General features: G+C 38.5%; 2 protein-coding genes and 1 long non-coding RNA gene across 5 annotated transcripts; 2 read left to right on the top strand and 1 right to left on the bottom strand.

Annotated features, from left to right (window-relative positions):
* The first annotated feature begins 76,033 nt into the window (after positions 1-76,033).
* LOC118973740 (uncharacterized) lies at positions 76,034-105,454 on the top strand. 2 transcript variants are annotated; one of them, XR_012120538.1, is made up of 5 exons: positions 76,034-77,291; positions 77,551-77,601; positions 92,441-92,654; positions 92,792-103,445; positions 104,228-105,454. It is a non-coding gene; the product is annotated as an uncharacterized lncRNA (long non-coding RNA). The 2 variants fall into 2 exon arrangements; XR_005063270.2 differs by having other exon boundaries at positions 76,034-77,601.
* Positions 77,646-82,191, top strand: CLEC14A (C-type lectin domain containing 14A). The gene has a single exon (XM_017667477.3). The coding sequence runs from the start codon at positions 79,215-79,217 to the stop codon at positions 80,688-80,690; it is 1,476 nt and encodes a 491-aa protein (XP_017522966.3). The 5' UTR covers positions 77,646-79,214; the 3' UTR covers positions 80,691-82,191.
* Positions 105,455-113,126: 7,672 nt separating the features above from the next.
* Positions 113,127-118,077, bottom strand: SSTR1 (somatostatin receptor 1). Of its 2 annotated transcripts, none has more exons than XM_073211313.1 (2): positions 115,399-118,077; positions 113,127-114,978 (listed from the first exon to the last, which is right to left on the bottom strand). In XM_073211313.1, the coding sequence occupies exon 2, from the start codon at positions 114,631-114,633 to the stop codon at positions 113,464-113,466; it is 1,170 nt and encodes a 389-aa protein (XP_073067414.1). In that variant the 5' UTR covers positions 114,634-114,978; positions 115,399-118,077; the 3' UTR covers positions 113,127-113,463. The 2 variants fall into 2 exon arrangements, with proteins under 2 accessions (XP_073067414.1, XP_017522968.1); XM_017667479.3 differs by having other exon boundaries at positions 113,127-114,592; positions 115,399-118,076.
* Between the last annotated feature and the right edge of the window lie 3,819 nt (positions 118,078-121,896).

The following is a 121,896-nucleotide window of genomic DNA, read 5'->3' on the forward strand; positions in this document are numbered from 1 at the left end:
CATCAGATCTAAATTTAAAGTTTCAAAATGTTTCCTGGGCTCCAAATAACCGTTCTAATTGGATATTCAATGCCAACTTCATCTTGTACATGTTTAGAAGTCAAATCCTTCTTCTCTTCTTCCTTCTAAAAACGTCACAATTCACCTGATTACCTGGGATGGTTAATTTTATGTGTCAACCTGACTGGTTTGGGGTGCCCAGATTCTGATGTAATTGATAATACCATGTTACATTTAGACATGGAGGGTTTTAAGTGAAGTACTGATGTGAGCTGACCTTCACTTTGCAACATTACTCCGGCTGCTCTCTCCACTAGGCACTCATTTGCTCTGTACAGTATTCTTACTTTGTTAAATGTTATCTGGGTACATCTGAGTGTTTCTCTGAATGAGATTAACATTTGAAATAGTAGATTGAGGAAAGTGGATTGCCCTTTCAACCCACTAGGCCTCATCGAGTCCATTGAAGGCCTGAATTGAGCAAAAAGGCGAAACATAGAGAATTTTCTCTTTCTGCCTGCCTCTGGACTGAGTCATCCATATTCTTTTGCCTTTCAATCGGTACTAGGACTAGGACTGACACTTTCTGCTCTTCTGGGGCCTTCAGAATAGAATTGGAACCATCTGCTCACACCATTGGCTCTCCGGGTCTCCAACCTGTTCACTGCAAATCTTGGGACTTCTCAGCTTCCATAATCACATGAGCCAATTCCTTATGATAAATATCTTTTTTAATAAATAACTAAATATATGTATTGTTTATACACACACATATATATCTCCTATTGGTTATCTCCTATTGGTTCTGTTTCTATGGAGAACTCTGACTTATATACCACCCTACCTGGAGATTGTCCCCAGCTCCATATTTCCCCAAACCTTCACATATAATTGGTCTCTCAAACATGCTGCTTTTTAGTTCTGAAATGTCATTTTTATTTAGTACCCTGATTTTTTTCTATCATGAATAATATTGGCACTAAAAAGTGTAAAAAATATTGTTAGGAAGGAAAGGAAGTCCCAGGTGAGATAGAACAATGTAAGAAAACACCTGGCAATTCTAAATGTCTTCCAAGTTTCCTGGCCAAGATGAGTCACATCCTAGAGTATGGGGAACATATACAAAGTACACTTCCATGAGAGAATGCTGAGGAATTGTGAGAAAGAAAACATGAGATTAAGTAGAAGACTGGAAGATTAAAGGTGGGGAGTATGGGGTTCACAGATGATTGAAGGTTTCAGCTGATACTTTGATATTACAGAGTTGTAAGCTACTGTGTTCCACTGTTTGCCTTGGGATCAGAATTTCTAAAACACTTCTTGCAGAGGCAGTATACTTGGGTGTGTCAGCATCCCAAATTGTGGGCTCTCTCAAACAGACAATATGATAAGTGACACTGCCCAGGGGTAATGATAAGGAAGGAAAGTAAAATAAATTAATGTATAAGTAATAAATAAGTAAATATATGTATATGTAATATATCAGTGTGGAATACTAGAACATTTACATTTGGACATTTCCTTGATTCTTTTGGGGGTGGTGGGGAAGGGACTGGTGGATGACAACACCCTCTCCTCTAATTTGACAAAGCGTAGCCCACCATCACCATTGTAACACCCTCATCATGTCTGCATATATTGGATCTAGATAAAATTTATGAACATGTCTTTTGTTTATGAACGTTCATCTTTATTTAAATAATAATTGTCCTTATGATGTACAAATACATTAAAACCAGGATTTTTTTTGTATTGAAACCCATATCATTGGAAATACAGAAGTTAATAATGTTGGTGTGCTCAGGACTACTATAATCAGTATGTGGGGGTTGGAAGGTATAAATATATATTTAGGGCTTTCTTACCTTTCTGGGATCTCATTATTCAGTCTACAGTGAAATGTTTGCCTGAACTGGAAATATAAATAAATATTTGCCTGTCAAGTTACATGACTATTGACATAAGCAGTGAGTAATAGTGGGCATAGAATGGGACAAAGGGAAGACTTTTACTCATTCTTGTCCTACTTATAAGTAGGACAAGAATGAGTAAAAGTAAAAGTCTAGAACGAAAGGTTGGAAATATGTTCCTCTAATATACTGATGGGGATGAAATAGAGCATGTTTGCAAAATAATTTCATATCAGTTAATTAGTATGAGGGTCTAAAAATTATATTTTACAGGCAACTCTGTTCAAGATTTAAAAATCAAGCTATAATCTCTGCTTCCATTTTTATTAGCAATAACAATAAATATGAGTCTTTGCAGAAATAACATGTTGAGTAATGGAACTATGAAAAGAGGAATCTTTTTAAAAAACTATATGATTCCATGACATTAAATGTATTTTAAGGACCTAGTGCTCCCCAGCCACTCTTTGGTACATCTGTCTAGTTTCCATTATCTCTCTCTTTCCTTTGTTCATTCATTGATTCATCAAAAACTTTTCATATGTCCATTATATAACAAGCCCTGTTCTAGGCAAAGGGTATAAAGTAGTAAGAAAAATGTACCCCAAATCCTTGCCCTTTGGAGATTACTTTCTAGCAGGGAAAACAGACAAGGCCAGAGATGGCCTCATTGAGAAGGTCTTCATGTATAGATCAGAAGAATGCAAGGCATGAGCCTCATGGATATCTGGAGAGAGAATGTTTCAAGGACATACATAACTGCAAAGGTCCTGGTGTACTGGAGAAATAGCAAGGAGACCAGTGGCTGGAGAGGAGGGAGTGTGGAAGAGAGTAACAGGAGTTGAGATCAGAGGTGTCAGAACATGTGGGGCCTCAGGGGCCATCATAAGGCCCTTGGCTTTTATTGGGAGTGACACAGGAAACAAATGGAGGTTTTAAATTTAAATTTAAATTTAAAAAAATTTTAAATAAAATTTTTTATTTTCAAGTAATTCTAAATATACAGAAAATATGCCAAGATAGCATAAAGATCCTGTATATCCTTCACCTAACTTCCCGTAATGTTACTATCTGAATATGACCAGGGGGCATTTTTCAAAACCAAGAAGGTGACACTGGTATAATAATGAACTATAGACTGAACTATAGACTTCGCTTGGATTTCTTTTTCACTAATGTCCTTTTTCTGTTCCCTAGATTCTGATGTAATTGATAATACCATGTTACATTTAGACATGGAGGGTTTTAAGTGAAAGACTGATGTGAGCTGACCTTCACTTTGCAATATTACTCCGGCTGCTCTTTCCACTAGGCACTCATTTGCTCTGTACAATATTCTTACTTCGTTTATACCAAAGCAATGAATACCCATAATCAAATTACTAGTGGTAGATGCTGTTCCAGAGCCTTATCCAATGGAAGATGTTTTTCACAGCCTGACATTAAGTAGATGCAACCCACTGATTCCCAGCAGGTATTAAGGTAAATCAGCAGTACATTTGAGAACATATGCTCGAAGAAGTCTTATATGTTCAGGAGAAGAAACTGGGGCTCCGAAATAGAATCCTTGTTCAAGAGCTCAAACATGTCCCATAGTAGAGAAAAGTTTATCTTTGGATTTTGCTTCTGTGTTCATCTTATAGGGTATAATTAGGTCAGCCTATTTGGGGTCCAATTAAGTAGCACTGTACAGTGTTGTATACTGACAAGCTACTTTCACAAGTGTTCTTATAATCAATAAAATACAAAATACACCGCATCAGGCATTATCTAGAATAGATTTTGTTTCTCAGACTTAAGTGTGTAGAGACGAAAGGTCAGGATGCCCTAGTTAGCATGACATCTGAGTCATGAAAGTTAAATCACCATATGATGCAACCGCATTTCAAGTAATTACCGTTAAGTCCAGGTACTGATGAATTAAATCTCACCATTTCACAGACATCTTGCTATCGTTTCCATTAGTGTTAATGGGCCATTCCATTTTCCTGGTAAATTTATTTAGAGACCACATAGTTGTCCAAATAATAGCTCCCATTTTTCCTCAACATTTCATGCTGAGATTTATTAGTCTTTTAATGAATCCCATCAACTGTCAAGGAAAATTTAATGATGATGTGAATAAATTGCTACCTAGTAAAATGACACATAATAACCTATAAACAGTGTTTTAGTTACTATTATTTGTTCGTCACACTGTTGGCATTTGTATACTTCTGTTACCAATTTTAGATGATATGGTTTTAATACTATTTAAGGTAAATTCTCTTGAAAATAGTTTCCTTTTTATTAGGGTATCCACTTACATCTTAAATTCTTACATTTACATCTTACATTTTTATCTCTTTAGCATGGAAACCTGAGAACTTTCTTTTTTGAAAGCTAGCCTATTAAGCACATTTTCTCCAGTTTAAATATTATTTTAATGGTGGATTTACCACTCTGAGGTTCATCTAAAACACATCTGCTAAGGAAACAAAGAATAGAATGTGGGACTTGTATAAGTAATATCAAAAATTGCTTACCATTTCTTAATTTTAATAAAATCAAATTAGAAAAGAAGTCCTTTGGAACTTAGTATCATGGATAAACAAACAAATGATGGCAAGGAGGTAAGTGAAACAAACAATAAATCATGTTTTATGCAGATTTTACAGGGAATTGCAATAAAATCTGATGTTGCTCAAGGTCAGCTATGGAAACCATCTTTCTTCTGACAAGGGCCTCATTAAACTCTGGATGGCATTTCTTTTTCTAGGTGATTGTTACAAGCTTATATTTCACAGTGCTGACCCAGAAGGCCTTTTCAACTTTCGATGTGCAGAATTCTATTGACCTGGAAGTTCCCTTTCTTATTGCTCTGCATTCACTCTAGTGAAAGGATGTTGTGAGCTGTAATCTGTTCAGCACTGTTACTGTCTTTACTTCTTTTTCTGAATAGACACACATTTTGATTAATTGTTTAATAGAATTTAAACTAATTGAAGCTTAGTCCTCATAAAATTTTAACATTTGGAATTATAGATACAACTGTAATCACAATAACTTCTGCAGCAGAAATACATATTGAAAACCATGTGATTTACATTGAGAGTACCATCACCCCTTGATATGAGCACATTTAGTAGGAAATCTAAAAATAGCAAACAGTCTATTCTTTCTTCTCTGTTATTGTAAATACTTTTTTAAGAAAACTCTCCATTGAATATGTGACTTCAAGATAGCATTATCCAGTGCGATCATCTCCCATAGATGCCAAAAAAGAGGTCAGGTTTTTTTTTTCTTTCTTTGAGAGGGCATATCTCATATTTATTGATCAAATGGTTGTTCAACAATAAAATTCTGTATAGGAGACTCAATGCACAATCATTAATCAACACCAAGCCTAGTTCTCAACAGTCTCCAATCTTCTGAAGCATAACGAACAAGTTTTTACATGGTGAACAAGTTCTTACATAGTGAATAAGTTCTTACATGGTGAACAGTGCAAGGGCAGTCAATACAGAAACTTTCAGTTTTGATCACGCATTATGAACTATAAACAATCAGGTCAAATATGAATATATGTTTGATTGTTATACTTGATTTATATGTGAATCCCACATTTCTCCCTTATTATTATTGTTATTATTATTATTATTTTTAATAAAATGCTGAAGTGGTAGGTAGATGCAAGATAAAGGTAGAAAAGATAGTTTAGTGCTGTAAGAGGGCAAATGTAGATGATCAGGTGTGTGCCTGTAGACTAAGTATTAATCCAGGTTAGACAAGGGCAACAAAACATTCACGGATGCAGAAGATTTCTCTCAAAACAGGGGGCGGTGAGGTTCTAAGCCTCACCTCTGTTGATCCCCAATTTCTCACCTGATGGCCCCCCTGCCACTGTGCCTGTCTTAGGTTGTTCCTCCCTTGAGGAATCTTACCTGTCTCTGGCTAAACAGTCCTCTTCCGGGGCCATACAGGGAAATGTAAAGTTGGTAAGCGAGAGAAAAGCAATATTGTTTGAAAAGGTTAGCTTTTTACTTCTTTGCAGATCTATGCCCTGTGGCTTCTGTGTCCAGCATTTGTCTTGAGGTATCTTTACCACTTGGAGAAATTTTGATACTTGGTAAATTCGATATGAGGCACGAATTCTATTTAAGGGTTGTAATTAGGAAGGAAGAAGAAAAGCTATAGAAGTAGCAGGCGGAAGAAAACATGGGAGGATTGATTATTTCTTTGACATATCTTCTTGTAGAGTAATATAAGCATGTATAGGTTTTGAACTATTAAATAAATTGTGTACACACATTAACATAATAGGAATTCAGCTACATAACCAAAGCAGACCTACAATTACCAGCCATCTCCAGTGAAACCAAGAAAACTACTTAGGCACCCTAGGCATTTGTGAACATTTACCAATGATATGATAGATATTGTCTAACTGAATTTGAATAGTTTGAGAAAGATCAGACAAATTAAAACAACACATTCCTGGGAACTGTTCACATCCTATATGTTCTTTTAACAGTAGACAGTCTGTAGTCGCAAGATTTTGGAGCACTGCAACTTGCACTTCTCCTAATTCTTGGTTGAGTTCCAACAGTATAGATCCAGTCAAATTTGTTGTTTTACTGTGTGCACAGGCCAGCTTAGATATCTCCTTCTTCATTCCAATGGCAAGTCCAGGAACTGGTGGGATGAATGCAGCTACAACTGCAACAGCACCAGGATCTTTGTTGAAGTTTTTTGATGTTCATCTTCTGGAATGACTCTTCCAGAGGATGTTGATGTTGGAAGTTCTTCTTCATATCGTATCTTAATTCGTTTTCTGGGTAGCCAAATCAGGCTTTGTTCCTCTGTATAAACACAAACAAACCCTTTGCCCACACTTTGATATGCCCTTTATACCATTGTGAAGAACTTATTGGAGATCACCACACAGGAACTGCATTTTTTTTTAAGAGAAAGGAATATTATCAGAAAAATGTACTTCCATAGCTGATCATCTGACACACTTTAAATGATCAAAATTAAGGATATTTAAAGCATGCTTTAATCGTTGATTTACAGTTAGTTTTATCCTATCAGGGAGTAGTCCCCCTTTTCCTTCCTTTTTTTTTTGTTATCATTAATCTACAATTACATGAAGAATATTATGTTTACTAGGCTCTCCCCTATACCAGGTCTCCCCCACAAACCCCTTTACAGGCACTGTCCATCAGCATAGCAAAATGTTGTACAATCACTACTTGACTTCTCTGTGTTGTACAGCCCTCCCCTTCCTTCCACCCCCCCATTATGCATGCTAATCATAATACCCCCTTTCTTCTTCCACCCCCTTATTTCTCCCTACCCACTCATCCTCCCCAGTCCCTTTCCCTTTGGTACCTGTTAGTCCATTCTTGGGTTCTGTGCTTCTGCTGCTGTTTCGTTCCTTCAGTTTTTCGTTAGTTCTTATACTCCACATATGAGTGAAATCATTTGGTATTTCTCTTTCTCCACTTGGCTTATTTCACTGAGCATAATACCCTCTAGCTCCATCCATGTTGTTGTAAATGGTAGGATTTGTTTTCTTCTTATGGATGAATAATATTCCATTGTGTATATGTACCACCTCTACATTATCCATTCATCTACTGATGGACACTTAGGTTGCTTCCAATTCTTGGCTATTGCAAATAGTGCTGTGATAAACACAGGGGTGCATCTGTCTTTTTCAAACTTGAGTGCTGCATTCTTAGGGTAAATTCCTAGGAGTGGTATTCCTGGATCAAATGGTAAGTCTATTTTGAGCATTTTGAGGAACCTCCATACTGCTTTCCACAATGGTTAAACTAATTTACATTACCACCAGCAATGTAGGAGGGTTCCCCTTTCTTCAAAACCTCACCAACATTTGTTGTTTGTCTTTTGGATGGCAGCCATCCTTACTGGTGTGAGGTGATATCTCATTGTGGTTTTAATTTGCATCTCTCTGATAATTAGTGATGTAGAGCATCTTTTCATGTGTCTGTTGGCCATCTGAATATCTTCTTTGAAGACTGTCTGTTCAGCTCCTCTACCCATTTTTAATTGGAATATTTGCTTTTTGTTTGTTGAGGTGCATGAGCTCTTTATATATTTTGGATGTCAAGCATTTAGTGGATCTGTCATTTATGAATATATTCTCCCATACTGTAGGGTACCTTTTTGTTCTATTGATGGTGTCCTTTGCTGTACAGAAGGTTTTTAGCTTGATATAGTCCCACTTGTTCATTTTTGCTTTTGTTTTCCTTGACTGGGGAGATATGTTCATGAAGTTGCTAATATTTATGTCCAAGAGATTTTTGCCTATGTTTTCTTCCTAAGAGTTTTATGGTTTCATGACTTACATTCAGGTCTTTGATCCATTTTCAATTTACTTTTGTGTATGGGGTTAGACAGTGATCCAGTTTCATTCTCTTACATGTAGCTGTCCAGTTTTGCCAGCACCATCTGTTGAAGAGACTGTCATTTCCTCATTGTATGTCCATGGCTCCTTTATTGAATATTAATTGACCATATATGTTTGTGTTAATGTCTGGAGTCTCTAATCTGTTCCACTGGTCTGTGGCTCTGTTCTTGTGCCAGTACCAAATTGTCTTGATTACTATGGCTTTGTAGTAGAGCTTGAAGTTGGGGAGTGAGATCCCCCCTACTTTATTCTTCTTTCTCAGGATTACTTTGGCTATTCGGGGTCTTTGGTGTTTCCATATGAATTTTTGAATTATTTGTTCCAGTTTGCTGAAGAATGTTGCTGGTAATTTGATAGGGATTGCATCAAATCTGTATATTGCTTTAGGGAGATTGGCCATTTTGATGACATTAATTCTTCCTAGTCACGAGCATGGGATGAGTTTCCATTTGTTAGTGTCCCCTTTAATTTCTCTTAAGAGTGACTTGTAGTTTTCAGGGTATAGGTCTTTCACTTCTTTGGTTAGGTTTATTCCTAGGTATTTTATTCTTTTTGATGCAATTGTGAATGGAATTGTTTTCCTGATTTCTCTTTCTATTGGTTCATGTTAGTATATAGGAAAGCCACAGATTTCTGTGTGTTAATTTTGTGTCCTGCAACTTTGCTATATTCCGATATCTAGTAGTTTTGGAGTGGAGTCTTTAGGGTTTTTTATGTACAGTATCATGTCATCAGCAAATAGTGACAGTTTAACTTCTTCTTTACCAATCTGGATTCCTTGTATTTCTATGTTTTGTCTAATTGCTATGGCTAGGACCGCCAGTACTATGTTGAATTAACAGTGGGGAGAATGGGCATCCCTGTCTTGTTCCCGATCTCAGAGGAAAAGCTTTCAGCTTCTCGCTGTTAAGTATGATGCTGGCTGTGGGTTTATCATATATGGCCTTTATTATGTTGAGGTACTTGCCCTCTATGCCCATTTTGCTGAGAGATTTTATCATGAATGGATATTGAATTTTGTCAAATGCTTTCTCAGCATCTATGGAGATGATCATGTGGTTTTGGTCCTTCTTTTTGTTGACGTGGTGGATGATGTTGATGGATATTCAAATGTTGTACCATCCTGGCATCCCTCGGATGAATCCCACTTGGTCATGGTGTATGATCCTTTTGATAAAGTGTTGAATTTGGTTTGCTAATATTTTATTGAGTATTTTTGCATCTACATTCATCAGGGATATTGGTCTGTAATTTTCTTTTTTGGTGGGGTCTTTGCCTGGTTTTGGTATTAGGGTGATGTTGGCTTCATAGAATGAGTTTGGGAGTATTCCCACCTCTTCTATTGTTTGGAAAACTTTAAGGAGAATGGGAATTATGTCTTCTCTGTGTGTCTGATAAAATTCCAAGGTAAATCCGTCTGGCCCGGGGGTTTTGTTCTTGGGTAGTTTTTGATTACCATTTCAATTTCTTTGCTCTTAATTGGTTTGTTTAACTTTTGTGTTTTTTCCTTGGTCAGTCTTGGAAGGTTTTATTTTTCTAGGAAGTTGTCCATTTCTTCTAGGTTTTCCAGCTTGTTGGCATATAGGTTTTCATAGTAGTCTTTAATAATTCTTTGTATTTCTGTGGATTCTGTCGTGATTTTTCCATTCTCATTTCTGATTCTGTTGATTTGTGTTGATTCTCTTTTTCTCTTAATAAATTTGGCTAGAGGCTTATCTATTTTGTTTATTTTTCTCAAAGAACCAGCTCTTGGTTTCGTTGATTTTTGCTATTGTTTTATTCTCAATTTTGTTTATTTCTTCTCTGATCTTTATTATGTCCCTCCTTCTGCTGACCTTAGGCCTCATTTGTTCTTCTTTTTCCAATTTTAATAATTGTGATATTAGACTATTCATTTGGGATTGTTCTTCCTTCTTCAAGTGTGCCTGGATCGCTATATACTTTCCTCTTAAGACTGCTTTCACTGCATCCCACAGAAGTTGGGGCTTTATGTTGTTGTTGTCATTTGTTTCCATATATTCTTTGATCTCTATTTTAATTTGTTCATTGATCCATTGATTATTTAGGAGCATGTTGTTAAGCCTCCATGTGTTTGTGAGCCTTTTTGTTTTCTTTGTAGAATTTATTTCTAGTTTTATACCTTTGTGGTCTGAAAAATTGGTTGGTAGAATTTCAATATTTTGGAGTTTACTGAGGCTCTTTTTGTGGGCTGTATGTGGTCTATTCTGGAGAATGTTCCATGTGCACTTGAGAAGAATGTATATCCTGTTGCTTTTGGATAGAGTTCTATAGATGTCTATTAGGTCCATCTGTTCTAGTGTGTTGTTCAGTGCTTCTGTGTCCTTACTTATTTTCTGCCCAGTGGATCTATCCTTTGGGGTGAGTGGTGTGTTGATGTCTCCTAAAATGAATGCATTGCAGTCTATTTCCCCCTTTAGTTCTGTTAGTATTTGTTTCACATATGCTGGTGCTCCTGTGTTCGTTGCATATATATTTAGAGTGGTTATATCCTCTTGTTGGACTGAGCCATTTATCATTATGTAGTGACCTTCTTTATCTCTTGTTATGTTCTTTGTTTTGAAGTCTATTTTGTCTGATATTAGTACTGCAGCCCCTGCTTTCTTCTCGCTGTTGTTTGCCTGAAATATGTTTTTCCATCCCTTGACTTTTAGTGTGTGCATGTCTTTGGGTTTGAGGTGAGTTTCTTGTAAGCAGCATATAGATGGGTCTTGCTCTTTTATCCATTCTATTACTCTGTGTCTTTTGATTGGTGCATTAAGTCCATTTATATTTAGGGTGACTATTGAAAGATATGTACTTATTGCCATTGCAGGCTTTAGATTCGTGGTTACCAAAGGTTCAAGGTTAGCTTCTTTAGTATCTTACTGCCTAACTTAGCTTGTTTATTGAGCTGTTATATACACTGTCTGGAGATTCTTTTTTTCTCTCCCTTCTTATTCCTCCTCCTCCTTTCTTCATATGTTGGGTGTTTTGTTCTGTGCTCTTTTTAGGAATGCTCCCATCTAGAGCAGTCCCTGTAAGATACCCTGTAGAGGTGGTTTGTGGGAGGCAAATTCCCTCAACTTTTGCTTGTCTGGGAATTGTTTAATCCCACCATAATATTTAAATGATAGTTGTGCTGGATGCAGTATCCTTGGTTCAAAGCCCTTCTGTTTCATTGCATTAAATATATCATGCCATTCTCTTCTGGCCTGTAAGGTTTCTGTCGAGAAGTCTGATGATAGCCTGATGGGTTTTCCTTTATAGGTGTCCTTTTTCTCTCTAGCTGCCTTTAAAACTCTTTCCTTGTCCTTGATCTTTACCATTTTAATTATTATGTGTCTTGTTGTTGTCCTCCTTGGGTCCTTTCTGTTGGGAGTTCTGTGTATTTCCATGGTCTGTTTGATTATTTCCTCCCTCAGTTTGGGGAAGTTTTCAGAAATTATTTCTTCAAAGACACTTTGTATCCCCTTTTCTCTCTCTTCTTCTTCTGGTACCCCTATAATATGGATATTGTTCCTTTTCGATTGGTCACACAGTTCTCTCAATATTGTTTCATTCCTGGAGATCCTTTTATCTCTATGTCAGCTTCTATGTGTTCCTGTTCTCTGGTTTCTATTCCATCAATGGCCTCTTGCATCTTATCCATTCTGCTTATAAATCCTTCCAGAGTTTGTTTCACTTCTGTAATCTCCTTCCTGGCACCTGTGATCTCCCTCTGAACTTCATCCCATTGCTCTTGCATTTTTCTCTGCATCTCCATCAGCATGTTTATGATTTTTATTTCGAATTCTTTTTCAGGAAGACTGGTTAGGTCTGTCTCCTTCTCTGGTGTTGTCTCTGTGATCTTGGTTTGCCTGTAATTTTGCCTTTTCATGGTGATAGAAATATTTTGCTGAGCTGGGATGAGTGATGGCCGGAAGAACTTCCCTTCTTGTTGGTTTGTGGCCTTCGTCTCCTGGGAGAACAGCGACCTGTAGTGGCTTGTGCTGGGCAGATGCGTGCAGAGAGGGCTTCTGATTCCTGCCCGGCTGCTATGGAGTTTATCTCCACTGTTGCTGTGGGCGTGCCTTGCCTTAGGCTGGTGCTCCAAAATGGTGGAGCCGCATTGGAGGGGGAGTGGCCGGGAGGCTATTTATCTCCATGTAGGGCCTCCGTGCTCCCTGCTGCCCAGGGGGTTAGAGTGCCCAGAGATCCCCAGATTCCCTGCCTCTGCACTAAGTGTCCCGCCCTGTCCCTTCAAGACTTCCAAAAAGCACTTGCCAAAACAAAACAATAACAACAACAAATTAAATAAATAATTTAAAAAAAGAAAAAAAAAAGCCACTCGCTTTTCTTTGTCCTCTGGTGCTAGCCTCCAGTACCCGCTCACCATTCTTGCTGGCCTGTTTCCCTAGTATCCAGCACCTCACGTATGCACTGTGTCTGCGCTCCAGTGTGGATGGCTGGAGCTGGGTGTTCAGCAGTCCTGGGCTCCTTCTCCCTCCCCGCTCTGACTCCTCTCCTCCCACTGGGAGCTGGGGTGAGGGGCGCTCGGGTTCTGCCGGGCTGGGGCTTGTATCTTACCCCCTTCACAAGGCACTGATTTCTCACAGGTGTGTATGTGGTCTGGATGTTGTCCTGTGTCCTCTGGTCTGTATTCTAGGAAGAGTTATCTTTGTTATATTTTCATAAATATATGTGGTTTTGGGAGGAGATTTCCACTGCTCTACTCATGCCGCCATCTTGGCTCTGCCCAAGAGGTCAGGTTTTTTAGTGGAAATGAACATGTGCATTTACCCAAAAACATCTGTTATACCTATAAAATGTTAACCATTTATTACAATTGTGTGTGACCCTTCATTTACGAAATTGGTATTAGTTATTATTAGCAGGAACTGATCTTCTGGTTATCTTTAGTCTATTGGGTAGTAGTAGTAATAATAATAGTTAATATTTATGTAACACTATGTATATGTATTAAATAACATGCTGATTACTTGTATTTACATGAATGTAAGTTATTGACCGTTTCTTATGTCATCCTTTGCCATCAGAGAGACATCCTGGAAATAGCCAGCCAGCTAAAGCATGCAGGTGTCAACCATGGTAAAACGTTATATGTAACTCAGTGGGAATTCTGTTTTGTAAGATTCCTACCCATGACACTGAATTCATTAGTATTATCACTTAATTTTAGCCAGTGGTACTAACTGACCCATCAATGATTAAGAATCTCAGATATGATATACAGTGCATATACACACCATAAAATATATGTGTACACTTGGCTATCAATGTCTCAGTGTATTTTATACTCTATGAAAGAAACTTTTGAGATAGTTTTAATATCTGAAACAAACCAAGACATATCTATTATTTATGCCTATCTAGCTGAATAAGCAATGATTTGAAAATCAGTGGCAACTGATCAACTTCATATACAAATCAGAAACCTCTTTAAGTCACAACAAGTGCTGAGCATTTTCCACTTTGCTTGCCTTGCATCCTAGTACTTTATTAAATTTTATGAGCTTATTTGCCCTAGAAGTCTAGGATCAGTACTTATAATCATCATTCAGGACAATGCCCTTTAGTAAGCCTCACATATCCACACTCTGGCCAGAAAGTTGAACCACAAAGCAGTTGCTTCTTGATTGCAATCAGGGAATAATGCTAACTAAAATGAGAAATGTTACACACAAGTAGGTTTGGAACAGAACTCTGGGTATTACCTTAAGTTTACATCTACACACATTTTCAATACAAATAAGTATACTACTTCTTGTTTAAAACAAGTAATATAAAACTGAACAAGAAAATCCAAATGCTGGGAAATTATTTTTAAGCAAAAGTTGTCATTGTGAGAAGCTCCAGTATCAGTCGTCCTTCACCACCTCCACTACCTTCAAGCCTGGACCAAGTCATCTCTTTAGAGGACTGCAGAGAGAGACTCAACTGCTAAGACCAATATTATGCAAAGGGCTAGTATGTGAGATAATTCTTACAATTTATCATCTTTTGTGAAAGCTCAGATTCCTTAAGAATTTTTGCTTCAGTACTAGTTTCAATCTTCCCATCTAATCTTTCATCACTTTTGAGCAATAAGTTACAATTATTTTTGTTAATTTTACCCCTTTCCCTATTTTATTTCTTTTCCTGAGATAGGGGTGCAAATAAGGAAGTAATGAAGTGGCCAAAGATAAATAATAGTCAGAGGAGGATAAAAAAAACTTTCCTAATTTGAAAGCTGTTAATTATATCTGAATTGTCATTGTTATACTGTAATCCTGTTCATCTTAATGGTAAAAAGAAATCATCCATCTAATAATAAAATGTAAAAAATGTTGCTAACCGACAGAAAAGTATTGAATGTACTTAAATTGCATTCTTATGTGTTAGTGATCAGAAAAATCCATGGAAACAAATTAGGCAACAGGATGTCATAAAAGTTTAGTTTAAAAGTTATCCTGGCATTGGGATCAATATGATCTTAGATCTAATACCTGCCTCAAGCTTTTATCTTACTACTTAAAATAGCAATAAAAATAGGAGATGCCTTACTCACTATTAGACATTTAACAGATTTCTTTAGTGGATGTTCTGGATGGATAATCCTTAGTGGATGTTAAAACTTGCATTTAAATTTTACCCATGTTTGGATTTTCTACTCACTTCTACTTGCAAACAATTTAAATAAAGCTTTCAGTCTGAAGGAATACTATGCCATCTTTGAGACTGTAATTAGTGGCTTGCTTATTTATGGTTATATTACTGCAATGTTTTGGGAGGAGATAGAGGAATTGTAATAGCTGAATAGATAAGATAGTTTTTGGGAACATCCCACTGTTCAATGTAGTAAGGATGAAAGGTAAGCACTTAGTCTAACGAAAATACTACTTTTCATTTACTATACATCATACTTTTCCCATCAGTAAGATTCATTCAATTATACAAATATTTAGTGAGCCCTTATGATGTGCCCGATGCAGTCCTAGGTTCTAAAACTATAATACACTTTAAATATCTTACCTATAAAGATTTATCTTCATGAAAATTCCCTATTTAATAATAACTCTTCTTCAGCTATTAGTCTTAAAACATGTTTTTTAATCACCTGTAGATGCTTACCACTTATAAAGTATTACATCATCTATTGGGTGTAAAAATGGTTTTCTACTTTCCAAAGTTGAAAAGAACTCTATCTTAAAGGAAATACCTGTTTTGCTTCTTATATTTCAATATGATTCAGAATGATGTCTGTAATAATTACTTGGAACTCCTCCTAAAACTTCTTCAACTTTAATGTTTTAATAGCAGTGTAGGGCCTCTGTAGAGAATCCCTAAAAGGAAATTACAGGGTGGTACCAAGAAAGCCCATTTACAAATGAGCAAGTGGTGGTTACTTACCCTAGACTCATGTTCATGACAGAAACGTCCAAGTCAGTTTATTGTTAAAGCTATAAAAAGGTAATGATTCCTTTTATAGAATGTTTTTCAGGTTATTGATTGATTCCAAGGTCATGTAACAGTTTTTACAGTTTCCCTTTAGCTTTGTGCCAGCATCAATTGCCATTTGTCACCAACCTTGGGAAGGGAACAAGAGGTTAGAGGGAGGCATGTGAATGTTATCAATGACCTACAAGAATACTAATGATATAATAGCATATGTGGGTGAGTGTGTGCATACATTCACTAATCATTCTAACAAGAAGCTAAAGAAGTTACAATAATTGTATTAAACAGCTGCAAAAATAAATTTAGAGAGCCACTTGGTTTTTTTATCTAAGACCTTTTTGAATTTTTTTAAAGTTATTAACATTTCAGGATTTCTGCCTTTCTCTTCCTGTCACCCAAGGTAAAAGTGATACAAGATTTTAATATTAATATTAAATACTACATGCAGATATAACTTCTTTTTTAATATTGATGGGTAATTTTTACTTATTTATTTTTTATTGAAGTATCATTGATATAACATCTTTATTGGTTTCAAATGTACACACAGTGGTTCAACAGTTACTCATATTACTAAATCCTCACCCCCACTAGTGCAGTTACTATCTGTCAACATAGAAGATGTTACAGAACCATTGGCCATCTTCTCCGTGCTCTGCTACTACTCCCATGACCAACTTATATTATGACTGAGAATTTTGGTGTCCCTTTATCCCCCTCACTCTCCTTACCTACCCACCCCAACCCCTCCCCAGTGGTAACCACCAGTCACTTCTCAGTGAGGGACAACTTCTTAAACTGACAAGCTTTGTATCTACACTTCCCTGGGAATATCTTTCCTTTCTTTTTTTTTTTTTTTTTTTTAAGTGTGTTGTAATTCCTGACTGGAAAGCTACTAAGAAGCAAGTATGGAGCATATTCAGAACTGGGACTTTTCAATAGAAACTTTAAGTCAAAAACTGACTCTCGTGTGTGGGATTGCACTTTTAGGAAAGCAGCTTTTAATATTAGAGCATTTCACTAATTCAATTGTCTTCTTCATGCTGCCAGAATTCAGCTACCCAGTTTTCGGAATATTGTTCAGAAATATGTGGTACTCAACTTAAGAAAGGGCACTGGATGCTTCTGAGGTGCTGGGAAAAAGAACTGCAGAGAGAAGCTTGGGTGGCCACGATCCTCGGGTCCTCGGTTTCTGGAATCAACATTACCTTGTTTTGACCTCCCAAATCCAATAAGCACTGCGTTTTAAAAGAGATCTCTTGAATGATGTCTGTTAGCCTTCGATGATCAAGTTAGGCCTGTCTATAGATCTCCCTGGCCTCTTGACCACACTCATTCCAAACTTGGGTCCTGCAGACTTTCACAGTCTCTCTTCTGTCCAAGATGGTGGATAGAGTGATAACTTGGCACAAATGGAAAGAGAACAGGTGGCTTGGTGCTCTGTGAGTTCATGTGAGCATTTAAGTCTACTCAGGAGTTCCTTCTAGCCATCTTCTCTGATCATTTGGGGCCAACCAAATAGGCTGAAGCTCTGTATTTCAGGCAGATGTTTAGAAAAAGAAGCTCCTGAGAAGGTCCTCAGGGGTCTGACTGTGATGTCACCACTATCACCAGAGTTAGGATCACCATCAGATCCTTAGACTCCAGAGTAGGTCCCTTGCAAATGAGAGGGCCCCAACAAGATACCAATTTCCTGTATTCAAAGTCTTCTGAAACTGCACTCTTAATGATCACTACAACATCCAGCCATTAGTACCATTTATCCTCTACTATCAGTTCTGTTACTGATCTGCAGCTTGGAGGTCTGGCAATGTTATAAACCCACAGAGGAAAACTCAGTTATGCAGAATTACTGACTTTGTATCTCCACCTAGAATAGTTTTTTTTCCTGAAAAATTGACTATACCATACCACTGAAGAAGAATGTAAGAATCTTGCCAAACAAGAATATGACTTCATTTATGTACATAGCACTTTCACTTTCCTCATGTGTAAAATTCATTCTTTTAAACACACATTCATTGAACCTCTAGTATGTGGCAGACACAGTTCTAGGTACTAGATGTTATCAGTGAAGAAAACAGACAAACTACTTACCCTCATTGAGCTTATAGTTACTTCAGAGAGTTGTTGCAATAACTGAAATATGTAGTATATTTGGCATAGTGCCTGGCATATAAAAACTACGTAAGATACAGATTATGTTTAATGGAAAATTAAATGGCAATGTTCCAGGTAGAGCTTAATTTAATCATCATTTATCATTGCTATGATGAATATTATATAAATGAAAGATTTAGATTGATATTTTCTGAGTCAAAACATGAAAAAATATATACTCAGTGTCAGTTACAAAATGACATTAATCTAACAGCTGATATTCTGATTTTCACAGCAATATTCTAGTGTGTTAGCTGAATCTTGGCATAATTTATAAAATTTAAATATTAGTTTTGTCACAACTGCCTTTTTCCATTTTTGAATAATACTGAGATCTCATCCCAAGGGTATATTCTCTTTCCTGAGAGAAGAAATGCCTTTGATGAAAAGGACTCCGTGAAATAATTTTAAGATGCTCAAAAAAAGAGAAATCTAGCAAAATAATTTTCCATGATTAAAAAATACCTCCATCTTTCAAGCAATTGCCTCCCTTTATTACTGCAAATGAGACAGTTGCAAGTCAGGTATTCGATGACCTTTTGATCAGTAGAAATTGAAGATATCTGACAACTTGCAGGATTGTAAAGAGTACTCTTTTTAAAAGTTTGATCCTTTAAATAATAATCATTTTATTTTGCATTAAAACCCTCAGTAATGTAATAAAAATATTATTCTTTATTATGTAAGTAAGTCCTTAATGCAGCTACAAAAACTAGAAAGCATATCATAGCTGAAAGAGTCATGAGATTAGGTAGCATTACAAAATCAAAAGAAAAGAAGCCTAATATAACTTAATTTTTTCTAATATTTAGAATATTACAGCTATAATGCAGTTAGAAGATATATAATATACACATAGCAAGAGATAATCCACATCAAATTTTAAAATCTATTATGATATTAAGCATCAAGGAAAGAAGCTCTTCATCTGATGTATTGTGACCTTATGAAATTAGCACTGGTACTGTTTGGCAGTTGTGGGAAATTTCCTTGAAATATTCTTTTGAATAGATATTTCTTTACATTAGGGTGCAACCTAATACAGAAAACTGATCATTAAGAATCGAGACTTTCTATTCTTATGTACTATTCTTTTTGAGTTCCAAATAATACTTTTCTCAAAGATGTGTTCATCTTTCTCTACATGAGTTCATATTAAAAAATATCTCAACTCATTGCAAACAATCTAGCATGACACTGATTTGTGTTGAGAGTGGTGTCTTGAATTTTGGTGTCCAGGTCTCTAGACTTAGCCACTGATAGATGCTTTGTTTGTCAGAATCAGTGCAAACCTACAAGATTTCCCCAGACAATTGTGAACTCTGATGATTCAAAATGCATAAATGTGACACATACATAAAGCAAAACGGTTACATTCTTTCTATTTATATCCAAACCCAATTTACTGGAAGTCTATTTTGTGGTAAGTTGCAGCGTCTCATTAACCTCATTCTACAGATGGAGAAAAGGAAGAAGGAATAGTCTGTTTGCCTTTTTACTGTCTTCAGGTGGACATAATGGTTTGTGATTTGTCTAACAGAATCACTTTCGCAATTTTAAATGGCATGTAAACTCTCAAACTCCTGTGCACAAGTATAAGCTGTGGTTAATGAAACTTCCTTCAAGGTAATTTGGGCGATCTAACGAACTTCTTCAGAGAAACTGAAAGAAGTGGTATTCTGGAAAGAGAAGGTATTATATCTAAGACTCTGAGATGTTTTCTCCATGAGAGGCAGTGGGGGGTGTGGTCACTATGAGGGCAGGGGGATGATTTACCAGGTCCTTGGAAAGGTTTTCTTAGTTACATGATCACATCATGCTACTTCAATTCTCTGCAGAGCACTTAGGAATGGTGATATTTTCCTTACTCCATTCACTTATTTATTGTCTGTCTCTCTTTACTAGAATGCTAAAGGTGGCTGAGGAGGTAAAATTTAAACAGATTTATGTGACAAGAAACTTCAAGAAATATCAGGGAAAAGCATTGCAGCCAGAGTAAGAAAGAACAGCTTACTCCAAAGCCCTAGATTGAGAATGAGTTTGGTGTATTTGAGGAAAAGAAAAGACAGGGTGTCTAGAGCATAGCGGGTGACATAGTGTGGAAAGGTTTAGGGAAACAGACAAAGGCCTGGTCACACAGAGCTTGGTAGATCAAATTAGGGGGGTCATATAATACTGAGCAGCCTTGAGAGACTTTCAGTTACCTTGACATGATCTGTTCTAAAGGATCTGACTTTGGTCCCTGTACCAAGAACAAATGGTGGGAGTGGGAGCAGAGAAGTAGTTCGGAGGGTGCTAGAATATTCCAGTTGAGAGTTATCATTGGCTTGAGGTAGGAGGGAAGTTGTGGAGATGGAGAGAAGTGGTTGAATTCAGGGTATGTTTTGGAGATAGAATCACTTAGACTTACAGAGAGATTCAATATGAGGATGAGGAAAGAGAATACTCAATCTCTATTCCCTTACTCTCCATAAGCAGTCTGTTTTCTTGTATGAGGTTTTTTTTTTTTTGTGTGTGTGTGGGGTACTGAAGTAAAACACACATTCAGTAAAATAGCAAATATTAAACGTCCAGTTTGTTGACATTTTGTATATGTATATGCTTGTTTAATCACCAAATGAAGGCATAGATGCTCTTCTATACCCAAAGGCTCCCCCAAGCTCAGTCCCAGTCAGCAACCTCAACTCTTAAACACTCTTGATATTCTTACCCAATCCCTTTACCACAATCCATTTTGCTTATCATGGACAGATCAATCTTCTTAAACTGCTAATTTGTTCATTCCAGTCTTCTATTTTGTAACTTGAATGGTGTTCTACTGTACAAGATATCTAAATTTATTAACTTTTAATTCAAACCCGTGCACTGACTCATCTCAGTCCCTTTCTCCCACTTCTTCCCTTGTCTTAATAGACCACATTACTTATTACTCTCCCCCTGATAAGTCTTGCCCATTTCCAATTCTAAAACTACATATGTCAGTCTCCTAGTCTAAAATAATCTCTCTTCTTGGTTCTCCCCATGTTTTAGGGCTTCAATTGTTCTTCCATTAAAATACCAGGGTAATTCTCCATTTTTTTTGAAGTGTGTTGTTTTAACAATTCCACTGAAGTCTCCCTACATTTTGCTTTCTTACAAAGCATCACATCTATTTGCTTTAATGTCTATGTGAAAGTCTCATATTTTGTTGTTTGAGAATGCATGGCATCCATGTTGCTTTAATATCTATACTGCTGTGTCCTTAGTTTTGTTCCTTTATGTAACCATCACCTCTAGCATAGTACCCGGCACAAATTTGGTGTTCAATACATATTTATAGAATATATGATGAAAGAATCAAATACTTAATATGCATTGTTAGTTTTCTTTCATGTATTTGTCCTATACCTCCATTTGGATTGCATGTTCTCTAAAGCAAAGACCAGGTCATATTTCCCACAGTAGCCTTCATAACATCTAGCAAGATGACCTAGAGTAAGTGATAGACTGAAAAGTTAGCAACTCCTGTCTTTCCTAAAATGTACCTCTTTGTATATCCTAATTGACTTCTCACTGATTCAGGTATATAGAGATATGGGTGTGTGTGTGGTAAAAGTTGTATTATCTGTGTTCAGATTTGCTCTCTCAGCTGTGGGGAATGTGGTTCTGATATGTGGTAGAACCTTCTGGCAAACTCAAACCTAAAAATGCACGTAAGAAACATTTTTCTGTAACTCTGAAAATGTACCAGTCTGCTCTGGTAAGTAGATCCTATGCCTAGGGGCAAGACTGGACTATATTTAAATACTTACAATAAATGAGTATCCAATAGACATATAGATCAGATGTGTAATATTTATGCAGTATGTATTATATAATTATAGATATGTAATAGAACATGAGATTAGGAATAATCAATTCAGTGCTCTCAGAAATTTTAATGAGGGAACTGAATTAACTGCAAAGCAATTTGAGTTTTCTTAAATCAGTAGAAGGCAGCCATGGTGTAGTGTAAGTGCATCAGAATATGCAATGGAGGACCTCGATTCAAGTTCCAGCTCTTCCATTATCCAGATGGATAACTTTGAAAAGTTGCTCAAGTTCTCTGAAATGTAATTTCCTTATCTTTAAAATAGATATGACCAGAAAGTCTGTAAGGAAATAATAAGATGTGCATGGGAAGATCTTTGAAGGTATGCATGCCATATATTAATAATAAGGTGTTAAAAACAGGATTTAAGAGAAAAGGTAAATGTACATATCTAAGTTCAGTAAATCACAGCCCCCATTGCATTGCTGTTTTCTGTTACTTACTAGGCCTTTCACCTCTGTAAGAAATGATCCATCTCCTGCTGACTCCTTTCCCATTGGCAATTGTTGTCATGGCTCTTGTCTCAGACCCCAGAGAGCTGTTTTCATTTGTCACTTGGATTCATCCAGGCACCCCGCCATTAGTGTTAGATTCCAGTAGTCATGGAAATTACAAGTTGTCCTGGTATGTGTGGCAGCTGGTACACAAATATCACTTTCCATTTTATGTCATCACTGTTGGGACTTAGGAATTATCAGACTAAAAATTCAACAGCATCATTCTCTGCATTATCTTAACAGCAAGAACCAGAGAAAGGTCCAGAAGGCCACTTACATCCTATCACTTGCCTCTGAGTCATTTGATATAAAAGTAGTTACAGTCTTGATATCTCAGCTGCTGCGTATTGCGAAAGAGCAATAGAATTTCTTCCTTAGAAAACAAGAAATTTCAGTAGGTAAACATTTCTTTTAAAGTATTTATAGAAAATCGATTAATAAAAATGATGACAGAAGAGTAAAATGTGTTATTCCATGTATTAATTATACATATTAACTAGTACATAAGATAACTGTTTAAGTTTAGAATTCTGTTAAGGTTAATTTTATTACCAAGTGTCCTTGGCCCTATTCATTTAATAGTAGAAGATACATAATCTATCAAAGTGAAAAAAAAAACTTCAAAGCATTTAACAAGACTTTAACAAGGTCAGAAATTAAGTTTTCAGGTATTCTTTCCAGAACATATACAATGTCATGATTCTAATAAGAACTAAAACTAAATTAAGGCTTTTGAGCAATTTTTTTTTTCCAAGGGAACTTAGAATCTTGAAAATACCTTGAGGAGAATCACTAACCTCTCTGGAAATTAATGAATCCTTATAATCTCCCTGAAGGATTATGAGGATGTTTTCTAATTCTGCATTGCAGATGGGAAACCAAAGAGCTTGGCCAATAGTTTCTATTTTTAGCAATGGACTAACCAGGACTCTTGTAATGCTCTTTCCTTTTCAGTTTGCCCATCATTTGGACTTATCTTTTGTTTTCTAATATAGGGTGGGCAGATAATAAATATTTGTTCCTTGTTTTGGAGTCTTATTTCAATCCCTGAAATTCCTGGGCATACTTTCTGGATGATTTAGAGCTAAATGAGAAGCTTAGCTTCTCGTATGTAATATTGTACTTTTCTATCCAGTTATTTGATGTCCCACCTATAGGATTACACATCTGTACATTTTCTCATATGACATACTGCCACCAGTCTGAGCCATGTGATTACTTGTCCAGTGGAATATAAGCAGAAGTGGCATACACTATGTCCAAGCAGAAGTTGTGAGAGCTGTAGTATGCTTTAGCCATTTCTCCCTCCCTCTGCAGTGGCAATGGTGTACCCAGATAGGGACTGATCCTTTTAGCCTGGGTCCCATATGGGAAGACAGTGTGGAGCTTCCACAGATGACTCATGACATGTATAAGAAATAAATACTGTTGTAAGTCACTGAGATTTTGCAGCTGTTTGTTAATGCAATAACCTAGCAAAATTTGATAATCTGCAGTCCTCCCCACACTGGAATAGATTTAAAATTAATAACTGTCTTACTTCCAATGCATAGAAGCAGTCATTCAGCTGGAAATTTACATAAAAGCTTGATATTTGCATTTGGTTCATTGTCATTGGATTTTCATCATCTTAATTACAGTGTTGTCCAGGTACCTGAATAAAGAAACATGTGACCCCTATAAAAGGGACAAAGGCTAATTTTCAATGTGGCACTCAACTCTGAAAAGGCAGATAAAGGTCAGTAGAATGTTGGTATTTATGGATTTTAAATTGACTGAGTATAAGTAACTCTAAAATCTGTGACTTGTGGTGATTTGTGATTTTCCTGAAGCATCAGTTTGAAAGGTGGTCTTGGTGAAGCTCTTTGCAGAGAGTGAAGGTCTGCCAGTGTGCATGTTACTAAATTTGTGCGAAGGCCTAGTTCAGTGCCCCTCAAAGCAGAGTCCCTGGGCCAGCAGGCATCAAAATCACTTGGGACCGTGTTAGATATGCAAATTCTCAGACTTCATCCAAAACCAACTGAATAAGAAACTCTTGGGTTGAAGTCTAGCAATACTTTAACCAGCCCTCTAGATAGTTCTGGTACTTGCTGAACTTTGAAAGCCACTGGGTTTGTCATTTTCCATGAAAGCTTTTGCTGCTCTCTCTACTATCATAGCAGAACAGGACATAGAAATTGGCATTTTAAAATCTTCCTTGTTGTCTGATACAGGTGGCTCATTTTTGTTGGCTTCCATTTTAGGAGATATTATAACAATGTTATTCAGAGTAAAACTTTCACAGTATAAAAGTGGGCATTCAAAAGGAGCTTGGTAGAGAGCAAATGTCAAGGATCTCATGTACATGCTATTTAAGGTAATAAATTGATGTTTAAATATTCATTATTATAATGAATATTGGCTTTTATAAAATGGTGAAATCATAGATATAGTCCCATAGTGTCCCCTGACATCCACAGCTGGGAGCTAAGCCACTGTAAGGAACATGAAGCGTGGAGTCCAGTCCCTGCTCTTCTCCACCTCACATTTTATCAACCTGCTCCCTCTAAGGTACTGGCAGCCCTGAGAAGGAGGGACTAGCAAACAGGACACTAGGAACCAAAAGCTTAGAAAATAACTTCCCAGGAGCACATGCCTTAAATTAAAACATTAAGGCAGAAATCAAGGTCATATTGGAAAAAGTAGCTCTGATCGGGCTGTCAGTTAAGATGAAGAGAGATCTGAATTGGAACCCTACCCACAAAAGTAGCAAGAAAGAAAAAGGAAAGGAGAAAGGAAACGGGGAAGGAAAAAAGGAAATGATTTGTTAATCACAGTCTGTTTAAGGGCTAATTTCTCATCTTTTCTGCCAACATTATGCTTGTATTAAGTCAACACCAGAAGACCATACCCTGCTTCTGGTCTTAATACAGTAGAACTATTTTCTGTGGTTAGAATGTAGGTGCTGTGGAGTGGAAAACTTGTCAGTCTTGTTGCCCCTCTACTCCAAGCCCCTGATCAATCAGTGATGCCCAAAGGCAGCTTCACTATGAAGTTAAGCCTCAGGCTTCCTCCTTTCATGGGTCACTTTCAATATATATAGTTTCATTTTTTGTAATTTTGTATTATTTTTCTTAAAGAGGACACCACAGATTGTATAAACTTTAGAATCTCCTCAAACATGGATCCATTAGTGTTAGGAGACAATAAATCTAGTTGAAATATGCCTGGAGGAAGGTGCTAATGGGAGCATTAAAAGAGAAAAGATTAATATGTCAGAAGAAAATCAGCTATACCTGGAGACTGATGGATTATGAAAAAAGAAAAAGTAAACAATCCTACTTCTTACATTGATGGTATTATTAATTTCAAAGATAAATCATATGTAACAGATAGGACATCTGGATGTCAATACATAAAAGGCATTTCCAGGAAACATTTCTTATAAAAGTGGAGAAATAGCTAAATTCTACTATTATTAGGTAATTACAAACTGGTTACATAGCTATAAAAAAAGACATTAACTGAAGGTTTAGTATAAATCTAAAAGTTACTAATTTCAATTTTATTTGTCAATGATCTAGGCCCAATTATAGGCATATTTGGGCATTGACATGTGATATGCCTTTGAGAAAACCAGAAGAGTAAATGAAAAACTGAAAAGAAGGCCGAATTAGATTGTAAATCATTGTAATTCAGATACATGATTTGGCAGCAACATTGTTAAAACTGAATGAGTTCACTTTGTGGCAAGTATGTAATTCCACCCAGAAAGGGTAATGTCATTACCTTTGGCCACATTAATAGAAATAGTTTCTGGACCCTAGAAGGAAGGAGGAGTGGTAGCCTCATTTGGCTCCATAATGTTTGCTGTTGTTATCAAAGAGTGGGCTGTTGATATATTCTATCAATAAGACTGGTTCTCTTGAAGTTCTCAGCAGGTTTAATTTTTATTACAGTAACTTCATAACAGAGATATACAAGATAGACCCATGTTAGTGAATTGCCTGTTCAAGGTGTTTAGTTACAAGCTGGAAGACAACCATTAGGAGTCATTTTTAGGGTAGAGAAGCATTAGGTACCTTTTTAAATTCAGAATTTTCAAGATTCTATTACTATATGACTCCTTGATAATTTTTATTTAAATTCCAGGCTGTTGGTCAACTTGTTTTGACTCATTCTTTTAACTACTAATTAAACTGGCAGCAATCCAGAGCATGTTCCTTTCTGTGTTCTTAGAGTTTCGTTCATGGATCCAGAAGGAAAATTCTTTCTGAAAACTCAATACTGTTTATTCTTCTGTTCAAGCAGAATTCAGTTTATTTCTCCATAGTAAAGCTTAATAAAGTCTATTTTCTGGCATAATAAAAAGGGTTAAATAAGTTATCTTCAGAAAATAGAGGCTATATATATATATATACACCCACAGTGAAAGTCCCATTCAGCTTATAAACTCTAACTTGATCATTCTAAATTTTTCAGCCCAAGTTTTCTTGAAAAAGACTGTATAGCCATGCTCTATTAAAGTTAACCAAATAACTAGTCAATTACTATTAATAAATCATACGGCTCTCATTATCTTTTGCCCAACTATTCTTTAAAGGATTATTTTCTATTTGATACATAAGCCAAATTTTCACAGTAAAAATAGTTGGGATCTTGTATTACTTAGACTATAGTACTTAGTTAAGTCTCTTAAAGTTCATTAAACAAAAAGGATGTTTAATAGCAAAGGAGACAGTGGAATTAATGAGCAGCTATTATTACCCATGCATTCTTTCATAAGCTAACAAAAGCTGGGTGACCAAATTTAGATTTATTTTTGATGTTTCTTTGAAAGAGACCAATTAATTCTTCAATATCATGACATAATTAAGAGGGGAAATTGTTATTAATTAAAGTTATTTAAATATCATGAACAGTCCTGGAAAAAGGTAAAAAGTAAAGTCAAGATAAGAAATCAATAATCATGTTCAGAAAGTAAGTCGAATGGTAAATCTAACAACACAACCATTATGAAGTTGGATGAGAGGTAAAAGATGAATGTGTTATGTCTTTATGGTATATTTTGTCTTCCAACATCTTTGTAGATTAGGATTTGCCCCATTCCATTTATTACTTGACCAAAATCTTCATAGGAAACTTGGAAATTTACCTCAGAGTATAGTTGGCCTTTACAGTATACCTGGCAGTTTATTCTTTTGTACTGAAACTGTCATTATAGCACTTGTAATCTAAATGCTACTTTCAAGGGAACCAATAGAAAAAAACATATTCAGTAAAAAGCAGTATGTTTGGGATTAAAGACGGCGGCATGAGAGGAGAGACAGAGGCTTCCTCCTAAAACTGGATACAATTAAAAAATTTAATTGGTGCAACTAATGCAGAGAGAGCAACAGGAAAGAAGACTGCATCACACTGCATACACCTGGAGACAAGAGCAGACCTCAATGAACCAGGTAAAGTTCAAGAGCTGTGGCAATACAGTGGAGGAGACAATAAATGAAATAGAAACTAGAGGAGTACAAAGAAGCTGAGGCACAGAGAGAAAAAAGGATCTCTAAAAATGAAAGAATATTGAGAGAACTGTGTGACCAATCCAAGCAGAACAATATTCCCACTATAGGGATAACAGAAGAAGAAAAGAGAGAGAAAGGGATAGAAAGCGTCCTTGAGGAGGTAGTTGCTGAAAACTTCCCCAATCTGAGGAAGAAGATAGACTCTCAGGCCATGGAGATCCACAGATCTCCCAACACAAGGGACCCAAGGAAGACAACACCAAGACACATAGTAAATAAAATATCAAGGATGAGGACAGGCTGTTAAAAGCAGCCAGAGGCAAAAATAAGATCACATACAAAGGAAAGCCCATCAGAATAACAACAGACTTCTCAGCAGAGACCTTACAGGCCAGAAAGGAGTGGCATGATGTATTTAATGCCATGAAGCAGAAGGGCTTGGAACCAAGATTACTTTATCCAGCAAGATTATCATTTAAATTTGAAGGAGGGATTAAACAATTTCCAGATAAGCAAAAGCTGAGAGAGTTTACCTCCCACAAACCATCTCTGCAGTCTATTTTGGATGGACTGCTATAGATGGAAGTGTTCCTAGGGTTTGATAGCTGTCATCAGAGGTAGTAAAATCACGGTAGGGAGGGTGGAGCACCTGATTGCGAGGTAAATACAAAATTAAATTGACTATCCCTAAAGTCAATCAAGGGATAGACAAAAAGTACAGAATTTGATACCTAATATATAAAGAATGAAGGAGGAAGAAAAAGGAGAAGAAATAGAAAAGACCCTTTGGACTGTGTTTGTAACAAGATACTAAGTGAGTTAAGTTAGACTCTTAGATAGTAAGGAAGTTAACCTGGAACCTTTGGTAACCACGAATCTAAAGCCTGAAGTGGCAATAAGTACATACCTATCTATAATCACCCTAAATGTAAATGAACTGAATGCACCAATCAAAAGACATAGAGTCACTGAATGGATAAAAAAACAAGACCCATCTATATGCTGCTTACAAGAGACTCGCCTCAAACCCAAACACATGCACACACTAAAAGTCAAGGGATGGAAAAATATATTTCATGCAAACAATAGGGAGAAAAAAGCAGGAGTTGCAGTACTAGTATCAGACAAAATAGACTTCAAAACAAAGAAAGTAACAAGAGATAAAGAAGGACATTACATAATGATAAAGGGCTCAGTCCAACAAGAGGATATAACCATTATAAATATATATGCACCCAACACAGGAGCACCAGCATATGTGAAACAAATACTAACAGAACTAAAGGAGGAAATAGAATGCAATTCATTCATTTTAGGAGACTTCAACACACCATTCACTCCAAAGGACAGATCCACCAGACAGAAAATAAGTAAGGACACAGAGGCACTGAACAACACGCTAGAACAGATGGACCTAATAGACATCTACAGAACTCTACATCCAAAAGCAACAGGATACACATTCTTCTCAAGTGCACATCGAACATTCTTCAGAATAGACCACATACTAGGCCACAAAAAGAGCCTCAGCAAATTCCAAAACACTGAAATTGAACCAACCAACTTTTCAGACCACAAAGGTATAAAACTAGAAATAAATTGTACCAAGAAAGCAAAAAGGCTCACAAATACATGGAGGCTTAACAACACACTTCTAAATAGTCAATGGATCAATGACCAAATTAAAATGGAGATTCAGCAATATATGGAAATAAATGACAACAAAAACACAAAGCCCCAACTTCTGTGGAATGCAGGGAAAGCAGTCTTAAGAGGAAAGTATATAGCAAACCAGGCATATTTAAAGAAGGAACAACAATCCCAAATGAATAGTCTAATGTCACAATTATCAAAATTGGAAAAAGAAGAACAAATGAGGCCTAAGGTTAGCAGAAGGAGGGACATAATAAAGATCAGAGAAATAAAATTGAGAAGAATAAAACAATAGAAAAAAATCAAAGAAATTAAGAGCTGGTTCTTTGAGAAAATAAACTAAATAGATAAGCCTCTAGTGAGACTTATTAAGAGAAAAAGAGAATCAACACACATCAACAGAATCAGAAAAGAGAAAGGAAAAATCACGACGGACCCAACAGAAATACAAAGAATTATCAGGGACTACTATGAAAACCTATATGCTAAGAAGCTGGAAAACCTAGAGGAAATGGACAACTTCCTAGAAAAATACACCCTTCCAAGACTGACCAAGGAAGAAACACAAAAGTTAAACAAACCAATTACGAGCAAAGAAATTGAAATGATAATCAAAAAACTACCCAAGAACAAAACCCCCGGGCCAGATGGATTTACCTTGGAATTTTATCAGACATACAGAGAAGATATAATACCCATTCTCCTTAAAGTTTTCCACAAAATAGAAGAGGAGGGAATACTCCCAAACTCCTTTATGGAGCCAACATCACCCTAATAACAAAACCAGGCAAAGACCCCACCAAAGAAGAAAATTACAGACCAATATCCCTGATGAATGTAGATGCAAAAATACTCAATAAAATATTAGCAAACCAAATTCAAAAATATATCAAAAGGATTACACACCATGACCAAGTGGGATTCATCCCAGGGATGCAAGGATGGTACAACATTCGAAAATCCATCAACATCATCCACCACGTCAACAAAAAGAAGGACCAAAACCACATGATCATCTCCATAGATGCTGAGAAAGCATTTGACAAAATTCAGCATCCATTCATGATAAAATCTCTCAGCAAAATGGGCATAGAGGGCAAGTACCTCAACATAATAAAGGCCATATACGATAAATTCACAGCCAACATCATACTTAACAGCGAGAAGCTGAAAGCTTTTCCTCTGAGATCGGGAACAAGACAGGGATGCCCACTCTCCCCACTGTTATTTAACATAGTAATGGCGGTTCTAGCCACAGCAATTAGACAAAACAAAGAAATACAAGGAATCCAGATTGGTAAAGAAGAAATTAAACTGTCACTATTTGCTGATGACATGATATTGTACATAAAAAACCCTAAAGACTCCACTCCAAAACTACTAGAACTGATACCAGAATACAGCAAAGTTGCAGGATACAAAATTAACACACAGAAATCTGTGGCTTTCCTATACACTAACAACGAACCAATAGAAAGAGAAATCAGGATAACAATTCCATTCACAATTGCATCAAAAAGAATAAAATACCTAGGAATAAACCTAACCAAAGAAGTGAAAGACCTATACCCTGAAAACTACAAGATACTCTTAAGAGAAATTAAAGAGGACACTAACAAATGGAAACTCATCCCAAGCTCTTGGCTAGGAAGAATTAATATAGTCAAAATGGCCATCCTGCCCAAAGCAATATACAGATTTGATGCAATTCCTATCAAATTACCAACAACATTCTTCAACTAACTAGAAAAAATAGTTCAAAAATTCATATGGAAACACCAAAGACCCCGAATAACCAAAGCAATCCTGAGAAAGAAGAATAAAGTGGGGGAGATCTCACTCCCCAACTTCAAGCTCTACTACAAAGCCATAGTAATCAAGACAATTTGGTACTGGCACAAGAACAGAGCCACAGATCAGTGGAACAGATTAGAGACTCCAGACATTAACACAAACATATATGGTCAATTAATATTCAATAAAGGAGCCATGGACATACAATGAGGAAATGACAGTCTCTTCAACAGATGGTGCTGGCAAAACTGGACAGCTACATGTAAGAGAATGAAACTGGATCACTGTCTAACCCCATACACAAAAGTAAATTGAAAATGGATCAAAGACCTGAATGTAAGTCATGAAACCATAAAACACTTAGGAAGAAAACATAGGCAAAAATCTCTTGGACATAAATATTAGCAACTTCATGAACATATCTCCCCAGTCAAGGAAAACAAAAGCAAAAATGAACAAGTGGGACTATATCAAGCTAAAAACCTTCTGTACAGCAAAGGACACCATCAATAGAACAAAAAGGTACCCTACAGTATGGGAGAATATATTCATAAATGACAGATCCACTAAATGCTTGACATCCAAAATATATAAAGAGCTCATGCACTTCAACAAACAAAAAGCAAATATTCCAATTAAAAATGGGTAGAGGAGCTGAACAGACAGTCTTCAAAGAAGATATTCAGATGGCCAACAGACACATGAAAAGATGCTCTACATCACTAGTTATCAGAGAGATGCAAATTAAAACCACAATGAGATATCACCTCACACCAGTAAGGATGGCTGCCATCCAAAAGACAAACAACAAATGTTGGTGAGGTTTTGAAGAAAGGGGAACCCTCCTACATTGCTGGTGATAATGTAAATTAGTTCAACCATTGTGGAAAGCAGTATGGAGGTTCCTCAAAATGCTCAAAATAGACTTACCATTTGATCCAGGAATACCACTCCTAGGAATTTACCCTAAGAATGCAGCACTCAAGTTTGAAAAAGACAGATGCACCCCTGTGTTTATCACAGCACTATTTGCAATAGCCAAGAATTGGAAGCAACCTAAATGTTGGATTTAGCAACCTAAATGAATGGATAAAGAAGATGTGGTACATATACACAATGGAATATTATTCATCCATAAGAAGAAAACAAATCCTACAATTTGCAACAACATGGATGGAGCTAGAGGGCATTATGCTAAGTGAAATAAGCAAAGCAGAGAAAGACAAATACCAAATGATTTCACTCATCCATGGAGTATAAGTACAAAGGAAAAACTGAAGGAACAAAACAGCAGCAGAATCACAGAACCCAAGAATGGACTAACAGTTACCAAAGGGAAAGAGACTGGGGAGAATGGGAGGGTAGAGAGGGATAAGCACGGGGAAGATGAAAGAGGGTACTGTGATTAGCATGTATAATGTGGGGGGGTCGGGGAAAGGGGAGAGCTGTGCAACACAGAGAAGACAAGTAGTTATTCTACAACATCTTACTATGCTGATGGACAGTGACTGTAATGGGGTTTGTGGGGGGGACTTGCGGTAGGGGAGAGCCTAGTAAACATAATGTTCTTCATGTAATTGTAGGTTAATGATAACAAACAAACAAAAAAAATGTGCATAGAAGAAGAACAAAAGCAGTATGTTTGTGCTAAAATGATTCAACCTTAATAAAATAAACATTGCTTGTGCCATAGGCTGTTACTGAGCCCTGGTCTACATGTAACAATAGTCTACAATGTTCCACATGTGACAGACTGAAGAAATCATCAATATTCACTCACATAGAAACAATAGTGGGAAAATATATGGAATATTTGGGCCTAGTGACGTATCTAAAACAAGAACAAATTGAGTACTTATCAAAGGTTTTAAAAATGTAACTTAAGAGTGTCTTTTACTATATAGCATCATCATCATCATCACCCACTGTTAAATTTAATTGCTGTCATGGAACCAAATGCTGATTTTGCAATTCACCTGTTGTTCTGCAGGTCTCAGTAATAAAGTCTTAATAGGTAGTCTGCTAGACCCCTATTAGGATAAAGGGCGTATGCTCACTGTTATACCATTAGCAGGGCTCAGGAACATCAGCTAGACGAAAAAGCAGTAGGTTTTAGTGAGTCGTTCGAGAAGGAAGCACAAGTCAACTGAAGCACAAAGTGGTGTCGGCTCACATGCAGTCTTCTAGAAGCCTTTCCTGATCACCCATCCAAAGTAATCCTTTCATAGTCACTAGTTGCTTATCATGTTTTTCTTCATAGCTTTCATCAGTATGTGAGCGCAGCATGGTGATAAGTTTATTATTTTTCTCCTCTTCTAGAATTCAAACTCTATGGGGACTGAGGTAATGTTTAGTTTGTTCATAATCCTGCAAGCTGAAACAATGCCTAATAAGTTGGTGATTTTAAAAAAATTATTTTTTAAGTGAATTAAACCCAGGGGGAGGTAGAATATCTGCTAATGGATGAAACTAAAATCCTTCAGTGAGATCTTTCTGTCTTGTAGGCATTTGAGATGCCAAACATCATTTACTAAGACCTTGCAAAAAGTGTGCACATTCTTATGAAACCTTTTGTAAGCTGAAATGGTGTAGAGAAGCAATTACCATTAATTTATATGGAAAATTTTTCTTGCATTCCCTGGCTCCCAAAATAACCTCTTAGGCTTTTTTGATACCTTAGAACCCATCTTGCTAACAGATGCTCGGAGTAAACTGAGATAAAGCACAGATGCTCAGAGACAGAGTTCAAAGCTATGGTGGCTTGATGCTGAGATACCCAGTGTAGTTCCCGGTGAAGGAGCTTGGCAGAGCTACTCTTGCTGCTTGCAGGGCATGCTGCCTCTAAGATGGCTGGCTGTGAAACACTGAACCCTGTTTTTGCTTTTTTGCCTACTTTCAGAAAAATGGAAATCCTCTTCAATTTTTTTTCAGTGAGCAAAAACAGGTGCTAATGGAGGTCTTCTGTAAAAGTAAAGTGGCTTAACACAGACTTTCAAAAAGCAGGGAATACTGAATAATCCAAATTCCATACATAAATAAAGTTCAGACTTTTTGGAGTCATCGTCTATTGGACTGATTCTAGGAAGTGCACCATCACCAGTGTTGCAAGAATTGGGTGCACACAATCGGAGATGTCTAAGTAGAATATTCTAAGCCATTAGAATGCAGTTATAGTCCACTGCTCTTAAGAGTGAATTAAAAACAAACTCAGAAATATTCTGGGGATAATTAGCACCACAGAAGTTGAGCTGAATGTGAAAGAGAGCATTTATAATACATGAGATACTTTTAATATGTTTGTGAAATTTTCAGCATTTATGATAGTGCTGGGGTTATTTTGGCAACGGAAAGGATTTGAGTACTATCATGGAAAGATCAGTAAGCCACAGGAAGCTGTTTACTCCATTACTTAGGGTTTTCAGCAGTGCTGGGGGACTAGCAACCTTCAGAGATTGATCTCATGGGGTCTAGAGCTGTTGGGAGAAACCCCTGATGAGAACTGTTGGTCCTCACATCCTGTGTAGGACAGAAAAAAAAAGACATTTATTCCAGGTAGACATTGCACCAAACTCTGAAAGATTATCTGGTAACAACTGATGAAAAACCAGAGATATCCTTGCATTGAAGCACTATGCTTTGGTAGCAGCCAATTTGAATTAAGAAATGGAAGTATATGTACTTTTCACTCTGGAGGTAATGGCGTGATTTTTGTCTTCCTTTCCTATTAGGCAGTCATAAAGCACTAGTTGTTGGAGAAAGCTTGGTAATAATCTTATCCTCTTAATATTTATTTGTTAAAACAAATCACAAGTAATTTATAAAAAAAAAAACACACACAAAAAAAACCCCAGGATGGACTCTTTTTGAAGCAGAGATAAGGGCATTTCCCTGAGAAAAGGAATGCTTTCTCATAAGCAGTCAAATGCCTTTAATGGCAGAATGGCAGGACTCTGACACTAGGACCCATTTTGAAATTTGAGGAAAATGGCAAGTTAGCCCAGGGAACATGAATCCCCATCCAATTAGCATCACTCTGTTTGGTTCTTAAGTTTGTTTACTCTGGTGGTTTGTTTAATGATGCCTTTTAGCTTTTTTGCTTTTAAAGCACTGGAGTCTTCATCTTTTCTCAGTTCCATTTAGTTGTTCAGCCCTTTTGTTTATGTGCAAGAACTGCTCATTCTCCTTGTATCCTATTTGATTCGCTGCCTTATTCACTGTCAAAAAACAGCAGCCTTGATGATAAAAGAAGTAACCAAAAGCAGCATTTGACATGCATTAGGCAGTTTCTGGGTTCAGATATCCAACACTTGCTTCTAACATTCTTTTTTAAAATAACATTCCCTGTTTTATAAAGAAGGAGGCTTCATATTTAATGTCACATGGGTAAAAGAACACCACGCTATGACAATATTATGACAAGGCTTTATTACAAAAATATATCATTCTTAGAATTTTAACTGGAAATCACTAATGCCTGTTCATTTTCATACCCAAAGCCTGAGAAATATTTTGCATACTTAAGGAACGTAGGAACAAAATTCTTGCTTTGGTTTTTCTCTTTGCCTAATTTTTCAGCACATTCTAACTGAATTGAGCATATTTGTTTCCATTTTAGGAGAGTTATTTTAGTCCAGTCTTTTATCTGACTTTATTCTTCATTCTTTTCCTCCCTTTTTGTTTTCCTGATTGAAACTTGATATATTCAAAGCGGGAAATGAATAAGAATAGCCTTCGAGGTTATTTCCTGAAGATAAAATTCAGCTTCAAGACCAAGGAAAATAGAACTGAATTTCAATGCCCAATTAAGGATTTTGAACAACAGAGCAATTTGAAGTTTTTTTTTAACCAAATCATTTTATAATGCCTATTATTCTTCAAGATTTCATATCTGCCTGCTCCCTAACACTCCATGCTTTTCAGATCACTGAGTGACTTTTGTATTTTATCAACAAAAGGTCAAGAAAGGTTTTGAGCATTGCAATTTTTCTACAATGCTAATACTTTGGATTATAGAGATAGCATTATTTGCTTTGCCAAGGGTTTCAAAACTTATCTTTCTTGCATTTTAGTGAGGCCACACTCATCTTCATGATATCATGCTACTAAGCCTAGATCAGCAGGTCACTGCTAACTTTCTCCCTTCCTCCCTCGCCTTGACTCCTCTGGATTGATTCCCCACTTTCCCTCAGTTCCCCAGCAACCCCTTCCACAAACTCATAAAGTACGGATTGATTCTGTAGTTTTTGATACTGGTCAGAGACAATAACTTCTTGCTGTTGACTGTCACAGTGTTTAACATGCTCACACAACAACATCGGGTTCCTAACATCCTGCAGGCTGCATGGTATGAGAAAGAGGAGGCAAAGGCAGGGAATATTAAGAACTCTTCTCCACAGCCACTCTATGAAAGGGTAAATTCTTAAGGAAAAGATATCTCCTCTCCAAGTGGAGTAGGAAGTATTTTCGTAGGTAAAGCAGGAGAAAGGATATGGCACAACAGATTAAACACAAAATTAAAGGCTCAGAAGGATGGGGGAATGGCAGGATGTGGAAAGGAACCAATGCTGGGGAGCTAGTCCATTTAACATGGTTCGGGAACATACTGTTATCTCCAGTCCTTTTCTGAATTCTGGACTTCCTGGTCGAAGAGGGTGTATATCAATTTAAGATCAGTACTTTAAAATTAAAGTTTTCTTTCCTGGGCTTAGGAATTATTGTCAACTTTATTTCAGGGTCAAAATAATAAAATTATTGAAAAATGTAAACATCTATTTTTTTTATTCTAAAAGAATATTGGGCTGAAACAAGGTAGGAATGTCTGAACATTACTAAAATATGAGAATATGCTTCAGTGTGTCTCTGACATTTTGAAACTGGAGATTCTGAAATTATCTAGAGATTGGGTTGCCATTAGGTAAAATAAAAAGTCCAGAGCTACTTTATCCTGCAAGTACAGAATGATTGCACAATAGAAAAATGAATAGGGTGTTTTTGTATACTTCACAGAGAAGGCACATGTCAAATTATGTTATGAGATCTTAGAAAGTAGGAACTGTGTTTTATTTTTCTCCCTCCCTAAGGCCTGGAGAAAATGGATTCTGATTCATTCTACCTATTCGTTAATTCATTTGACAAATCTTGCCCAAATTACTACTGCCCAGTAATGCTTGTTGAGTAGATCACAGAATATAAAATTATCTTGTCATCTGAAAAATTCTTGGCACATTTGATACAGGGCTTCGTAAAGCACATTGCTGGGTCCTTCTCCTCAGTTGAGGTGGGGCCAAGAATTTTGCAGTTTTAACAAATTCCCTGCTGGTCTGGGGTTCATGCTTGGTGAACACTAAGTCAATGATAGTTGTTATACAGATATTTAAAAACTGGTTTAGGCATTTACTTGCTCTGACTATGAATAAATATATCAGTTACTTTGACCAAACCAAAATTTAAAAAACAAAAAATGTGGGTGTTTCTCCCAAATGAGAAATGCGCGGCCTTCTCCAAATAAAACTGGGGAGTAATCAGTCCACTGGCACAATTCTCATCAGTCTGTTAGGTTACCTGCTGCAGTAGCACTGCACTGCATGGCCTTCCCCAAATTCAGCAGAGGCACCTGGATATAGCTCAGGTGATAGATACAGGTGGAAAGGTCAGTGCCTTCAGGACAGAATTGTCTCAGGGAAGTGAGAGTTGTGGGGATTTAAATAAGCCCTATTAGATAAGAGCTGAGGACTACTGCTGTTTCCTTGAGATTATTGGGGAGAAGTTGCTGAGATGCCCTCTCTCCTCTTCCACAGCTTCATTAGCTATTCCTGCCTGATGGAAGCTCCTGTTTGATGGATAACATAACCTATTCTTATGTCTTTTCCCTGACCTCCTAAACAAGTCGCTATAAGCACATTATCCTTTGTTCTTTCCTTTTTAAGTAGACTTTATTTTTTAGAGCAATTTTAGACTCACAGCAAAATTGAGTGGCAAGTCCACATAACCCCTGCCCCAAACAAGTGCAGCCTCATCCACTATCAATTCCCCCACCAGAGTCCAGAGTGGTACACCTGTTAAAACCAATGAACCTACACTGACATATTATTACCACCCAAAGTCCATATGTTACGTTAAGGTTCACTCTTGGTTTTGTGCATTCTATGGGTTTTGACAAATGTATAATAACATTTATACAACATTATAATATCATACAGAATAGTTTCCCTCTCCTAAAAATCATCTGTGTTCTGCTGATTCATCCCTGCCTCCCTATTAATCACTGATAGTCACTGATCTTTTTCTTGTCTCCCTAGTTCTGCCTTTTCCAGAATGTTATATAGTTAGAATCATACAGTATGTAGTCTTTTTTCTTAGTATGTGCATTTAAGGTTCTTCCATGTCTTTTCATGGCCTGATAGCTAATATCTTTTTACTGTTGGATGATATTCACATTGTCTAGATACACCACAGTTATTCATCCATGCACCAACTGAACAACATCTTGGTTGCTTCCAAGTTTTGGCAATTAGGAATACAGCTGCTGTAAACATTTGTATGCAAGATTCTGTGTGGATATAAGCTTTCACCTCCTTTGGGTGAATAGAAAGAGTGTTCTTACTGGGTTATATAGGAAGAACATGTTCAGTTTTGTAAGAAACTGCCAAACTGTCTTCCAAAGTACCATTTTGCATCCCCTTTAGCAATGAATGAACATTCCTAATGCTCCACATCTGGTCAGTGTTTGCTATTGCCAGTGCTATGGATTTTGACCATTCTAATAGGCTTGCAGTAGTGTCTGATTGTTATTTTAGTTTGCAATTCCGTTTTGACATATGACTTTGAGCATCTTTTCATTTGCTTCTTTGTTATCCATATATCTTTTCTTGCCTATGTTACACCATTCATAGTTGTCCCCAGTTCTTGGAAATTGACTTTTCTTTTCTTCAGTCCTTTTTCTCTTTGCTTTCAGTTTTTGAAGTTTCTACTGACATCCTCATGCTCAGAGATTTCTTCCTCAACCATATCTGTTCCACTGATGAGACCATCAAAGTCATTCTTCATTTCTGTTATAATGGTTTTGGTCCCTATTAATTTTTTATCCTTTCTTAGAATTTCCATCTGTCTGCTTACATTACTCATCTGTTCTTGCACGTTGCCTACTTTCGAATTAGAGTTCTTAGCATATTAGCCATCATTGACCTAAACTTCTGCTCTGATAATTCCAAAATCTCTGCCATAACTGGGTCTGGTTCTTATGCTTGCTCTGTCTCTTCAAACTGTATTTTGCCATTTGGTATGCCTTGTAATTTTTTGTTGAAAAGAAGACACTAACAGAAGATTGGATTAAAGATGGCAGCATGAGAGGTGAGACAGAGGCTATTTCCTAAAACCACATATAATATGAAAATATAATTAATACAACTAATCCTGAAAGAGAAACAGGAAAGAGGACTGTGCCAAACTGCATACATCTGGAGAAAAGAATAAAGCTCATGGAACAGGGTAATGCACCAAAGCCATGGCCGAGTGGGCCCCAAGCCCTTTCCCCTCCCCAGCACACTGGTGGGAGGAAGAGAAATGGAGCATGGAGGGAGTGGAGGCCTGGGACTGCTGAGTACCTAGCTCCAGAGATCTGTTCTGGGAGCACAAACCTACATTTCATGGTGCTTGCATGGTACTCTGAAAAATTCTTGGCATGGTACTCTGAAAAATTAGGGGGTTGGAAAGCTAAGACAGGCAGAATTCCTGGAGAGACTGAGATTCCAGCCACTTGTGGGAAGCAGGGACCCATATCCAGCTGCTCTGGGACAAAAGAAAAGCGGGCAGTCTGAGAGACTTCCTAACAGCAAGAAGGCTGCTAAAGGGGCAAGGATTGCACAGAGCTTACTGCTCAGGAGAAACAACAGGTAGACAAAATTGTCTGGGTATACTCTGCCCAGCAGGTTGGGAGCTTTCAAGATCTTCAGGTGCTCCAGCTCCCTGGATGGCTACACAGCTCCAAGGACCCCCTTCATGATACACAGCCTACTGTGCCTTTTCCCGGCCAGCCCCACCTGGCTCACCAACCAGCAAACCCTATCCTGGCATTAGGCCAGCCAGAGGGAAGATCTGTCTACTACAAGTACAAACACAAAGCATAGAGGCTTATACCTGTGTGCTGAGCCCACTGGTTCAGGCAGTGGAGACAGGCATAGCAGCTGGGAAGCAGGAAACAGCTCTTTCCTTCCCCCAGACACCAATAACACTCCCCTGCAACCCCCAACATTGCTTCAGGGCCTGAGAAAATCCAGAGAGTACAGCTTCTGAACATTAGAGGTCGCCATATACAAATATGAAACGCCAAAGGAACCTGGTTCAAAGTAAAATTATGAATACAACTCCTGAGAAAGATTCAAATGAAATCAATCTCATGAATCTTCCTGAAAGGGATTTCAAAAAAAAAAATCATTACCATGCTCATGGAGGTATAGAAAAATATTCAAGAACTCAGGAATGAATTCCTGTTGGAGATCCACTCATTACAGAACACAGTATCAGAAATGAAACATACAATGGAAAGTTTTAAAAGCAGATTAGATACAGTGGAGGAGACGAGTGAAATAGAAATTAGAGAAGAGGAATACAAAGAAGCTGAGGCACAGAGAGAAAAAAGAACCTCTAAGAATTAAAGAATATTGAGAAAACTGTGTGACCAATCCAAGAAGAACAATATTCACATTATAGGCATACCAGAAAAAGAAGAAAGAGAAAGAGAAAGGGATAGAAAGTGTCTTTGAGGAGGTAATTGCTGAAAACTTCCCCAATATGGGGAAGGAGATAGTCTCTCAGGCCATGGAGGTGCACAGATCTCCCAACACAAGGGATCCAAGGAAGACAACACCAAGACACATAGTAATTAAAATGGGAAAGATCAAGGATAAGGACAGACTGTTAAAAGCAGCCAGAGGCAGAAATATGATCACATACAAAAGAAAGCCCATCAGGCTATCATCAGACTTCTCAGCAGAAACCTAACAGGCCAGAAGGGAGTGGCATGATGTATTTAGTGCCATGAAGCAGAAGGGCCTGGAACCAAGATTACTTTATCCAGCAAGATTATCATTTAAATTTGAAGGAGGGATTAAACAATTTCCAGATAAGCAAAAGCTGAGACAGTTTACCTCCCACAAACAATCTCTACTGTATATTTTGAAGGGACTGATATAGACAGAAGTGTTCCTAAGGTTTAAGAGCTCTCACCAGAGGTAATAAAATCACAGTAAATAAAGTAGAACAGTTAATTACTAAGCAAATGCAAAATTAAATCAACTATCCCAAAAGTCAATCAAGGGAAAGACAAAGAGTACAGAATATGATACCTAATATATAAAGAATGGAGGAGGAAGAAAAAGGAGGAGAACAAAAGGACCTTTAGGTTGTGTTTGTAATAGCATATTAAGTGAGTTAAGTTAGACTTTTAGATAGTAAGAAAGTTAAACTTGAACCTTTGGTAACCACGAATCCAAAGCCTGCAATGACAATAAGTACATAACTATCGATAATCACCCTAAATGTAAATGGACTGAATGCACCAATCAAAAGATATAGAGTCACTGAATGGATGAAAAACAAGATCCATCGATATGTTGCCTACAGGAGACTCACTTTAAACCCAAAGACACACACAGACTAAAAGTGAAGGAATGGAAAAGATATTTCATGCAAATAAATAAGGAAAAAAAGCAGGAGTTGCAGTACTTGCATCAGACAAAATAGCCTTCAAAACAAAGAAAGTTATAAGAGAGAAAGAAGGACATTACATAATGATACAGGGGTCCATCCAACAAGAAGATATAACCATTGTAAATATCTATGCACCCAACACAAGAGTACCTACATATATGAAACAAATACTAACAGAATTAAAAGGGGAAGTAGAATGCAATACATTCATTCTAGGACACTTTAACACTCCACTCACTCCAAAAGACAGATCAATCTGACAGAAAATAAGTAAGGAGACAGAGGCACTGAACAACACATTAGAACAGATGGACCTAACAGACATCTACAGAACTCAACACCTAAAAGCAGCAAAATACACATTCTTCTCAAGTGCACACGGAACATTTTCAAGAATAGATCATATACTAGGCCACAAAAAGAGCCTTGGTAAATTCAAAAAGATTGAAATTGTACCAACCAGTTTCTCAGACCACAAAGGTATGAAACTAGAAATAAACTATGCAAAGAAAATGAAAAATCCCACAAACACATGGAGGCTTCACAACATGCTCCTAAATAACCAATGGATCAATGACCAAATAAAAACAGAGACAGGCAATATATACAGACAAATGAGAACAGTAATTCAACACTGCAAAATCTGTGGGACGCAGCAAAGGCCATGCTAAGAGGAAAGTATATTGCAATACAGGCCAATGTCAGGAAAGAAAAACAATCCCATATGCGCAGTCTAAACTCACAATTAATGAAACTGGAAAAAGAAGAACAAATGAGGCCCAAAGTCAGTAGAAGGAGGGACATAATAAAGATTAGAGCATAAATAAATAAAATTGAGAAGAATAAAACAACAGAAAGAATCAGTGAAAGCAACAGCTGGTTCTCTGAGAAAATAAACAAAATAGATAAACCCCTAGCCAGACTTATCAACAAAAAAAAAGAGTCTACTCACATAAACAGAGTCAAAAATGAGAAAGGAAAAATCACTATGGACACCACAGAAGTACAAAGAATTATGAGAGAATACTATGAAAAATTATGTGCTAATGAACTGGATAACCTAGAAAAAATGGACAACTTTCTAGAAAAATACAACCTTCCAAAGCTGAACCAGAAAGAAACAGAAAATCTGAACTGACCAATTACTACCAATGAAACTGAACTGGTAATCAAAAACCTACCTATGAACATAACTCCATTCAGATGGCTTCACTGCTGAATTTTATCAAACATTTAGTAAAGACCTAATATCCATGCTCCTTAAAGTTTTCCAAAGAGTAGAAGAATAGGGAATACTTCCAAACTCATTCTATGAGGCCAACATCACTCTAATACCAAAACCAGGCAAAGACACCAGAAAAAAAGAAAATTACAGACCAATATCCCTGATGAACATAGATGCAAAAATACTAAACAAAATATTAGCAAACTGAATTCAAAAATATATCAAAAAGATCATCCATCATGATCAAGTAGGATTTATTCCAGGGATGCAAGGATGGTACAACATTCTAAAATCCATCAACGTCATCCACCACATCAACAAAAAGGACAAAAACCACATGATCATCTCTGTAGATGCTGGAAAAGCATTCGACAAAATTCAACATCCATTCATGATAAAAACTCTCAAGAAAATGGGTATTGAGGGCGAGTACCTCAACATAATAAAGGCCATATAAGACAAACCCACAGACAACATTATATTTAACAGCGAGAAGCTGAAAGTTTTTCCTTTATATCGGGAAAAAGACAAGGATGTCCACTCTCCCCACTTCTATTCAACATAGTATTAGAGGTTGTAGCCACCGCAATCAGACAACACAAAGAAATAAAAGGCATCCAGATTGGCAAGGAAGTAGTTAAACTGTCCCTGTTTGCAGATGACATGATATTGTATATAAAAAACCCTAAAGAACCCACTCCAAAATTACTAGATCTAATATCTTAATTCAGCAAAGTTGCCAGATACAAAATTAATAATCAGAAATCTGTGGCATTCCTAAATACTAACAATGAACTAGCAGAGAGAGAAATTGGGAAAACAATTTCATTCACAGTTGCATCAAAAAGAATTAAATACCTAGGAATAAACCTAACTAAGGAAGTGAAAGAACTATACTCTGAAAAACTGCAAGACACTCATGAGAGAAATGAACCAAGATACCAATAAATGGAAACACATACCGTGCTCATGGATAGGAAGAACTAATATTGTCAAAATGGCCATCCTGCCTAAAGCAATCTACAGATTCAATGCAATTCCTATCAAAATACCAACAGCATTCTTCAATGAACTAGAGAAAATCATTCTAAAATTCATCTGGAACTACAAAAGACCTCAAATAGCCAAAGCAATCCTGAGAAGGAAGAATAAAGCTTGAGGGATTATGCTCCCCAACTTCAAGCTTTACTACAAAGCCACAGTAATCAAGACAATTTGGTACTGGCACAAGAACAGACCCACAGACCAGTGAGACAGAATAGAGAGCCCTGATATAAACCCAACCATATATGGTCAATTAATATATGATAAAGGAGCCATGGACATATACTGGGGAAATGACAGCCTCTTCAACAGCTGGTGTTGGCAAAACTGGACAGCTACATGCAAGAGAATGAAACTGGATTATTGTTAAACCCCATACACAAAAGTAAACTCGAAATGGATCAAAGACCTCAGTGTAAGTCATGAAACCATAAAATTCTTAGAGGTCAACATAGGCAAAAATCTCCTGAATATAAGCATGAACAACTTCTTCCTGAACACATCTCCCCGAGCAAGGGAAACAAAAGCAAAAATGAACACATGGACTACATCAAACTAAAAAGTTTCTATAAGGCAATGGATACCATCAAAAGAACAAAAAGGCATCCTACAGTATGGGAGAATATATTTGTAAATGACATATCTGACAATGGGTTAACATCCAAAATATATAAAGAACTCACATGCCTCAACACTCAAAAAGCAAATAATGCGAGTAAAAATGGGCAGAGGATATGAAGAGATAGTTCTCCAAAGAAGAAATTCAGATGGCCAACAGACACATGAAAAGATGCTCCACATCACTAACCATCAGGGAAATGCAAATTAAAACCACAATGAGATATCACCTCACACCAGTAAGGATGGCCAGCATAGAAAAGTCTAAGAACAACAAATGCTGGTGAGAATGTGGAGAAAGGGGAACCCTCCTACACTGCTGGTGGGAATGTAAGCTATTCCAGCATTGTGGAAAGCACTATGGAGTTTCCTCAAGATACTAAAAATAGAAATACTATTTGACGCGGGAATTCCACTCCTTGGAATTTACCCAAAGAAATCAACTTCTTAGATTCAAAAAGACATATTCACCCCTATTTTATCACAGCACTATTTACAATAGCCAAGATATGGAAGCAACCTAAGTGTCTATCAGTAAATGAATGGATAAAGATGTGGTACATATACACAATGGAATACTATTCAGCCATAAGAAAGAAACAAATCCTACCATTTGCAACAACATGGATGGAGCTGGAGGACATTATGCTCAATGAAATAAGCCAGGCAGAGAAAGACAAGTGCCAAATGATTTCCCTCATTTGTGGAGTATAACAATGAAGCAGAACTGAAGGAACAAAATAGCAGCAGACTCACAGACTCCAAGAAGGGACTAGTGGTTACTATAGGGAGGGGTGTGGGAGGGTGGTTGGGGAGGGAGGGAGAAGGGGACTGAGGGGTATTATGTTTATTGCACATGGTGTGGGGGGTCATGGGGAAAACAGTGTAGCACAGAGAAGGCAAATAGTGACTCTGTGTCATCTTACTACACTGATGGACAGTGACTGCAATGGGGTATGGGTGAGGACTTGATAATACGGGTAAATGTAGTAACCACATTGTTTTTTCATGTGAAACTTTCATAAGAGTGTATATCAATATACCTTAATAAAAAATAAAAAATAAAAAAAAGAAGAAGACGCTACCAGGCCTTTGGTAATGGAGCAAGGTGTTGGAAGAAAAGAAGCATTCTGTAGTCCTGTGATTAGGTGTTAGTCTTACAGTGAAGCTGTGCCCCTGGGCTGTGACCTTCCCAAGTACTTCTTGGTCTTTGTTTTTCACTTATTTACGTGGGACAGGATGACTAAGGGGGACTGTTGTTTGGTATTTCCCTTTTCCCACGTTGAAAGAGGAGGCTGGAGCGGGATATTTCCTTTCCCCCATGTCAGTTAACTCTGATAAAACCTCCAGCTGGTTAAGCTTTGATTCAATAGTTTCTTTTAAGGGCAGACCTTGTTAAGAAGAACAAAATGTTCTGGCATATTCAAAATGCTTTTCCTCTCCTCCTATAGAAACACAAAGGGATTTTTCTCCCTATTCATTGTAAGAATCTGGTAGAGTTCCTGGAGGTAAAACTCACAAAACTGAGGGCCTCCCAGTGACTTGGTCCCCCTGGAGTTTTTTGTCCCAGGCTTGTCCACACTGAGCCTCCAGCAATTTGCCAGTTGCAGTACAGAGTTTCCTACCCAACCACTAATTCCCACTAAAGTTTCTGTTATTCTCTGTATCTGCCTGTCTGTGTCTGCCATTCTGGAGACAGTGGCTTAAACTGTGACCTCGCTTCTCTGACAGACACAAGAAGCATCTTTGACTTTTTAGTTTGTTCAACTTTTTACTTGTTGAGATGAAGTGGTGACTCTTAAGCTCCTTGTATGTAAGACTGGAAATGAGTCTCCTCACTTTTTCTTGTTGAAATCCTCCTCTCTTGGTTTCTAGGATCCTGTACTATTCCTACTCCCCTCAGATTTCTCTGACCTTGGCTTCCAGACATTCCCCAAAGTCCTGCTCTTACCTTTTTGCCCTTCTCTCATCTACTCCACTCCCAGAAATTTCTTTTAATCACTTTGTATTAAATGGCACTGTCATGTGAATGCTACCCAAATCTTTCTCTCTAGCCTAAACCTCAAACCAGAATTCCTCCAATGTTGTGTTCTAATTACCTGTAAGGGGATAGCCAATGAATAAATACATCGATACAAAATAAGAAGGCTTTTTAAAACCTTGCCTTATGTCCTATCACTATCCATTTGATACGCCCCCCAAAAATCCTTATTTATCCTTCAAAATTCTGTCTTGCATAACATTCTACTGTGTCATTTACATTGCTGTCCCATTCTCTCCGTTCAAAATCTCAGCCAACTTTTGATGCCATCCTTGTCCTGGGAACCCCAGGTGCCATCAGTCAGTAGGTTCTCTGTCTTTTCAGGATCTCTCTCACAGTCTGTTTTCCTTTCTTGTTTGTACCACCATACTTGCTTAAATCTTAAACACTCCAACTTAAAATCTTTGTCCAGATTACTGACTTCCTGATAATAAATATTCCTAAAAAGGAAAATCTGCAAATTGCTTTGCCCTTCTCATCCCTTTATGTCAGTATTATGCAAGTTCAACTCCTAACCTGCTTTCCTTTTCACTTTAGATGCTCTTCCTGGGAGATCTCCTTCCCTCCTAAAGCAGCCTATCTGACCCAGCAATCCCAGTCCTCTTTCTTTAGCTCGGATTCACTGCAATTCCAAGTGACTTTTAAACAATTCCATTTTAGCATCTCATATACATTTCCACTGGTCAGAGGAAACCAAGTGGTTGACTGCCAAAAGGTGTCGCAGGGTAGAATTTGGTAACTGTATCATAGTTCAGGCCCTGACCTCAGCCTTTCGGGTTCATGAACCTGATCTCATTCAGTACTCAAAAGTCAACTCTACATAGGGGAACCAAATGATACTAATATGTTTACAAGGGATCAACTAATTCCCAATTTTCTATAAACACATAAAAATTTTCATATGGATCAGTGCATTTGCTGCAATGAGATATCACCTAAGAGAAGGAACACTATTTAATATAATAATTATACATGTTCAAATTATGAACATCTGGAAACAGAAAAGAATAAAATTAAAAACACTCATCATTCCAATAATGAATGATAATTTCTGTTAACATTGTCATTCTTTCCAATTAAGAAAATGGAAAGAATTTATTTGTAATGAAAAACAAGCACTTTTCCTCCTTTTACTCCCTTTTTCGTTTGCTATTTACATATGTAAGATATTTTTGTATACTGTATTTTTTTTACTTTTTTATTTTATTGTATTTCAGGGGCACAGAGTTAATTGTACCCTCTAAGTTATGGCCAAGTGACTTACCTATTCAGGGTCCTTCTTTTGCTTAATTCTGCTATGTTATTTGTTTATTCTGAGCACCTTATTTTAATTTTCATAGCAAATTCTGCTTTCTTATTTGTGCTCAATTTAAAATTTTCCTTAGTATTTATCAAGTCTATTCTCATAAATATCTTTTAATTGTTTTCAGGCTTGCCCAATAATCCTTATGACATTTTAAACAAAACACCATGGAAATTGTAGATTGATCTTTAAAATGTTGTTTCATTCATAAGCATAATTTACATCTCCATTTATCCACATCTTGTTTTTCATGTTAACAAAGTTTTGAAATGTTCTCTATAAAAGCCTTTCATTCTCTGTTACTTTCTAAAATCTTTATTGTTTCTGTTGTTAGTATGCACAGTATTTCATTTTCTATTTTAATTTGCAGTTGGTTATTGTTTATAGAGTTATAGTAGATTTTCATAAGTTAGTATTTTATTTGGTAAACTTGCTAAATTCTTATTAAAAATTATTGACTGTTCATTTTCTCTGTGGATGAGCATACATTTGCAAATAATAATGTCATTTTTTCATCATTGTCCTTCAACTGTCCTTTCCTTTTTTAAACCGAATAAACCAAGATGTCCAGGCTATACCATATGGAAGCTTTGTGGAAACAGTAGGCACACTTGTGTTGTTCCAAACACAAAGGAAATGTGTCTAATTTCTTTGGTGGTTATTAGTTGTAACATTTGTTATAGGCTTTAGTTTAGAGTTTTTGTTGAAGGAAGTTTCCTTCAATTCTTTGTTTTTGAAATATTTTTTCCTTTAGTCTCATTCGATATTAAACTCCTTCAAATGTCTTTTCTGCATGGTTTTCTACATAGATTGAGATATATTTGGTAAGTGCCATTAATAAATTTCCCTGATGTTGAAACATCATTGCATTCCTGAGATAACCCCTATTAACTGTGTTATTTTTAATATCTGTCAAAATCAGTAAATAATTCATTAGAATTTTCCACATATGTTAATAAGTAAAATAGACAGATTGAAAAATTTTTGTGCTATCCTTAACTAGTTTGGAAGTCAAGGTTATATAAACTTCATAAAATTCTTTAGCAGACTTCCTTTAAAAAAATTACCTGAAACTTTTAAAACATACAGATAATCTAACCCTTAAACATTTGATGATAATCACCTGTAAGTTTCTTAGTAAAACTTAAAACTTTCTTTTCTTCCTTCCTTCCTTCCTTCCTTCCTTCTTCCTTCTTCCTTCCCTCCCTCCCTCCCTCCCTCCCTCCCTCCCTCCCTCTCTCTCTCTCTCTCTCTCTCTCTCTCTCTCTCTCTCTCTCTTTCTTTCTTAGGGGTTGGCAAAATCTTTGAATATTATTTCAATATGCCTTTAATAAGTACTAATCCATTCAACTTTTATATTTATTCTCATGTTTGTTCTGGCATTTTATACTTTTGCAGAAATGGGCTCACTTTATTTGTTCATATTTGCTGAGAAATAGCACAGCATCATATCCTCTTATTCTATTTAATTCTACTGTATTGGTTCCATCACACATATATGCATGCGATATACTTAGAATTACAGCATCAACAACTTTTATTATTAAATGATTTTCAAGCATTTTTTCCAGTTTCTCATATTCCAACATTTGGATGTGCCATATTTATTTAACCAGTTTGGTGGCAGGTTGTATTTTCCAGAGATAACCACAGTCTATTTTTCTCATCCCACATACTCTCGATAGTCCTTCCTTTAAGAAATGAAGTCCATATTCCTTCCCTTTCAAAGTGTGCATGGTTTTGACTCACAGGTGTCCAGGAGAATGCGGCAGAAGCGCTGCTATTATGACTTCCTAGGCTAGATTAAAAAATGCAATGCAGCTTCAGCTCTCTTTGTTGAAACACAGTGATAGGGCTACTGGAGGAAAAATAATAAGGGAGTTATTCCAGTTATTTCTCCTGTGTAACAAATGATCTCAAACTTGGTGGCTTAAAACAATGCTTTTATGTTCACAGAAATGTTTATGTCTCCTCTACAATGTCTAGGGCCTCAGTTGGGAAAACTCAATGACAAGAGTGATTCAGTGTAGAGGGCTGGGATCTTCTGAATGTTTCCTCAAAGGATTTATTTCAGTAGAAATTACCCCAAATTTGGAGGCTGTATGCTTTATATTTAAGATCCCTACTTCCATACCCATTTTCTTTGTCAGTTTAAGATTTTTCTTCACTTAAAAATAGACAATAAACATGTGACTTATCAACATATTTTAGTGGCCATTTGCAGCAGAAGTTCCAGAGTAGAACCGAAAACAATGGACTCAAAGTTTTCTAGGATCATCTTCCAGGCTGTAGTGGTTCCTGATTTCTGCCCCCATACCAGTTCTCTTTCTAAGAAGGAACTCTGCAACTAATGTTTGTCATGAACATTGATCACACAAAATGCCTGAGCAGTTTTTCTCTTTTTTTTTTTTAAATAGTGTCTCACTCCTTTCTAATTTTTATTTTTCCTCCTAGAAGAATGCCAAAGAGTAGGTGTGCACTTCAGAAATTATAAAGGGAGGCATAGCCTCATTGGGAGTTGTACAGTATTAGATGCTATAACAATGAGCATAATGTCTCATGTAGGATGCGATTAGAAGGTTCTCATCTAAGGCAAGGAAAAATTCTTGAAATAAAAAAAGAAAATATGTACACTTTGGAAACTCTTGTGTAGCTGTCCTTCTAAAATGCTGCTTTTATTACAATATCTGCAGGTCTAATTTCTCAGGGACAGGTATTTAGAGAAGAGCGTAATTATTTTAAGATGGACCACGTTGCCATTTTTTAAAGGTGAATAAAGGCATAAAAAATCCTGCACAGAAAAATTCAAAAGCTAAGAGCTAATCTTGTTCATTCCAATGTTACATGTTGCTTTGATTTAAAGAAACTAAAGAAACAATGCAGATATTGCTTTAAAGAATCTAAAGAAACAATGCAGATACTGCTTAACTTAATACTAGCATAAATTTGGGCCTTATATCATAAATAAATATATGCTCTAATGATTTTGAATACAACACATTTTAAAAGTGATATGATAATCCAAGATAACATCTCTGAATGATCATTCGAAAATTAATTGTCTGTTAAGAGTTGTAAGTACTCAATTCACCCAAGCACTTGCTTAGATTGATGCATCAGTGTACCCCTAACCATGAAGTGAAAATGTTACTTCCTAAGGATATCCTTAATTCTTTCCAAAGTTACTTTGTTCCCAGATTTGTACTTTCCTTGGTATCATATCAGAATCTTCGTCATTATCACTAACTCATGTGTTTATTCAGTCATTGTGTGAAAAGTTTTGATCTGAGAATACCAAGATAAGTTTCCTGAAGTCCTAACCTTCTCTCTGTAAGGAAAAAAATATTTTCCAGTAAACATTGAGAGTTGTTTTAGAGCATTATGTAACTGCTTTCCTCTCCTATGAACTCTACCGTAATGATTCATCACACTCAAGTAAACTGAAATTTAAATAATTAAATTATGAACTTAGAATAGTCCAGGCTGAGGTCTTAGGCAAATCTAAAATCATTAAAAATCATTAAACATTCCACCTGTATTCTGATTTCTGCCCTAGTTTCTCAAGAAGCTATGATAGAAAATGGCTATGGATATGTGCTTTTTTTTTTTTTGATACATTCACTCTAATTGAGTTCATGACAGGGTTACCTATTAAATTGGTGAGTTAACCTATGAATTAGCTTCTATCCCTTGCTCAAATCCCAGTAACACAACAACAATAAAGGGTTTTTTTTAAATAGTATAACAAGGACAAAGGTAATGGGAAAGAACACAATGGTGACAGATTTTTCAGAAACTGCAAAGCAGATGACTAGAAAACTAAATCCTAAATTGGCAGGGGGCATCTGAGGAACAACTTAATTTTATACTGAAAAATTCTCAAAGTATTCAAATTAATGACACCGCTCACCTCTGGGACAAGACTGGGACTAAAAACTAAATTATATCTAAGAGCCTTTCTAAAAGGGATTTAGATTCTCAGGTCTTCTCCCTTTCCCTGTGCAGCTGATAGCAACTCCTTCCTCATCTTGAGAGTTTTAATTGCTGCAAAATAAAAAAAAATACACTGTTTTTAGACTGAAAACTGGATATTAAAACAAGGGTTAGCAGTCAAATTTTTGCCCTCCAGATAAGAAGCACCTTCTCTGAGGACTCCTAACTGGTCTAACTGGTCAAGAGGAAAGAGTATTAAATACTAACTGACACTGGATATTTTATTGCAAAAAGGCCTTTAGACAACAAACCACATACTTGCACACAGAGCTTTCAATACACTGTTCAGTGTTCTTTGCTCTTAAATCCAAAACGCAAATAAGATTCCTATAACAGTCAGAGAATAGAGTAGAAGTTTTGAAAGACAAACTTGGAGGCCAAGAAGATTTTAAAAGCATCAAGAAAGAGAAAAAGAGGTTTCATAAGAAGGGTTATGAAGAATGGCTTGGGGCACAAACCAGAATGGTTCAGATTTTTCAAAAACAGCACTGGAATATAGATAACAAGTAAAACCTCACAATACTAAGGAAAAATTATTTTCTGCCTAAAATTCCGGACCCAATAAATATCCACTAAATAGAATAATAAAATAAAATCGCTGTCACACATGCAGCCTCCGTGGAGAATATACTACATGAAAATGAGGGAGTAAACAAACAAAAATGAGAGAGACAGACAGAAAACATAGGGCCCAGGAAGCAAGGAAACAGAGGCAAAGACAACGTCAACCACAGCTCCCAAGACCGCAGAGCTTGGGCAGACTCAGAGATGACTCCATCTGTACTGGAGCACATGGCGGCCCTAAGAGGCCTCTGCAAGGACAGGACAGGACACCAGTGTACTTCATGCACAGAGAGGAGATTTAACAATGAGGGAAACTGGGTGCAGGCTATGCTTCAACTCTCTGTACTATCTTCGCAACTTTTCTGTCAATGTAAAACTATCCCAAAATAAAAAAATGTATCTTGAAAATAGAACTATATTATCTAGATTTTCCAGGGAAATTTTAATATCTAATGATCTTTCCCATTGCCCCCATATTACTTTGTTAAGCCATAAATATGGTGCTTCAAGAAATAATTGCATTTGGAAAATTCAAGAGGGAAAACAACAGAAACAGACCTATGTACTCTGCATATTTATCATTTGAATATAAATGACATGACTGAAATTATGTCCAAAAATATTATTCTTCATCTTTAGGTTGAAGAAAATCATTTATTGCTTATACTAAGTACTTAACTTCTATTTTCCACAAGCGCATATTATGCCACCTCCTATTTTATAAAAGCCAAGTACGAGTTAAAGAGTTTTAATATACTTTATTTAATCAGATATTCCAGGATGCATGATGTAATTTGTGTTTATACTTTTCCAAATACTTTCAAATAGAAATATTCTGAAAACACTTGAAAATGCATAGAGGAAGTATTTATTGTAAGAATATTTATTCTGTAGCTGTTGAATCATCCTTTGACTATCATTAAATCATTTGCATATTGGTGAAAGTGGGGATCTAATTTTCTCCATCTCAAACAGCAGGGCATATAGTTAGAAAGGTCTTATTCATATTTGAATTTAAGTATCCATGATGTTTCTAGAAAGAATGATGTTCTCATTTATAAATTGTACTTGAAGATTTTTCTCTGGTTGTAGAACTCTTTGTGACTGGCATTTTTATCCCAGAAAACAAGATGTTCTTATTGAAGTGCCATTCTTCCATGTCAGTAGGTTCCTTGACCTATACAATGTGTCTGGTGATGAAATGCAAGTTTCTTACGCTGATTCAAATGTATTTCAGTAACTGTAGCCTCGGAGTGTTTTTGCATTATCTCAAACACACCTGTCCCCATTAGTTCACACCACACTGCATCTGCCTTGAGATCCTGCTGTCATCCATCTGCCTCATGTGAGTAAACCAGCAAGAATGAGTGGTACTGTGGGGACAGAAACCTGGTGGGAGGGGAAGGAAATGAATTTTAAGTCCAGATTAAATTTTATTGTAGGCTTCCAAAAGAATCAATAGGCCTATGACTTTAAGATTTTTTTTTAAGCTTCCACAAATGAACTACTCTGATTGAACTATGAATGATTTTAACTTTGTGCTTGTGGATAACTTTTAAAAAAAGATTTTTATTTAAAAAATTAACCAGAGGATTTTGTGAATTAATTTATTTCTCTACATGTTTTCCTTAATAAGAAATTTCATAATACCCAAAAAGGACTGCATCTAGACTCTTTTCTAGGGGATTGTGGATCCCCTCTTACTATTCCCTTCATTATTACAGATGAGATTCATCATGAATCTGGACCACATACAGCCGTCCCCAGAACTGTTCCAAAAGATCAGCTATTGGTGAAAGGAATAAAGGTACTTAGTTTAGACATCTTGTTCTAAGTTTATAGATGAATGAATCAGGACAGGGGTGGGAGAAAGCTAAGGAAGCCAACCCAAAGATCCAGCTTTGGATACAGCCTTTCAACTCTGCCTTTTTCTATAATCAGCCCAGCTCTTTCCTGCCATACTCTTGACTTATACTCAAGGCTGTGGCCTGTGGAGAAGCCCTCCTTTTGTTCTGAGAAATTCTTCTATATTCTTAATGTTTTTCACTAATATTCATTAAAAAATGGTAATCAAAACTAGCAGCTATAATTTATTAGGTCCTTACTTAGATGCATTATCTAAATTTATTATAGCCCTATTGACTTTTTCTTCCTTTGACTTCCATCATACTTCTGAAAGAAATCTTGAATTTCCTACGTTTCAGACCTTTTTGCCCGATTTACCTTCCTTCTCCTTTTTGCTACCTGGGGGCACTCTCCCAGGTGTTATCCTTAGCTCCCTTTTCTCCAGTCTACATTTTGTTGCTTTGAACTTTACACAAGCACTGAAGACAGATCATGTCACATCACATCTTCTGATATGAGTGTGTTATATTATTTGAACCTATTAAATTCTGCTATAAAAATGACAAAACAAACAAGATGGATAAAATGTGTACAAAGTGTAAAGTATAGATAGTAAGTTGGTAGTTTATGACATGCACGTCAATCTCATAGCATATGCTAAAGTATGGGTAATGAGGAAACGAGTAGTTTGTGAGACAGGCAGAATGCATGAGAATAAATTAGAAACTTGTGACACATATTGACAAGAGAGTTAGAGGAATACATACTTAGCATGTAAGAATGTTACTTATAGGCAAAAAGGGATGGAAAGCCAAGTCATGATCATTCCCCACCCCAACCCCAGCAGAAGTACTGATACTCCTTTAAAGGCTTTTAACATTTTTTAACATTTTATTTGAACTTCTTGTTGGCTACCTTTTCCTGCCACATACACATCTGACCTCCACATTGAGACTGAAAGCTCCCAGAAAGCAGGCATCCAGACACAGACATCCTTCCTTCCTTGGAGCACTGGGCATCCAGAGCTGCTGCTGGGTATGGATGGATGGGTGATGGCCTGAGCTGGGCATCTTGGCTAGAAACTAACTGCTTCTCTTTAACTGTCATTTTCATAAAACTTTCCATGCGAAATAACTGATATTTAAAAGTTAGGGAATTATGAAGACTTAATGTTCTATAGTTCTCTCAGTAGTCAAATGTATCACCTAGGCAGTTAGGAAGTTTCTTTCCTTTTTACTGAAAACAAACAAATAAATAAAATAATTTATACACATATATATGCTGATGTTTTAGACTTACACTTGTTTTTTAATGTAGTAGTAATAAATGATATAGAGACAGTTCAGTATAATAGGTGAGCCCATTGACTTTGAGGTCCTGTGCCAAGTTGTGAGACCTGGATTTGTCACTTACTATCTCTGCATCCTTGATTTTTTTTACCTACCTCCTCCAGTGTCCTCATCTATAAATTTTGGGAAAATAGAAATAGTATCTAGTACATAGGTCTATTGTATCAAATAAATAAGTCAAAGCTGGTAAAAAGTGCTTAGAATAGTGCCTGGCAAGTGGCACACTGTCAATACATGTTAGCTCTTATTATAAAACCTACAAAGCCATTTTAAACAGATTTGTTTCTCTGTGCTCTGTCTGTATAACCTTCCAGGCAGAACTGTTTGCCTTTCAAAACCAGAATCCAGTCTCACATCCTCCCTAGATAAGATAAGCAAATACACACACACTCATTATCAAGGCCAAGACAAGTTGAAAATAATGCTGATGGTCATTAACACTCCCTTTATGTTTGTTTTGTCCTGTTGAGTTTATGAACCATTTTCACATTCGTTGCCTCATTGGACTTTCACAGCACCTCTGCAACAAAAGTGGAGATCTGTTACTTCTCATTTTTTAACTATAAGGAAATTAAAACACAAAGAGGTTAAAACAGCTTGCCTTTGTCACCTGTAGGATGACCATAAACTCAGGGCATTATACTTCCACAGACCTTCTTTCTGCCCAACACTGGTAGACAGGGTTTTGCTGACATATTCTAAGAACTGGAATAGCTTCAAGTCAATAGTCCCTGACTTGCTCTCCCCATGCTCTTTTTCTAGGATCCTCCTTACATTCAAGATGTCTTCCAGCTTCGGAGGATATGGAAGGTAGGTCCTCCTCACCAAATTACTGTATTTCCCTCATGTATACCTTGTTACTTTTGTCAAGCTGTGTGACAGCACAACACGAATTAGAGCAGCGCCGACTCAGGGAGGCATCGTCTTGCTTTACTTCCTGTCTGCCCCCTCGCCCGTTGCATGACCTTCAGAAAGTTACTTAACTTCCCCCGTGCCTCAGTTTCCCCATCAGTTGTAAAATGGGGAGAACAATATTATCTACCTCGTAGGGTTCTTATGAAGATTTTACTAAGTAACCTGTGTACAGTACTCAAGAGAGCACCTGATGAAATAGGTGTGAGGCTTCTCTTGTTATTATTATGTAGGAGAAAATAATCTTAATGTGTTGTCACTTTGGCTGGTGCCAACTGCAGCTGCCTGATGCAAGAACTGGCTCTGTGGGAACCCAAATGACGAGATGCCATAATGATCAAACGTTCAAAGCAAAGCACCCAATTGCCCCTCTCACCTAAGAGGTCTGACTCTCCCAGAGCTACTCTCCCTCACATACCTGCAGTGAAAATATCTGTAATCTCATATTGCCCTAAAATATATCTCGACAAGTCTGTTGCCTGACTTTTACCCTTGTCACTATGATCACCCTTCAGTATCAGCTAAGGAATAAGTTGCCATGGCAACACCCACCAACCACAGACAGCAGTCAAATTTCATTTCTCAGATACAACTATTAGGAAATAAATGGTCCATGAAACATTCTTTGCATTTATTTCGCTGTTCGTTTGTGAAATCTCCTGTCTGTCTGAGGCATTCATAAACAAAATAAAAACACCTTTTTAAACATTTGGACAATGATTTGTTAATTCAGACAAAAACACTCTTCAGCTTCTCCATATTTTCAAAATACTTTCTGTCAACATAATGTAAAAAAATAAAAATAAAAAAGCACAGTCATAAGCTACTTCTGTCCAATATTTGGTTTAGTCAAACTGCTTCTTATTTTGTAATAGGAACATAAAGTGGATTGTAACATATTATTTACTAAAGAATTTTTCCTCTTTTATTTTTACACCTTGGGAAGAAAAATGACTTATTCAACTGTTTCAGAAACAGGAAGAGGAATGGAGATTTTCTCTCTCCAATAGCCTCCCCACTAAATCCATCCTTTATCTATGAGAAAGTAATAACACCCAGTATGAGACTGGTGGTGGCCAACACCACACATTTCTAGCATAATCTTTCCAGGTACATAGTCTGAGAAAACCTAGCCTAGGATTGACGTTGGATTATCACGTGTCAATAGCATCCGTGTTCATTCCTTCTCATGCTTGACTCCTCAGTCGTCTCCTGCTGATTCCTTAATAAGCCATAGTGCCCATTGAGTCTCTGCAGGTGGAGGCCTGGGAACAGAGGAAAGGAGGAAGCCCTACTCCATAAACCCCATTGTGAGATAGAGATGAGTGAGCAGAACCCCTCACCTGTGCTTCCTCCATTTTCCTACCTTCCCCCTTCTCATGAGCTACTCCTACCATCTTCTCCCATCCTTGACAATAGCCTTTACTATATTAGTGATTACTAATTGTAATCAAGTCAGCATTTTACAGGAATATATATGGATATAATATGTAAAAAAACAATTCAACTGAGTAAATTCGAAGATTGAATTGGCTTTATTAAGCAATTCATGATTTGGGCAGTATCCTATCTAGCAAGTAGAGAAATGCTCAGAGGAGCTGTACAAAATGGAAGGTTTTTATAGACAGGAGGGATGGGCAAAAAGTTCCTAACAAAAGAAGAGATTAGGGATTGTTTCAGGCAAGATCAGCTTCCCTTAGGGGGTCTTATGCAATTACCTCATCATCTTTTTGGGGGACAGAGAGAACTTATGTGACATATTACCTCATTGGTGCTGACCAGAAAATTGCTGATTGCAATTTCTGGGGGAGGTTGAAACTGCAATTAAGCTAGACATTAAGCCCCAGGTGGTGACCTGCCTAGCATTCTTTTTTGGGCCTGTGGCTTTTCTTTTTAACAGTTAACTCTAAGTTTAATAAAAGAGTAAAGCTAAGAAAGATTTAGAACAGTGATCGTTCAAGAACTTTTGGGGATAAAACTCGTAGGAATTTTGATCAAGTGCTATTAAAAATCAGTGCATATAATAGATGGTTTTCATTTTTCCAAACCAATAGGCTCTGTTTTGCATTTTAATTCTACTAGGATTTCAACTGATTCATTTAAAACAATAAAGATTCATTTATATGTGGACAAAGGAGACAAACTTGCAAGAGCATACAAATTAGAAGGTATTTAAAAAATATGGCCCTATGAAATTATCAATATGATATGTAAGAATAAATGTGATCATTTGGCCTTCGTTTGTGTTGAGTAAGAGATGCACTCTGAGATTTCAAAGATGCATTTTTAATTTAGAAAAAATGACTGGGATTCCTACAGAAATTCTAAATAACAGATAAGTCCTTCCTATCATACTGACATTTTCTATTAAAAGTGAGTAAATATTACAGCCAAAAATCAATGAAGTAATTCCTTTTGGAAAAGCAATGTGGGTAGGTGGTAGAGAGGTCATAGGTGTATATCAAGAAAACTGACATCATAATAAGCAGTAAGTGGCACAATATGGAGGAACCACATGGAATGAGATAATTTCGTATTGTGGAAAGTCTAGCTTTCCAGTGATGGAGATTAGGGAGGTTAGTAGATGGTTTCACTATAATTGGGAATGGATTATAAAATTAATCTTATTAAAAGTTGCTCCAAGTGGATTTTTAAAGCACTAGATGAATACAATTTTCAGCCTGTAATACCTGTTTCTTTTTCTCCTGTCCAAACATTATACCCCCAATAATTATAATCTTGAGCAAGTTAAATAGCTGTTAAAAGAGATAAGATTTCAACATAATGTAAAGGAAAAATATTACTTCCTCCTATTGGGATGGGGAGAAACTCAAGCAATTTCCTGAGAAAAGATTGTACATCTATTTGTGAATCAAAGCAAATTCCCTGAAGGTCAAATCCAAACCAAGCCCAATCTCAGCTAAAGAACATCTTGATTGTTATCCTCATGAGTCTCAGGTGGAAATAGTTGTTCCCAAATTCAGTAGTTTCTAGTATTTGTCTTGCTTCATTTAAGACTTCAGAATATTTGAAATTAATAAAAGGTATCAGTACAATACACCCTTGATGACTATTCAGGATACAGTGTGGAAATTCACCAACAGCTTTGCAGGCTTGGAATTAAGTCCTGAGTTATGTTAGTGGAAAGAAGAAAGAAAGGAATCCTCTCTTTCTCCATATAAATGGAGAGTGTGTTTTCCAGACTCTTCTTGTATCCTCTATTAAGAGGGACCTTCTATTGAGAATACCTACAATTTAAACCTGCAATCATTTTTAAATTGCCTGCTCTATACTTAAAGAACTAGAAGATTTACACCTTGAAGCTATTTTCTGTCCAAGTGCTTTGAACAGAGTGCGTCAGTGCACTGAACTCTATGAGCAGTGTCTGATGTAATTGTCAGGAAATCCAATCCAAGAAGGTCTTCCTGCATGCTGGGTGAGACCTCAACCCAGGAGAAGGTTCTTCACTCTGATCAGGAAAGAATCCATGAGCAGGTGGAGCAGGTACAAGCAAAGAGTAGCTTAAAAAGTCAAAAGTACATATAAGGAAGGAGTAAAGGTGTGCTCTGGAGGCGAGGAGCATGGTGAGTGGGTGGTCTTATCACTGGGGATTAAGCAAGGGTGTAGGGGAAATGGAAGTTCCATGACGAGGATCCTCACCAGATCCTAATCTACTCGCCCACTGTGTACCTGAAATGAAGTAATCCTTAGCCTACTGCACAGGCACATGCTTACATAAAAAGAGCTTCACCCAATGCTAAGAGCAGAGGAAAGCAGAGATTGGAGGTGAGAGGAGAGCCTGGAGTAGAGACAGAGCCTGGAGTGGATTCAGGACCCAGAGCAGAGGCAGTGCCTGAAGCAGAGGCTGGGGCACAGGCAGATATAGAGAAGGACAGGGTTCTAGCACTTGATCTGCAACCATGAGAATAAAGCTTGGTATAAACCCTTTTACACCCATGTGGATAAAGTGAAGGTTCCTATGGCCACGATCCTCACCTGAACCTAAATAACTTGATGTAACTGGCCTGCTGCTGGGCTACTGCTTCCACACCCATAGGCAATAAGCTATTGTTGACTGAGTCACTATATAAAGAGCTCTACCGACTGCTCTGGGTGGAGGCAGAGATGAAGGAAGATTATATATCTGCAGACTGTTAGATGCAAACGTAATTCTAGTGCTCAACCTATCACTGGGAGAACAAGTCAGGTAATAAGCCCTTTTATCCCAAAATGTTCCATTGTCATTCCTTGGTCTCACTGAATTCATAGTGATCTTGCCCAGAACTGAAACATCCTTTGGCCTTGGGTTGTGAGGGGGTTGAATATTAGTTGGTGTGCATGGGGTTTTCTTGAAACAGGGAGGGGATTTTCAGGAAAATAGGGTGACATGCTCTTTTGGTTCTTAGACAGTCTGCTTCTGAACTGTCACAGTGCCAAGGGGTGTGGCTTTTAGTATGCTAATGAATGTATAATGAGCTTTGTAATAACAGTAGGTTATTTTTTTAAATAATTAATTAATTAATTTTTATTTTTTTGAAGAACATTATGTTTACTAGGCTCTCCCCTACCCCAAGTCCCCCCCACAAACCCCATTACAGTCACTGTCCATCAGCATAGTAAGATGTCATACAGTCACTACTTGTCTTCTCTGTGTTGCAAGGCCCTCCCCTTTCCCCCACTTCCCACATTATACATGCTAATCATAATACCTCCTTTCTTCTTCCCCACCTTTATCCCTCCCTACCCTCCCATTCTCCCCAGTCTCTTTCCCTTTGGTAACTGTTAGTCCATTCTTGGGTTCTGTGATTCTGCTGCTGTTTCGTTCCTTCAGTTTTCCTTTGTTCTTAGACTCCACAGATGAGTGAAATCATTTGGTACTTGTCTTTCTCCACCTGGCTTATTTCACTGAGCATAATACCCTCTAGCTCCATCCATGTTATTGCAAATGATAGGATTTGTTTTCTTCTTATGGCTGAATAATATTCCACTGTGTATATGTACCACATCTTCTTTATCCATTCATCTACGGATGGACACTTAGGTTGCTTCCATTTCTTGGATATCGTAAATAGAGCTGTGATAAACATAGGGGTGCATCTGTCTTTTTCAAACTGGAGTGCTGCATCCTTAGGGTAAATTCCTAGAAGTGGAATTTCTGGGTCAAATGGTAAGTCTATTTTGAGCATTTTGAGGAACCTCCATACTGCTTTCCACAATGGTTGAACTAATTTACATTCCCACCAACAGTGTAGTAGGGTTCCCCTTTCTCCACATCCTCGCTAACATTTGTTGTTGTTTATCATTTGGCTGGTGGCGATTCTTACTGGTGTGAGGTGATATCTCATTGTGGTTTTAATTTGCATTTCTCTGATAACTAGCGATGTGGAGCATCTTTTCATGTGTCTGTTGGCCATCTGAATTTCTTCTTTGGAGAACTGTCTGTTCAGCTCCTCTGCCCATCTTTTAATTGGATTATTTGCTTTTTGTTTGTTGAGGAGTGTGAGCTCTTTATATATTTTGGATGTCAAGCCTTTATCGGATCTGTCATTCACGAAAATATTCTCCCATACTGTAGGGTACCTTTCTGTTCTATTGATGGTGTCCTTTGCTGTACAGAAGCTTTCCAGCTTGATATAGTCCCACTTGTTCATTTTTGCTTTTGTTTTCCTTGCCTGGGGAGATGTATTCATGAAGAAGTCTCTCATGTTCACATCCAAGAGATTTTTGCCTATGTTTTTTTCTAAGAGTTTTACGAATTCATGACTTACATTCAGGTCTTTGATCCATTTTGAATTTACTTTTGCATATGGGGTTAGACAGTGATCCAGTTTCATTCTCTTACAAGTAGCTGTCCAGTTCTGCCAGCACCATCTGTTGAAGAGACTGTCATTTCCCCATTGTATGTCCACAGCTCCTTTATCAAATATTAATTGACCATATATGTTTGGGCTAATGTCTGGAGTCTCTAACCTGTTCCACTGGTCTGTGGCTCTTTTCTTGTGCCAGTACCAAATTATTTGATTACTATGGCTTTGTAGTAGAGCTTGAAGTTGGGTAGTGAGATACCCCCCACTTTATTCTTCTTTCTCAGGATTCCTTTGGCTATTTGGGGTTTGCTGTTTCCATATGAACTTTTGAACTATTTGTTTCTAGTTAGTTGAAGAATGTTGTTGGTAATTTGATAGGAATTGCATCAAATCTGCGTATTGCTTTGGGCAGGATGGCCATTTTGATATTAATTCTTCCCAGCCAAGAGCTTGGGATGAGTTTCCATTTGTTAGTGTCTTCTTTAATTTCTCTTAAGAGTATCTTGTAGTTTTCAGGGTATAAGTCTTTCACTTCTTTGGTTAGGTTTATTCCTAGGTATTTTATTCTTTTTGATGCAATTGTGAATGGAATTGTTTTCCTGATTTCTCTTTCTATTGACTCATTGTTAGTGTATAGGAAAGCCACCGATTTCTGTGTGTTAATTTTGTATCCTGTAACTTTGCTGTATTCCAATATCAGTTCTAGTAGTTTTGGAGTGGAGTCTTTAGGGTTTTTTATGTACAATATCATGTCATCTGCAAATAGTGACAGTTTAACTTCTTCTTTACCAATCTGGATTCCTTGTATTTCTTTGTTTTGTCTAATTGCTGTGGCTAGGACCTCCAGTACTATGTTAAATAACAGTGGCGAGAGTGGGCATCCCTGTCTTGTTCCTGATCTCAGAGGAAAAGCTTCCAGCTTCTTGCTGTTAAGTATGATGTTGGCTGTGAATTTATCGTATATGGCCTTTATTATGTTGAGGTACTTGCCCTCTATGCCCATTTTGCTGAGAGATTTTATCATGAATGGATATTGAATTTTGTCGAATGCTTTTTCAGCATCTATGGAGATGATCATGTTGTTTTTGTCTTTCTTTTTGTTGATGTGGTGGATGATGTTGATGGATTTTCAAATGTTGTGCCATCCTTGCATCCCTGGGATGAATCCCACTTCGTCGTGGTGTATGATCCTTTTGATGTATTTTTTAATTCGGCTTGCTAGTATTTTGTTGAGTATTTTTGCATCTACATTCATCAGGGATATTGGGCTATAATTTTCTTTTTTGGTGGGGTCTTTGCCTGGTTTTGATATTAGGGTGATGTTGGCTTCATAGAATGAGTTTGGGAGTATTCCCTCCTCTTCTATTTTTTGGAAAACTTTAAGGAGAATGGGTATTATATCTTCTCTGTATGTCTGATAAAATTCTGAGGTAAATCCATGTGGCCCAGGGGTTTTTTTCTTGGGTAGTTTTTTGATTACTGCTTCAATTTCTTTGCTGGTAATTGGTTTGTTTAGATTTTGTGTTTATTCCTTGGTCAGTCTTGGAAGGTTGTATTTTTCTAGGAAGTTGTCCATTTCCTCTAGGTTTTCCAGCTTCTTAGCATATAGGTTTTCATAGTAGTCTCTAATAATTCTTTGTATTTCTGTGGGTTCCGTCATGATTTTTCCTTTCTCGTTTCTGATTCTGTTGATGTGTGTTGACTTTCTTTTTCTCTTAATAAGTCTGGCTAGAGGTTTATCTATTTTGTTTATTTTCTCAAAGAACCAGCTCTTGGTTTCATTCATTTTTTCTATTGTTTTATTCTTCTCAATTTTGTTTATTTCTTCTCTGATCTTTATTATGTCCCTCCTTCTGCTGACTTTAGGCCTCATTTTTTCTTCTTTTTCCAATTTTGATAACTGTGATGTTAGACTATTCATTTGGGTTTGTTCTTTCTTCTTCAAATATGCCTGGATTGCTATATACTTTCCTCTTAAGACTGCTTTCAGTGCATCCCACAGAAGTTGAGGCTTTGTGTTGTTGTTGTCATTTATTTCCATATATTGCTGGATCTCCATTTTAATTTTGTCATTTATCCATTGACTATTTAGAAGCATGTTGTTAAGCCTCCATGTATTTGTAAGCCTTTTTGCTTTCTTGGTATAACTTATTTCTAGTTTTATACCTTTGTGGTCTGAAAAGTTAGTTGGTAGGATTTCAGTCTTTTTGAATTTACTGAGGCTCTTTTTGTGGCCTAGTATGTTGTCTATTCTGGAGAATGTTCCATGTGCAATTGAGAAAAATGTGTATCCTGGTGCTTTTGGGTGTAGAGTTCTATAGATGCCTATTAGGTCCATCTGTTCTTGTGTATTGTTCAGTGCCTCTGTGTCCTTACTTATTTTCTGACTGGTGGATCTGTCCTTTGGAGTGAATGGTCTGTTGAACTCCTAAAATGAATGCATTTCAGTCTATTTCCTCCTTTAGTTCTGTTAGTATTTGTTTCAAATATGCTGGTGCTCCTGTGTTGGGTGCATATATATTTATAATGGTTATGTCCTCTTGTTGGACTGAGCCCTTTATCATTATGTAATGTCCTTCTTTATCTCTTGTTACTTTCTTCATTTTGAATCTATTTTGTCTGATACTAGTACTGCAACTCCTGCTTTTTCCTCCCTATTGTTTGAATGAAATATATTTTTCCATCCCTTGACTTTTAGTGTGTGCATGTCTTTGGGTTTGAGGTGAGTCTCTTGTAAGCAGCATATATATGGGTCTTGTTTTTTTATCCATTCAGTGACTCTATGTCTTTTGATTGGTGCATTCAGTCTATTTACATTTAAGGTGTACTTATTGCCATTTTAGGCTTTAGATTCATGGTTACCAAAGGTTCCAGTTTACTTTCCTTACTATCTAAGAGTCTAAGTTAACTCACTTAGTATGCTGTTACAAACACAATCTGAAGGTTCTTTTCTATTTCTCCTCCTTTTTCTTCCTCCTTCATTCTCTATATATTAGGTATCAAATTCTGTACTTTTCCTCTATCCCTTGATTGGCTTTGGGGATAGTCAATTTAAGTTTGCATTTGCCTCACAATCAGCTGCTCTACCCTCCCTACCATGATTTTACTACCTCTGGTGACAGCTATCAAACCCTCAGAACATTTCCATCTATAGCAGTCCATCCAAAATAGACTGTAGAGATGGTTTGTGGGAGGTAAACTCTCTCAGCTTTTGCTTATCTGGAAATTGTTTAATCCCTCCTTCAAATTTAAATGATAATCTTGCTGTATAAAGTAATCTTGGTTCCAGGCCCTTCTGCTTCATGGCATTAAATACATCATGCCACTCCCTTCTGGCCTGAGAAGTCTGATGTTAGCCTGATGGGCTTTCCTTTGTATGTGATCATATTTCTGCCTCTGGCTGCTTTTAACAGTCTTTCCTTATCCTTGATCTTTCCCATTTTAATTACTATGTGTCTTGGTGTTGTCTTCCTTGGGTCCCTTGTGTTGGGAGATCTGTGGATCTCCATGGCCTGAGAGACTATCTCCTTCCCCAGATTGGGGAAGTTTTCAGCAACTACCTCCTCAAAGACACTTTCTATCCCTTTTTCTCTCTCTTCTTCTTCTGGTATCCCTATAATGTGAATATTGTTCTGCTTGGATTGGTCACACAGTTCTCTCAATATTCTTTCATTTTTAGAGATCCTTTTTTTCTCTCTATGCCTCAGCTTCTTTGTATTCCTTTTCTCTAGTTTCTATTTCATTTATTGTCTTCTCCACTGTATCCAACCTGCTTTTAATACTGTCCATCGTGTTCTTTAATGATTGGATCTCTGACCTAAATTCATTCCTGAGTTCTTGAATGTCTTTCCATACCTCCATTAGGATGTTGATTATTTTTATTTTGAACTCCCTTTCAGGGAGAGTCATGAGGTCCATATCATTTAAATCTTTCTTGGGAGTTGTATTAACAATTTTACTCTGTACAAGGTTCCTTTGGCATTTCATGTTTGTATATGGCGCCCTCTAGTGTCCAGAAGCTCTATTCTGGAGCTACTGAGACCCTGGAGCAATATCAGGGGTCACAGGGGAAAGGCACTGGGGGTAGGAAAGAGCTGTTTCCCTCCTCCTGGCTCCTGTGCCTGTCTCCACTGCCTGTGCCAGTGGGCCGGGCACACAGGTCTAAGTTTTTGTCCCAGAGCAGCCAGATATGGATCCCTGCTTTCCACAAGCAGCCAGAATCCCAGTCTCCCCAGGAACTCTGTTTGTATTAACTTTCCAACCCTGTAGTCATGCGAGTCTCATGAAAGTACCATGAAATGTAGGCTTGTGCTCCCAGCACAGATTTCCAGAGCTAGGTATTCAGCAGTCCCAAGCCTTCCACTCCCTCCCTGCTCCGTTTCTCTTCCTCCCACGGGTGAGCTTGGGTGGGGGAGGGGCTCGGGTCCCACGGAGCCACAGCTCTGGTACGTTACCCCATTTTCTGAGGTCTGCTCTTTTCTCCAGGTGTGTGCAGTCTGATGCCATCTTCTTTCCTGTTGCTCTCTCAGGATTAGTTGCACCAATTAAATTTTCTAATTGTATTCAGTTTTAGGAGGAAGCCTCTGTCTCTCCTCTGACACCGCTATCTTTAATCCAAGTGCACAATAGGTTATTTTTATTTGCCATTCCAAATCTGGTTGATTTGAACCAGTTAGAAACCGTGTAGCAACTGCATTCTGTTTTGCCATCAGTTATTTTCCTAGAATCTAGCTGGTTTGTTTTCACTTAACCTGCTTTGCTGACCATAGGAACTGGCCTCGATCTTGTCTTGACTTGCCCAGAGCCTGGCTCTTTTCTTGAACTATACTGCCTCGGTCATAATGAGTAAATTATGTAAAGGGGGGATTAATGCTACCTTCACAAAAATGACCTCCAGCATGTACAGACCAAGGGCTCAAAATAAAGAAAGCTAGGCCCTACAGGCAGCTGGATGTTCTGATTAGTCAAATAAAGCAGGTGTTTATTATTTTAATTTTGAAAAGGCAAATCATGATTCTGACCAGCCTCTAGCAATAAAACAGAACACTCATAGGCTTCATTTATTAGTTGTTGATATTAATCAACCTGCCATTGGCTATTTCATTGCGCTGGAAGGTATAGACGCAGTCCCACTGCAAAATATTAATGGCTTCAAGAAATGTAGTCGGGGAGCCAGGACTATCACATGGGAAATAGCAGCAAACAATATGAGATGATATGTTCCTACAGCAAAAGGTTCTAATTCTGTTAGAGGGAAGTAAGAAGCCATGCAGACTATAAAACTGAGTAGGAGTGGTGTTGGGAGAGGAGAGGATGGTGACCTAAGTACGTTGTCATATGTGCTTTGTGATAACTGGAGATGGAGTGGAAGGCACTGTGTGCTGGGGTTGGAAAGGGAAAGTTGTAGGAGTAGAATGAAGAGACTGCTTTAGAAGCTATTGTAAGAGTCCAAGTGACTTAGGGCAAAGGTTGGGGGAACAGAACTAGCACAAAGGATATATTCAAGAGACATGTCTATGGTGGAACAACAGGAAAGAGTGGCCAGTTGTTCATGGAAGAAAGGAAGAGAATGATTCACGGGTACCTGTGGTTTCTTCTTTACAGAAGGATTTTCTGAAATAAGCAGTTTATATGATTTTGGCATGTAATGATGACTTCATTCTAAAGGCAGGGAGCTTTTGACATTAGAAAACCCATGTGAATACTGTTACTGTTAAGACAGAGAGAACTCAGGGCTCAACTGACTACAGGTGATATATTTATAAAGTGGAAAAGCAGATGCAGCCTGCAGTGTTCTCACCACCCACCACCCCTAACAGGGACCTCTGACATTCATTCAGGGGTTCCCAGGCTTGATACTAAGCTACTAATCTCACTCACATCTTCAGAAGGATTTGATCTTGTTTTTACTCTCATAACACCTGGTCACCCTTAGACGTCAGCTGAAATGATGCCTCCTAATGGTTCCAGCACTGGTGAGTCTAGCTGGGTGCTCTCTGTAATCCTCTTTTTCAGCTCCCTGTTACTTTTCCATAGCACTTATCACATTGGTAATTATCCATCTGTTAATGTACTTATTGTATTTCAAAAGATCATAAATTCCTTTAAAGCAAGAAGATGTTTCTATTTTATTTATCACTGCCTTCTCAGTATGGACCTCAGTGCCAGGACATGGGAGATGCTCAGTAATATATCTTGAATGAATGGATGAGTGTCATTGCCTTTAAGGTTTTGGGGACCTCACGGACTCTGTCTCCATAAGCAGGAATTTGATAGTCAGTCTTATGTGATTGGAGAAGAAGTGAAAGATAAAATAATGATGGGAAAACCTAAGTGGATTCAACATTTAACTATATATAGGAGATGGAGAGGGAGATGTCAGTGACTCAAACCTGGGTAACTAGAAGCTTTTTCTCTCTGATCTCATGCTATTGGGGATTGCTACACAACAGGCCACAAAAAACACTCATTTTGGCAGTTAGAGTTGTACTCAGAATCAATTTACAAAGTGCTTAATTATATGATAATTCTATTATTACTTTTTTGAGGAAGTGCCATACTGTTTCCCATAGAGGCTGTACCATGTTATTACTGCCAGTAGTGTACAACAACATGCATATACTTAAGAGTACTGAACTGCACACTTAAAAGTGCTTAAGAGGGTATATTTTATGTGTTTTCTACCGCAATTTTACTTTAAATGTGAAGTGCTCACTGGGTGTCTACTGGGTGCTGGCAAGTACATTAGCAGCATGTCAGCAAACTGATACCTTGGGGAGCTGGAGGTGAAGGCCCATTCTGACTCCATCCCTACACTGATGGATTAAAATATTTCCACTGTTCCTAAAAGCTGAATACCAGTTGTAAGACTGACTGGGAAGTAGTATGAAAAAAAATTAGGAAGTTTCATAAATTTCACTTGGCCCTCCTTCTAGCATTTACTGTTTTGTTTTTATTAAGTCACCGAAGCTAAACTTGAGATGACTTCATTCTTGTTTGTCATTTAATCTTCCCTTAAGCCCTCCTGTACTTTAATTATTAATATTGCTGGGGATGCTGGTAATTCAAAATATTCAAGGGATATTGGCCTCTGAAACCTCCCTCATATTTTTGTGTTCTTTTAAAAGAATCCACTGTATTCTCTTAATAATATCAAAAAGTGAAGACAACAAATTTCCTGAACATAAACATACTCTCAACGATAAAAATATTACATTCATTCTCTGTTGACTAAATGTGTGTGTGTGTGTGTGTGTGTGTGTGTGTGTGTGTGCTTCTGCAACATGAAGAGAGTGGGAAAAGGAGCAGGAGAGTTGCCCTCTTACTGCTGGGTTGAGAATTCTAGGTACAGCAAAGTCACAGTGCGTATGTCTGTCTAACAAAGGGGGCCCAGCAGAGCCTTTTCTGAATCCTCTCAGTCCAGAGAGGGAAAGAGGATTTCCTGCTCGTTGGTGTAGCTGTCTCTGATGAGATTAGCTTTCTCCATTGTCCTCCTATTCCCCAAGGAGGATCCAGGAGCAAGTGAGGAAGGATTTACGCAGCCTTTTCCCTGACTGAGAATGTTTCTGCTGGTTTTCCATGCCTCTGGGCAGAAAACCCAAAGGACATAAAAGGCACACTGACCTGCCCCATATGCCCCCACCTCATCCTGAATTTAGATACTATTCCAAGAATTCTTCAGCCATTCAAGACTACCCCAGGTTGTAGTGCACAATGTATTTCTCAACTCTTTCCTTGTGCTCTACCTCCATCTCCTATGACTCAGGGTGACCTTGTCAAATAGAAGACCAGGAAAACTCTAATTCTCCAGAGGACCCCCGTCAGATTTCCAATTAACAACTTCCCAATCACACAGAGAGTGTGTGCAATAGGGTTGTTATTAAACAATAACATATTCATAAATAAACTTAAAACTGTGAACTCCTCTGCTGAATATCAGGTATTGACAGATAGTTGGTACAAAGTTTTTCAACCTGTCAATGACTATAAAGCTAAACCCACAGTAAGAACATTCACAAAAGGTATAATTTAGCAAAAATAAACTAAGAACCACCTTCAGGTTTTCATAGATAGGTATTTGGGTACCATAACAACAGTAGAGCACTCTCCCTCTCTCCCTACTATAATAAATCATGTCACATTACGTGAATTCAGTACAAAACAAAGAGGGAGTGTACCAAAAAGATATATGGCATCCAATTTTATTGAACAGATTTGCTTAAATCACTGCTATTTTAAAACAAAAATTCCTGATGCTACACCTGAAGGTCAAAGAAAAATCTTCTAAATATTTGAAATGCTGTATACTAGTAAGAATAAATCACATATCTGGAATAGACAAAACGGTATAGAATCTGTGGCACATGGGTGTGTGAATTTATCAGATAAATTGGCCTTAAAGTAGACAAGATATGAAGTCTGGCTAATAATGATTTCAAGGTTCCCACCACCTTTACAAGGTAAATGCTAAGGTAACTGCTGATTATCCCTAGTACTTAAGGTGTGATGACAGATAAGCCTAATAGGATTTGGATTTAAGTAGCTGTGATTATTTTTCCCCTTCTTCTTCCAGCTTTGTGAAGTGGAAATTGTACAGCACCAATAGAAAAGGATACTTTCAGACTTCAGGCATGCCTAGATGAGCCAGCGCACTTGCCACACAAAGCCTCCAAGAGCAAATCATAGCGTGGAACTCGGGCTGGATCAGGCACCATGGTATGCTGCCCGAAAATCTAAATAGAAATGCTGCTCACTTTGCTGTAATAGGAATTTTGTAACAGTTCTTAAAATGGTATTTTAAATCAATATATTAGGAGACACAATAGCCATTGGGCCTAGAACTGCTGGCCCCTTAGAATAACTATCTGATTTTTGACAAAAAGCTGAAAAATTCCATGTGTTCAATTACTAATATCCAGCATTTTTTGCTAAATGATTGGCATTTTATCATGTGTGGGTGTACTATGTATGTGTGAGCCTATACACGTATATGCTGTTTGTGTTCAGTGAATTGTTATTCTCAAGTGCTTACTATATTACTGGGGACATCAGTAATTACTGCATTACTAGGGACCCAGGATACATGCTGAAAAAGAGAGATACAACTGCTGCCCCCAAGAAAATACAGTCTAGTGGAGCAGCATTTCTCACACCTTTAGTGTGTGTACAAATAAATCACTTGGGGATCTCGTTAGAATGCAAATTCTAATCAGTTTGTCTGTGATAATGCTGGTGTTCTGCATTTCTAAAATACTCCCTTTAATGCCAGTGTTCTGGCATTTGAATAGCCAGGTATTGGAAGACACACACTTCAACTAAATCACACAAGTAACTATGTGCTTACATCTGTGACAAGTGCTATGAAGAAAAAAGTACAAGAATCTATAAGACCAAAAAAAGCAGGGGGCCTATTCTATGGCTCAGGGCAAAGAGGGATTACCTAAACCAAAAGCCAAAGGATAGCAGGGAATATGGCAGGCTGAGTTACTGAAACTGGCTGTAGTGAAGGTCACACACACTCCTGGTGTCTTTCTGCCTGAAGGTGTTCTCCAGACGTGAGTGTGCTTGACCTGTGCTCAGGGATTGCCAGAAGTGCCCAAGCCAAGTACCTGGAGCTACTTGCTTGAAGGACAGGGGTTTGTGAATAAATACCTCAGCTTCATCTCCTTTAGGTGCTACTCACTTAGTCAGGTTTTGCAGTCTCTCAGAGGGCTCCCTGCAGGACTGGGCCACACTGGCCCATGCCCATCACTCTGACATTAGCTTTGACTTGGAGTGTGTTACACCCCTACACCTTGCCAATGATTCTGATCTCACCTCTAAATAAATGACTTGCTCCAAAATCCTTGTCTCAGGATTTTCTTTCAAGGGAGCCCAAATTAAGAAACCAGTAAACAGTGATGAAATGTACATATACATGCACATATGTATGTATATAACACACACACGCAACGAGTTTGAGGTTGAAAGCTAAAGGGAATAAAGAACACAGAAATCTAAAGTGAGCACTGAGGCCCCTTTTGCTCTTGAAAATTTGCTGCCAATCCTGATGATCTGGAACTTCTGTGGTTGATGATATCATGGGGATTGAGGAACAAGTATCTAACCTCAACCTCCGGCCCCCCATCCCGCCCCAAGGGGACCCTCCTACCAATCAGATGTGCTGTATATTCAATGTCAGAGTAAATCAGAAGTAAACCCACCTCTCCTAATCCCAGAGAACAACAGGAGAATTTGATTTGGGGTTGAGCAGAGCAGGGAGGAAATATTCCAAAGAAGTTATGATCACAAACTGGCCCTCTTCTATTTCCTGACTTGGATGGTGGCTTCCTGGATGTTTAGAAAACTGTGTCAATGTTTTGGCATTTTTCTACATGTATTTTTTATGTCACAATTTTAAAAAACTGTAACTGAAAACTCCAGCAGACAAGAGAAGAATAATTAGAATAATTTAGGCAAAGGGAAATCATGTAAGAATTCTGTAATGTTTTGGAGAAACAAAGAACAGGCCAGTGTTTCTGGAGCATACTGAACAAAGGGGAGAGTGGTGGAAGATTAATTCATACATTCATTTACTCATTTGTGGCAGCTATTACCTTTTTATGGAACATACACTGAGTGGGAGACAGGCAAAAAAAAAAACAACAAATAAATGAACAAGATAATTTCAGAAATTAACAAGTGCTCTACAGAAAACAAAGTAGGTTGATGTCATAGAAAGAGACTGGAAGTAGAGCGTTGTTTGGTGAGATTAATGGGGAGTGGGTTGCCTTAAAGATCTCACTGAGATGCTGACAGTGGAGCTGAAACCAGAGGGACAAGCAGGAGAAGCTAGAAAGGGCATAGGAGCCAGCACCTTGTTGGTCTCAGTAAAGATTTTGGGCTTTATTTTAGGAGCAATGGAAAGTCATTAAAGGGATTTACACAGAATGGAGAGATAACCAGACTGAAGTTCTTAAGGGTCATCCTGATGACTGTGAAGAATGGATTCCATGGGGTCCAGAGTGATGCCGACAGACCAGTGAGAAGAGAGACGATAGGAGCTGACCAGGATGATCCAAGCGGACACATAAAACCAGCTATTCAAATTACACTATAGACATAGAACTGACTTTTTCTTACATATTGATCACTGATCATTTTGCAAAGGTCCAATACACTTCTAAAAGGCTATGAATCTTCACAATTCTCCATCTTTAGTGCAGGAAGCCACTAATCACTGGGGCCCCTCAAGGAAGCTACTAATCACTGGTTCCTATCTTTTTGGCTACAGTAATTGGGCAAATGACTGAAGCTGTATCAACCAGAATCCTTTCTTGGGATTTTCCTAATGGCACTAGAGAAGAAGACTTCTTCTTCAGTAGCATGTTTGTAAAAGTGTGACATGAGAACTGCCAGTGGTCATGTTCAAGGTTATTTGGAGAAAGGCAGAGTGAGCAGGAGAGGAGGATGCAGCCATGAAGACAGAAGGAAAAGGAGAGAGACTAGGACAGATCCTGGAGTGACAGACGCTCCGGACTGCTGTGGATTTGGCAACACTCCACTTAACTGTTGGAATCACTCTGTGACTTCCCCCAGTTACACGAATGGAATTTAACTAGCTTTAGTTGAATTTCTGTCAATTGCATGAAAAAAATCTGACCTGTGTAAGAAGTAAGGGAGCTGGATATGGGCATATTGGGGGATAGATGTGCCGTTTACTTAAAAATGAAGAAGGCAAGATGAGAAGCTGACTCAGAAGTGAAGAACCAAAGTTCTGTTTAGGAAATGAGAATTTGAAATACCTGAGATTTCAAAGTGTAAATATCACATAGGCGGTGGATATATGAATCCAGAGCTCCATCAAGAAGAACATAGCATGGATGGAAGTTCGGGCATCACTGGCATAGAGTTGATAGCCAAAAGTGTAAGATGGTATGAGATGAGATCACATGAGGGAGAGACTACCCAGTGGAAAGAGAAGAGGACCCAGGAGTGGGTCCTGAAGAACTCCAAGATCTATGGACCTAATACCAAAGACCAGATAGATGCCACACTTTATCAGAGGAGAAGGTCTGCAGCCTGCCCACCACTCCCCTCGTCCAGACAGCTGTAGTTTGTTTGATGGCTGGATGACAGTTTCACCTTGTCATGGGTCAGAAAAAGTTGGGGGAGCTGGGTGAGGGGTGTGTGCGTGTATGTGTGTCACTGTGTGGCTTTAAATATATGAGACTGATTTTCAAATGTGGCTCATAAACTGTCTCTGTAGGAAATTCTGAAAAAAATATCTGAGTAGTAGGATAAACATTTATACTTTAGAACTTGTTAAGCATTTGGATTAACATAAGCCTCTCATGTGCATGAGTCATTCCTATATTACTTCTTGATTATAAACTTGGCAATGGAGAAATGTAGTAAATCTGTAATGGCCACCAGAGAATAATTTTTATATTACCTCCAGAGCACATGGAATATGGTCAACACTGCTTCTGTTTAGAGAGCAGTTTGAATGAAAGGGCTGAAAGTTGAATGTTTTTTAAACTTTCTTATTTTTGTTCTTAGTCATGTTGTTCATTAAACCAGGAGAGTATCTATCGCTGTGACATATATTTCTGAAACGACTGACTATATATAAATATATGCACATGCCTTAAATTAAATACAATGCCACCTAAAAGAAGTCATTTTTCAGATGTATATGAATTTCTTAGGTTATGAGCCTATATGATTTGTTAGGTTAAGAGTCAAAACATATATCCTGATTAGGATATGTAGATAATGACTATCAGAAGTATGTTTTCAGCAAGTCAGGTTACCAGATTTTATCATTCTTTAGGCACTTCATGGACACTTGAGACATAAAATTTTAAATTTTCTCAACTGACAATAGAAAAGTATTGATCACTGATCATTTTGCAAAGGTCCAATATAGTTTAAAAGGCTATGAATCTTCACAATTCTCCATCTCTAGTTTAGATTAGTTTCTGAATGTCATGTTCTCCTAATGGAATGTTATGTCCTTTCAGTGTCCTCTGAATTATTTTTATAAATCATCAGTGAACTTGGAAATATGCTAAGACCGAGATCTTGTTTTCTTTCAATAATAACAGAATTTATTCAGTGAGGATCAACAACTTCATAAAATTATGAAATTATTTGGGATATGGTTAGTGAAATTTTATCTTTCTCCATCTTTGTTTCTGATATTTTTAATCAATAATCAAATGGAAAATCTTAAACTTACCTTCCTTATATTTTCTCTCTATTTTTTTTGGATCGCCCTGTTTAAGTGAAACCAATAAATATACATGATTCTTACCAACAATACACAGATTGTCTAAAAAAGTCTAGAAGCATAAGGAAAGTATTTTAGTTATTATGTTCTTTCAGATTAATAGTTGGCTTAAATATAGAAATGTGATACCAGCAAAAGAATGTGAGCATCCAAGAAAAATATATTGACAATATCTTTTGAAAATACAACATTTTATTTTTATTTTACACTTTGGAATTCAACTGCTCTGAATCAGATTAATTACAATTTTTGGTCATGTCATTGTTTCATCATTTGTCCACATATAGGCCACTTTTATTGATTTTGTCAATTACTTAATTATTTATTTTTAATAATAGAAGCCACCCACAAAGCCACTATCCTAAACAAAAATGGGGGCTCTAATTATAAACAGGCCACATCAAATCTTCTGTTTCCCTCACCAGTCCATCCCTCTCCTCCCTTCCACCCAAAAGATTCATCATCCAGAATCTTATGTTCATTGTTTCTTTCATCTCATTGTATTGTAACTACTTTTTTTCCTAAAAAGTATACAAATACATATTTAGTAGTTTTTTTTACAAAAAGAATGTCAGATTCTATATAATCTTTTAGAAATTTTGTCACTTAACATTGTATGATAAAAGTAATTTATATTGTTACTTACAGCTATATTTCATTCATTTTGGTTGCTATATAATATTCAATTAGTAAATGTACCACAGTTCATTTATATGCCATCTGTTGCTAGACATTTGGATTCATTCTGTTTTTTGTTGGTAAGAACTGTGCTGCTATAACATCCTCTTACATATCTTCTCTTGTGTATGTACAAGAGTTTCTCTTGAATATATACCTGGGCCTGGAAGTACTGGAGTATGGAACATGTAAATGTTCAATTTTAGGAAAAAATGGCAAGCCTTTCCAAAGTTTTTGCTTTCATCCATAATATATGAAAGAGCCTCTGGATCTACACTTGTTATCATCAGAATTTTAAATATTTGGAATCCAGTGGACGTAAAATGTTACCCTGTTGTGATCTTAATAAACATTATTTAAAAATAAAAACATTTCTTCATTTCTAGTTTTTTAAGGTATACTATACATTTCAAAATATTTTAGTGGTATGTAGAGTAATACAAAGTAATTAATTGCAAAATGATAGGTCTTACTTTGAGCTGATGGTTTTTTCTAACTTCTCTTTCATGTCACTACAGGCATGGCCAGGACTGTGATATGCGGTCATTATGGCCATTATGTTCCCTGCTGGTATCGCATGTCCCTAGGCAGAGTGCCAGGAAGTGAGATCATGTATTTACTATAAGTTTTCCAATCATTCATTCTTTCATACTCTGGAAGCAGCACCTCATCCCAAGTGATTTTAAAAATACCTAGGAGATTTCCATTGACTTAGGTTTGTAAAATATTTTATTTTATTAAAATATAAGTGCTACATGGGCACATTTATAAACACAAGTCATTTTATTGCAAAGTTATATAGAACTGGCCCAAGTGATTAAGTATTTTAAAATCTACTCAATTCGATTTCTAGATTTTCATGCTCCTTTCTCTAAGATATTAATTTACTTAGTTTAAATGCAAAGTCATGTTTGAGGTGGTTCTCAGACATCTGAAATGAAGGACTAATGAATGTCTTTTAAATTTGGAAACAGCAAGGGTAGGAGAGAAATCGTTTTTCAAAACTCCACAGTCAGCAAAGAAAGGTAAGTGTGATGATGATTCATGGTGTTTACTATTATTGCTTATTAAGATACATGGGATTTCCAAGAGGAAAAGAAGAGAGAGAACAGTGGTAAAAATGAGGTGGGAGCATACACATGTGATTATGAAACCTTCCTTGCCACCTCCCTCATTAAACTGAACAGCGTGAGTTTAAAAGTTTACTATGCATTATTCATGGATGGCAACTTTAATTCTGGTTATAGTTAAAAGCATCATGAATCCTTTAAAGTCTTAGTTAAAACTCTTCATGTATTTCTAATTGCAACATATTTGGTCGCTGTGAGTCAAGATAGTATATTTCCTAAAATGATGCAGAATTGTCTAAGTAATAAGAAAATCCTTCCATAGACAGTGCAGTGTTTCACCTTTCCTTCCTTTACTCATCTTTAATTCCTCCCCATTTCCAATTGTGTTGAAGTGTTTATATGAAAACAGAACATGCATGGGAACTCTGAAGAAACTGACTCACTCATCTTTTAAGTTGCGGTTATTTATTTTTACAGTATATAATATATGTTATAATGTCATAAATATTTTAATTTTTTAAGGATATTGAACTCTAGTGTCTCTTAAAGTGGGCTTTTACAACTTACTGCTACTGATAGTGGCACTTAATCATAGAAAATGGTATTAAAATAGTTCAAGGATAAAATCACACATGGGGTAGTTCTCAAACAATAGGCCACTATTTCATTTATATACATAACCTGTAAACTTGAAGTTATGAACCAATATAATGGTAAAGAAATCTGACAACGTAACAGTTAAGATGGATGGCCATTATTTCACGTTTCGGCCTAGGAATACATCTTTCCTGAATAAACCAATAAGGCTATTCCAGTGAGAAACAAATGGAAGCGAAAAATAAGCATTTGCCTTAGAAGCGCTGACCGAAAAAGCAGTATTCCCCATTTAAGAAACCCAAAAGGAACTCTGAATTCTTTGACTAACATTAGCACGCAAGCATCTCATCTGAGAGAATAAGGAAGCAGAGCCGGGGAAGGGACTGGTGGCTTAATGGCACTGCCCCTGGTGGCGAAGGGAGAGGCTTCCATTTCTCACCAGGCTTTCTCCGCTCCCGTCGCAGGCCCGACCCCGACCACGTTGTTTTGAGGCCAAGCCCACCGCTCCGGACTGAGCACAGTGGGCGGGCGTGGGCTGCCAGCAAGTCCCTGGCCTGCAGGCCTTCCTGTCAATGCCACCGAAGTGTTTCGGGCTCTGAGGTCCTTAGCTTTCCCTAAGGTGGGAAAACGATACATTGTCCAGGGGCAACTTCTTCTTTTTCTTCTGCTCTCAGCAGCCGTTTGACCCTCTGGTGGACTGCGTTCCCCGTGCCCCGGCGCCAGCCGTGTTCCTGACCCCAGAGTCAGTCATTGCCGCACGGGGCCTGGCAGGCTCCGGACCCATTTCCTGTCGCGGCCTAAGGGAAGCTGTTTGCCGCCAGGCCCGGGTGGGGACGGCAGGCGGCTGAGGGGCCGGCGGGCGCGGGGCCGAGCCCGCTGTGGGGGGCGGGGACGGCGCTCCCGGGACAGCTCCGCGCCTTGGGGCGGGACAGACCCAGGCTGGGAGCAGCGGGGCGCGCGGGGCCCCCAAGATGAGGCCGGCGCTCGCCCTGTGCCTCCTCTGGCAGACGTTCTGGCCCCGGCCCGGGGGGGCCGAGCACCCCACGGCCGACCGCGCGGGCTGCTCGGCCTCGGGGGCCTGCTACAGCCTGCACCACGCTACCATCAAGCGGCTGGCGGCCGAGGAGGCCTGTACCCTGCGCGGCGGCGCGCTCAGCACGGTGCGCGGGGGCGCCGAGCTCCGCGCGGTACTCGCGCTCCTGCGGGCAGGCCCGGGGCCCGGAGGGGGCTCCAAAGACCTTCTGTTCTGGGTGGCGCTGGAGCGCCGGCCATCCGACTGCACCCTGGAGAACGAGCCGTTGCGGGGTTTCTCCTGGTTGTCCCCCGACGTCAGCGGGTCGGAAAGCGACACGCTGCCGTGGGTGAAGGAGCCCCAACGCTCCTGCACGTCTCGGAGTTGCGCGGGACTCCAGGCCACCGGGGGAGTTGAGCCCAGAGGCTGGAAGGAAATGCGATGCCGCCTGAGAGCCAACGGCTACCTGTGCAAGTACCAGTTTGAGAGCTTGTGCCCCGCGCCCCGCCCCGGGGCCGCCTCTAGCTTGAGCTACCGCGCTCCCTTCCAGCTGTACAGCGCGGCGCTGGACTTCAGTCCCCCCGGCACCAAGGTGAGTGCGCTGTGCCCGGGTCAGCTCCCCGTCACAGCCACGTGCCTCGCGGACGAGGTCGGCGCCCGCTGGGACGGGATACCCTCCGCGGCCGCGCTCTGTCCCTGCGCCGGGAGGTATCTCCGTGCTGGCAAATGTGCAGAGCTCTCTAACTGCCTAGACGAATTCGGAGGCTTTGCCTGCGAGTGTGCTGAGGGCTTCGTGCTGGGGAATGACAGACGCTCTTGTGTAACTAATGGGGAAGGACAGCCTACCCCTGGGGGAACCAAGGTGCCCGTCAGGCACCTGCCGGCCACTGCAGCCAGCCCCTTGCCGAAGAGAACACGGTCACCCAGGGTCCACGAGAAGCCAGGAGAAATACCCCATGTCCCGGCACAAGGCAGTTCAGCAACATCTATTCCCAAGATTCCTCAGTGGGGAGCACAGAGCACAACATCTACACTTCAAATGTCCCCTCAAGCCAAGTCACAGGCCGCCATCACCTCTTCAGCAAGCGTGATCCCCAAGTTTAACTCCACGTCTCCCTCCACCATTCCCCAGGCTTTCGATTCCTCCTCCACCGTGGTCTTCATCCTTGTGAGCATAGCGGTAGTAGTGCTGGTGATCTTGACCATGACAGTACTGGGGCTTTTCAAACTCTGCCTCCACAAGAGCCCTTCCTCCCAGCCAAGAAAGGGGGTTTTGGCCCATCGGGGTGTGGAGGGTGAAGCAGAGGCCCCTGCTTCTCACTCCAGTTCTGCACATTGCACAGACAATGGGATGAAGGTCGGGGACTGTGGTCTGCGGGACAGAGCAGAGGGCACCTCATTGACAGGGTCGTCTCTTGGTTCTAGCGAAACTTAAGGAAACGGGACACTGAGCACTTCTTGTGAGCAGTTTTTCAGTGTAAAGGGAAAAGAAAAGAGGAACTTGTTTGTGGACCTGATGATTCCTACAGAAATCTCCCTTCCCCTAAATTTCCACTGCTCCACTGAGGAGTTAAATCTGAACCGGACACTCATTCCCTGAAAGTGGAAGAGGGTGGAAGTGCCTTAGGGTACATAGGACTGGGGGCCGGGATCCTGCTGGGGAGAAGTATTTTCTTACATTTGTTCTGCGGGGTTGGGACAAGTGGTTGTACTTTTTAAGACACTGGAAACAAATAGAAAACTACAATTAAAAAAAATTTATTTTTTATCTAAATGGAAAGGCAACCTTTCATGTACATTGTTCGGGCTGGGAATATGTTGGTTTGAAATTCAAAGGCAAAAAAACAAAAGGTTGTTGATAACGCAGACTCAAATATCATTGGTTTCCTGGAGGAGCGATTATACAGGGAGAAGAGCTGAGAGGCTGGTGGGAATAGCAACAAGAGCGCATCCTACATTTAGACTGAAGGGTAAATCTTCAAGTCCTTGTAATAAGGAGTAGGTCTTTAAGAACTAGTAACTTTGTCCTTGGTTCTTTCATACTTTGAAAGTCACTGCTACTTGTGTGCTCTGCTATAAATCCAAACTGTATTGATGCCAGAGTTGCTGCCTCCAGAATCAAATTAGAGTTGACCGCCAATTCAAGTGTTAACTGTGTGTCCTTGCTCAAGGAAACAAATGATTTGTGTTTTCCTCTTCCAGTGTTTATGCTCTCCAATGTAACAACCTCCCCAATCAAATAGCTCTTTTCTAAACATCAGGATGCTGATCCTCACTTCCAATTATGGCAATGTTAAATTTCAATTAAAACGTTAATGCTAAGTATTGATTTGAAATCTCCTGGGTGCATTAAAGCAAAAGTAAGCTGGATTTCCTCAAAAGTTGCTAGGTTCTTGTGCACTGTTGAATCCAGGGAAAAATTTGAATTCCATGCCATTTCCTAAACCCCGCTAATGAAAATGTGTTCAGGGACCACACATGCCCATCTTGGAATGATTACAATTTAACAAGAGTCTACATGGACAAAGATGTGGCAAACAGCTTTCCATGGGATTTAACAGTACAAGAAATAAGTGGTGAATAAAAATATCTATCATTTGTTGGACTTGGGGTATCAGGAAGTAACCTAGATGAAGAAGAATTCCTCTAAAGACAATTAAGATGTAATAATAATCATCACTATCTAGAAGAATTGAGACCCCCAGAAAAATCACACTTCTATTAGTATACTAAGACTTTAAAACTGTGTAGGGGTTGGTGCATAGAAAGAGGTAGAGAAACAAACTGAGTAACCAGGAAGAATGAAAATGGTAGGTAATTTACCCTGTATTTTCATAGAACCATTTTGATGTTCTTGAGTGTGCAATGTATAATATATATTTTTTGTAATATATATGGTATATTTTTTAACAATAAAGGAATAAATTAAAAGGTAATTTGTTTTATACATTAAATATATATCTAAATTGTTACATTTAAAAAAGATAGCAAATGAGTTAGAATTAACATTTGAAGGAATTTTAATAAAATCATTTCTCAGGTGAAACTAAAATCAGGTAAGTAGATGGCTTACTCAGTGTCTCCAACTTGTCAGAGCGAATTCAGTTCACCTCAATTGTGATGTTTTAGCTTTCCCCTTTCCTACATGATCTCTCAGTAGAAAAGGTATCTATTTAAATAGAATATATGGTATTTTCTTTTATAACTTGAAAGTAGCCTCATCTGTAACTCAACTAAACTGTAAATAATATATATCTAGAATTATATCTGTGTGTGTGTGTATGTGTATGTGTGTCCGTGCTTTGTCTTAGGTAGGGAATCTTTGTATCATTGTTACAATAAAAAAGAGTATGCAATAATATTAACTTACTATGTGACATGCCACTGGTGGCATTACAAATCTTGTGATCCAAATGCCCTATGAGAAGAGTAAATAGGTGTCAGTTCAATTACTCAACTATTATCTCCTATTATTTCCCCTTGTAGGTAGATCAGTAAAGAATTACAGAAAACTATTTGTTTTCATATTTGATTTCCTGACAAGTAGCTTTTGCAGACCAAGCATCATATAATTTCTTTTGATTTGCAGTTATAAAATGTTCCATAAAATTTTGAATCCATGATCATATCAGGCCAACCAAGCATGATCTCTTAAGAACTATCTAAGTTTAGGGTCAATGTTTTTCTTCTGCACTTCTTCTTTATTATCACTTCATTATTTCTTAATCTCTTTGAGGTTCATTCCTTTCTGACTTAAAATGCTCTGCCTCTGCACTCATCTCATAGCTGCCTGTTGGGTCATTTCCTTAAAAGGAACACTTGGAATCTAATTTACAGTCTTTCTCTTCAGCCTAAGTCCTGCCATCATCTTACACAATCACCAAGTCCTCAAGATGACCTCCACTTCATTTCAGTCATTCATCACAGTAGCCACCCACGCCTTAGCCTTTCAGATGATTCTGAAACTGCTCTACATCTGAAATCATAAATTCAAACATCTGTGTGTGCATCTGTGTTGAGACCTATACTTTAACTGATCACAAGTAAACCAGTGTTGTTTGAACTTTAAGATTCCTTCTTTCTTACAATAATAAGCATTGTTGTAACTAGTAGCCTGACATAGTATCATTCTTTCTTTTTTTTAGGGGGGGCGATTTCATACACAAAGATTTTGCAAATGAAGTAAAAATAACTTGTTTTCCTGAATTGTGTAAGGGTATATCACCAGCCTAATTCTCCACAACCCCTAAATACTTTATTGATACTTCCAGGTTATCTAATTTGTTGGCATGCAGTTATTCATAATATTTCCATATAATTCTTTTTCACTTCCATAAGTTTGGTAGTGATGTCCTCTCTTTTATTTCTAATTTTAGTAATTTGAGTATCTCCTCTTTTGGGGATGGAGTAAGTCTAAAGATCTGCCAATTTTATTGATCTTTTCAAAGAACTTACTTTTGGATTCATTGATTTTTTTCCTACTGTATTTTTATTCCCCATTTCCTTTATTTCTCATCTAATCTTTATTACTGTCTTCCTTATCCTTGCTTGGGGTTTACTGTGTTCTTTCTCTAATTTTTTAGGGTGAGAAGTTAGATTATTAATTTGAGATCTTTTTTTAAATGTAGGCACTCATGACCAGTACTTTCCCTTTAAGCACTGCTTTAGGAGCACCCAATAAATTTGGGCATATTGGGTTTTCATTTCATTCATCTCAGTGTTTTATAATTTCCCTTGCAATTTTTTTCTTTAATACATTACAGAAATGTTATTTAGGAGGGGGTTGCTTAATTTTCACATATTTGCAAACTGCCCTAAATTCCTTCTGTTTTTAATTTTTAATTTGATTCTGCTGGGGTTATAGAACATACTTTGTGTGGTATCAACCCTTTTAAATTTATTGAATCTTGTGTATGGTCTATTCCTAATAGCGTATGGTCTATCCTGGAAAATGTTCCACAGGTGCTTGAGAAGAAGCTCCTTATAGCATTTTTTTAAGTCTTCTATTTCAGTTTGATACTTTTCTTAGTTGTTCTACACATTATTGGCGAGGGCTACTGAAGTGTAACTTTCATTTTTGAATTATCTACTTCTATCTTCAGTTCTGCCAGTTTTTAAAAAAAATGTATTTTGGAGCTCTCTTTTTAGGTGCATATATATTTATAATTATTTTATCTTCTAACATGTAGTCTCTGTTACTATAAAATGTCCCTCTTTATCTCTAGTAACATGTTTTTTTGGTTTTAAAGTCTATTTTGCATGATACTGGTACAGCAACTTCAGCTATCTTAGGGTTATTTTTGCTTGATATATCTTTTTACATCCTTTAGCTTTCAATTGTGCCTTTGAATCTACTGTCTGTTGCAGATAATATAAGTTTCAGACTATTTTCTTTAATCCATTCTCCAATCTCTGCCTTCTGAATGGATGTTAAATACATTTGTGATTAATGTAATATTGACAAGATTTGCATCTACCATTTTTATTTGTTTTCTATATGTCTTGGTTTTTCTGTTCCTCTATTCCTCCATTTCTGTTTTCTTTTGCATTAAACAAGTATTTCATAGAGTGCCATTTTAATGCTTTTATTTATTTATTTATTTATTTATTTATTATTTATTTATTTATTTATTTATTACTTTTGTAAAGTTTTTTTCTAAGTGGCTGCCATGGAGATTACAGTTACCAACTTAATTTAAAGACTACAAAATTGGGATTTAAACCAACAAACTTCAACAATGTATAACAATTTTGCTCCAACATAGTTCTATCCTTTTTGGCAGTGCAGTGCAGTCAAATTAAAAATCTACTACCACCCTCCTTCTTTGTGCTGTTACTGTCAATCAAATTACATCTCGACATTGTAAGTCCATCGTCCCAGTTTTATAATTATTGCTTTATTATGCAGTTATCTTTGAAATCAAATAGGGGAATAAAGAAGTTATAAACAAAAAAATACATTTATACTATCTTTTATATTCACCTATGTAATTGCCTTCACCAGTGCTCTTTATATCTTTGTGTGGTTTTGTTACTGGCTAGTGACTTTTATTATCATCCTGAAGTACTCCCTCTAGTATTTCTTATATAGAAATAGTATGTAAGCATGTCTGCTGGTGACAGATTCTCTCAGTTTTTGTTTATTTGAGAATTCCTTAATCCTGCTTAATCAAGGTGTTGGCAGAGCCTTGATCCCTTGAGGTCTCTAAGGAAGAATCTTTCATTGCCTCTTCCTAGCATCTGGTAGTTGATGCACCCTTTGGTGATTTTGGCTTACAGCTGTATCATTCTCTGCCTCTGTGGTTATTGGACTTCTTACCTCTGCGTATGTCTCTTATTTGTCTATGTTCAAATTTTCCTGTTCTTATATGGACACCAGTCATTGGATTTAAAGCCCACCCAATTCAGTATGACCTTGTTTTAACTGAATTACGTTTGCAACAATCCTACTTCCAAATAAGGTCACATTCACAGGTACTGGGAATTAGGACTTAAATATGTGCTTTGGGGGAACACAATTACAAACAGGTAATGATAATTCTCTGTGGACAGGCTTTTTGAAAGTTCCAAACCTATTCTGTCCCTGCCAGTGGCTACTGGTTTTCACAGCTAATCTGCTTGCAGTTCTGCTGATTTTCAAGGCTTCTCCAGGGCTGGGGAGTAAAGAGTGAAGAATAGGAATAGGGCAATTGGGAGAGGTGGGAGCAGTGCCGATGGCTTGCTAGCCTTCTTAAATTACACCAATTAATTTGCTGTCATAGACTTGCCTTAGTGGCAGTTTACTCCACCTGTGATTCTCAAACCTACCCTACCATCAAAATCATCTGGGTGATTATATATGTAAATAATATTTATTTATATTAATTAATTATATTAATATATATTTATTTAAAAACCTAACTCTAGACTTACTAAATCTGTCTTTAAAGGTTGGGCTTTGGAATCTCTCTATAGACATGTTTTAACTTCACCAAGGTGATTTTGATTATAAACAAAGTTTAGGAGTCACTGTATACAATTGCATGTACCTCAAGACAAAAATTGAATATCCTCCTCTCTCTCTTCAGTATCTGGCAGCATTTAGGGCAGAGTGGATGCTTAATCAAAGTGCAGAAATGCAGTTTTATTTTAGAAGGTGTAGAAGGGGTGCCAAATTGTCCTTGTAGCCATGTCCTTTTGATGATTTCTCTATAGCGTTGTTTTTCCACTTCTCTTAACACTTTGGTCAAGCTCATTAAGAACAGGATGAGGAAAACAACAATAAAGTTACGTAAATGGTGGTGGAACAGGGAATGAGAGCATAAGCATCATTTAAAAGCATATTGTAGCGGTTAAGTTCTCTGTGGTGGGAGAAATTTTGAGGTATTAACTTTAATTTTCTCTTTACTACCTGTTTCCCTGGAGGCCCCTCCTCTCCACTAAGTTGATGATATTTATATCCCCAAAAGAGGCTGATTAGTCAAGAACAAAGAGGCAGTTTGTTGGCTTTGAATCCTGAAGAGGTGTTTGATACTCATATCAAAGAAAAAATCTTGAAAGCCAAAACAAAATTTTGGGTCCTGTTTTTTTTTCTTTAGCTGTTTTTTCATACAGTAACATGCAGATACAAAAAGTCACTCAGAAAAAATATGTAATTTAGTGAATTATTATCAGGGGATTACCTTTGGAACCAACAGCCCCTGGGTGCTGCCTTAGTGGGATCGAGAATAGACCTCTGCCAACCGTCCCAGGAGCCTTTTCCTGCTCCCATCCCCATCACAGCCACTTCTCAATCCCAAAGTAGCCTCAATCTTGATATTTGTAGAAATTATTCTCTTGTATTTGTATAATTAAAGTGTGCATTTTAATTTTACAGAATTTATACTTTTATTGTATATTTTTAATTTTAAAACTTTCCATTTTGAAATCATTTCAGACTTCCAAAAATGCTACAAAAATAGAATAACTCCTGAATACCCTTTGCCATGATTCTACAAGTTATATGAAAATCCTATATAACTACAGTACTATTATCAAAGGAAATTGCCATTCCTATAATACTGTTATCAAATATGCATACTTTATTCAAGTTTCCTTGATTTTCCCACTGAAGATCATTTTCTACTTTCATCATTACTTCCACATTTAGTATTTGGATTTCTATATAAGGAAGAGCTTTTCTTCTAACATATTTATTTATTTAACCTTTCATTCATTCATTGCTTATTCATATCAGTATGGACTCATAGATTCCTTTTTTATTTGGTGGTTTTAACCCATTACAATCTGATTAATTTTGTTATCCAAATTACCCCAGGCTTGACTGAATTGAAGTCCTTTATATTTATCTCCTGTCTCCTTCTGAAATATCACATCACTTTTTAAGCACTCCTTTCCTTTTTGGTATGGACTCATCTTGTACTTTCCCTGATGCAGCCCTGTTTAGCATCAGCCATTTCTCCGAGGAGCCCAGATTACTATAATCAGAGAATAGTACTTAAAAATCAATACCTGGCGGTGAGATGTGCTCAATGACACTGGAATGTCATTGCTTTTAGGACTTTTCATCATGTAGAGCTAGATTTTATACATGTGAATATATATATTATTATATACAGATGAAAATAGATATTATGTATTTAAATTTCTTTATATTCCAGGAGTTCATATTGATATCCACAATTTCAATCTTATACCCAGAGTGCATTCCATTCTTATCCCTTTCCTTATTTTTAACCCCTTTTTCCAAAAATAAAAAGCATGACATGTATCTGTGTACTTACTGTTTAATCCTAGAATACACAGAAGGTAGTTTCAGAACTCCTACTCCAGATCCCCATGAAATATATATCCTGTTTAAAGTACAATATTTGCATACAGTTTCTTTTAGACTTAAGCCTTTGAGTATAGTCAACAAACTGAAAAGTTATTTAGGTAATTTTCCCACCACTCCTTCATTGTTTTCACTTTATTCACTTGGAATACAATTAGATTCGTAATTGTGTTTATATTCCATTTTTGGTCCCCCTGATTCTTACTGCTTTATTTGTATTTATATTCTATTATTCTTAAATTATTAAAGCTTCATGAGTATTTTCTTATATATCCTTCCTTCTTACTTAAAGGGTAGCATGCTATGGATACTCTTTTATACTTTGCTTATTTCACTTAAAAATACATCTTGAAAATCACTTCATATCATTCATTCATGTGTATCATCCTTATTCCTTTTTATAGTGGCATGGTGTTCCATTAGGGTGGCGTACCATGTTGTATGTACATCCTGTGTATTTTTTTAACTTTATATCTTTCAAGTATCTTTTAATCTATAGATATGCATCCCTTCCACCCCATTTTTTTTCTTACAAGTTTCATATTAAATAATTTGTAGTGTTTGACCTGTTAAGATTCCCAGTCTGAATTTTGCTGTTTTCATACTCATAGTGCAGTTCAACATTTTCCTCTGTCCCCTGTATTCCCTGCAAATTGGTACTTAGACTCAGTGGCTTGAATAGACTGATTTACCATCCCTTCAACCAGACTATAGGTAGTGTTATATTTTTCAATATGAGTACATAATGTTTATTTTTCTCCATTAAAAAAATGTTTATAGCCATTGAAGCTCAAAGATTAGGTACATTATTTCATTAGAGTTACAAAGTGGTGCTATTGAAATCTTTTTTTTATTAATTACCTGGAAAACTCTATAAGGAGACCCTTCCCCTGATCTACCGGTTGGTTATTGAATCATACATTTCACATAGAAAAGGTGGGATTTATTTCCTTATATTTGCCTAGTTTTCTAGATCTTGAATTTTCCCTATAATCTTTAAAAGATAATCAATTGTATTTTGACTATTAATATAAACTCATAGAATTCAAAATATTCGATGGGTTTTAATTGTCATTCAAATCTTTATTAAAGGTCAAATTATCTTATCCTCGGCCAATGAGAGTTTCTTAAATTGGCTCCTGAGGACTTATGACATGATGCTAGTACCTTTGATAATTTCCTTGCCATTTGGTATTATTAAGATTTTCCAGGATCACTATGTACCTTTTTTGCCCCAGAGGATTTCTCCAAGAAATCCTGGTTTCTTTTAATGGAAGATTATATTTCAAGACAGCAATCTTAGCTCTTAGAACTCCACTGTTAAAGTATTGGTTATTGTTTCTAGGCCCTCTCATAGGACAGATCTAGAAAGTGTAATAATTCCTAAAATAAGACTTCTACCAGCAAGAGAGAGACAGAGAAAAAGTATGTAAAAGTACAGTCGAAATAAACACAGGTGAGTGTCCCTCAGTAGGCACTTAGACTTGTCACTTTCTCACTGGGTCTGAGCACAGGGTGAGGCAGAGGAAGTGGTGATGGAAACTGGTCAGACTGGGGGGTAACAAATAAAAAGGGAATTGGCTCCTTCAGGGCATGGCCCAGGGAAACTGCAAACCTCTTAAAGAAACCACAGCCAAACGTGTGGCACTGATACTGGGGAGGCACCATGTCTGAGGAAGGTGTCTAGGTGGGTGGACCTGAGGGACGCATCGCAGAGTGGTGTGGGGGAGCAGCTATAATGTCTCTGGCAGAGAGCAGGCCTCTGGGTCTGGTGAAAAACTAGTACTGGAGTCATCCTGATGAAGAATAACCTGAATGGTCCCCACACAGACTGACCAAAGGACAGTTTGTACCTCTCAACCACAGCTGTAGACAGCTGGCTACAGTGACTGAGTGTCCCACTGCAAGCCAGACTGGACAAGTCTAGTTACCACAAGCCACGGGACTGGACATCTGTCCCCAATGCCAGGGCAATATGGAAAACTTCCTAGAACTTAGATCATCACCAGTATAGTCCACAGGGAATAATGGGAATAAGCCAGACACTCTTTAACAGAGAGGAAGAGAATCCTAGAATTCCCAGTTAACAAGGCAGCACTAAGGAAAATCGGAAAGAACTGATTTACCTGCATCTGGCAAGACTAAGTTTTCTGTCAACAGCAGAAATGGGGCTCAAGAATTGAGTTTTGTTACTAAGAAATAACGACATTTCTATATGTAAAGATAGCTGTCTTATACCCAATTTTTTAGCTTTGTAAAATAGATGTTTTGTTATCTGCTTCAAAAACTTGTTATGAGGAAGTGAATATGTAAAGATAGCTGTCTTATACCCAATTTTTTAGCTTTGTAAAATAGATGTTTTGTTATCTGCTTCAAAAACTTGTTATGAGGAAGTGAATATAGAGACTTATTACAGTAACCTGGAGTAAGCATTCATCAAGTGCCCTAGTGGCAGGCCAAGGAGGAAAGCTATGAAATGCCCTTATCATAATATTTATAAACCACTCAGAGCACACCTCTTCAGGGTTTTAGGAAGTCTTATTAATGCCAGTGTACATAATTTGGGAGTGCTGAAAACCAGAAAACAGGCTACTGGCCCATAACTCTGAAAGAAAGCTCTTAGATGTGTCCAAAGAAAGCAAATAATGCTCCTAAGCTAAACATACATTTGTTCTTTTTGCCAAGTATGTTCCCTTGTTATGTGACATGAGGATGTGATGGGAGCTAGTGGTAATACTCATTATTTCAAAAAATGATCTCTTCCAAATTACCACATCTCTCCCTCTTTAAAATGGCAGAACTAGAAGCCAACAGTATCAGCCAATGGATACTGGATAGATCCATACTTAACATGGTGGGAAAGCCTCTTTCTTAAAGCCTTGGATAAGCACATGGCCTTTAAATGACCCTTCTCAATAGGTAAGTGCTCCTGGAATTGGCATGTCTCAGAAGGCAGTAACTGTCGCTTCCTGCCTGGAAAAGCCCCATATGTCCTGACCACTCAGTGCTATGATTGTGTGTCCATCAACAGTGTTAAAGAGTGTCTGGCTTATTCCCATTATTCCCTGTGGACTATACTGGCATAAAGTTATTTTCTTTCCTGCTCTGTCCTTCATCAACATATACATATAGAACTCTTAAAAATGATAAACTATAAAAAAAAGATTTGAATTCTTTTTGTAAAAAGTTGAATATGAATTAAAAAGAACAAAAGAAAATAATTCCAGACTATTCTGATATGTTATCATATCCACTTAGTATAGACCTACAATATCCACATATCAACTTTTTTTTTTTAGATAAATCATGTTCTTTAATAAGAACGATAAACAAGGGCTATTTCCACAAAAACTGTCTTCTGGGTATTTATACATGTGGACTTCATTTTACAGAGCCAAAAAATTTCCTATATTTCATGCACATCACATTTGGATACATCTAATATTCTCAGGGATTCTTTTTTTTTTTTTGATGTCTGACTTCTTTTGCTCAACAACTTTTTTTGAGATTTTTTTTTGTTTTGGTAGCATTAATACAATTACATGAGCAACATTGTGGTCACTAGATTTCCCCCCATTATCAAGTCCTCACCACATACCCCATTACAGTCACTGTCCATCAGCGTAGTAAGATGCTATAGAATCACTACTTGTCTTCTCTATGCTATACTGCCTTCCCTGTGCTCCCCCGCTACATTATGTGTGCTAATCGGAATGCCCCTTATTCCCCTTCCCCCTCCCTTCCCACTCACCCTCCCCTGTCCCTTTCCCTTTGGCAACTATTAGTCCATTCTTGAGTTCTGTGAGTCTGCTGCTGTTTTGTTCCTTCAGTTTTTTCTCTGTTATTATACTCCACAGATGAGTGAAATCATTTGGTACTTGTCTTTCTCCGCCTGGCTTATTTCACTGAGCATAATACCCTCTAGCTCCATCCATGTTGTTGCAAATGGTACGATTTGTTTTCTTCTTATGGCTGAATAATATTCCATTGTGTATATGTACCACCTCTTCTTTATCCATTCATCTACTGATGGACACTTAGGTTGCTTCCATTTCTTGGCTATTGTACATAATGCTGCGATAAACATAGGGGTGCATATGTCTTTTTGAAACTGGGCTCCTGCATTCTTAGGGTAAATTCCTAGGAGTGGAATTCCTGGGTCAAATGGTATTTCTATTTTCAGTTTTTTTAGGAACCTCCATACTGCTTTCCACAATGGTTAAACTACCTTACATTCCCACCAGCAGTGTAGGAGGGTTCCCCTTTCTCCGCATCCTCACCAGCATTTGTTGTTCCTATTCTTTTCTATGTTGGCCATCCTAACTGGCATGAGGGGATATCTCATTGTGGTTTTAATTTGCATTTCCTTGCAGGTATCAACTTTTTAAAAAACAAAAATTTTTTTTACATGTACTACCTTGTTTTTTTCATCCTCACAAAATCCCTGGAAAACTGAGGGAAGAATAGATGGGTAGAGGTCCACAGTACCTAAGACAGTTCTTCCCAAGCTGGGGCCTGGAGAATCACTGAGACTGTTACCACAGCAGATCAGGTTTTTCATTACAAGAGATCCTCCTCTTTGAAAAGGTAAGAAACTATGGAGTTTTACATGGATTAAAATTTCTAAGATCTCATGGCCAAGCCAGATTTGAATGAATGTTTCAGGCTTATCTGAAAGCCATGTGGGAATGAAAACTTATTCATTTTTCTCCTATATTTCGCAGGTGATTCAAGACATGAGGCCCAATGCAAGGAGATGTTAGCACCTTCATCTGGACCCCCTCACACCACCTGTACATTTCTTATTTTTTCACATTTTAGGTCTCAGGGTAGGCAGCTAAACCTTCCATTTATGGTCTCGATAATACCCTCCATAATTTGAGATGGCATCTCATTTTTCCCTTCAGTTTTCCTCTCTGCACTGGTCTTTCCGTCAGGCTCACCATCCATTAAGTCTGCCGCATCGTAACTCACCACCACAAGCAGAAATCTCACTGCCCTGCTTTCCCCCTTTACTCTTCATCTCACTCCTGGTGATCTACCCCAGGCTATTGTATTACATTTACCTTGACAATACACTACTCCCTCATTCAACTCCTCAGTTCAAAAGGATCCCAGGCTTCCTCACTCAAATCCACACTCCTGAGGCTCACAGAGGGCCCTTCCAAGACTTTATTAGGTTGGTCCACACTCTTCTCATATTGTACCCTGTGATTTTGCTAAACTGAATTATTTGGTGTTGCTTTAGTGCAGCTCCATAATTTTAACATGAATTTCATCTACCTGGAATGCCACCCACAACCAGCTGGCATGCTGAAATGTGTCCGTTCTCCGAATGCCAGTTTAAATGCTACCTCCTCCAGATATCTTCCCCAGTTACCTCAAACTCAAACCAATTCTCTGAAATCTATCGTCACTATTTAAATCTATCTTATTATAGCTACTGGTGTATATTTTTGTCATCTCTTCTACTACATTGCATGCTGTTGAAGTGAGGAACTCTTAAACATTTTGTAAAAACATTGTCTTTACATTACAAGTTATCAATAGATATTTTCTAAATAAGTTAGGCAGAAATGATAATAAAATTTGTTTAAATGAATATAAATTTTTATACTGAACAGATTTCTACAGTTTTAAATCCTGAAAAATAATTTAGTCACTATATTATACCTTATTACAAAACCCTCTCCTGAATGTCTTATACAAGTTTTTACTTCATGATATGTACATACTAACTCAGACAAGTAAGGAACAAAGTTCTCTGACCTGTTCTGTGTCCCTGAGAGTCTTTCTTTATACCCGCAAGTCTCCTCCCACGTGGGTAGGAACTGAGCCTCTCTTCTCCCCAGACCATCTCTTTTCTTACAAAGACATCCCTAACTAAGACATCCAGATGGAATCTCACTCTCCCCAGTCCCCAGCACCTGCCCTCTCACTCACCCTGTCCAACATCCCTTCTCAGAAGGTAAGTGTCGCACATCCTGACAGCTCAAAGCAGCAGCTAGAGCTTCTGGGTGCCACTGATGATGGGGCAAAGATGGGGGTGAACCCAAGGCTGGCAATAAGCCCTAAGCTGGAGAACACATGCCAGTGGACCCTGTCCCTGGGGATCAAAATTGCCTAGTAGTAGTCTAACCTCTCCAACCGAACAGTCCCCAGTCCCACAGCTTCAACTTGAGAACAGGGGCTGCTGGGCACACTGGCTTCTCAGTTCAAGAGGCCATGGAACTAGTGTCATAGTAGCTCCAGACAGCAACACCAATCCACACTGTACTACTCAACAAATCTGTGCTGTAATGGGTAGGAAACAAGGGAGAAAATGAAAATTAAATTAAAAATAATTTATTTAAAAATAATTTTAAAATACTTAAATTGAAATTAATCTCTGGTATTTTTGTTCTCACCCCAAACCTCTACTGTTACTACTCTCTTCTTGATAGCTCTCTTGTATCATCTTTCCATTATCCTTATGTCTCTTGTTTCTTGAGCCCAAAGACAAACCTACAGATAGGTCTACACACAGATAACATGCATCTTTAATCCCTATAGCTCTACAGAAGTCGCCTATGTGCCTCTGCTCTGGACTTCTGTACTTCCCAGCCATGACATTCTTTCTGGGATGCATTCCTTCCACCACTCTCTGTCTCTCCAGGCATCTTCTACTCTGCCCACCCCCCAGTTTTGATGATCAGGCATCTTCCACCCTTTTTCATACATTGACATGTACAGATGGCCCAGGGGCTCCCCTTACAAAAGAATCCACAAGAGGGCAAAGCCCTCTTGACCATTGTATCAAGGACTTATCCTGTTTACTTTAACACATGCTGGAAAAGAGAAAGGCTGAGCAGAGAGGTCTGTTCAGGTCTTGCATGTCCACAGAATGTGGATTCCAAGACTACATCTTTATTACGGACAACACTGGCTCATCAGACCTTGGCTTCCTGCTCAACATTCCCATGTGGATTTCCTCCTGCCACAGCACATACAGGATGCCTCAAATTAAACTCATCACAGGTTCCTTCTGTAACATTTCTTTCTTTAATGGTATGACTCATTCCAGAACTCCAAGATGGAACCCTCAAGTGCTCTTTTCTGATCCACTTTTTCCCTTAACCCTTATTATGCTCTATGTCACCAATTCCTATTGCTCCTCCCACTGAAATGCACTTTTCTATTGAAGTCCATTATTACTGTCCCAACCTAGGTCTTCATCACCACAGTTTGCACTTACTCATCTTTTTTACTTGAATATTTATATCCAAATCCACTCAGAAAATCAGTTTAATCTTTCTATAACCCCTTAAAAAAACAAAACAGCTTATGCTTCTCATTTTCTTGCACATGAACACCCAGAAATCCACAACTGATTTCTCAAAATCTGTCCCTCTCTAGTACTGGCCTGACTTCACATACCAAGATTTTTAAAGACATTACAGTAGGGCTACTTGCCTCCTACTTCTCTACAAAACAACCAAAACATATTAACCACCTTCTTGTGCCAGTCCCAGTGATCAGGACTAGAGGAAAGGCAGAATCCAAAACAGACATGATCCCTGTCCTCATGCATCCTACAATCTATCTCAGGATGTTCTCCCATCTCTTCTCTGCCAACAGTGCTCTGCCACTTAATATGTAATTATATGCCTTCGTGTTGCTGACTTACTCATATATTCAACCAAGGATGACTTAGGGTTAGGGCACAGTGCTGAGCAGGTGGAAACTTCAAGCTCTGGAAGATGGAGATGAAGTTATCAATGTATCCTAGCATGTGGTTCAGTGACTGTAGGTGGGTAGGTAGACCATAACCCTTTTTAAATGAATGACTTCCATGATAAGAGGTTATAAAATTGGGCAATCAGAATTTAGAGCAGAGAGAAATCAGAATGTTGAGCACTTTTCAGAAGGTTGTGCTCTGGAGGGTGTATGGGCTGCATACAGACTGACGTGTGGGAGGAGGACATTCCAAGCAGTGCTGGAATGTGAGGCAAGGAAGAGAAGGCCAGCTGCCGGCCCCAGGATCTGCTCCCCTCTGTTTCCACAGTAATGGGGTATAAGCAGCCCAGCTAGCCCTTGGACCATGATAATCCATGTTCCTAAGTTCTCACTGATAAAATGTGTGCAGAAATAATGTATCAATGTCCATATCATCTGCTGTAATGGAGTAGGATAGGTTATGTTGTGGAATAAATAGCATGTTTATTTCTTGCTCACAAAAATCTGCTTCAGGGCCAAGGACTTCTTTGCATTCACTCCGGATTCCTGCAGGTTTCTTTCTTGCTGCTCCTCCACATCAATGTGCGTTTTGTGGCCATCGTGCCAAGGGAAGCAAGGGCCACAGAGTCAAGTGCCAGCAATGAAAACTTCAGCACACAAGTGGCTCATGCCACCTTGGATTCTACTGCTTTGGTCAGAGCTGGTCACATGGCTGTGCCTATTAAGAGTGAAGAAGTGTGACCTTCTGGGTTCCCATAAATAGAAAAGACCTACATATTGATAACTATTATGTCTATTACATTTACATGAAATGAAATTGCATATCATAGACTTGATATCTACACTCTGAAGGCCAAAACACATACATGACATTGACCAAGCCCCTGTGTTTTAAAGTTTCTATCAGTAGCTTAGCCATATTTCAACTAATAGAAGAACAATTAAGGGACAACTAGGGCTTGTGTAAGGGAGTAGTATTGTGGCATTAAAACAGACAAAAAGAGTGTCAAGACACATTTGTTTGCTATTATCCCAATAATAGGCTTTGAGCTAGTAGGAACTAAAACACAGAAACCATTTTTATTCTGGTCTCTTCAAAATCTAGTATATTTCTATATCCAAAGGCTGTTCTTTTGTAGATGCTTCATGGCTGATTGATAAGAAGAAACAAAAATATGAGAAATCAAAATTTTATATCCAACTATACCAAAGATACAAGACTCTCTGAAGTACAGCACACAGCTCCAAACTGAGAAGGGATTTTCCATCTAGACCCAGAAAAAAGACTAGGTCAGTCTTCTAACAGGATAGGAGGTGACAGTTAGGTGAAAATGCCCTTTGACCCATTCCTCCTTTACATGCACAATGTGAAATGGCTTTACCCTTTTGAACACCACTAGAGAAAAAGAGCATGACTTACACAGGAGACACCTTTGTTCATTTGCTCTTTAAGTTTTATTATATTATTATTTCCTCTGCACCTTGCTTAAGTTGGAACAATAAGGAGTGATTAAGGTTCTTGATAACCTGGGCCACATGTGTTCTTTGGTTTTTTCATTATAAGTGATTTTCTCCTCCTCTCTGTTTCCAGGATGATGAGAGAAGGCATTTATTTTGACAATAAGGTCATAATACACAGTAATTTTTCATACTCCATTTGACCGTGGAAAAAGTCCACCTCTTGATCCATTTGAAATATTATAAGTACTATGCTATGGCAATAATAAAGCAGAATACAATTCTATTCTTAGTAATAATGAACTGAAATATGCATCAACCAGAAGAGGGTTAATATTCTGATCCAATAGAATTAAAGGCATGTAGAGGAAAAGGGTGGAGCAAAGGAAAGGACAGATGGGCCAGGTAACCAGCTTCTGATCAAAAGAAGCGACACTACATTAAAGTGACTTAGCCAAGCTTGTAGAGGCTAGATGTAAACTAAAGACTTCCATGGTTTAGAGAAATTTTAGGAAATAGGGAGACAAAATTACTCCTTTTATACCTGGTCCCACGAAACACCTGAGGTTCCATGTTGAACCTGAGAAGTAAATTTAGAAGCTTGTTCAATTCATTCAGATTCACACCATCTGCTGCTGAAGATGTAACCCAGACTGGAAAAATGAAAAATGTCCTCTATCAGGTACAGAAATATGTAACTGGTTTGGATCATATGTCATTTGTGACTCAAGTAATCATGGACGTGAAATGAAAAACAGTTATGTTGTACATTTTCTGCTTATCTTCCTGTGAGATACATTAGAAAAAATATAGATAGAAATAGATCTATCATAGGGTGTCCACAGAGTTGAATGCGTTATAATTTTAAGTATTTTATGTATAATATCTAATTGTTCTCTTTATTCTCTAGAGTACCTCTGTGAGAGGGTGAGGTTAAATATCTGTATGTAATAGAATAAAATGGAACAAGAGTGTCAGACTCCAATGAATCCTGTCCCTTCCTAGCTTTTCCTGTTGAAACAGATACTGTGTTGTCCACACAAAACCACTTATTTCAATGTAAAGAGAATAATTTGGTCATTATATAAATGTTGAGGTGTGATAGGAAGGTTGGTATCTTTGCTTTCTCTGTGTTTTCATCTAACTTCTCCTTCCTCCTTGAAACTGTCAAATGTCTTTGCACTTCATATCGGTCGTTACTACCTTTCTTGTAGCAGGCATCTTATAACCTCCTGGTCCCTTCCCTTTATTTACAGAAGATTTCAGTATGTGAATCTCTGTCATCTTTTCTATTCCTTTGTCATTTTTATTGGTGACTTCAATATCCTTGTGAAAAACTCATGCCTCATGTGGCTTCAGAGTTCCTTGTCCTTCCTCACCTTCAGTGTCCTTTCCCTACTTGACATGTTGCCCACTCTCACAAGCATCCCCTTGACCTGCTAATCACCGATAACTGAAATCCTTCTTCAGTTTTCTATATCCAGGTCTTTAACATCACTGCCTACCATTCTCTCTCTTTCCCATCCCAGCTGTGCTTAGACTAGAGCAAGTTCTCTAAAACATCATTGTTTACCCTTGTGCACTCATAATCTCTCTCATTTTGTTCTTTATTCCTTATTCAGCTGCGATTTCATATTATATGATTAGATCTATGTATTTTCAAAGTTTAACTCCCTTGCCCCTATTTTCTTCCATTTTGCTTCTGCCTCCAAAATAAAATAAAGCAAACTCAGCTCTGGTTGTCCCACTATCTTTCATCTCACATTGGCAGCTGAACAAGTCTGGAGAAAAAAAAAGCATGTACTTCTGCTGACTGATTCCAGTTTAAACTCACGACTGCGAATCCTTCCTGGCACTCAGTACTGCTTGGTTATCTTTACACTTTGATATATGCTCATTTTTCACTGTCCAAAGTGAGACTATGTCACAAATTTCATATCTCCTCAAACTGCCAGGCTCCATTACAGGATGCAAATCACCATCCAGGCACCTGTTTTCTCATGGGTTCCATTATATGATGAGACAAGCATGCCTGCTTCTACCAAAGCCAGGACTTGGGTGCATGCCCTCCAGCCCATGCATCTCCTCTTCCACGACTCTCTGCATGACATACTCCTTTTCATCAATTTCTCCCTCTGAAATGAACTGTTCACACCAGCATAAACACGTGCTCTGATTTCTTCCTCTAGCTCCTTCAGTATTTCTCAGTATTTGAAAAAACTTTTCAAAAGTACTGACTGAGGTTGCTATTTTCATTTCCTCTCCATCCCTTTCTTTCCTCAGATCATTCCAATTGGCTTTTACCCCCATTCCTCTGAAACTGTACTACATTAGGCAGCACATTTAATGTCACATTTAATGGTCACTTGATAGTCCTTATCTTCCTAGACCTCTCATAAGCATTTGGCAGAGGTGACCACTCCTCTTTATAGAAACACTTTCCTCTCTTGATTTCCCTCCTTCATCACTGGCCACTTCGTCCTGCTCATCCTTTTCTGCTCAGTCTCCAATTTATTCCTGGAATTTTAAGTCCTCAGCTGGGAATGCCCCTTCCCTTAACTGTTTCAGGACAATTTCCCACATGTCATTCAAATCTTATGTATATAGCATTCCCTAGCAAGGGTATTTTCTGACAACTCAATCTTAGTCTCCCAGAAACACTGTCTTGTATCACCTTGTTTACCTTTACTGCAACTCTTAACATACTTTTATTTATTTATTTATTACCTGCCTACACTGCTGGGATATAAATTCCATGAGAGGAGGGAACTTGTCCTTCTTGTACTAGGTTGTAGGCAATTAAAAATGTTTCTTGCATGAATGAGAAAATCAACAGTTTGAATAGTGACAACTATTATTTTTTTACTAACAACTGTACCTTTTTTGCATGCCATATGGGTGAAATTTCTCCAACCATGCACCAAATAAGATCTTCTTTTAAATTTAAACTCAAAGAGGGTCAAGAATTCAATTAAGTTTTAGAAACCACTGCATTTGCTTCAACCTCTGCCTTCAAATACTAACTTGGGAACTGTAATCCTAATCCTTTATAAGGTCAAGACCCACTTTTAAAAAATGAAAGCTCTTTCAAAGGCAGTGACAGTAGCTAGTTTTAAAAGGATGGGATGGGGGCAGGCACAATTCTAATTAAATCACAGATAAATATGCCACAAGAATGATTTTGTCTACCTCAGACTGAAACTTAAATGTTAAGATTTAAAGTTAAATATATTAAGATTTATTTAAATACAGTTCTAAATTATTTTCTATGACATTTTTTAGCACAAAGAGAATTATTATATATTTGTTTTTTCATAAATTATGCTAATGTTTCCTTTTATTTGTAACCTTGATTAATCCTTTTTTAAAATTCTAGACACTGAGGTGGAAAATAAGTTCTGGAAATGGGAATCTATAAAACTTGGGTAGATTTTTAGTTCTTGTTTTTCAACAAAAGAATAAGTCAACTAAGTCTGTCAATCATTAGTTATACACATCACAAAATTTAGAGCAATTTTTCACAATAACCTAAAAATTCATATGCCTTGTAAAAATCAGATCCTCTAAAGGATTTGCTTAATAAATCAACACTGGGTGCTGCCAGGTATCTCTCTTAATGTGTGAAATAAATGTATATTTCCCAATTCCTCCTCATTTTCACGCCAAAAAATTGCTGAGAGATTATTCATAACTTAAATAGGACAGATGATATTCTACCCTAAAGAACAAAAACTGGGCTTTCCTGGTAAATATTATGATGACTCATGCTCGTTTCATAAAAAGACAAATCCCACGATAAATGAAAAACACATTTTTAAGGAATTTTTTCTCATATAACTTCAGTTGTGCAAAGTATTATTAACCAGTATTACTTGTCCAGGGATGTTAATCCACATATAGGTTATTACTCCAGTTAGAAAATAAAATCCTTTCAAACAAGATACTAAAGAATCTACAATTGCAAGTTTGCTGTCTAAAATTTGTCATTTTTGTAAAAGGAATAAAACATTTGTTGGGGACAAGCAATTGAAACAAAAATGTGGAAACAGACTATTTAGAAAATCTTATCACTAATCTTTGATTTTTAAGACTATTATTTGAATTTTTAATTTAGTGGACATAATATACATGTTTTCTAACTCAGAAGTAACCATCAAATGGTGATAAAATGTGATATTGAGTGTAAGTAAATAGGCATGATTTTTATTTTAAAAAAAATGTTCCCTGTAGTAAAAATTTTATTATGTATTACTAAAGACCGTGAGAAATTATATAAAATTGACCTCTTAAGCATTCATTTTCCTTCTTTAATACTACTTGACCAAAAAGTTTTTCTATTCCTCAGAATGTCTTGTTTTTGACATTATTGGTCAATGTTTATTTTTCTAGTTTTACACAGCTTATAAAAAACAAATGAAACACTACATTTATTTGAGTTATTCTTGGATGTTGAGTTACTATACTTTTATACCTAGGCTAAATATTGTCTGATGTATTAGATGTAGACCTTATTCTCTCCCTTTATAGTCATATCTATCATTTGATTTTTTTCAAATCATTAGACCTCTATTTCATTCTTTCTGTCATGGCCTTAAATATCTAGTGAGATCCCTTGATTTCTCATCTGAATGCTAATAAACTACTCCTTTGAAGCTGCTTCAACTACAGTTGCACAGCCAGGAGGTCATAATAAGGGTGATGGAGGTAATAGCAGTGAGTGTTTCCGCTGGACACAAGTACAACGTCCTCAGGCATATTCTCCACTATAATGGTTAATGAACTAAAATATCCAAGAAACAAAGTCTTTTTTAGCTCAGGAGTCTCAAAGTATTTGGTAAATTTGACTTTTATATTTTTGAATATGTTAATAGAAAAAGATGCAGAGAAGAGGTTATGATTAAACATGCCATATACTCCTTTTAATTTAAATTACTGATAGAACTTGAACCAAGATCCAAGGGAGCACTGAGGATATGTAAAGGAGAGGAGCTACAGCAACTTACACATTTACAAAGTCTGGTTCCCCTGAAGAGAAATGTCTGCAGGAAGAATATCAAAGAGGAAGAATATCAGAATGAGTATTTCCTATCGCCCTTGAAGATACTGATAAAAGAGAGGTTGGCAACAATACTCCTGTACTTGGGAGATTTACAGGCTTTAGAAGAGCCACTGGGGTGCCAGGTAATTCTGATGATGGTGTATGTGGATAAAGTGAAGTTTCCTTCCTGTGGCTAGGACTCTCACCTGGCCCTGGTTGGCTAGCTCACTACACATGTATGGGCAATACATCATTATTGACTCTATATAAAGAGCCCTGCCCAGTGCTCTAGGCAACATGGTGGCAGGGCTACAAGGCTACAGGAGAGCAGAGACGAGACTGGAGTGGTGGCAGCGCCAAGGACAGAGACTGAGATGGCTGTGGGGGTGGAGAGGCCCAGAGTCAGAGACCGGCTTGCTCCATTCAGACTCACTCTGAGTGGACGGGATTTTAGGGATGGATCTGCCACCATGGGAATAAAGTTGGGTATCAACCCTTTCACCACAAGAATGCTCTTTTGTCATTTTTTCAGTCTCATTGAATCCATAGTGAACTTCAGGGCTGAAACCCATTGGTAAGTGTGGATAAAGTGAAGGTTCCTGTGGCCGGGATTCTCACCTGGCCCTGGTTGGCTAGCTCAGTACACACATGGGGGCAATATATTGCTATTGACTCTATATAAAGAGCTCCTCCCAGTGCTCTGAGCAACATGGGGGCATGGCTACAAGGCTACAGGTTAGCAGAGATGAGACTGGAGTGGTGGCAGTGCAGAGGACAGAGACTGAGATGGCTGTGGGGGTGGAGAGGTCCAGAGGCAGAGACCAGCTTGCTACATGCAGACTCACTCTGAGTGGATGGGATTCTAGTGATTGACCTGCCACCATGGGAATAAAGCTGGGTATAAACCCTTTCACCCCAATAACATTACCTTGTCATTCTTTGGTCTCACTGAATCCACAGTGGACTTGTCTGGGGCTGAAACCCATTGGCAAGACAGCAATACAGATGTAATGGTCTACTGGTTGTGATGATTCTAGAAATTCTCACTTTGGAGAAGATACTGCCATAGGAAAAGGACTAAATCTCAGAGGAATTGAGGCAGTCACCAGTTTTATTCTTATGCATCCATCCTTGGTTTTCAAATGAAATAAGAGGCACAGCTGCAGGTGAGAAAGCTCTCATTTACAAGAAATACTTGGCTGGCCCCAACTTTAAAGTGTCCACAGCTGTTTAAAATTGTGCTTTGCATATTTACCTCTGTTTTGCATGCTACTCCTACTCAGGGATTCAATGAGTTAGCTTACAAAAAAGAATTTCTAAGAAAATAAGTTGTCTAGTTTTATAATATTGGTTTTCAAAACTTGGAAAGGATGAATTTTTTTTCTGAGTTTCTTGTCTTCCCTTAATTGGTATTCAGTTGAATAATTCAGTGGATTCTGTTTAATCGGTATCCTGATAAATGACATGACCTCTTAATTGGGAAGAGCTCCAGATAAAAAGATCTAGTTAAATGCTTTCAATTACTTTACACTACTGCTGTAGCAGAACAAGTTACTAGTTTAAATAGAGGGGAAAAAAATCCCAACTTGTTGGTAATGTCCTAAAACCAGTTTATAGTAATTTACAGCACTGAATTAGTGTTGCTCATTTATACTTTGGCCTTTTCAAACTCTAGGAGTTTGTCCTATTCTAATGGGCATTAGAATTGTGGGATCTGATACTTATTTTAATATTTCTTAGGTATTCAATTCCTAATAATCAGAACATGTTTACTTTAACTTCATAAGTGAAAACAAAACTGCTTCTGGTTTTGTCTGGAACTATTGATATCTCTGTGATGATAGCTATGTGAGTGAAAAGGATTATTAAGTGTGTAAAAATTGCTGAAAGGACTTATGTGTCACTTTGCTAACATGGGAAATAAATTATTTTTATTCTCATTTTTAAGAGGTGTGGAGGTACCAGAGGATGAACAACCTGTACATAGCGACATAGCCAGTGATTTTCAAAGCCAGGATCCTAAACCGTGCATTCTGATTCCTGAACCCAACTACTTCATCATTGTGTTATTGCAGCTCCTTCTTTAAATGAAGAGGGATATGTGGTATGGCCTTAGATGTTCTAAGTGGAGTTCTTGACACAGGCATGTTTGACTTAGAGGTGAAACTGGTGTTTTTTGTAGGGAATCTGATTGTCTCTGCGGGAAATGTTATAGCTTCTTTAGTATTTACCAAACATTTATTTCATTTTTTTTCCTTAGGTACACACCATGAATAGAGTGGTACATTTTGATATTTTGTTTCTGGTCATTGTGATATGTAAAACTTAAGGCAATACACAAACTTTTCCCATTTCTATGCAGTTGATGGAATGGAATCTGTGTGTCATTTCAAAGGATTTTGATAGGATAGAAGGGGCATAGTCTTGGAGTTAATAGGTCTGATTTTTGATCCTGGTCCTTTGAACAACCAGCCTTCACATGCTGGACAAGTTCTTTTTCTCTCTCTTCCTTCTCCTCCCCTATTCCCCATCTCTCCATTCCTCACTCTCCCCCTCTTTCATTTCTTGCTTCTATGATAAAGATTTCTAGTTTATAGGACTCTTGGGAAAAACCAAATGAGATAGTATGTAAAGCACCTAGCAAAATGTGTCACTTGCAAAGTAGGTATTGAATAAATGTCACTTCTCTTTCCTTCCCTCCCTGCCTCGATGCTCTATTTTAAACTCTGGTTATGGACAGTTTTATAGAATTTCTATGAAATCTGAGGGGAACCAAAACTGTCAGTCTGATTCACGGTAGTTGGTTATCTTCACAATAGTATTCCAGGCCCCCTAAATGTGGCACAAATATATTTGTAAGCCACAGTAACATAGAAGGAAACTTATTTGGGTATTATTTACTAATCATTGGGACCTATCTCTGGCTATGGTAGGCTATCCTATTTCTATTACTTCAGACTGTATTTACAGCAAACTTTTCCCCAGTTGCTGGTGATAAAATGTAGCTTCAGAGCCTAGACCAGCCAAACCTTTGTATTTCACTTCATATGTGTTCCTAATCTAAATGCTTTCTTCAATATGCTTAACTGTATGCTTTGTATAATGTTAAATGCCTTTGTCACCTTATTTTTAAGGTTATATTCACACAATATCATTAATTTTATGAGAATGTAATAAATTGTTACTAATCTGGATTGTTGTCTAAGTAGAATGTGATTCACAGAGTGATTCATTTTCTTGAGATCATATAGAATCTGTTAGTAATATTTATGAGATATTTTGAATTTCTTAAATAAGTACTTCCCACTAGTATTTTTATCATAGAAAAAAACTGCATAAGTATATATTTTGCTCAGCTTTCAGGTGTGCTTATATCTAAAGAAAGAAGCAAATTTTGGTATATTTAAAATACCTAATGATATAATACTATCTACTTAATTATATGATTAGATCAAGTAGAAGCATTTAAAAACCTGAATCACTTCAATGCTCTACTTCCTCTTCAGACATATTAATAATGATCAGTAATAATAATAGAACCTGTCATACACACACACACACACACACACATATGTAGTTAGTTAGTTCCTGTATCTGTGCTAGGCAGTTGTAGATAGTTCTTACTTAGTTTTATTTTTGCCACATATAACATACTGTTTACTATCTACTTTCAGTAGTTGTATCTCACTTTTCTTCTTGGGCTCCACCCCACTGTCCTTCCCACTTTAGGTGGGGTTGACAATCTCAACTCCAAGTGTAGAATGTACCACACAGGCCCAGCCGACCATTCTTCAAGCCTTACTAGTGGGTTCGGTGGTAGAGACTGTCAGGCTCTGGAATTTAATTTTACTCTACTACAAGCTACTAAGTTAGTCTGCTACTATTTCATAGATGCTGGCAGAAGACACAAGATTTCAGGATCAGAGACAAAAGACTGTAACTAATGGTGCTGCTGGTAAGCAATAGGATTTGCATTCATTCCTGCTGAGGGACACTGATCTTGGGAAACCACCACTTCACAGCAAGCAGCAATCAAGACTTCTCTTTGTCCTTGAAAGAGTTACCACCTAATAGCTCAAGATTGCTTGTTGCGAACACAACCTTGAGAAATAATCCAGGAAAAGAGCCGTCAGGGCCTCATGTTCTTGCCCCACGCAGCAAGATGTATGGAGGGTGAGAGATACACGGTGGTGGGGAGATGCCTCCTAATAGGTGAATGATTTCAGACAGTACAATTAGAGAATTATTTTTATTCTTTCCTCTGAAATTTGAACCTGGAAAATTGTGTTTCAGTTTCTGCAGCTCTCTTGTAATTACAAAGGAATACCCAATCTGAGAATGAAGCCAACATTGCAAAAGTTAGAGATTAGAAAAGGAGACTGAGAAAATGGTTGTACTGTTATGGATCAAGTATACTGAGAAGCCAGGTCCTCAAGAATGTTCAGTAATATAAGCTAACTAGGTTTTCGTTCATTCACAGCTAAAAGAGTTCTGACTTATTTGACATTTAACATGCATTATTTCATCACAACAGCCCTATAAAGGAGGTGTTATCATCCTGATCTTATAGATGAGCAAAACATACATCATGGAGATTAATGTGCCCTGTACCACACAATGAATAAAACAGAGCTATGTCTGCTAATGGCAAACCCATGCTCTTAACAATTAACCATTGGTCATTGTTCTCAAACTTTAGTGTATTTTAGAAATATCAGAACTCATCCCAGACCTAATAAATCAAACTCTCTATAGTGGAGCATAGAGCATATGCATATTATAAGTTCTTGGAAGATTCTGATGGAAGGTTCATAGAGCACTTGTTAAAAGATATTTACCTTAGAAATAGATGTGACTTAAGGATACTGACTGATGTTCTGGTACTATGTCCTTATTAACAACCCTTGCTTCTGGAAATAACACTTGAAGCCTTGTCAGTGACATAAACTACACATTAAAGAAATGCTTTTTTGAGATAATTTCTATTGGGAGAAACTGGAAAAGTCAGAAAACAAAGGGTTGGGGGTGCAGGGAGAAGGGCAGGAAATGGAAAATTAAGAGAGAAAGAGGGGGAAAAAACAGAGTCTTTAAGTTCTATTTCACCAATTATTACCTAAGAAGTTTCTTTTGGTTTAATTAAGTGTGTGTGTGTGTGTGTGTGTGTGTGTGTGTGTTTATACAGAGATTATATGGAGAGAAACTTGAGAGTTTTCTTGAAAAAGACATAGACAGCTGCTTGATTTGCCAGTTACAATGGCTCATTGGACACGAAGGAGAATGCTTAATTTAATTATTAGCTTTGAATAGACATTTTGCCACTGCTAATGATTTTAGCTGGATTACTGAATTGTTCAAGGGTTATAGAGACAGAAAGAACACAGTGAGAACTATTCATCAATATTTGAACCATTTCCAAAATAGTCATATGTCACGTGTGTTATTATAAAATGTTTTTCTGTTTGCTTACCATGTCTTAGATTCTCTCTCTCTCTCTTTAAATGAAATATATTGTCTTTTGATACAGGTATTATGATGATGAAGGTCAGAACTATTTCTATAGATGCTATTCTATACTGTCTCTGTAATGTGTCCTCATCCAAGTGGGCTTTCTGATACATATCAAGTCTTTCTTAAATTTTTTAAGCTGGGAGTACTTGAGATCTTCATCTGTAACTGGTCTGAACATTTAGGCACTGAGAAGAGCCTAGAGTTGAACTCCATTGCAAAAATAATCTGTTAGCTGATAGCACTGCCCACTTCTCATTTTCTTTTATGCTTTTTGTCCACTCAGAATTGAAGACTTGACTCAATCTAGCTTAAAGGGATATTATTTTTAGATTTTTAAGCTCATTATTATTCCAAAGAATTTTGGGAGCATGCCCACAGTCTCAGTTTTAAATGAGTGCAGTATTTTCAGCTTTTGGCTAATAAGATTGAGTCTAATGTATGTTTTGACAAAAATTAAGCTTATTACCAAAGTAAACATTTTACCAAAACACTTTTATTCAAAGTTATATCTTCTTCTTAGATGGTACTCCTCTCTTATCCAACAGTTTGACAAGCAGTATTATGATATTTTAGTTTGAACTGGTTACTTCTGTTCATAGGCCTCCTCAACTTTGTCATCATTACAGAAACACCTTTCTTTTCTTTACAGCTTAAGTCAGAAGCTGGACCATATCTGATCATCCCTAATACAGTTCATTCATGAATGTGCTCACTATAATACCCTGTGTCCAGATTTTAAAAGAATAACGAATGATCACTTACAATATTATCTCGGTACCTGCCTTCCTCCAGGGAAACCATGTTGAACTTATCTGCCTTCTTTTACAGCCAACAAACTGAAATGTGTTGAATGAAAAGCAAGATTTCCATTTGAGTATGTGTAAGAGGGTCTCAGTAGCTCAAAGGTATGGTGCAACAAGATAGCAGCATAGACTTGCAATACTTAATTTTTTAAGTGCACACCACTATTAACAATTGCATGAACATCTATCAATCACTTCAACTGAGTACCTGACCTTTCTGATGTGGCACACTGGAATAAAGAAGGTAATGAGCAAGATATGCCAAACATAACCCCACCACCAGTGTTTTTTAGAAGATTGATATAAATATGGCTTATCTATTATTTGTTTAAATTGGAAATATATCACAATTTTTAAAATTTATCTTCTTTAATATCCCCCAGGAAAACTTGTGGTTTTTCTCAGGCCAAAACCATACATTCTGCATTTCATACCATGGTCAGAGTTAAATTGAATGAGGCACCAAAGATTTTCAAATATGATCCTTTTTAAGGTAATGTGTGAGAAGATGGCATGAGAAATTCTACCCTGGGAACACAGAGATCACCGCTAAGAGAGATAATGGTTCATAAACGCTAAACTGATACACATTTCATTGCAGTGTCTCACCCTGAAGCAAGACCTTAGGATTAGAGAGGGCTTGTCTTCAACTTCCAGGAATATCAAAAACAGGCTTGGAAGTCAGGTGAGCCAGTGGGGGTAGGGAGTTGCACAGAGATTTGCTAAAACCTTTGTTTCTGCTACAGCACATCAAAGGCTAAGACTGAAGGACTCAATTCCTATGTTTTTCCTCTAGTATAAAGGGTATGTAGAATATGTGGAATGTTCTTAATAAGTGAGGTTGACAAAGATAAGAAGAGATGCAAAAGACCTGAGGCAGAGCTATAGGAAAAGATACCAGACAGAAGAGATCCTGAGGGTCATCCATCTAAAGCCCCCGGGATCACCTCTAGTCACTGAGCCAATAGGCTCTCCATGAGGCTGCCTGTGAGAGAGCCAGGTCACTCCCTGGCTGAGGGTGGGGTAAACCACCAGGCTGTTGGGCTGTAGGATGGCTGTGGGAAACTGAGCAGGTTGCAGCCCTGAGGAAGCTGAGAGGTCAGATCACAGGCTCTGGAAACTTCAGATTTCACAAACTGCAGCCAGGAACCATCCAGGTAATAAAAGGGCAGAGGGTCTCTTTCCCAAGGATCACACTTCATCCTGTTGCACCATACTTTGAGCTACTGAGACCCTCTTACACATATCATCCACTGAGATGCATAAAGCCTTTTTGCAGTATTCATTCTAAAGCCATTTTACAGATGATAAGAGGAAGAGGAGGCCAGCCAAGAGACTACTGAAACCTACTGAAATGGAATTTTGAAATTTTCTGAAAATGGCTATTTATCACTTCAGATGGATGTTTGAATATATATTTAATATTTCCTTCCAGCTAACTAGTTGGAAGGGACTTAGAATAATGTTCAGATTGGTTAAAACCAAAATAAGAAAATGTTTTCTGTGCACATCTAAGTTTTGAGTTGTTTGCCACGTCACTATAACTTTTAAATAAATAAATAAATAAATAAAAGACAAAAGCTCAGCTATCCTAATTATATTGAGATAATGTGCAGAACTATAAAGCTGCAAATTACAGGGCACCTGAAAGTATGTGAAGGCTCCCACCCCTACCCCCACTTTGGTTCTGGAACCACTGCTGTTGCCTGTTTGGAAAAAATGGTCTTTTCTACTCATTTTGCTGTGAAAAGAAAATTGCTCTAAAAAAAGTCTATTAAAAAAATACTCCTCTAGTGCCTTCTTAAATTATTCCAGGGATAGAAATGGCCATTACTGAACAAAGAATAAAATATGTCTTTCTTCTATGTGAAATCTGATTTTTCTATTTCTTTTACCCTTTGCCCTCTGGAACACCTTTAAGTGATGTCTTTCTTTCTCTTTCTCTCTCTCTCTCTCTTTTTTTTTCCCTTCCATTATCTCTCCCCGGGATGTATATCAGCAATTACTTAGACCCCACAACAAAGTCTGAGGTCTACTGAGGGCAGATAGTAATTTAATCTGTGAGAGACTGAGATATCATCTAGTTAGTCTGGTGACAACAGTGCCCTATAGAGAGGGCCGCCCAGTACACTGCTTTGTATTCACACTGACTCAAAGGCTCTTCTCCCTCTCTGAACTATCAGAGAGAACTATTTTCTTAATAAAAAAAAATAGTAACTTCAATCTTGGTAAAATTTCCAAAAGTAATCTGAAATATTCTTAAGTGAAACATTAGCAACCAAGCCAATGTGCCAATGTGTGTGTGTGTCTGTGTGTGTGTGTGTGTGTTTAATCCCTGAAACAGTAAAATTCAAATGGCAAAGTCAGAAAGTCACAACAACATAATACGTTTGTTTATTTAGTTACTATTACAGTGGTAACAAGTTAAGAGCTTGTTAGATTTGTATCCTCTTAAGAGGATAATGATTAAGGTTTTGATTTGTAAATGTCACTGTTGTTAACCATTAAAAATCTATTTTCCAAAGGACTAATAATATACATTATTATTAAGGGTCAGATCTAAATTTTCTGTTTTTTTGACCAAAAGCATATTTGTTCATTACTTTAAATAAAACATTAGGGACATTTTAACTCTTGGTTACTCCTTTCAGAAAAGCACTATGTTCTTGAAGGAAGTATACACAAAACATTTTTTTTCCATAATGATTTCAATCACTGTGTATCAGGTCAATGAAAGAACCTGAGAGCCTCAGATTTATTACCTCCTGATTGTTGTAATACACTCTGGCTTACTTAATCAATCAACAAACATGTATTTAATGCCTACTATGTACATGCCAGCATACTAAAGTTATACATGAAATACAAAGAAAAAGTATTCATTCTTGATCTGCTCAGGCTTCCAATGTAGTTGGTAGGATTAAACAGGCACAAATTACTCTACTTTCGATGTTTTCAAAAGAAATGACAATGTTAACTAGATTGCATGTTAGAATAACCTGTTCTGGAAACTAGAGGAAGCAGAGACATAAGAAGGGACATTCTCAGCACTAATTAAATCCTGTCTGAACCAGATTTCTCAGTTCCAGGTTTGAGTGCTTCTTGAATCCCCATATCTGAAAGTGTTCTAGCCAGCCCATACCTGTCACTGTTAATGGCTGTACTTGGCAATTGTTACATGGACTTACAACAATGCAACAAAATAAGCAAATTTATGTAAGTTTATATATATATAAAATATATATAGAATATATATATATATATAAAATATATATATATATATATATTCAAATCATATATAGGGTGATATTAAAGCTAGGAGTCCAGGACTTTCCACTCTATATAGGAGGAGACTAACTCACGTTATCATTTATTTATTATTATTATAAGACCTACAAGAGACTACATAAGGAAAATATGAAAAATAAATCTCCAAACTTCACTGGACACAGCAAAAATAAAGGCTGGAGGAAAGGACAAGAAAGGAAGGCCCAGCAAAGAGAGGTTTGAGGTGGCCTTAACGAGAAAAATTCCACCCCCACCCCCAGCCCCACCACTGCCTCCACCCACTCTCCCAGTGTCCTAGAGAAAAGGCCCTGGACTAGGTGAGTACAAAAAGGAAAGAAGACACATTTTCTAACACAAATAAATAAATAAATACATATGTTAAACAAGTAAATAACTTATTAGGCACCGCTTGAAAGGCAGCAACCCTCAGGGGCCAGGCAGGACGCACTCTCTAGTCTGCAGGAGATGGAACAGGGTCTGAATTGGTCAGACGCTCAGAAGGCTCCACCCAAAGTCCCGGAGCGGTGCCTGGGCTTTGGAATAAACAGGAGCTGGAGACGGCGTCTGTTGTTACTATTAGATCTGCACCTCCAGAAGTTTGGGTGAGGGAGAAAGCCTAGCGTAGCTGCAGCCATGCTCCTGGGAAGCGGAGGGCAAAAGCGCGCTCCGTCCTGCTTGGCCCAACGCAGACCAGTGTCCTGCCAGTGCGCAGTACTTGGTGGTTTAAACCAAAAGTGCCGGTTGTGAGCCGGGCGGGGAGATGGCCTCCATTACAACCTCTCCCCACAGGCTAAACCCCTGAATCTTCTAAAAAAAAAAAAAAAAAAACCCTCGATCGCTTGTTCTCAGTTCCTTTTTGCTCCATATAGAGTTTGGATGAGGAACTGCAGAATGCCTGGGGTTCGAGGTGCGGGACCGATTTTACTAAGCACCTGGCTCCGCTTTGGATGGAGTGGAAATGGTTGGAAGGGCTCGGGGAAGGGCGCGTCTTCAACCGAGAACAGGAGAAAAGACCAGCTGCCGAGTTCATTCTCAAGCCTGATTTTCCTTGAAGTAGGGCTGCGCTAAGGAAGCGCAGCGCGATGGTTCTCGACACTCCGCTAGAGGCACCAGACAGAATCTAGCGTGCGGAGGAGCGCGGTAGGGCGGGGCTGAGGGCGAGATCGGGACTCACCCCGAGGGAAACCGCGTGGGTAACAGTGGCTCAGCTTAAACAAACAGAAATAACTGCCGGCGGGGCTGAGGGACAAGCTGAGTTGGCGACGTTAATGAGTTCCAGATCTGCACCAGCAGGACAGGGCTGAAGGAAAGATCAAAGTTACAGAGTGGGGAGCAGAGAATGGTACACAAGTTTAAGTGCAGTGGAGGAAGGAGAGAAAGTGGAAGACAGAGGAGAAAGGAGTCCGCAAGCTTTTCCAGTTTACAAACAAAGAGCCCAATTCCACCTTTGTCGCGCGCCTTTCCCAGGTCTCTCCACTCGAAGCGCACCGCACCCCGACGCCTGGGATACTTCAACCTCTCGTACCCGGCCTCCCTTTTTCCTCCTCCTCTTCCTTCCTTGGCGCAGGGCCCCGGCGTGGCAAGTTCAAAGAGTCGTGATCCTGGACGTGCAAGTGCCATTACGAAACATGCCGCCAGACTCCAGATTCTCGGGCTGGAAGTCCTCCACGCTGTAGGCGCGACTTTTGAGGGCGGTGGCATAGTAGTCGACCGGCTCCTCGGCAGCATTGTCCATCCAGCTGAGGCACAGGATGCGCTGGAAAGAGCGCTTGAAGTTGTCCGAAAGGAAGCCGTAGAGAATGGGATTGGCGCAGCTGTTGGCGTAGCCAAGTATGACCGACAGCTGGCTCACCGTGGCGTCGTCCTGCTCTGCGAACACGTTGACCAGCTGCACCACATAGAAAGGCATCCAGCAGATGACAAACACCATCACCACCATCATCACCATCAGGGTGATCTTGCGCTCCGAGCGCTTGCGCTGCTGCCAGCCGGCCTTGAGGGCCACCATGCGCATTTTGGCGATGATCAGCACGTAGCACAAACAGATGGCCCCGACAGGCAGCAGGAAGCCCATGAGAAATGTGTACAACACGAAGCCCACCAGCCAGCGCTGGGCAGGCTCGGGCATGAGCATGTTGCAGGCCACCGTGCCGTCACTGTTGGCCGCCGTGCGCGAGAAGACCACGATGGGCAGAATGACAAGCAGCGATAGCACCCATACGCCCAGATTCACCACCTTGGCTACGGTGGGCCGGCGGTAGCGTGCTGCCTTGATGGGGTGCACCACGGCCACGTAGCGGTCCACGCTCAGCACCGTCAGACAGTAGATGCTGGTGAACATGTTGACTGCGTCCACGCTGAGCACGAGGCGGCAGAGCAGCGCGCCGAAGGGCCAGTGGCGAAGTAACGTGGAGGTGACGAGGAAGGGCACGCTGAGCATGAGCAGCTCATCGGCGATGGCCAGGTTGAGGATGTAGATGTTGGTGGCCGTCTTCATCTTGGCGTAGCGCAGGATCACATAGATGACCATAGAGTTCCCACACAACCCCACCAGGCACACCACGGAATAGATGAAAGAGATGAGGATGGCGCTGCCCTGGCCCTCGCTCAAGGTCCCGTTCTGGGACGCATTTCGCCCTGGCTCCTCCATGCCGTCCGCGGCTCCGGCCCCGGCGCCCCTGCTGCCGCCTTCGCCGCAGCTTCCTGGGCTGGGGCTAGGGGAAGAAGGAGAGGAGGCGGTGCCATTGGGGAACATCCCAGCTGATGGGGGCCGATGGGCCTTCCGGGGCTGGGGCGCTCTTCTCACGCCCCTGCCGCTTGCGCCCTCACTCGGCGTCCGCGCCACCCGCCCGCAGCTCACCGCCGCCGACTGCCTGGGGGTAGCGCGCAGCAGCCGCGGGATGCGCGGCTCCGACCGGCGCCGCCGGGGCGCATAGCCCAGAGGCCGCCTGCGCGCAGCCGCCTGCCTCTCCGGGGCGCCAGGGCACACGCGAGCGTGGAGAGGGGAGGCCGGGAGGCTGGAGCCCCGCGCGGCACAGCCATTAACCGGCGCGTCTCTGGGCTAGTGAATGATTAATAGGCACCACCAGCGCGTCAGCAGCTACGAAAAGGGAGGGGTTAGGGGGGCGAGAAAGAGGGAGGAAGGCGCTGAAGGTGGCTTATCACCCCTCGCCCAATGCTTTTCCTTCCCAGTCCTGGGCTCGGAAAACTCGGTTCCCCTGCAGCACCCTTTACCCGTCCCTCAGGGGGACCTGGGGAGTTTCTCCGCCTCCCTGGAAGGTGGGTGGGAACCTAACGTGTTGATTCTGTCCCGTCCCACCCGGCTCCTATCCAAAGCAAAGACTGAAGCAGCCCCCAGGCACAGATGTCTGGAGTTCATCTCAGTTTCCCTCAATTGCTGCCGCGTCCTGAGGGACCGCACGCCACTCGCGTCCAGACGTCCGGGGCCCTAAGCCCCCACCTCCCGCCCCTGCTTGTCCAGCGAGTCAGCCCCGCCGCGAAAGCTCGCCGTCCTCCTTACCGGAGCGCGCTGCCTCCAGCCCGACGCGTAGCTGCCCGGTGCCAAGTGCGGAGGGTCTGGCAGCGCGGTGACGTTCTTCGCGCGGTACAACTCCTTTCTTTGCGCCGGACCCCAGCACAGACGCCCACGCAGATACTGTTAAGGGCCGCGGAAACAGACCCTAACTCGAGAGCGTTAGCAGGAGGAAGGACAACAACTGTGCAGGAGGGCCTCCTGCGTTACAGCTCCGCAGGCAGCCCTTCGCGGGAGCGAGCGTTCAGGGGCCTGAGCAGACCGTTGTGAATCTCTTAATACAGCTTGTAGTGCCCAGAGCCCCCTGCCTCTCCCAGAGGAATATCAACTGCATTTTGAAAGGAGGCCGCTCGGCTGGACGCACAGAAGGAGACTGAGGCTCCCTTGCGAACGTGCCAGGCGAGGTATTGGAAATCCATCTAGGTGTTCACCGGGACAAGATACGGCTGCGCCGCTTGGAAGGCTCCGCCTGCGTCCCTGCTGTACTTTGTACCCGGGAGACTTGGCGGTGCCCGGGGGAGGGGAGTGTAAAGGTCTGGGTGAGCAGGGATGCCACGCGGGGCTGGCCGTGCCGGTGACCGAACGGGTCACCAATCTCTAGAATGCAGGACGACCTGTAAGTCTCCTGGTTTTAAAACTAGGTTTTCAGCCTTTCTGAGGCCCCTAGACGTGTGACCCAGCTCTAGTCCACGTAACTAAACTTTTGAGACACATAAATCGATGTAGGCACGCCTAAAGTGTGCGATTTCATTTAGGAATCGAAAGGCTTCTGTGTAGAAAAAGAACGCAAGCTCAATTACATGATTTTCAGCGACTTCTGGGACTTCCCTGAATCCCTGGCCTGCGGGTCCTTTGGCATTTCAGTCCAAGGAAAAATCGCTCCATCCAGCTTCCTTACTCATTTTCCAGATCCCTTCAAGTTTTTATCTGAAACGTGAAGGTTCCCAGGAAGACTGACCAGCAGCAGCCTTTCTCAAGCTTTAGGTCTGTCTCCAGCTTCTCCTTAGTTTGTCATTCCTCTCAACCAGGCAGCACCCACTGTTCTGTGACTCTCAGCTTTCCCTCTTGTCAGTACAGTTTACATTAAGAAGAGGTAAACTAAACATAAACTAAACTGCTCATAGAGGCTATTTGTGCAGACAGTCCAGAATGGATGCTAAAACTGAAAAACAAAAAAAAGGTGGGGGGGAATATGGTTTTAAATTCCTATTGACCCCTTGCTTTATCTGGTAACATCTGCATACATGTGTTTTAGTTGGCAAAACGAAGTGCTCCTGCAAGGAAGAGAATAACTTTGTAGTGTGTTAATTACAGCAATCAGAGATAAAATAAATGATGACAGACTCATAGCAATGTGTGCAATGGACGATAAATTTATGAGAAATGTGCTGGCCAGAATCTGAAATTTCCTAAGGCCCAAGGTGTTTAACCCATTGCTTTATCTAAACAAATTACCTTTAATTTTTTACTAAAGTGAGGTATAGAATTTGTGATTAGTTGTATTTCATTTTCTTTCAAAATACAGCACATATGGAGAAAAAAACTTTCTATCAGATTTTTTTTAATGCCTTTTTTTCCCCCCAGAAGAGCTTTCTACTAGCCAAGCCTTAAGTTTAGGTGCCTCTTTGGCAATCATGGACTAAAGACACCTCGCTATTCCTCAGCGGCTGAACACTTCAACAGTCACCATTTAGATGTCCTGGTATTGATCATGGTTGCTCCAGGATGACTGGGAGCAGGGAAAGTGGCTCGGTTCTCCAGAATCTAACATGTTCACTTTGCACTTCATCTTAGGGAAATCTCTCAATTTAGTGGTAGCCTCATATACAAAAAAAGAAAACTTAAGACCTGATGTAAGCATCCTTTTTTTGTTTCTAAAGTGTTTCCTATGATGAATTATTTATCCATAAAAAGAGGTTGACAATGACATCCCACTTAACACCCACTAAAAAGGCTATAATATTTTTTTCTAAAAAAAGGAAAATAACAAAGGTTGGTGAGCATGTGGAGAAATTGAAATATTTGTGTGTTGCTGGTGGGAATAAAAAATGATGCAGCAGTTTAGAATTCTTGATGATTCCTCAAAAAGTTAAACATAGAATTGCCATATGACCCAGCAGCATATATACATATATATATTCCACTCCTGCACGTTTAGCCCCCAAAATTGACAACAGGTGTTTTAACAAAAACCTGTACATGGATGTTCATAGCAGCACTATTCAGAATAGCCCAAAAGTCAGACAACTCCAATATCCATCAACTGATGAATAGATAAACAAAATGTGCCATATCCTCATAACAGAGTATTCATCCATAAAGGGGAATGAAGTAGCTGCCCATGCTACAACATAGATGAACCTTGAAAATCTTATGCAAAGTTAAAGAAGCCAGACACAAAATGTTACATATTGCATGATTCCATTTATATGAAATGTCCAGAGCAGGCAAATCCATGGAGACAAAGCAGATTAGAGGTTGGTAGGAGTTGAGGGGGAGAAGGATGGGGAATGACTGCTGAGTGGGTATGGAGCTTCGTTTTTGGGTTATGAAAATGTTCTGGAATAAGACAATAGTGGTGTGGTAGTTGCACAACATTGTGATGTACTAAAAGCCAGTGAATTGTATACATTAAAATGGTTAAAATTATGAATTGTATGTCATGTGGATTTTAATTCAGTAAAAAGAGAGATTGAGAGGGATATGAGCCTTGCAGTATTATCAAATCTTTTTGGTCACTTGTTGTTTAACACTATATCCATGAACTAATCCATGAACAAACAAAAACAATCAAGCAAAAGGTAGTATTTCTGGGATGAACAACATGAAATTGAGGGTACACCTATTTTTGAATTATGTTAAGAGCAGGAGCCCAGTTAAGAATCTACCTTCCTGTCAGATCTCAATTTAATATAAACATTTTCTAATGAAACAGGAACACTAAAGTCAGCTTGCAATTGTTAAAATTTGTAAAGAACAGAGCTTATGGGAAGTCAGGACTCTACAGTCTTCATGTCTTATTTAAAAACTGCTTTTTGTTTTTTTGTTTTTTTTAATTCAACAGGTCTAAAGCCTTGAAAGACTTAAGGTAAGTTTGTTTTCTCCCTAACAGTTTCTGTCCTCCAGCGCTCCCTTCTTTGGTTACTCTTTCCTGTCCCTTTGTGATATGAATATTTTCAGATATGAGAGAAGAAAGAAGATGGCTTCTAAGAGGAGAGAATGAAAAGTCATAATTTAAGAAGTTACAGATTCTCAAGCAGACTGGTTTTCTTTCTCTATCTCAATTCTCACACTTTACTGTGCTGTCAGGTACCAGGTGCACATTTTGATTACTGTATTTATTATACCATGCTGTGAATTTTTTTTTGTATACTTACTGTCCCCTCTCTAAGAATGAGAGCTACATTCATTTATCTTTATATCCCCTGCACCCAGCACTGTTTCTTGAAAACTGCCCAACACTTTGTTTTATTTTTCTAAGGCATCCCTTCTTTTTTCTTGCCCATGAGAAATAATTGCAAAGAAGTGAACTTTGGGCCTCTTGCAAGAAAAACTTTAATATCTGTGTAATTTCATCATCTGCAATAATTCCTTACACATTTAAATCATTCTGAATAATTCCATTTGCATGCCCAATATCAACAATTATCATGTTGATGACTCATTCATTGATCACTTTTGGTTTTAAATTTCTTGACAGAGAAAAGGCTCTGGAAAATGGGTAGTACATGCTTAGTAGCTAATGATGGTCATTGAATAGTATCATGCCATGTGAAAACTATTATATGTGGAAGATCATTTCCTTTTCATTGCAGCCCTGACTCTTGGTTTGGTGGAATAGTAATTATCAGGGGCTCAAATTCGCCTCCGTCAAAATTATTACCTAACATGGTTTTTCCAGTTGCAGCCTTTGTTGAGCCTCAAAAGAGCTCCTCTAATCCATGTCAGTGGTAAAGGGTGTTGGTGTGTACAAACCCCTGTCTGGGCAGATGGAGACCAAGCTGGCTATATGGGGTGAACCCCACTCAGCAATACTGCCCACAGCACAGGTAGGGACACTGAAGGACCATCTGCCACTAAGCAGCCAACGTGATGACAGTTGAATAGGAAAGTTACCAGAGTGCCAAAGTGGCTGTATGACTGAGGGACAATCCTGGACCTCATTTCCCAAGGGTGTCCTATTGCTCCACAGAAGCTCCGCAGATAGCCTGTGGTTCAGTTCATCAACAGTCTCAGCAGACTTGCCCTGGTCTGCTGATTTTCCTATTGCCTCTTCTGTGAAACAGCATGACAGAGTCCTTTTTGTGCTTTTGAAAAAGACACACACGGTGAAACAAAATATATTTTCCCCTATGGATTCTCTACTACTAAGTAATATGTCTAAGAACATGAGTTCAACACATACAGGAAAGTATTCAGTATTAATAGTGGATAGATGACAATAGAACAAAAGTGGCCACATGGTACCTGTATTATTTTGAATAGTCCTTACCAGGAATACATTTTCTGTAATATAGTCTCTGAGTGAAGGCTTTCAAGGTCAATTTAGTTTCCAACAATTTTGTAGAATATTTTTGGAGAGGGGCATTTTTCTTTTTAGCAGAAACTACAAAAAATGCTTTGAAAGTCACAAAACCATTTTTTTGTTTCTTTTGATGTTTGATTTTGAGCAGAGTATTTAAACCCTTACAGCGAATGACCCATTCCTTGAGAAAGGGCTCTCTTCCTTTGGAATGGACTCTGTCAACCAACTTTATCAGCTAACGAAGAGCCCAAAGCCAACGAAGGACTAGGCGTGAGAAGCTAAAGCAGTTTTGCAGATGAAAGCTATGTAGCCATCTTCTGCTTAAGATATCAAAACTTTTATTTTTAATTAAAAATAAAAAGGTATATAATAAGAGAGCAATTTAAATCTATGTATCCATCATAACACCTGCCACCATGATACTGCCACTTTGTTTCCATTTTAGGTGTGTTGAGGCAGGAGCCTGGGCACATTCTCTATCAGCCGAAACACTGCTTTATGTAGATGACATGAATCAACTTAAATGACTGATCTTCTCTTCTTTTCCACAATTAAGGTGGAACTGGGTAGTGCTGGGCCTATGTTGGCTGCACCTCTGTCTTCTACTGGAGGTAGGAAGAATGGGAGACAGGGTCTCTGAGTGTGCTCAGAAGGTGGGTTCAGAGCCACTGCAGTTGGTCTGGGAAGGGAATGGATGGGTCTCCTGCTCACTCCCTCCTCCTGAGCCAGGGAACACCTCACCACCACCAAGCCCTGCCTCTGCTCCTCCAAGCAGCCTGGGATGGTGTTTTACTTTGCCCTTGAGGAAGCAGCCTGTTTGACAGCCTGACCATTCCTTTCCTCTCAAAAGAGTGAGGCAAAAAGACAGCACAGTCCAGGTAGGGCCACCTGCAGTAGACTGGGAAGTCACCATTCTTTTTGGACTGCTTGGGTGAGCAGAAATTTCACTTCTTATTCTATTAGCCAAAGCACTGGTTTCTAATATTATATCCTGTGATTTAAAAAAGAAAAGAAATTTCACAGAAGCAAAATTCAGACTATAGTAGAACAGACTTAATTCCTTAGTTGTACTGTTTATGGTCATTTTTTGCCCCCATTTCTTAGTGGGAAGGAACTGGAAATTAATATCAGAATTCCCTTATGTATGAAAAATGCTGTGTTTTTAACCCAAACTGAATATTCACTAATTTAACAAATATTACTTGAGAGCCCACCAGCTAGCAGGCACTGTTCTAGGCACTGGAGATACAGTGGTAAAGATTAGTTTCCTGTGAAATTCCAGTGAGGCAGAGAGAGTAAACAAAGGGTTATGTGGGTAATGAAACTGCATCTGGTTAAGTTCTAAGAAGAAAAGTAGCAGTGAAAGGCCAGAGAGTGATGGAGAGCTTGGGCGCATTTGGCCTCTGTTAGGTGGGAAGGGGAGGGAAGATGACTCCGGAGCAGCCCTGAGCCGCTGGCGGGTGTTAGAGGCACCCAGCTGGGGAGGCTTGTCCCAGCATCTGGGGAGGCTGTGGCGGTTCTGCTGAGGTAGCTGCCAGGCGCACTTAAATTATACTCCACACCGCACTTCCCAACACACTTTTTTTTTTTTGACTTCCTAAAGTCATAATAATTTAGAAAGCACCTGTAGATCTCATCTAGACTGCTCTTTGAACCCTGTGGACCCCATGACTATTTCAGTCAAGATTCCCGAGTCCTAGGAAGGCAGATTAGGTCAGCGAGAGCCTTTGTGGAGAGCCACCTTGGCAGGGGTTGCTCCTGGGCTGAGCTCCCTGTTGCCTTGGCTTCTGTAGCAGACAAGGGAGAGAAGGCCAGGAGTTCCCTGCGTGTGTGAAAATCAAACCTCAAACTGGAAAAACCTTAACAAAGCACTTGTTCTTTTTCTCAGTGAATTGGGAAAAACTCCTATTCTTCTTGAGTGGTGAGGCACAACCCGTCTCTGGATGGTCTGTCAGAGAAGG

The sequence above is a fragment of the Manis javanica genome, chromosome 8 (assembly GCF_040802235.1).
Source record: "Manis javanica isolate MJ-LG chromosome 8, MJ_LKY, whole genome shotgun sequence".
Taxonomy (NCBI): Eukaryota; Metazoa; Chordata; class Mammalia; order Pholidota; family Manidae; genus Manis; species Manis javanica.

What these genes read in the sequence shown, in the direction of transcription:
- CLEC14A (XM_017667477.3), top strand. Translation starts at nt 79,215, where the DNA reads ATGAGGCCGGCGCTCGCCCTGTGCCTCCTCTGGCAGACGTTCTGGCCC.
- SSTR1 (XM_073211313.1), bottom strand. Translation starts at nt 114,633, where the DNA reads ATGTTCCCCAATGGCACCGCCTCCTCTCCTTCTTCCCCTAGCCCCAGC.